At 39.9% G+C, this 144,179-nt stretch overlaps 2 protein-coding genes and 1 long non-coding RNA gene across 18 annotated transcripts; 2 read left to right on the top strand and 1 right to left on the bottom strand.

Annotated features, from left to right (window-relative positions):
- Window positions 1–42,753: 42,753 nt before the first annotated feature.
- Window positions 42,754–74,620, top strand: ECI2 (enoyl-CoA delta isomerase 2). Of its 5 annotated transcripts, none has more exons than XM_061995070.1 (12): window positions 42,754–42,843; window positions 55,857–55,912; window positions 56,459–56,648; window positions 60,354–60,516; window positions 61,703–61,801; window positions 63,448–63,639; window positions 64,628–64,697; window positions 66,583–66,685; window positions 68,662–68,782; window positions 70,748–70,837; window positions 72,880–73,023; window positions 73,830–74,620. In XM_061995070.1, the coding sequence occupies exons 4-12, from the start codon at window positions 60,394–60,396 to the stop codon at window positions 73,983–73,985; spliced, it is 1,098 nt and encodes a 365-aa protein (XP_061851054.1). In that variant the 5' UTR covers window positions 42,754–42,843; window positions 55,857–55,912; window positions 56,459–56,648; window positions 60,354–60,393; the 3' UTR covers window positions 73,986–74,620. The 5 variants fall into 5 exon arrangements, with proteins under 5 accessions (XP_061851054.1, XP_061851053.1, XP_061851057.1 ...); XM_061995072.1 differs by lacking the exon at window positions 42,754–42,843 and adding an exon at window positions 42,916–42,932; XM_061995071.1 differs by lacking the exon at window positions 42,754–42,843 and adding an exon at window positions 55,627–55,645.
- A 15,733-nt stretch (window positions 74,621–90,353) lies between these two features.
- Window positions 90,354–116,130, bottom strand: PRP4K (pre-mRNA processing factor kinase PRP4K). Of its 12 annotated transcripts, none has more exons than XM_061994912.1 (18): window positions 116,024–116,130; window positions 110,932–112,125; window positions 108,018–108,191; window positions 107,621–107,776; window positions 106,831–106,912; window positions 105,069–105,279; window positions 102,353–102,426; window positions 100,809–100,899; window positions 100,286–100,433; window positions 98,679–98,816; window positions 97,385–97,538; window positions 96,318–96,432; window positions 95,675–95,826; window positions 95,123–95,209; window positions 93,057–94,438; window positions 91,942–92,531; window positions 91,572–91,617; window positions 90,354–91,187 (listed from the first exon to the last, which is right to left on the bottom strand). In XM_061994912.1, the coding sequence occupies exons 1-15, from the start codon at window positions 116,059–116,061 to the stop codon at window positions 94,235–94,237; spliced, it is 3,018 nt and encodes a 1,005-aa protein (XP_061850896.1). In that variant the 5' UTR covers window positions 116,062–116,130; the 3' UTR covers window positions 90,354–91,187; window positions 91,572–91,617; window positions 91,942–92,531; window positions 93,057–94,234. The 12 variants fall into 12 exon arrangements, with proteins under 12 accessions (XP_061850896.1, XP_061850899.1, XP_061850892.1 ...); XM_061994915.1 differs by having other exon boundaries at window positions 90,354–90,533; XM_061994908.1 differs by having other exon boundaries at window positions 90,354–91,617; window positions 91,942–92,179; window positions 92,446–92,531.
- Window positions 116,131–116,279: 149 nt separating this feature from the next.
- LOC133625342 (uncharacterized) lies at window positions 116,280–128,016 on the top strand. The gene is made up of 4 exons (XR_009818663.1): window positions 116,280–116,504; window positions 116,997–118,100; window positions 125,809–125,944; window positions 127,781–128,016. It is a non-coding gene; the product is annotated as an uncharacterized LOC133625342 (long non-coding RNA).
- The last annotated feature ends 16,163 nt before the right edge of the window (window positions 128,017–144,179 follow it).

Here is a 144,179-nt window from a genome sequence, read left to right as displayed (position 1 = left end):
CTGAATCTTAAGGTTTGGAAGGGACCTCAAAAGATCATCTAGTCCAACCCCCCTGCCAGAGCAGGACCACCTGGAGTAGGTCACACAGGAACTCATCCAGGTGGGTTTTAAGTGTAACTTGTCATTCCTTTGCATGGAACCCCATAAATGTTGTCTCTCTTATTTTTTATTGAGTATTTTATCTCTGTACAGAGTAGAAGAGCAGCATGTCAGCTACGTTGCAATGTCAAAGTCAGTATAAAAGTCCTCCTGAGTTTTTTATTGGATTTATGCTAAATAATAAGCTTCCCTGAAAAGTTAATAGATCAAACAGACAGGTGCAGAGATGGGAAAAGGAAATCTTATGTTCTAAAAGCCATTTTTTTGAAAGTGCAGCTAATGCTCAGAGATTTAAGTGATTTCAGTAACTGAGAATGGAAATCTAATGAATATAATGAAAAGCTTATTTTTCTCTCAATCCTTAAAGTCTCTTAAAATCCTCACCCAGTCACCAGTGAAGACAGTGAGAATCTCTACATTCACTGGAAAATGCTCCAGATTCAGCCCCAACGTCTAGCATGTCTGCTCTCTGTAAGCTAAAATTAATCAGGAAATCCTGTATTTTATATAATACTTAGGCTTGTTTCCCCTTTTATTTCCAAATTGAACCACACTGTTTTCAAAAGTCCTCAGTCTCAGAGTACTCTTCACAGTTACCTTTGTTTCACATAGGGCACGGCAACTACTGCATGTTCATCTTTTTTAACATTGCCTATTCTACATAATAACTTCCAAGGGTTACATACTTACCAAAATAAACCAGATCTTTATTAAAAAAACTAAAAATAGGGCCATCACAGCTGTGTTTATTTTATGCACATTTCATCCATGTGCATAAAACCAACTTTACAGTGCCTCTCCCAAGGTTTTCTGTCATACAACCTGTGCCTGTTCCCCTTTGGAGTTCTGTGCCTGTTCTGATGTTTGTGCTGTTCCAGGAAGCAATGGCTTGTGAGTTGTTGTGGATCAGAAGCTGGAGCTTTTGAGTGGAGTATGTTTGGTTTTGATTTGTTTTGATTTGAAAACAGAACATGTTTAAAATATTGCAGCTTTTCAACTCAATTCACAATGGCATAGAGTTGATGGGTCTATGGGTTTTTCTCTGTTGTCTTGGTGCTTCTTCATGCTCTTTTTTAAAGTTAAATTTGGCTTCTCAGGTCATAAATTCTCCAAGACACATGTGCTTTTTTTCCCAGAAATATGCACTCCTCTATATACACACATCCTCTTATCCCACTATGTAACATCTGTGCTTTTATCATGCAGAAGCATTAACAACATCTAATCAGTGACAAATGCATATCCATACACCTTGTGTTTCTGACTACTTAGAAGACATACAAGCTAGTCCCATTCTTTGAGAGGTTTTTACAATAGATTTGTTCATCTCCATTTGCATACATTTTTAAGGAATCATGACATTCTTCACGTGAGTTTGTAAATCTCTGCAAACAAACCCAATCCAAGATGTTACCTATTCTTAGCTGCCCCTTCTCTTTCTATTCCGTTAATTGACTAATGCTGTGATAAACAAGTAAGAGATCACCCTAACACAAGGTAGTATTTTTCCAATAGATTGGAAAAAGTAACAGTAATGATATTTCACTGTTTTGCATCTGGTAGCATATATTATTAAAGCATCAACTCATACCTGTCAGATGAAGTCATATTTCTTTTTAATAAATTAAATAACTTCAAGTATAGTTACTGTGCCATGGCTTTCAGAAGAAGATTTGTCAAGGAAGAGGCATCTTTGACTGTTCACTTAGCAAAGGAGTTATACTGTTATATTCTTGACAGTTATAGGACAGGGGAATAAAACAAACTTCCCTCTTTTAAAGCCCACTTGCATCCTCAGTAAAGTCCAAACTTTCTTTGGGCAGCTCCAGGTCTGAAACAACATAGCTTTGAAAGAGCAGAGGAAGCGATCTGTGTATTGAAATGTAAATATTCGCTACAGTCTACTGTACATAGGAATTCTGAAGGAAAGCAGGATGCTGAGCATATTTATTCATCCATCATTACCCAGAATTCTCTCTCTGATGTTTCACAGAAATGCTTTTCAGTTTGTTTGAGCTCGGGAAGAAACAGAGCTTGGGCATTGCTTTGGAATAAGCCAAGTTCTTTTCTTGGCATTTACAGAGAGCAAAAAACTCATTTGAAGGCTTGATTCAGGAACAGATAAGCCAGTACCTTCATTAACAGATTTTAGACCTTCACACAAAAGTTGCAGGTTTGGGTTTACTGGGAAAAGTAACAGGGCTGTAGGCCCATCCCCTCTTCCTTTCCATCATCAGTCTCACATGCTATAGCTATAGCTGTGTAAAGGATTGAAATCAGTTCCATTTATATGCTCAGGCAATGCATTTGAAGATGAAAGATGGGTAAGTGTGTGTCAAGTATTGAATGCTGATGATAACTGGAAGAAAAAAATAAAATAAAATCACTGATCTGTACAAGACAGTCACTTTGTTTTTTGAAGGAATCCATTTTAGATGACATTGGCAACCCAAAGAATAGAACTTTGCCAAGAGATTATTGTCTCATGTTACTGGTACTTTTGGAAAGGAAAAACAAACACAAGATCTAGAGAAATTTAATTATGAGTTAGTCCAAAAGGACTTAAAACAGTGTTTCATTCAGTCAAAAACAAAGTTTCCCTTCAGGCAAATAAGATTTTGTTTCACAATTAATGATTTTGTTTTTAAAGAGAGATGTTCCAAGAAATGTACTAAAATTCCAAGAGAAAACATTACAATATTGTGTTTTAAGGATATTGAAATAAAATATTGCCTTACTTTCAATTGACAGTTTGGCAGATTTGTGAAACATGTTGGTGTTACTCCTACCATCTTCTCTAAAGGAGATCTTAGCTACAGTAATTCACTCAGATCTAGTGAAGAAGCTTTAAAGTAATGTAGTTTACAGTCTTGTTTTTCTGACACAGGGAGACCAATGTAAAAATAATAATATTCCAAGTACTATATGTACTTGTGACAAAAGCCATTCTTCTTTCTCTACAAAATGTTTAGAAAATATAAATGTCTGTGAAATATTTTTTTTTAAAGTATCTTAACACATCCTGAAAATCTTAACAGGACACTTGAACTGAGAAAAATACAGTCACACTATCTACTATTATAAAATCATGAAAAATCCAAACTAGACTATTTCAATATGACTGAAGTAGGTTATATTACTGTTTCTGAACTTGACTTGTTGATTCCTTTCTTTCAAAATGGTAGAGGTTTATCTTTCTTTGTAAACTCTACATAAATCTTTATTTTTTTTTCTCAACAGATTTGCCACTTCTGTGTATTCAGATTTCATTTAATAATTGTTATGACAAGAATACATTCCTGTGTGACCTGATTTAGATCGACCCACTTCTGTAAGGGGGTTGGACTGGATGATCTCTTAAAGCTCCCTTCCAACCCCTACCATTCTGTGACTGTATTATTCTATAAAAGTTTTTACTATGACTAACAGTTAGGCTTCCACATCTGATATTAGTAACAGAGCTCAGCTGAACAGAATTACTTTATTGAATAGTCAACATTTTTTACAAAATCCAAGAGATAGAATTGGCCAGTAGAAGTAAGAAGCAATCTCATTTGACCTTCACATGTCAATAAGGACAGCACTAAAAGCCTTCCATTTGCTTTTAAACTAAAGACAGTTTACCCCCTGGTGCTGTTCTTTGAGGTAGAATCTGTACCTCTGTGAGTCAAGAGCAAAAAGGACACATGAAAGTAAACAAACCTAGTGGAAAAATATCTACGCAGCAGCTATGCATCTCTACCCTTCTTGGTCCAGTGGCCAGAATTCAGTTGAGTGAACTGCAAGAGCAAAGAATAAGATTCCACAGAGCATGTAAGAAAATAAAATGTGTAAGAGTGGGGACAGAGTGGGTGTGGAAAAAAAGAAGTATGTGGGAAAATCTCTGAATAACTTTTAAAGAAAGAACTTTAAAAAAAAATGAAAACTGTAACCATGTTTATCACATAATTAATTAATCTGGAGTAAAATTTGGGATGATTGGTTTTATTGCAAGACTGAATTGTCAAGAATTTCAATTGGGAACACAGCAAAACTCAGGCAGTATAAGAAACTTTACAGGAGTCAGAATCTGAAAAAACTAATCCTTCTCTAATGGGATGATTGTATGCTGACTTTTGACATGGCATGAAAAGCTGGTACTCCATCTAAGAGCAAATCCAGAAATTTAACCTGATACCCAGAGACTTCAGAGTTGATGGTAGACTTGGAAAATTTTATGGTGAATGTACATGCATATAACTCCAGAAATAGTTAAGAGAGCAAAAGAATTACTGAACTTGTGAACAGAAAAAAAAAAGAGGTTATATACCTTGTTTCTGTGAAAAAAATGTACAGTGACTTATGAAGAGGAGGTTAACCCAGCTTTAATGTTCAGAAGAATTAAATCCTCTGCTTTGAGTAACATTTGCTGTAAATTAAACCAGCAGTTATGCAATGTCTGGAGTACATTGTAACCACCCCATGATTACCATGGCTGGCCAAACCCTGTCCCTGAGCAGGCAAAACTCCTTACTGGGATCAAGGTTTTTATCCACTGTTTAGTCTCCTTTGACCTGATTAATTTCATCACCCCTACTTCAGAAATAAGGGAAAATTCTTGTTGCTGTGAAAGCCAGCACAGATTTCTTGCTAAAATTGAGCCTGACGTAACTCAAATGATGTCACACCAGGAGTGGATTTGGCCCAGAGTGTCTGTGGATGTTAATGCTCCACCTGAACTGGAGATTATTGTTTATTCACCTCAACTCTTTAGCTTTGCTGCAGATTGGACTTGAGGGACCAAGGATCTAGCTGACGTGGTTGCAGTAAAGATTAGAGTGCTGTAGGGCCATCAGTCATTTTTGTACCTTTACAATTGTGATAAACTGTTCATTTCTTCACAAAGATACATTTCTGTACAAATGTGGTAAAACCTCTCCTACCAGTCACTCTCTTTTTAGGTCCCTTCTGCTCCAGGCACTGCTGATGAAACTCTTTTGTTGGCAGCATATCAGGAGCTGTGGCAGTTCACAAACTGCATCTCAACATTTCCTTAGGAATGTTTGCTGCCATGTCTCCTGCACTGATCACCTTTGTAGAAACAGGGCTACCATATGCTATTCTAAGGGTCGGATTCTGCTCTCTTATGCCAATTCATGTGATGGAAATGGTGCGGCACCCTTATAACTAAGAGTGGAATTTAGAGCTTGTGCTAAAAACACCGTCTGGCTGGGAGTGCTTGCCTCCTGCATTTCAAACATCTCTTGTCTGAGCATGCATCCCAGTTGAACAGCTCCACACACATACAGATGAGCAATGATGATTTCCCACTTAATGTTCTTTTTTCCCCAAGATAGTTATTAATAGTGAAAAGGATTGTAGATTTACTGCAAGTTTGATGCACAGATTATGGGAGAGCTACTGAGAGAGTCTGAGCATTCTGATGGCAACGCTGTCACACCTTGCAAGAAAATTCAGGCAGCAGCATTATGTGACTCATTTGTAAGGCAGACAGGGGAAGCTGCTGAGTGCAGGGAATGATCACCTCTACAGTCCTTGCTAAAGAAAATAAAAGGGCATTTACAAACCTGCAGAAGGAAACCTTTGGTCGTCCTCTAGCACTGCCCTCTCCTTCCCCAAAACAGAAATCAGTAGGGCAGAAATGGAAAATGAAGATGGCTCCACATTATCTTTCTGCTCCGGTCACCTGGGGCTGGCAGATGAGCTGCTTTATCCTGAGGCAAAGATCAAGCATGGCCAGCCCTACACTTGTCATCTCCAGGCCCAGTGGGGTGTTCTGGGCACATTGCAGCACGGTTTGTGGTGTAGTTCCAAGCATGATCCCCTTTTACTGGGAGATTTCTAAGAGGGCTAGAAGAAATGATGTGACCTATGCACTTCTGTTTCATGATCACCTTCTGATAGCAAGGTCAATCATCTGCACAGTCATGAATCACAATGAATGGGTCTCATGCTGCTATTAGTCTGCACAACAGCTGGAAGAAAGCCCCATGTTTAACTTACAGTTGGACAGGGACAACAGGTTAATTCACATATCCTATTAGTACTGATAAATTCGAATTACTAGAATCCTATCCAGTATTTAAATCATATTTTTATGTTTAATAAGTTTCCAGTCAGCTGTGAAGCATGCATGCTTTTTGTTTGCCTCTAGAGAATTTCCCAATTCTTGTTCAGTGTCAGATAAACCATCAATACACCTGCTCTTGCTTTTGCAAGATACAGCCCTGTAATTTATTCATTCCCTGCCCAATCTCACCATGTAAAATGCTGTGACCTAAGCCAGTTGCTTTTCCGTCCAAGTGAGATGAAGAATGCACAGCTCTTCTGCTCCTGTTTCTCTACTCCATACCCAGTCTACATTTTCTTCTTATTCCTGACCTTCAAGTGAAAGTCTTGGACTGCAATGCCATTAGTTCCATCTGATTTTCTCATGTGTGACTTTCTTCATCTGCAATAGCCCTCACTCCATGATGCCCCTCCAAATCTTGATATGGGGGAAAGGTTAGCTTGCTTCAGTCAGCAGTGAAAGGGATAAAGCCATGAAAATCACACTGACATTTTCTTCCCATGATAAAACAAATTTGGGTTGTCTTTAGGAGGTACAGATCATGGGAAGCCTTTTTCCTCCTTCCTCTGTGAATATTTCTCAGAAAATATCATTTGAATTCCTAACATTAGTGAGAAAGACAAACAGAAATTTGAGAATTACCAGGAAAGGAATAAAGAAAATATCAGAAAGCAGTTTTATGCCACTACATGAATCCATGATGTGTTCAAAACCTGCATAGTGGATACTAACCCATAAATATCATAACTAGAAAAGAAACAGTGTAGAAGGGAAAGGATGATCGAAACATTGAAAGGTTTTGCTTGGAGATGGAGACTCCTCAGCCTAGAGAAAACAGAACTCTTAGAGAATATCAGAACTAAAATATCTAGAGTGGCAAGCAGGACAACTATTCATCATTTCTCAGAAAAAGGAGGAGAAAAAAGAAGCAAGTGGCTCCCAGTAGAAATTATCAAGACTCAGGACTGAAAACTCACAAAGGGAAGTGTTTTTCCACAGACTGCAGAATGAAGCAGTGGGACTCATTGACCTGGGAAGTTGTGAAGGTCAAAAGGAAAAACTGATTATAAAGGACTAGGTCAGCTAATAGAAAGGTCTACTGAGTCCTGTTAAATGTGATGGTCTGGATGTAAGCCACAAATCTAAAAATCCCTCATTACCTATTGTTAGAAGATGGAAAGGTATATCACAGGAAGAGTCTATTATGTTGTTTATTATGTTTCCCTAAACATCCATTACCAGCGCCTGTAACAGGCTGAAAGCTGGCCTTTCAGTCTCATCTAGTAGAGTCATCTTTGTGAGGGTTTCTTTATTTCTGACAGCACAACTAGAACATGTGTCAGAAGCTTCCCATCTCCTTTCCTCCTAGAGGAAAGAATGCCAGTGGGACACTTCCCACCTGACCCCTTGCTAGCAAATGCTCTGGCTCATCACACACAAAAGATGAATCCCAGAATGTATAAGTCACTGCCTCAACTGCTGCATGCCTCACTCAGTGATTATCCTAAAGCTTAGTACGTTCTTTGCCAGAGATTTACAAAGGAAAAACCCCACCTATGATACCAAGAAAATACAGCTTTTCCTATCATGGATGTCAGTACCTTGTGAGAGACAAGCTCAGAAGAGTAATCCAGAGATTAGGGCGATAATCTAACCACAGATGTTTTTGTGACTTTAGATCCACCCATATCTGTGCCTTGGCTGTCAACCTAGAAGATAACAACCATTGTAGAGTAGCTTTTTTGTTTTCTTTTGTTCTTTATTCTTCCAATTTTTTTATGTGGCTAAATATGTCAGATGTTTCAATAATGAGATTGGAACGATAAAAATACCTGGATTTATACTACATGACTGAAAATGGAGCTGAACTTGAGTCCAGCTCTGACAGTTCCAAACAATCCTTGCGATTGGAATTTAAAGCATATAGTCTTTTTAAAACTAAAATGGAAAACTAGCATGGTTCACAAAGAGTACTTCTTTAGAAGCTAGAGGGTGGATTTGCCCCACTTTATATCAAACCGTTCATACCAGATGGTTGCAATGTCAATGTAAGGACAAAGCCAATGCAGATTTTAGAAAACAGCAATGTTGTGGAAAAAGTGCTCCCTCTGGTTATTTTGCTGGAGAATTAATTGCTTACAGCAGAGGAGAAGTAGGGCAGAGGGCAGTTGGGTTTACCTGCATTGCTTTCACCATTACAGCCAGGTCGAGGGTTGTTTGTCAAACGTGTGTTTTTGCATTGCCCCTCCGCAAAGCAAGGACACACATTCCTGACACTCCATTAGCTTTCTGAGGAAGCGACAGCCCTTTCTCAGAGGCCCTGCATTTTCTGGATGCAGTAGGGAGTAAAAGAATTTAGCTGTGTGCCCAGTATGGGGGTAATCCTTTTTATCTGCTACGTCAGCCATGTTGTTAGGAGCAGAGACCCAAAATGACAGACATGACTGAGGCAGCTGCTGGAGCTAGCACAGCTTCCTTCAAACCCCCCGATTTGACACAACAACAGTGCAGCATGCTGGCAGTCCTGGAGGATTACAACATCACTGCTGACATTCTGTTAACCATTTTGAGCTCACAACCTGCCAAACGATGTAATGAGCTTCTAGGGCAAGAATACTGACAGCACCTAGCACTCAGAGGCAAAGCGTCTCTCCAGAGGTAGGACCTTAAATAGCAACATACTTGTATAATATCAGTTGTTAGTGTGGCACAGTCAACTCTACTTGCCTTAAAACGGTAACAAAAAGGAAAACTGTCTTCCAAAATTTTGCAAATGTAAAGCAAAAAATCAAAACAGGTCATGCCAAGACATTGAATAGAGGTAACAGCAGGAACTTCAAGGGTTATTGCTTCAGGAGTAGGGTTAACATAAATAATTTGTGCATCCACACAGGGAAGTAATGAGACCAGGTTCTGGGCAATGTCATTTAAACTGAGTTAGCAGGTACAAAATATTCAACTGCAGCGTGTTTGATTGCTGAGAAGATGTCTTTCCTAACTATCAATTATCATGGTAAAAAAGCCAAAATAAACCAAAAGTAGTAGTGCTCAAGAGAAGTGCTGAAGTGAAAGCCCCTGAGATCAAGTATAGTCTCAAAATACATCTTTGGGACAAGTCAGTTGGCACTTCTGCTCTGCAAGGGCACACTAATGCTAAATTAAATCTACTTTACCTATCAACAGCAGAGAAGTTTTCTCCTCTCAGCCCATGCTGTCCAGGACCATGAACACTCATTTTGGGTGTCCAAATAAGTGTCACAATTCCAGGATGACCTACCAAGCTAGGTGGATACAAATGGGTACCGTTATGATATCTCCTAGTTAATGGCAATCACATCTCTGACTGCAATACTTTTTTCTGTTCCAGAGCAAACACATATTGGCAGTGCTCATGTCTGCATTTTTCAGGTGGTTACCACTCCTTCCTGTAACGACCACTACTTACAGAGTTATTCTACTGATAGCCTAAGAAAGGACCAAAAACATGGTCTTTTGCCCATAACAGTCCTGAGGTGCTTTTGACTTTGACAGTATGGATTTTTTTCTTTTAAAATGTGTTACCCATAGGTTCCCATATGTTTGGTAGTGCAATGGAAAAACTACAAACTTTCATTACAGGTGGCATCTTTAACAATCTGTAATTCATAATCAGGAAAAAATGGCTATTTTCTGTGACAATCTGTAAAAGGCTTACACAAAACAAAAATGAAAAGTCAAGACTATCCTTCTGTCAGTCCTAAAACCAGTTTGGTTTAAAAAAGTTACAATTTCTAGAATACGTGATTTAATCAATACCTGTATTATTGCTTATTTTGTTCTTCACCCTCTTTCTCTCTTGTTCAACACCTCATATATCTACATACTCTAGAATCATATAATCATTTTGGTTGGAAAAGACCTTTAAGATCATTGAGTCCAACCACTCACACTCACAAGCCCACTACTAAACCTCGTTCCTCAGCACCTCATCTGTACATCTTTTAAATATTTCCAGACATAGTAACTCCATCACCTCCCCAGGAAGCCCGTGCCAGTGTCTAACAACCCTCTCAGTGAAAAAGTTCTTCCTAATTTGCAATCTAATCCTCCCCTGGTACAACTTGAGACCATTTCCTCTTGTCCTATCTTTCATTAATTGGGAGAAGAGACCAATGCCCACCTCACTACAACCTCCTTTTAGATAGTTGTAGAGAGCAATAAAGTCTCCCCTCAGTGTCCTCTTCTCCAGACTGAACAAGCCCAGCTTCGTCAGTTGCTCTTCATCAGACTTTTTCTCCAGACTCTTCACCAGCTTCATTGCCCCATCTCTAGACACACTCCAGCACCTCAATGTCTTTCTTGTAGTGAGTGGCCCAACCATTTGAGGTGTGGCCTCACTAGTGCCAAGTACAGGGGGACAATCACTTCCCTGGTCCTGCTAGTCACACTATTTCTGATACAAGCCAGGATGCCATTGGTCTTCTTGGCCACCTGGGCACACTGATGGCTCACGTTCAGCTGGCTGTCAACAACAACCCCCTGCTCATTTTCCCCTGGACAGGTCTGTAGCTTTGCATGGTGTTGTTATGGCACAGGTGCAGGACCCAGCACTTGGCCTTGTTAGACCTCATTCAATGGCATTGGCCCATAGATCCAGCCTGTCCATGTCCCTCTGAAGAGTCTTCCTGCTCTCAAGCAGGTCTCTGATCACGCCTAGCTTTGTGTCATCTGTGCCATCTGTCATTTGCTGAGGGTTCAATAGATCCTCTCATCCAGATCCTGAATAAAGATGTTACACAGAACAGACCTCAGCACTGAGTCCTGGGGAACACCACTGGTGACCAGCGGTCGACTGGATTCAACTCCATTCATTATGACCCTCTGGGCCCAGCCATCCAGACACTTTTTCACCCAAAAGAAGATCCTTTTAAGTAGGTCATTCAGCATCTTGCCCCTCCTTTGAGAAACTGTGCCCCCTTTTTACAGGGACAAGAATACAGTCCATTCTGCATGTCAATCTTTTTTGTCTGTGGTTTTTTCCTCTCCACTGAAACTACAATTAAGAATGACATAAGTGACACTGGATAACACAGATTGGACCATGCTATGCCAGGAGACATCCAACTCTCTTTTATTCTTCTGTTTTTCTTACATTTTTACATTACTTTTACATTACAACAATAAGGAAATGAATATTTCATTACATTAATTCTACTATGTTATTGAAAACACAAGTTTGTTTTACATGTGGTGATATTAAGGTAGTCAGTTTCAGTCCCCAGGTCTCATCACCAGGGCTGAAGCTAGGAATAGATTTGGGTACAGGTCTCATTGTTCCATTGCATTGAAATTCTTACCATGTGTCTAGTTCATGTTGTTCATTACAAGCTAAAGCCAAAGCTACTCCTGTCTCTCTCAATTTGCAAAAAAAAAAGACTCTGTATCTCTTTGTTGTAGATAAACGATATTGCAGCACACACAGAGCACAGCTATGGATTCTATATTTTGTCCAACCCTTAGGAAGTACTCCAAAGTTGAAGCTGGCATTTCCCATTATTCAGGTTGAATGATTCCTATGGGATAAATGTCAAGCACAATTTCAAAGGCTCCTGGCACCCTGACCAAAAGGGAATTCCCCAATTTATGTTATAATACTGAGAGCAGCAATAACGTTTTAATCAGATAGCGAAGCCTGCTGGGAAGCTCCCTTATAAAGCCCCAAAAGGACTGTAGTTTGGTATGGCCGGAGAGGTCTACTGTGGGCTGCGTTTCCTTAGTGCAGCCATCATGGATGTCGATATGAAATTAAACAAAAGATGTTTCACCTCTCCCTTGGCACACACTACAGTAAATGACTGTAGTAAATTGCTCCCTCTGCATAATAGTATAAGTTACATTATGAGCTATCTGCTCTGAAGTTGGACCAGAGAACACCTTATACATTAATAGAGGAAGTCACAATTAGGAAGCAGAGACAGTCGTCTTAATCCGGAGACTAAATCACAAAACATGGTGAAAGATGGATCCTGACAGCTCTCTTTGGACACTTCAATACATATGAAGCATAAGTCCTCCATCTATGCTAGATTTCCAAGTTACTCTAGTGAATACATTTTTGCAATCAGGCCTTGAAATCAAAAGTAGAGTTTCTGAATTGTTTTTATGTAAAAACCATTCTATCTTTTAAAGACATCGAGGAATGGAAGAGTAACAATATTAGCCTTCATCTCATTATCTAGCTGAGGGAGTCTCAGTACAAAACCAAAAATACTTCAAGGAAAAGCAAAGATAAACAAGAATAATGAAGCATAAACTATGGATTCAGTAGAAAAAGTAGTGGTATACTTTAAAAAAAATGCACAGTTCAAATGGAATAAAAAATATATAACCTTGAAATTCATATTCTGTAAGTACAAGAGTTCCTAAGTTCATGTTTTAAATCCATGAAGCAGAATCTTTCTTGAAGTAATTACAGTATCCCCAATTAAGTTGTCTCCTGTATAGTAATATCAATTATCTCTTTAAAAACCACATTATTAATTTACCAAGGAAGCAACTTGATCACATGGTGAAGGCAATAAAATACATCAGTCTGTAACACCCATTGCTAGAGAGAACAGGCTTCATTCAAAAATACACAGCCAGTGAATCTCCACTAACTTCTGTAGAGTTGCATCAATTCACTCCTCCTAGAATGGGAGCTATCTTATTAACATTAAAATTTTCTTCTTTATGTGCTCTGTTGCATGTTTTCTTTATACACAACCATGAAGAAAATCATATTGTCATAGAGTATGATCTGTAATGAGGTTATGTTACAATGGGTTCTTCTTTGCTGTAAAAATAGCAAAGGAAAGAAGACCACAGCAAAAAAAAAGTTTGAAGGGATAATGAGAATTGAAATTTGAAAAACTCCACCAAACCAAAGCAACAACTTTTGCATTAAAATGTATTTCAGCTACTGATAATGAAGCTTCCAGATGAGCCAGAAAAGAAAGGATGATAGTGAAGTACCTCTGGAAGCTATTTCTAAGCAGCAGACAGATGGTTGGAATGGCTTGCATGTGCTTGATAGCAGCTACTCTGTGGAGTAATAAAGGAATAATAGACAACTAGTTGATCTGCTTGTGTGTTTAAATGGCAGAAAACTGTCTGCACACAAAGTGGTGATACTTTATGGGATGGAAAACATATAAATTCTCTGAAGAAGAGAAGTACAAACAAACAAGTGCAGAGGGAGACATAGGACAAGCTTCCCCCACTGTCACAGAAGTATGTATGCCTCAATTTCACTCACATGTGTGTCACAGGAAAAGTTATTTGCAGCTCCTTGTTTTCCAGGCTATTACACTGGTGACTGTATTGGTTTGAAGGTTTTTTTTTTTCAGTCAAATGTTTGGTAAGTATTTCAGTCCTGTTTGTTACATACCACCAGTTTCATTATTCCTTTCTGATTCTTTTTTTTTTAACTGTATTTCTAGCATCATTTCCTTTAAGCGTTCTTCTAGAGACAATTTCTTCAGCAAGATTCATAAATATCTTCCTGATTTTCAAAAGTGTCATCTGTATTTCCATGTGTATTTGTGGGTCAAAAACCAAGTTCTGAATCACTTCAGCATTTCACTGCAATGACTTGGTGACCTGGACATACTCTCACTTTGGGTCATGAGCAAAAAGCCTAATATACAGCTCCACCTGCTGCTGGAGTGACCTCCTGCTTGGATCATCACCACAGAGTTTCCTGAAAATGCATTTAGAGAGGTGTGGTTTTGCCCAGCCAGCAATGAAGCACTTCAATAGTCTGTTGCTCACTGACCCCTATCCACCCCTACCCTCACCCCATTACCAGAAATAGCTCCACAAAACCATGACAGGAACTTTTGACTACAGGCAAACATTAGGCCCAAAGCTGTCCTGCCAATGCTCTAGATATGCTTTGTTGAAGGCTTCTTGCAAATCACTTCCACTTGCAAACCAGAAGTATAGAGAAAATATCTTTTTTAAAAGACATTTCCTTGGAGGTCTTCAAGACCCAGCTGGACATGTTCCTATGCGACCTGATCTAGGTGGACCTGTTTCTGCAATGGGGTTGGACTAGATGATCTCTAAAGGCCCCTTCCAACCCCTACCATTCTACGATTCTATGATTCTAAAGCACATTTTCTAAACTAGAATGTATTTTCTTGCAGCTGCAAAGAAGTGAGTGTGAAAGTCAAATTCAAACTTTGGAAAACTGCTTCTAAGCATTTGTGAAAAAAGAAAATTGAGCTTATGATACAGTAAAGAAAATAATGAAATATTGGTTTTTGCCAGGTTTGTATTTAAACCTCATTTCCTGAAGAAAGAGGAAAAGTAGGAGAAGAAAAAAGAATAAGAAGGTAGAACAGAGATGTTTCCCCCAAATGAGAATATATCCTTTATTTACAGCTTGGCATGAGAATAAGGATCTCATTCTCAAATCAACTGGAAGAAACTTCATGCTACTCTATGGCTCATTACCATGGCTGGCAGCCTCCAAGCCTGGTTGGGTCTTCAGCCTGGCAATGGCCCAGCAGGAATACTCCCAGCTCAACCTCCTTCCAGTAAAGTCTCTGCATAGCTCCAGAGGCTGAGGCTTGGTGGGGCTTCAGAGTCAATGAGCTCTGAATATCTATCTGATAAATACTGTCTTGGGTACATAAAAAATACAGTTGATGAGGTCAGTCTCTGCTGAGGCACAAAATTGTCATTTTCTGGGAGGAAAATTGCACATTGGAAAATTTGATTAATTTGAACTAAAAATTTAAAGGGATTTGGTGACAAAAGTCACCTCTGTCCTCTGGAATGTGACACAGGAAAATGGTTCCCACTCTTCCAAATTTCTCTGAAAGAAGGAGGTAGGCAAGCAAGAACTAAACTGGTAATTAGATATTAGAGACTCACAAAATACTCCAGCAGAAGCATAAATAATACTCCAAGACAAAGTCAGACAGAAATTTAAAGCATGATTTTGTTTAATTGTTTCCAGGAAAAGCATTTTTCATTACAAGAAGTCAGCTACTTGGCAAGATTGTTGCCATTGTGTTACAGATCTCTAAAGTGAGATAAAGTAAAATAAAGTGATAGAAGTTGAGAGTACAGATTTGGAAGCTAGTTTTTTGTAGCCTCACTGGTCAAAGCAACATTATTGAGAGAATTAGGTAAATGTTTTCAAAGAGAAGTGGCTTTTGGTAAGACATTAAGAACTGTGCGTTCTAAATGTTAGTAATAATAAAGACATACACCATGCCTAGGTATAAAATTGTTCTCCTACTTTGAATTGGGAAATAATCACAATATGGCACAATGATTTCAATATGGCTGAAACAATCTGTTGTTCCCCATGACAGCATTCCAGATAATCAAGTAAACCTCAATTAGTTTCAGGTTTGGAAGAAAAGTACGTTTCTGGTGGGTTTGACCTGATACAGAATGCATAAAACTTTGCATCTTCTGGACATGGATTGAAAAATATACATTTAAGCTATCTTGGTTTGCATTTAAGTCCCAAAACATCATTTGTCACACAACAGGATCAGAAGGCACTAAGATTGTGAAAGGCTTCTCGTCTGGCAGAGATAATCACTACCATGGCACAGGGATCTGCAACAGAAACTTCTGCAATACACCAAAGAAAGGTGAGAAAAAGAGGAGAAAGACTTACTAAGTTGAAATGAACGGGATAAATACATAAATCAAATGCTAATTGTCAAACAAGTTTGACCAAATTCAGAAAAGATGGAAACAATTTTGCAAATGGCAAAGTTCCAAACCAGTGATGCCTTACATGAGGTTCAGAGAATGTTTTCTTTGAAGATAAAAGGTACCCAAATGTGAAATCTGTGATCAATATAGGGAGCAGAATGAAAAAGAAACCAAACAGAAACAAAAATTCCTGATGGTATTTTAATGCCACAAGCATCAGACAGAATCTAGGGAGAAGACCAGTGACTCCATATACTTTAAACAAATGGCACGTAAAATATACAAATTGTTCATCCTTGATAGTGTATACATTTCCCTTATCAGTTAAAGACTTCTTCATTTGTATTTTCTTTCTATTCTCTGAAGTCTTGAAAGAACAAGCTTTTAGAAAATTAAATCATTCTGTTCATATTTGCAAAGAAGTATTGCTGATCTTCTTATGAACATTCAGGAGCTTCATGTAGCTATAAATATTTGCTCTTGAAGCACTTAGCAACTTCAGGAAGTACCATCAGCAATTAGAAATTAAATTTAGAATACGATGGGATGAAATTTTGCACTGTTCTCACTGAAATTTCTCAGTGTGAAATAATGGCTATGTGATTTGAAGAAGGTCTGATTCTCACTAATACAAACAATCCAATTGAGGAAGGCCTAGTGGATTGTCTGGTTCAGTAAACAAGGGGATGAAAGTGGATATCATTTACTTTGACTTCAGGATGGCTTTTGCCAAGTCCTCCAAAGCATCATTTCAGCCTATCTGGAAAGACATGGCTTGTGTGAATAGAAAACTAGCTAGACTGCCAGCCTCAAAGAGCTCAATGTCCAAAGTGCAGTTAGTTACTGGCGATATAACTAAAGTGCTGATTTTGATACTGATACTGCTTACCATTTGCATTAACACAAGACACAACTAACCATCATCTGTTACCAACACACTACTAGGAACAGGACATAGTCTTGGTCATAGAGCCTCAAGGCAGCATAGCGACATGGTCCTAGTATAATTCTATTGACTGGTGACACTAGAAAGCATATGTAATTATTGCATAAACAAACAACATCATGCATCTAACATGTAAAAAGTGAACTTACTTGATATTGACCTCACTTGATGTGCTGTTAATCTGCCTAGACACTTCAGAGCAGGAAACAAATCTACTTTTCAGGTTTTTTGAGAGCCAGCACCAAGAGTTGATTGTGACTGGGATCTCAGGGAACTACCAGGCAGAGTACATTAGTACTTACAGCCACAGATTTGAAATCTTTTCTAATTTCCAGAAAATGGTCATCTTGGATGTAAGCCTAGAAATCCAGGATGGGAGTTTTGATGGGTAAGCACACTCTAAGGCCTCTCAAATTTTTCATATGCAGTTTAGGTGGCCAATTCACATTGATTTCATGCACTATTCTGATGTATTTCTGTTCCACAAGTAATTCCTGAATAAGATGGATGAAAAACTGCACTTTGTCTGTCTTTCATGTGAGAATATTCTCTGCTCCAGTCTTTTGGGTGACTACAGATGTTCTGAAACTTTTCCAACTATGAATTGGCACTGTGCTGCACCACTCAGGGCATCATGTTTGGTTCTTTTATTTTTCTATTCCCAGCTCAAGTGACTAAGCATATTTGTCTAAGAATGTATACTGTATGTACAAATATAAAGGATTTATTTACAGTGTTCCGTTTCTTTAAATATTTTAGTAGTATTCTGAGAGATCCTATCAAATGTTAATGTGTTACAAGGGAAAACTCATAGAATCATCAAATGGTTTTGGTTTAAAAGGATCTTAAAGATCAATTGATTCCTAAAAAATAATTTATTTGGAAATATTCTTTATTATTCTTAGGTAAATAGAAAGCATTTATAAAAAACCCCAGTCAACACGAAAGATACTTCATGCCTCCTGCTAGTGTCTGCCCGGGTTGAGTAGCAGTTGCATGAGAAATGCCTGCATGACATACGGAGTTAGGCACACCTCTTGGCACATACAGCTTCTGTCCATTGCAAGAGGCCTGGACGTACAAGAGCTTGTAGTCTATTCATTTGTGTAGGTCTTTTTAATGGTGCTGGATCACCGCAAGTTTTGTTTGTTCATTTTGTTTCTGTCCTAAGGCTTAATGAAGAAAAACACATCGTGTGCACTAGCAACTCCTTTATTCTATACGCATTGGAAAGTGTTGAGGTGTATGCAACTCATCCCAAAGACATCTTCAAGTCAAATACGGTCATCTGCAGTAACACAACAAATACCTTTTGGTGATTTGAGGCTGATGGAAGACTACTGTGAGAGGCATTGTGGATAAAAAGTATTGCACTCATTTCCAATTTTAGGTCTGCTTGCTGACTTTGTACCACAGGTATATACTAATGCTCTTATTGATGGGAAAAACCTTGGACACAAAACACTGCCTGACTAAAAGCATCGGTTTGATGCTAGATTCTACTGGAATTGAGTTCTTTTAAACTATAAAATAATATCCCTACTAATTTTCCTATCTTGTGTATAATTTGAACTCATTCATTTGTGAAGACATTGACTCTAATAATAACTGCAAATAATCCTGCAAGTTAATCACTAACAACAAAACCAAAGCAACAGTAAACAGTGCAGAAAAAGCAATGACACCAATCGTATAAGGCACTGAGTAATAAGCATCATGTAAACTACAGATTAGCAAGCTTATGCGATGAATTTTAAGATCTATTTGGAGGACTCGCAAAAGCAGTTGCTAATCACACTGACATCCATTGATTTCAACAAAAGTGTAATCAGGCCAAAAGTAGCACATCTAAGCAAGTGTATGTTGCCTATCAGGAGCATGACTAGGTCAAGGCTGGAAAAAATGCACTGAACTTTCATTGTAATCCAGAGAAAAAAAAAGTGTAATTTGTGTTTTGCTCTTTTATAAGGAAAAATTCAGTAGAAATACAAACAGTCAAACAACACATAGACACTACACACAGCGGTTTCCAAGAGTTCCCCTTAAAATGTAACCACACATTTTTATTCATGCAAGCAATATCTTATTATTAAAATTAGCATTTAAGTGAGGTTCCATCCAACAAAATGCCTCAAGTTCAGCTAGCAGAGTAAAATTTCCAGTAAAACCGAGTATTGAATTTTGGATCCTATATGAGGCTATGGAGTTGTCTTAAAAAAATTACTCAGAGGACTGACTGAAGTCACCTCCTTATTGTTGAACATCAGGTTTTGTAATTATAAGTTGATTCATTCCAGCCTGTGAAGTTTGTTTTCAGAACAATGTCCTCTTAAATTAGTCCTGTGGTTCACAAAACATTAGTAGACTTGACTTGCAGTAATTGAAGTACATTATGGTTTTTGTTAAAAGCATTCACTGCCAACTAATGGTTGGGGAGAAAAATACCATGCATTTGAAAAAGTAATCAAGTTTACCATACGTTAAAGATATCCAAAATTGACTGAAAGGGAGGTACAAATAGCTTAACATTTGCAATCTGTTTCTCACTTTCTCAGAAAGGATAGAAGGACACAAATCGGTCTACAATTTGCTCATAAAACTATTCATGTAAATTACGATTATTATGATTTCAGTAGCTCAGTACCAACCAAGCTGTGTTTAGCTGCATTTATGTAAACCTGGAGGCAGGGGCAAGTCAAAGAACTGGGGAAGTGAAAGAACTGGGCCTTAAATTAATCCAAAATATTAATATTCCTGGAAGGCTAAACAATAATCTGACTGAAGCTATAGGATCATTTATAATAAAGTCTGCTGGCTCTCAAGATCTTGGCCCTGACTGCACTTCTAACAGCACCAGTGATGTGCACCTCAACTCGAGGCAGTGTAAAATGAGTAGGTGAGACTACAAATCACACCTAGAGTCTAGTATCAACCTCTTCACAACTTTTCTTTAAAATAAAAGGGTTTTTTTCCCTTGATTCATATTTATGCTTTTCTTCCTAGAAATCCTGGCAGAAAAAAATCTCTCTTATTCTTTCTCCTTTACTCTTTTTCTTCAGAGATACGTAGGAACTAGAGAGCACTTTGGAAGCTGCCAAGGACAGTTCAGCTGTAAGTGTCGTAACAGGCATCACATTTCATGTGTTTCTTAACCAGCCTTTATGTAGCGCAGGAAAGATCAGATTATCTTTGGCATGTGCAAGTGGAGGACAGACGAATCTACCAGGTCAAAGCTAAAGCAGGAACAAGCTGGTGTGAATATAAGTAGGTTACTTCCCTGGAAATACTCCTGCCTTGACACCAGAGAAAGCCCCTAAGGAAGAGCTTCAAAGATGACAAAACTGGGCTTGTTACAGAATACTTGCATCTTTTGCACCTCCTAATTTTCTTTGGGGGCATTTGCTGGCAAACTTGCACTGTCTAACTACTGATTTCTTTTTGTGTACAGGCTGAAGAGTAAAACAAGGGGCTCCAGAATAAAGTAGGCCTGCAAAGATGACAAGCCTATTAATGGCCAGGCTCCTGGTAATCCAGGCAGAGACAGTAGGGAACCATGGTCAGTAACAAAAGTGAAACAGGGAAATGTCTGTGGCTTCTGTTACAACACAGAGCATCTTCAACCTCTGCAATGGTGTGCTACTGATAGACAAAGGTGAGCATCTGGAGGAATCTTTATTCAAATAAAATACAAATTAGCTGAGCCCAGTCTTATGCTTCATCATCCCTTTGAATGCTCACGAGGATCCCTTACTGCATCACTTCCTTTCTGCCTGGCAGACACAGCTCCTTCATCAGTCTGTACCTGCTGTAAAAGTGGCTGAATCCCACATTTAGGAACAGCATCAGTTTCCATTGGTGTGTTTAGGAGATTTCCTCATTGTTTCAGGAAGTGGTGAGTACTACTACCATGGGAAAAAACCCCAATTTTGCCGAAAACTTGGAAGGTGAGCAAATAAGAATGGACATTTTTACACTTGGGTCCATAAGAACCTGAGCCAAAGAACAGCAAAGACAGTAGAAAAACCTGGTGCAAAACTTCTGCTGGTGCAGCTATGACATTTCCACATCACAGCTATGATTTGTACTCTAGACTGACCTACAGCCTACAGGCAGAGTGGCTCAGGAGACTAGTCTGGAGATTATTCTGGATCTAGGCAAGATCTGGACACTGTTCTGAGATAAGTACAGACAGATTTTGAAACATTTGTACCATTGCAGTGCTAGTTGACAGCAGCAGGTTTTTTTCCTGGAAACTTTATGAGAATTCAGAAGAAAACAGGACTGTCTTTAATCGATGTATTTGCAAAAGTCTCACAGCTTTTTTAGCATCTCTTTCCATTGCAGATTTTAATTATTCATGTATCCAGGCTCATTTTACTGCATCTCAGACTCCTACAAAGGCTGATTGTGCTCTTCTTAGAGATCAGAATTCTAGTAACAGTTTTCAGGAAAAGTAAGCTTTTGGTCTGCATACAAGGATCTCCCTACATGGAATAAGATTTTTAAAGTCCTGAAAGTCCTGTAAATTTTATTTAAGTAAAATATTAATCCACTCATAATGAGTTCAAAGGTAGCCAATTTCTGTTATGACTTACACCTTTGCACAACCATTGACACAGGAATGTCTAGTTTTTACTGCCTCTGCTAGAGTAGAAGAGAAGCTCCAGGGCACAGACAAAGGGAAGGAGGGAAGGGAGGGAATGAGGAGGGAGGAAGCAGTGTTTTTCAAGACAGCAAGAAGACAATAACCTCTCACATCCTTTAGCAGAGAAATGCATGTCTAGGTGGAACGTAGTAAGTTAATGTATTCAAGTGTCTTGTCAAGGCATTCTGTTAACATCAAGATGGCCACTGATGGCCAATGATCATCAACTTATACCCATTACCTCTTGAGGCAAGATCAGTAAGAGACCTTTCCCTTATTTAAAACTCAGGGCTTGCTTGTTAATAATAAACACAGACAAAGTAAGAGATCTATTTCATTCTTATTTAAGCAACTATTTTATCTAATTAAATCCAGTTCTCATATTTCCCTTCCTCACTCATCAAAAATCTTAACATTTAAAAGAGAAAACATCTTGACTCTATTAAAAACATTGGGGTGGGGTTTTGTTTGTTTTGTTTTGTTTTTTTAAGTAGGTTTTTCTTCAAATTTCACTGAAAGTTAACAATAGGAAGGTACCAGAAAAGCCTTTTTCAGTGCAGTCATAACAGTACCACATTATTGTTGAGCTCCACAATTAAAATGATCCATGACAGTACCAGTAGTGTGATACATGTCTGCATTTGGGTTTTCGGGATGCAGCAAAAAATTACTACCATTTTTATTCTGTCTGCCAACCATTTTTTCAAATAGAGTACTCGTATACTTTGAGATGGTATTCTTCCATTTAGATGATGTGATAAAGTGTGATAAACACATTTTTTAAGTGTTAAAGTAACATTATCGTATAGCCACCAAATATGCTAAGACATTAAAAGCAAGACTAAGAAAAACTCTGAGATACAGAATACTTTTAGCAGGACCTAGAAGCCCACAGTTTGTTTGGAAATCTGCAGCCAGAATAGTTATGTTGCCTTTTGTGAATTAGGTAAGAGCTGCAGGTGTGAAATTACTTTTGATATTTAGATAATTAAATTCATTTAGGAGACAAATTCATGCTGACATTTGTGAATGTGAATGCTGCTACAGTTCATATTGAAAATGAAATGTGAAAACCTTTTAAAGATGAAGCCATTTACAGAATTACAAGAGTACTGTGTTTTCTTTACTGTGAAGGACCATCACAAGAGAACTGGTTTCTTCAAAGATCAATAATGTTCTATAATGTGTAAATTATTATGTGTCTACTGTACACTAAAATTTAAGTTAATCTTAATTTATAACCAGCCTTGTTATGATATCATGAACATTTTTTTCCTTTGTATTATGTGTATTAAGATCAATGAAAATTGCAAAGTGAAATGAATCTTCAGATGCATTTATTAAGTGGATAAAGGCAAAAAATTCACCATTGCACCAAATCTTGTTAAGCGATGAATTTCAATGAAAGAAATTCACCATTGCACCAAATCATAGTCATCCAATGAATCATGGCAGTGAACACGAATCTACATTTAAGCACTCATTGATATTTCCAGTACTGTGTTAAAAATCAATGACAACCCAAGTAGCCAGCTTTTTTTAGACCCATCCTTATGAAGCCTCCCTCCAGGCTGACTTGCCCACAGAATCATCTGCTTGTCATATCAACATTCTGTAGTCCAAGACCAGTGGTTGATACCTCTTTGCAGAGATTTTTAAAATCCCCAGGTATTTTTTCTTAATAGATGTTTCTGCTGAAACAAATGACACAAAATTGGATACAGCACAATCAAGGTGTCTAAGTCAGTAGCACTGCATCAGTTGAAAAACTGATGTGAGGAGGATTAACCTCAGAAGGTAAGAGCCTAATTCCTGTTTGAGCAATATAACTATTCTTTGTAAGTTTAAGGACTGGGAAATGTATATATTTATGCAGGATCAACAAATAAGGACTGCAATTATTAACTCTGTAACAAAAGTGATCTTGAAACTAGAAGGCAATTCATAGAAAAGCATGCTACCAATGTGAAAAAAGTGTTTCATGAGTATATAATAAAAGGCACTAGGGTAAAAAAACAACAACAACAAACCCACCCAAACTACAACTCTCCAAAATGGGTCTGGGAATGAGGGAAACAACTTGTTTGCCAGTAAGTGATTTAATGTTATTACATCTGAAAAGGAATATTTACAGGAAAAAAAAAATATTTCCTGATGTTGATCATTCTGACAGGAAAAACTGGAATATATGGCACAGCATAATGTCCATTTGTAAAAGTTTACTACTGCAAACACCCAAAAGTCAACTCAAGAATAAATTGAAACTATAAAAACTGTCAGTTTTTCTACCACTTAGACAGTAACTCCCCAACATGGGAAGAAGAATGATGTATGAAACCCCGTCATCCTGCTAAAACAAAGTAGACAAGACTTCCTCATCCATAGGTCTGGTCAGTTCATTATAACATGAATCAGATTAGTCAAGAATACCCTTGGCAAGCCCACACTGTCTGTTTTCAGTGACCTCCTTCTCTTTCATGTCTTAAGAATTTGCTTTCAAGAAGCTGAAGTCCCAGGACTCAAAACACATGAAGAAGGTTCATTGTGCAGCAGAAAATGTGTTCATTTTCTTTTCCTTCCTAAAAACCATAAGAAATGGCAAAGGCCGTACTATGTGTACTTATGGATGTTATTATCAAGGGAATTTATACCAGCTTTTACAGAATACAGTTATTAGTCCCAACATGTCACAGAAACACATTTATTCTTTATACAATAGGGCACTGGGAGATTTTGAAGCTGTGTTCTTATCTACATTCTTCTAAATGCCCAGCAATGACAACTGTACCAGTCTCCTATGAACTCAGAGGCAGCTGTTTATTTCTTTATGCTTCACTGTCTTTCTCCACCCTGATGTCTTTTAAATTGTGGCAAAATTGTGGCCTTTTGTTCATTGTTTTGTGGTAGGCTTTGTTGGACAGCACCCAGCACAACAAGGAATGAGGTTCATAAGCTTTACCACAATACTAAGCAACACACGCTCATCCATTTTTTTCCTATTTTTCTACCTCTATAGGAGACACCTTGGATTCTTTTTACCCAGCTCAGACAAATGCCAGAAACTGCTCTATACATATACTCCCAAAGGTAGTGATTTCAGTTGCAGTGAGCAGAAGATTGTTCCAAATACTCTTCTTCAAATATGTGTAACATAAATCCTGCCCAATGTGTCATCTACAGATGTAATCAGCTTTCTGAAGAGAGACAGAGGCACAAAAAGATGACCAAGTTATGGGCTGCTATTGCCAGAGAGAGCAAAACAATCTTTGTGAGTGGTTTTGTTCAACAATAACAGAAAGAAAAATTGGAAAGAACATGATATTGTTTTTCATGAGAGGAAGAGAGTTTTTATTAACTGACAGTGAAGAACTGGGATATTTTTATTTAAGTTTTTGCAGTATGCACTTACACCCAGAGAAAAGATACTTTTATTTTGAAAGCTTTGAAACACCAGAACTATTTCATTGTGCCTTCAGAGAAACACAAGCATGTAGAATAAACTTCTCCTTTAGGAAAAAAATTATACACTCCCCACAACTGTAGGTGCACGTCACAGATGGCAAAGAAAGCAAAAGCAGTTTTACTTCAGAGGCCTTTTTTCCCCTCTTTTCACAGGTACACATACTATTTTTCCTACCGTTTACAAAAGCGAGTTGAGGTCCTTCCAAGGTATCAAGTGCTACCTAAAGCACCACTACTGCTGTGGAGAGGCAACAAAATATATACCTGTCGCCTCTGAAGGTGACACTACATAGGTCAACAAAGAGCTGGTTCAACTACATGACACCTAACTCTCATTATTCAAACAGTTCAGTACTGACAGTCATTCTCATCCCAACAGCTGCAGAGTTTAAGACGACAGTCCACAGCTATGTAGTCTATTCAAGCACAATCAAAATAGCACAGGATTTCAGGAATACTAATGATTGACTCTATATTCCCATTTGTGTCTATATGTGAGCGCCATTTCATTGTGGGCATGCATCCGGTGGATTGCCTTTTTTGTACCAGCAACAATTATCTCTTCTGAGTAAGATTTGAATAAATTAGTCTCTCCTTTCACCTATGTAAATAAATTTCCTATCATTTTCAAGTAACTGGAAAACAACAACAACAAAAAAGAGACATTTCTTGAAGCCTGGCTTCCATGATATGTTGTACTTTCTATATATTATTCTTGAGATAATCTCCTATGCCCTAAAACCTGGGTTTATGCCATATGAATCTGTCAAAATTTCAACTATTTAAGCCTGTAAACTGTATTAAATATGTCTGTAATCAACTTCTGAAGCAAATTCACCACATTTACCTTACACCATGCAATTCTACCAAAGATCAAAGAACTAAGAAACAAGGATTATATGCAGCTGTGAGGTTCTTGCAGCCTGCACGTGCAAAACATTTAAGGTGTGTCTCTCAGAATTTAGGGGTTTTATCATTTAACATTTTGTTCTCAAATCTGCTAGCTTTTCTGAGATGCTCGTGATAACTACTTTATGATGTGTCTTCCTTTTACTGCCCATGAAAAACAAATAGCTAGATAATAATTTGAGATTTTTTTTAAGTGATCCTGCAGACAGCAAAGGATTCTTGTGCATCATCTTACAAGGCTGACTTTTCTTGTTTGTTTTACACTAAAAAGAGAGTCCCTCACATTTCTACTACTTTGCAGTACACCAAGTATTTCACCTGAGGACTCACAGGGGCAAAGAGACATATGAAGCAACAGCTTTCTACCTGACTACGTGGCAGGACATCATGCAAGACTGTGCTACCTTTTCTCAGACATTCTCAAGTCCCTTAGTGAGATCAAAATCCAATGGTGCCAGTGGTGCCAAATCTAGGAGTTAGCAGAGTTTTATGGTACACAGGGTGGTTCTACCATGTGAGCAGTTTTTCTAAGATGGTCACAGAAATCAGTAAATTCAGTGTTGTTCCTGCACCTCCTGTAAAGCTAGCAAGTAACTGAAGCTGTTTACAATAACACTGAATGTGTGTTCGAAGGATAAGTGCCAAAGGTATGGAAGTAGAAAGGAAGGAGGATCTAGTACTTGCCATTCTAAATGAGAACACATAACATAAAATTCACACAGCTTCAGAAGATCCAGGTGTCCACCTAGTGTTGCTCCAAAGCATTAATTCATGAGCTACTCTAAGAGCTCCCCAGAGTTTCAATCATATTGTAAATCCACATCTTGCCTGAATACCTGAACTGGAGTTAAATAAAACAGATTCAATAAAGTGCTGAACCTATGTTCTCCTTGAAAAAATTGCTCAGATATTATTGTGTCAAAAGAGCAAGGCAGCTATAATTCCATGTAGGAATACATTTATAGCAAGTAACAAACAATTTTCATGAGAAACAACAATTCAGAGGCAGAATGTTTCCTTTGTCAGCCAAGAAACAAAGGCCTCAAGACACAAAGACATCACAAAGGATTAATTACTTCACTGATATTGTCTACTTGAAGTGGGCACTTAACCAGTCAGCAGTACTTCTGATGACATCTATCAAAGAAAATGTAATACTTTCAGACATTCATCTTCACTAATCATACATTTACTGAAGCATTCTTTGCTTCCCCATGAGACTGTAGTAATAGAAACCTAATAGGATTTTTTGATGTTTCTCCTTGGTACAATGCCCATCATGTTCACGTTAATACAGGCATCTAATAAAGGAACTGGATGCTACAAGTGTAATTACTAAGGGAATTCAAGGCACAGAGGACCAGACAAGTTGCACTATCCATGATATCCCTTTGTCTACAATATACATACAATGCCTTTGTCAGCTAGCCAATCCAGTGCCCATCCACACATTGAAATAGAGGCTTTTTGCTCAGTTTATATTTCAAAGCCCTTTTGAAAGTATTCTCTTAATCCAGGTGGTAAACAATGCTTCTCAAACATCGGGGACTTTAAAAGGTTTAGTATTTTGAGATTAGGTATCACAGAATCACTAACCACCAGAGTAATTACATAAACACAATACAATTGATTAATTAATCTAAATGGTAAATGACAGAGGCCTAGGATTCATAGAGATCAAGAGGATGTTGTGATCTTGCTCAAAATACTCAAGAACACTGGATGGATCCAGCAAGCAGTGATCATTTGGCTGTCAGCCTGTGAAACTAGTCCTGCCATGTGTTTCTTCACAGCAAAGAGAAGACAGCCTCCAGATCTGCCTTGAAACAAAACAGAAATGTCATAGTAATTTATCTACTAGACCTTTACATGGATTTGGGTGTCATCTGAAAGAAAAGGGTGCAGAACTCTCAGAAAATAATGTTATAGTCAGACAATGAAGGTTTGTTTGGACCATGTTAAGTGTTTCTCTAATGTCCCGTTTCTGTTCTGAGAACTGCCCTCCTCTCCCCATAGTAAGCTCAATTTCTGTAGATCACGATTTTTAACAAAATGAAAAAAAAAAAAACCCAACCAAAAAAAAGCAGAATGAAGCAACGTCAGGAAAAGCAGCAGTAAAGAAGGCAAGTTGTGCTAAAACTAGCCCCAGGTCAGTTTGTATTATTGCTGGCATAAGTCTGAGACAGAGAACAAACACCACTGACAGTAATTTGCAGAGTTTGTGGAAAGTGCTTGGCCATTGGCAAAGCAAAACAGTGCAAACCCCTAGAACTGACATGGTAATCCATACGTGCTGTGGCAGAGTAATAAAATGTGCCGATAGGCACAACAGAGATTTACAAAAGTGTTTAAGAACACAGCTGCAGGTCACAGTAAGATAGATGAATACTTTTTTGCATAGCTCCATCAATAAACTGTGTTTTATGTTTGACCAAAAGGAAAGTTAAAAAGATACTACACACCTAAGCATGACAAAGGTATCTATAATACTTCTATAATACATAAAGCAGTTCCTCTGCTTTAAGCTAGCCAAAGATTACTGTGAGGAAGCCTAATTTCTCAAATTATCTGTGGATGGCAGATGCCCTCCTTTTATTTTGCTCTCAGTAGGTACACATAAATCAGTAATTTCTGAAGACATAAATGTCCCTGTACTCCATGGAGTATGGCAATGAAATCCCACACTACATACCAGAAAAGGAAGGAAGGAGGGGAAAACCAAACCAAAGTTTAACAGCAGAGTGCACTCCCTTGGAGATGGTACCTGCCAGCCAGTGACTGGCAGGATTCCCGTTCACAACTTGCATCAGCAGTGCAAGGGGGAAATTAAAACATTTTTGAAATCAAAGTTTTTGCAAATGAGTGAATTTATCAGAAGACCTCTTCTGGGCCTGAGTAAGTCTGGAGTTTGTCAAGCTCTGTCTCAAAATTTACAGAAATTCATATGGTATCTATATATCCTTAAAAGTCCAGCAATTGATATTAGTGAAAGTCATTCAGCAATTCTGTGGAAAAATGTGACCAAAAGACCAAGAGAGGTGATGCTTCTGCTCTAATCCCCTCTCACGAGACTCCACCTGGAGTACTATGTTCAGCTCTGGGTCTCCAACACTAGAAGGACGTGGACCTGTTGGAGCGAGCCCAGAGGAGGGCCAAAAGGATGATCAGAGGGCTGGAGCACCTCTTCTATGAAGACAGGCTGAGAGAGTTGGCTATGTTCAGCCTGGAAAAGAGAAGGCTCGGGGGAGATGTTATTGCAGCCTTCTAGTACTTAAAGGGAGCCTAGGAGAAACATGGAGAGAGCCTTTTTACAAGAGTATGTGGTGACAGGACAAGGGGCAATGGCTTTAAACCAAAAGAGGTGAGATTTACATTACATGTCAGGAAGAAGTTCTTCATTGCAATAGTGGTGGGACACTGAAACAGATTGCCCAGAGACGCTGTGGAAACCCCCTCCCTGGAAGTGCTCAAGGCCAGGTTGAATGGGGTTGTAAGCAACCTGATCCATTGTAAGGTGTCCCTGTCCCTGCTCATAGCAACAGGGTTGGAACTACATGACTTTTAATATTCCTTCCAACCCAAACCATTCTAGGATTATACAAATTCTTCTGCTCCAGAAAGTCACGTATTATAGATTCCATTATACAAGCTGCTTATCAATCCAATTTTACACAATCAATAGCTTTAAAACAAATGAAAGAAACCAGTAAGATTAGTTACATATCAGTTCAGAGTAACATATGCCTAATATCAAAGCATCTAGGTAGCAAGTATACTTCCTTAACCTCATAAGATAGAAGCATGTACATCATAGAGGCATTTCAATCCAATTCATACAGATGTGGAACAAAGATGCATATAGTCAGCTCTGGTTTAATTACCATTCAGCACAAAACTAGTGACTTATTCAAACTCTAACAATCTATTACAACTCAAATTTTGACCCTGAGTAGAAATAAATAATTTAGCATCTCTATTCAAAACAACTATTTTCTTCCTCATATCTATATCATTTATCTGGACTGAGTTAATCTGCTTTTCAGATTCAGTCACTCAATATCATGATGCCTTTCTGCACATCTACTCCTTGCAGCTTGCAACCTGAAGGCTATTCTACAGGACAGTAAGCATATACAACACTCTTATTTCTCCATACTCTGTTACTTTCAGTATTTGACTGATAATGAAACATTTGATTAGGTTCTTCTAATACTATATTTGATCATCTTCCTTGTCTTCCTTTTGCGACGTTTTACCACCAGGAGGAGCTGTAAGGTCCCTTGAAAGCCGTAGAAAACTCCCTGAAAATTTCTCTTTGACCACATCTAGCAAGCATTTGCCCAGACTTGGCCGCTACGAGAGCAAGTATTTCAGCCAACTGCTCACGACAACATGTATAATCAGGATACTTAGAACGGCAGAAAATCAAAGGCTCCTAATATTATCCAATCTCTATTATTTTAAAAACTGCCTTTAAGTTAGTAATAAAAAGAGTTGACTATTAGTCAGAGCTTATGCTTCTTCTCCCAAATGCAGGATGAGTGGAACCAACTGTTAGCATCAGGATTCATGCATGGTTGTATGTGTGTGTGCATGCAAAGATCCCTTCTGTATGGGAGAGTGGGCCTTTTTCAAGCAGGCAACATTCCCACAAGCTGTAGCCTGTACTAAACTGGATGAATTGTCTCCAGACAAGGGAAAATTGATTAACATATACTACTTTTAATATCTTCTAAAAATTTAGTGTACATGTTATTTTTAAATCCCAGAGGAGAAGTTAGTTAAGAATTTTGTTTCAAGCCTATGGATTTTAAGATATTCCCTACTCAATTTTAAAGTAGCTTTACTATTCATTTATAGATATGTAAAACACCAACAGCACACTGTGAAATTGTATTGAAAGCAATAGTCATAAAAAATATTTTACAAGCCAATTATACTTTGAAATGTTTTAACTTTTTTCCTTACTCAGATTAATGACACACTTCTTTATAAGGAAGAGAAAATTACCACACCTTTTTCACCAATTAACAGGAAGTAAGCACATAAACGAATACCACTACTTCCTTCCTCTTTTCATTCTATTTTCTGTGTTTCAGCATCTAGCCTTCTCTGTCCTGAATCAGATACTTCAGTCATTTGCTGAATATTTCTTCTGTCTCAACCTTTCCTTCTTATTGTCTTTCTCCTAACATATACGCACTAGAAGTCACTTCACTCTTAGGGTCTGTTCATCTTTTTGCTTCTCTACCATCTCCTGCTGTCTGCCAGCATGACAATTGTTACTAGTGACTTGTATGACCTGGACACTTGTGTGCTAGGAATTAGAAGCAAGCTTGATCTAATTCCATCATATACCTCTTCATGACTGCATTTTACATTGCAAAAGAAATCCCTGTTTCCAAACTTGACATGTTCTCTAAATACATCATCCCAGGACATTCAGTCAATAATGATGTTTCATTTCAATTACAGGAATTTTACAATCTTGCTTTTAGTGATATAATGAACAGGATAACTTGGAGAACTGAGATCTTATATGAATATATTCCATCACTTATGCTGAGGATCTTTAGGCCCTCATATGAATTGGAGCTATGCACAAAAAAAAAAGCTGCTGTCATGAATATAACTGCATACACCATGTTCTCTTTCATAAAATAACATTCCATTTTCTTTGTGTATTGCCAAAACAAATCCAAAATCCACAGCAGCTATATTTAAGGTCTCCAAAGATAAATCAGTTCAAATCTTCTGAGAGGCACACTACGGCTCTGTACCCTCCAAATAAATAATAGGCCAATGTTAAGATAAATAAGTTCAACAAGCACCTGGAACATGCAGCAAATCAGGCTGGAGGCTAAGTGGACAAAAAGCAGCTTTACAGAAGAGAACTTAGTGGGCCCTGTTGGACAACAATTTGTCCATGAGCCATGGATAAGCCCTGTGGGAAAGGTGGAGTGAGATCCTTCTTGGTGCAGTCCATTGAGAGGACAAGTGGCAATGCACACAAATTGAAATACAGTAAATTCCATTTAAACTTTTAAAAAATCTTTTTTTACTGTGACAGTAGTCAAACACTGGTACAGGTTGTTTAGATTGCTTATGGAGTCTCCATCCTTAGAGATATTAAAAACCCCGTTGGATAAGGTCCTGAGAAATCCACTTTAAATGTAATCTGCTTTGAGCAGGGCACTGGGACTTGATGATCTCCAGAGGCCCCTTCCAAACTGATCAGTTTACAACTCTAGAAAACACATGCCTAAAGAATATATCATATATATCTGTGTCATTACAAAATCTATTCCGGTTTAATGATTTCTATCAATCTCACATAACTATGAGGTCTTTTTTAATAGATACTGACTGAAATTGCATTCCAAGACTAAATGTGCCTTAAAGCGAAGAGATAATGCAAAAAAGAATTGCCAGGGAAAATTGTTATATATTAGGGTAGCTTCCAAGAACATCATCAATACCCAAAAAAATCACTAGCTCATATTTAAAGAGGAGTGGACAGCCTTTGACATCTGAACTTTGCAAACACTTCAAGCACAGCTCTTTACATGGACCTACATCATGCTCTTGGCATCAGGCTTGTAGTGGTCTGGAGTCTGCTAGGTCATCTAAGCTCTGGGCTGTCAGAGGACATGAATTAACAGGAACCAGTCTCTGAATTACACTAGGTCCTAGGTCAATGTCCCGCTGTACTGCTAAAATTCCTTCTTTGCCTAGCTTTCTGATACCTGTCCTCTAGCTCTTAGATATATGAAGATTCTGATACATGATGACAGTCATGAGAAGATCAATTATCCCTATACGAGAAGGAGATTCTTACATTTTTTGAGAAATATAAAAAATATTGATATTAATATAAACGATAATGAAAACATTATTACAAAACAGCACTTAAATAAACCTATAATAAGACTGCTATGCTGTCAGCACAAATGTATTTTATTTTGTTCAGCTGAATCACTGATCACCAAGGTGAGCGAAAATAGAAAGTTCCATACCTTACAGAACCGATGACTTAGGAAAAATAATCCATTGGAAATGATCAGCTATATAGCACATTAACAATGGAAAGGGAAGACTAGTGTCTTTCAATGCAAAGGTATAATCAAGATCTAGTAGCAAACATGAATATAGAAGTTCCTACCTGGAATGAAAACCAGTAACAGTTGTCTTCTGTTGAGTGTGCAACCCAGGCCAAATCCAAATCAGTTGTTACTGCCTGACAACTTGTTGCCATGGCCTCCAGCCAGGCCAGCTGTGGCTAATTGATTTTGTCCCAGGTGCAGCAGTAATGAGCCAGCAGAAGTCAAGGCAGTAGGCACAGGCATCCTGCAGAAACCAGCTGCTCACTGGGGGCAAGGAGCTTGAGGAAGTCAAGGCTGAGAGTACAGCTCAAAAGGCATTGGCAGGCAGCTCAAAATACAAAGTTTCCTGGTTCTCTTTTCCATCTGCCCTATGCTAATTTTATGACCATTAAAATCAATGTAAGAGAACAGCCTGTATATGTCAAGTGCTGTGCAAACTGAAGAATGCTGGTAAAGCAATACTTACATAAATTTAAGGCTCTTTTGTAAGAGATAGAGGCTTGAGGCCTCTCAAGGCCTGTCTGGGTGCTTTCACCAGTAGGTAACATGTAAAAGACGGACAAAGCCTACTTTTCCTGCTTTATCCCTTTCACTGCCATTTTCTTTATTGCTATGTTAAAATGAGAACAAGTTCTTTAAAATCACATCAAGCAATGAAGGTAGGTATGTACTCGTGGGGGAATCTACAGACACCATCCCTCCCTCCTTGGAGGGTCACGCTGTTTGCAACCCTACATCTGCTCTAGAGAGAAATAGGACTGAAAGCATTTCTCTAAACTTAGCAATTCATGATGGTGACCTTCAGGTAGATCCCTAAACAGCAAATAAATTTTAATGTCATACCTCTGAGACTTCTCTTGGTCAAGGAAATTAAAAGTTGTGCAACAGCAAGAGGCACTTCACTCATTTTGAGGTATAGATCTCTTAAATAAAATGACAGAAAGTTATACACCACTTTTGGATGATGAACCTCTCAAAAGCTACATGGACTTGTATGCCACTGTGACTGAGGTTATAGATGCTTTTCACCAAGAGTGTTTGAGCAGACCAGGACCTAGAATGTTTTTTGCTGAGTTTCTTTTAAAATTTAAAATTTGTGTCAGTTCAGGCGTATCTATGAATACTTCCTCAAAACTACTGTTTTACTAACTTTTCCTGGGGTCATAATCAATAGGCCTCAGAATGGCTACAGTTCTCAATGTAAAATAAATTGAGGCTAAAAAAGTTATAAGTATTTTAATACTCTGTTTTGTACCTGACAAATTTCAAGTACCTGACATGCTGAGACTATTGTCTGCTCCTTTAACCAGTGTTGTCATTGCTACATTTTGTCTTATTCATTCACATATGTTTTATAAGACACTGTAAACCTTAGTCTTTTTGACACCAGAAGTCTTCTTGCCTTGTGTCTGTACAAAACCTGTCACTATAGGGAGGAGGCCTATGACTTGTGCTGCTACAAGACAAGTGTTAAACAAGAAACAAACAAAACTTAGGCCTAACAACCCTCCAGAAGAGAGTTCCCTCCAGAAGAGACAAATGCGCCATATAGTCTCCTTGAGAAATTCAGAGCTGTTCTGTGCAAAACACAACCTAAACCATGCATATATATTGGCCATAAGGGACAACTTAGGCATGTGCCTGGATAAATCAAGGAGTAAATAATTCTAGGAAGTAAAAAATGAGGATTGTCATCTGAAAATGCCATCTGGAATCCCAATCCTCATGTAAAAAAAACCAAAACCAACAAAACTTATTAACCAGAAATCCATTACCATTCAATACCACTACAAAATAACAAATACTACATTGGCTCTATTCCATTCAACTGTATTGCAGTGGATGAGCTCAAAACATTCTGAGAAACACTCTTTCTGAAACATGTCCAAAATAACTCACGTTAATAATTATTATTTTTCACAGATGTTTTTTCTGATTACTGTGGCTACCTAATTTAACCAAAAATATTTCTACAAGAAAGCAGGAAAGATGTTACCAAGCAAGGTGAATATCCTGGTGGTATCCTGGTCCAGACAAAAGCAGAGAGAGATTAAGGGTTGTGGAGGTGAAATGTAGCATCAGAACACAGTATGAAAGCAGTTTACTGAAGTGATCCCTCTTTACAGTTTATTTTAAACTTTTATTATATTTTAATGAGGAAATGTAAGAAATTCACCTAGATCTGTTACAGTACTTTCTTGTAGTTACCGTATAAAAGATTTGGTGGAAGAAAGGGAGATAGTGGCATACACCGAAGATCGAAGCAACACAAATGCACTTTGCAGTACTGCAAAGTTACAGCTTGAAAGAACATCAACAGTTAAACTTTGTTAGGAGATAATGGATTATCTATGACCTCCTAAAAGCTAATACAGAGAGAAATGGAAAGAAGTCTGCTCTCCCTCAAATGAGAAGAACGTTATTATCTTAAAGAGATCCATAAGAGAAGTTTTGAGGTGAATTTTGTGTTTACTGGAACAGATTTACCCTAAATAAAGAAAATCTGTTTAGAAATCCTTCTTTAGCAAAAGGACGTATAAAGTATGTTGCAAAGTATTTTGGAAACATGCAGACAAACACCATGTTGAATTACTTAGTAATCTAATTGAGACCATCCTGAAAACAACTCTGCCCTTGATAAGTAAATCAGGCCTGCACAACAGTCAGCCTGCAAAGCAAATTGCACACTGAGCAACCAAATGGTAGTATGCTCACTGGGCCAAACTGGGATTGCTAAAGTGCTGGGGTTGTAGGAGCTACAGTCCAATACTGGTAAACCCAAGTCTCGTATGGTTTAACGACTCTAAGTTTATGCTGCCCTGAATTCAGCAGCTTAGTAGGAGTCATTAGATAGTTGATACCTTTTCCACTAATACACATGTTAACAAAGCCAGGCAGAGATCTACCCCAGTTAGACTGTGGTCACCATATGGAAAGCGAGACATACTAATCTAGTCAAGGAATCAGGTCTTACTAGACATAAGGTTGTGGCCCAAATATAAGTGTCTCAGCAATCCTGCTGTCTGCAACAGTGACTATGCTTGAGCTGTATCAGCTCTACTGTTTTCGCAGACAGTAAATCAAAATGGGAAACTGGTCCAGCTGATGAGTTTTCTTGGGTGGGTTCTCTTCTTACCTGGATCAGTTCTCTGATATATTTTGCTAAATGCCTACGCAAATATTGGTGTTGGCACAGCACAAGCAGCCAGTCAGGGTGAACACAAACATGTGGAAGTAGAGATTGCTGCCACTTATAATACATCAGGACCCAGAGAACTCCACACCTGAGAAAAATGTTTACTACAACAATTGTTTGACAGAAAGTGAAGCATGAAAAATGTTAAGGATTTAATAACTGCTGCAACTCCTCTCAATTTTTGTTTCAACGTGCTAACATATGCACATTACTATCACTTAATAACTCGCTTCCTAGAGGAGCAAGCTAGCAGCTTCATTTGTACCTAGCTACAGAGAAACATTTTGTGATATGAGAGTAAAATATTTTAGCAATATAAACAGCCTAAGACAGAAAGCATACCAAATCCCTTAGAGGCTATGATGTAATAAATCTCTGCTCCTGAAAGAAGCGGTCCTACTATCTGTCAGGCTACATCACACTTCCCTGCTTAGCACCAACATGAGCATGTATTCAGCTGTATGATGAAAAGGACCCAAGGTTTGAGTTGGGTCACAGATTAACCTTTAGTCATTTACTTACTTGGTTTTGCCTGGTTAATTGTAACTCAGATCAATTCCCTGAACTGCTTCAATGCTGGGCTATGAAAACAGTTCTCTCAGCAGAAAAGAAGGCATGGAAGTGAACTGGGACAGGACTGAGGAAAACGGAGACTGCTTCTTTCAGTAGCAGTGTTGGCTTATTCTGGCTTAAAGTTTATGCTGTCCCAAAATATTTTTTAAAGTGGAAGTACAAAAAGTAGGAGTGCCAGTTACTTTGCAAAAGGCAAGACCTGTATCATTCAATGATTCAGGAAACTAGAAAGGATTCCAGCTTAGGAAGATTTCAGTTTCTTTTATTAACAATTCTGTTGTTAGTTGATTCACGTGTAAAATAAGACTACTGTAACCACGCCTCCTGATTGAATTCCTACCAATAATGTTTCTTTCCTGGATGCTCTTACATGCAAAAAAACCAACACAACCCGACATACCGCTTCAGGTGCATTCAAACAGCACTGTCTCATTTTCTACATTTCACCGATTATTTTTAAGCGTGTATCTTGTCACTCCTGGCAAACAGGCTATGTGTGACACGTAATCTTTCACAAATAGTTACAGCACTTCAGAACAGCAGCATGAGAATGTACACATTCCATAGATTGTTAATAGGGGTTGCAAAGTGGCAACAGATTTTAAAACATACAAGTCCTCATAAGCTAAACATATACATTTGGTCATTACTAGGTAAACCTCTACAAAAATCTCTGAGATTGTATGTTCTTAGGTGAACCTGCTTCTGCAGGGGGGTTGGACGAGATGATCTCTGGAGGTCCCTTGCAACCCCTATGATTCTTTCCTAAAAAAAAAAAACCAAAGTTCTCACACTTTTGTTTCTATTCTGGTGAAATCTCTTAACAATAATATTTGTAAATGTTCAGTCAATACACTAAGCCACCTGCTGAGGAAAGTGTGGCAATTTCTGGACACCAACATGCTAGTTACAGAGAGAAGCCTCCAAACAAGATTACCAAATGGTTTATTTAAACACATGGCAGTGACTAGTTAAGTGCTGGTGATAGAAAGCACAAAAGTTATTATCACTACAGAGTATATAACCTTCTTTTGCTTATGAATACTGGAAGCCAATGGTGAATGACCAAAATAAACAGGAATCTACCCATGCCCTACCTAAGGGAAATGTACTAGACTTTGCATAACACAGACATCTCCTATAGCTGTACTGCAAAGGGATCAGAAAGACTGTACTGGGAAACATTGGGAGAAAATATTGAGAGATACTATGGCACACAAAGAGGAGGACTAAGCAATAAAAAGACAGTTAACTTTCTGACACACTTGAAGCAAATCCTTCAACAGGAGCAAAGTGCCTATATGATTACACTACTTTCTCAGCATGAGGCTTAGCTCTTCAGATCCTCATTTGTGAAAGTATTTCAGTGAGGTAGGCCTAAAATAGTATCCAGCACATATGATCTTAGTAGAAACAATATGTGTCGTCCAACTTTACTGAACGCCAAGAAGAGCTTGGGAGAGATTCATGACTCAAGATAGAAGAGATTATATTTTTATTAGGTGAGAATAATCTGCAGCTAGAAGGAGTAAATCAACTTTCATTCATGGTAAAAGAACTGCAATTATTTGGAGTAGCAAGGATGTTTTCAGATGAAATATTACTGCAGACTGTGAGAAGACAGAGACAGTTCAAGCCATGCACGAGGCAGGCAGTGGAGGTAATTACCAAGAAGTATGGACTAAGAACTCGGTAATTCAAACTCCAGACTAAGGACAATGGTGCAAAAAACCTATTCCTCCAGAATTACTGATTGCCTAAGAATGAACCAGCAATCCAGCCAAGAAAAGTAGAGCACCGTATAATTAGTTATCTCCTGATTAGAGCTAATATTTCTCTGTTGACAAAAATCTGTACTTTAGTACATGAGTCCAAGTCTAATTTCTTCTTGGCTGTCAGGAACTGAGCATACCTTTCATATTGAAGTAATAATGTGACCACAAACAGGGGTTTCCAAAAACAGCCTTACAAAGGCATCAGTGATTAATGCCCTTCGCCAACATAGTAGTTTCTCACAATGTAGCAGCAAAAATACAAAAACCCCTCTCCCACATATCTGAAATGGCTTGTCATCATCGGTGCAAGAAACATGATAATATCATCACACAAGTAAGTCCAGTAGGATTTATTGGACTGGTTTTCAAGGGGAAAGTGAATAAATCATCAAGAGAACCTTTGTTAAATATGTATTAAAGTTCCCTGTCGTGATAATGCAAAACCATTTGCCATGGAAATCAAATTCTGAATAATAAAGTACCCAACACATCTGCTTCCTGGATAAACAATTTGTATCAAAGACAGTACAGCTGCCTTGTCATGTAAATGATGACCAATATTCAACTCCTTAATACAAAGCTGAGTTCAGTGACATTACAGAAAACATATTTCAGAAAATCTATGGGCAAAACTGTTCACTCAACATAAAGATTGGAGAAATTATTGCAAAGATAAGAATTTATCGCTACAAGAAAAAAAAAGTTTGTACTGGTCAGATTGTAGAATATGTTGCAGTCTTGAAGAAACTAGAGGTGCATATGATATAGAGATCATGTTGACATATCAGAATCAGCTCCTGTGATGTTAGCACCATTCCTCCCTTCCACTGTGAAGTTACGCAAAACACTTTTTGCACAGGCTTGTATCAATATGTGTAAGAACCTGCAATTATGTTGAAACACACATAGGTACAGATTACAACCAAACCACTCATTCTGCAACCAAAACATCAGGATCCAGTGGTATGAAAACTTATTGTGTTATTTTGTGTTTCACAATAAGAGTACATTAGTTTCTCTAGCACATACATAGCTTATAGTTATTATGACAGGGCATACATGGTAACATGTACTTACGCACATATACAAAGGGTCAGAATGAAAGTATGTAACACTAAGCCACATTTAAACCACATCATATGCAATATTTGATTTTGCTACCCCCAAGGTTCCACTTCCAGAAGTAAGAATATATAGCAAAGAATAAATGGTTAAAAGCATGCTAAGAAAATAAGTAATATCATGTACATAAGGAAAAGGGAATGTTACCAATAGAATAGAAAGATATTTATGTGACCTGCTATTCACAAAAGGCATTTTTAATATTGTATCTCACCTGAGCAGTCAGATGAATGCTAAGCAGCTAAGTAGTTGAAAGGAAGATAAGTGAAGAAAAAAGAGAAGGAAAAAAAAGGGAAGAGGACATCTGGAGGTATAGGTTTTTAGACACATACAGAAAATTGCACTCTTGGATTGTGATATATATCTTAGAGAGGTGATGAGAAAAAAAAGTCACTGTAGTTACTATTTCTCTATGGAGCTCTCTGGTGAGTACTGAACGCTGCTGGTGTCTGTATTTAATTCCTATAGCACACAATCCATCTTTGACTGAATGCAGCAGAGATACTTTTTTGCTGTCTCTAGATAAAATTGGAAGTTCCAGTGTGAGTTTATTAAAAAGGCTGGCTTATTTAAACTGACATACATCCAAGAGAAAGAAATTAAGAAAATAAAGTCCAATATATTTAATCTCAGATATTTAACAGCAAAAGTTTTCTGCCAGTGGTATTGGGTAAGAAGCTCCCAGACAAAGCACAGCTGCTTTGCTTTGTATTAACCTACATAGAGGCAATCAAAAACATACAGCAAAAGACTGTTTAGCCTTGGAATTGAAATGGGTGAGCTGGGTCTAACGGGTCTCTTTCATTACTGCTAGTTATCTTCAACTAAGCAAATACAGAAAAGGCTCTTATTATTTAAGAGGGCAATAATTTAAAGGCAAAGAGAACTTAGAAGTGCACTTTTTTTCCTCTTCATGTACTTTCTAGACAGTAGCACAAAATGTGAAGCTGTTCTATTTTGAACTAAAGGAAAGAATATGATAATTTTACACAAGGATGAATGTGCAGCCAGGAAAAACTCTTCATCTTACCATTACCAATAAAATGCTAGAGAGGGCACTGTTATTAGGGACTTGCTTGTCAAACAATAGATCCAAAGCAACTTACAAAATGAGTTCTCTAAGGGGTTTGCTCTAGGTCCATTACAGTAGTGCTAACAATACTACTACAGTAAACTTTCAACTGTTGTTCATTATACTACATTTCTGCCATGATTTTTCTGGCCTTTTCAGCCTACAAGACTACAGCTGTTGTGCACATGAGGTTTCAGTAAAAAAAAACCTGTTAATATTTGGCAAAACAAATGCTAGCATTTTAGAGCCAAATTCTTCTCTTATTCACATTCCTATATCTCAGAGCAATATTTAGCCCGGTTTGATTTTACACATTCAATGTATTGTCTCTGTCTAACAAGGCACATACCTAAAAGCCATGAGTTTTGTTTGAATGGGGCCAAATAAGGATACAGAACAACAATAGCATTTACTACTACACCTTCAGGAAGGTACTTCCAAAGTTTTCTACAAACGTGAATTAATTTCACCTCATAGCCCTCTGTAGCAGAGAAGGAAGTTGCCATTGAGAGGCTAAAACCCAAATAGATACCTATTTTATGTAGGTAGGCCAGCTACAGGTGCAAACCAGTGAAGGCTGTCTGAAACTGAGAAATGCTTGGCTTTTGTATCTGTAATAATATGCAAAATTCAAGGTGTATCAAGCTTAAAGAACAACACTCATAGCTGAAATCCATGGCTATGTCAGAAAAAGTCAGCTACATGTTATTTGACCATGGTCAAACTCCATGACCTTCACAGTATTGGCAGGGGAGGAAGGGCCATCCTAACTGCTAGTCTCCAACAGTTAGTTACACTTTTGGAAAACTGTAATCAAAAGTTTAAGGACAACCTCACAGTTTATCAACAACTTTGAAACATTTGCTCTTGAGGGAGAAGTCCAAGTGTTAGATGCATGTAATTTTGGGGAGAAGGAAAAAAAGCCAAAACCCCAAACAACCCAAGATTAAAAGGCAATTTTGTTAGATGTGTTTTGAAAGGTGAGTGATAGAGTCGAGTACTCAAATCATGAAGATTTTCCCAGTGCCTAACCAAACACAAAAACATGCTTCACGAGGCAAATGTTAGAAAAGAGAAATGAAATACACCCTCAGGAGTTGAACCTTAAAGTGCAAAATCCTAGAAATAAAAGTGGTGTCTTTTAAGCAAGGTGAGGCAGCCACTTGAGTTTGTTACACTTTCACAGGCTGCCAGCCCTACTCAAGTACAGACACTAGTCTTTTCAGATGCCTAGTAGGTGATTTGTGTGGGAAAACTACACTGCAAACACTTATAAGAGCTATATAGCATGCAAAAATAGGTAATATAGGTAATAAAAAGGAAGTTAGGGCATCCTTTTTTATTATTGTATCTAGTGACAAGATAAGGGGTAATGGGAAGAAGCTGGCACACCAAAAGTTTCATTTACACAGAAGGGGAAAGTATTTTACTGTGAGGGTGAGGGAGCCCTGGTACAGACTGCCCAGGGAGGGTGTGGAGTCTCTCTTGAGGTCTTCAGAACCCACCTGGACACGTTCCTGTGCAACCTGATCTAGGTGGATCTGCTTTGGCAGGGGGGTTGGACTAGATGATCTCTAAAGGTCCCTTCCAACCCCTACCATTCTATGATTCTATGAATATCAGTAATAGTCCCGACTAATAATGTGATGTCCGTTACAAGGCACTCTCGGGGAGCTGAGACTAACCAGTCACTTTTGCCAATGTAAAACTTCTGGTTTCACGTCTATTCTTTCTTTGTAGCTTGCTCTGGCGGCTCTGCCTGCCCGTTAGGCTTGCCCGACAGCCTGTTCAATTTCTGACCTCCGAGCGTGGCTGCCCGTAGCCCCGGGAGAGGGGACTTCCTACGCGGCCGCTCCCGCCGGCCGAGGCTCACACTGGCACCTCAGGGCTTCCGCCAAGCCCGGCCCCGGCCCCGGCCCCGGCCCCGGCGCCCCTCAGCGCCCCCCAGCCAAGCCACCGCCCCCAGCCCGAGCTCCCCACGGTGTGCGAGGCTGAAACCTACTAGCAGTGGGCGGCAACCATCTACTCAGCCGAGCACGGGGCAGCCCAGCGGGGCGGGGTTTGCCGTCGTCGTCTCCTCCTCCTCCTGTCCTCACTCCGTCTTGTCATGGCGGCTTCAGCCCTGACCTTCGTCCAGAGGCTTCGGTGGTGGCCGCTTTGCGAAGTAAGGTAAGCCCCAAGCACGCGGAGGCTTTGGTACTGCCCTGCCACGGAAGGAACTGCTGCGTGAGCTGCTGTTCCCCCGGCGCGCTCCTCGGGTGAGCGGCGGGCAGTGGGCCGCCTGTCCCCCGCAAGCGCCCTGCTCCGGGGCTGCCTGGCGGGGCCCCTCACAGAGGGCGGGAGCGGGCAGGACGGGGGCGCCGGGAGCAGGCAGTGGGGGGCCAGAGGTGTAAGTGCCTTGAGGCGGCGGGAGGGCCTCAGAGCAGTCCCGTCTCCTTCATGCCGGGTCCTGGTGTGGAAGCCAGGTGCCTCCTGGCTTTGCCTTGATTAACTGGGTTAGCTTTCCCTGTGTGCCCCATACGTATCTGGTTAATGTGCAGGATGAGACATTGCTTTCATCCTAAAACGAAGGAGATCACTTTCTGTTTAAGCTGGAGACGCTTCCAGCCATACTGTCTAGCTAAAGTGCTTGAACACAGTATGAGAGTGGGGAACCTTGATGCCTGCCACAGAGCTGATACCCTCATATTTCTGTCTTCTGAGGCAAATGTTTAACCACGAAATAAACATTGATTGGGCTGCGGGTAAGGCATCCAAAACTGTGCGGAAATACTGAGAGGAATGTGTGGTTCTGCATTTTCTTGGTTGTTTCCCTACACCACCCCATCCCCCTGCCTCTTGTCAGTCCCACAGAAACAATCTTAGTGGTGTATCCGGTTAATGAAGGCTTTTTACCCAGATTACTCCAGCTTTCCAAATAGTGATGTAATATCTCCGGCAGTGTGTCTGTATTACATAGTGCATTTAAGCGCTTTCCAAATAAAGTGTCACAGGCAGTAGTGTGTGCCATGGCAGCTGTGCACCTTCAGCATTAGTAGGGCTGTGGAAAGCAGAATGGGTGGCCTGACCTGGAAGCAGCCTTAGGTCTGTGGGAATGACCTTGTAATAATGGTTTAATTGGAAATTCTGCTATAAAATTGCTTGTGCATGAATAAGAATCGCAAAGTACGTCAATGTGTAGAATTTTCTCATCCTATCAAAATCAGCTTAACAAATACTCCAAGAAGAGTAAGCATTTGATATGTTAAGTATACTTAGAAAGCAAGTTCCAAAGTACAATAGTGAAGCAGACATCATCATACCAATAGATTAGAGGCCTATGATTCTGACTGTTAGCAACATCCAAATTTCACCGTTATAATGCATATTTCCACAAGTGAAATGCCATTACTCAAGAATCCAAGTATCTTCATTAGGCATCAGTATATCTTGACCAGAAAACTGTAGTCATTTATGCATTAAATTGTAATCTTTTTCTCCTAAAGCTTTGCGAGAAATTATTTGAAGTGTATACCTGAACATTTCAAGAGACGGGGAGGAACAAAAAGAAAATGCAAGTTGTGTGATCAGCATGACTTCCACCTTCATTTAAAAAAAACCCAGCCAACCAAACCTCTTTAGGCAAGCTTTCTGCAGAAAAATAATAATTTCACATAGCTGAGATGTTCAATAAGAGGGAGGGTAAGCGATTCTAAATTGGAAAATGCGTAGAGGACGTGCTTGCTGGACATTGTTAGGCTAATGATATCAGGTGTGTTTGAAACAGCAAGATTCTGTTTGTGAAATAAGGTCATAAGTCAATAATGGGTTAATGTTTTTACTGTATAATCAGATCTAATATGGATAAATGGCAGCGCTTTTTCCAGTGGTGGAACACCAGACAGATGGGCTTTATTTTCTGTATCAGCAGTATACTAGCAGAATTGTATCAAAGACACTGTCTGCCTTTCTGCACCAACAAATTTAGCAAACTTTTATTTTTGCAGCCTAAACTCAAACAAAAAAACCAAAAAAGGCATATCCTTGGAGCACCAGGATAGAAAGAGTCATACAAATATGTGGGCAAAATGCAAGAATACCTCTTTGTTTTGGTTTCATCGTGTTCTTTTTCTAAGGAGATTATCACTAATCCTTTCATACATGGCATTGTGAGTTCCATGGGCTCTTCTCTCACATACTCACTTCTGCTCTGTGAGAATATGTAATTTTTTCACAAGTTTGAATTTGTCTGAGAAGAGGGAATGCTGACACAAATGCACATTCAGAGGAGTCTTACTGCAGCTATATCCATTTGACAGTCTTTGCATTCAGCTGTTTGAGATCAGAGGTGCAGAATGTTTGCTGCTGGGAAACCTGCATTCATATTACTCTTGTTTTGGGGTTTTCCTTCAGGTTTGTATAGTCCCAGCACTGAGTGCCTGTCAGCAGCTGGAGGACATCTCTTGATTTTAAGTAATGTGAGAGGGATCCAGCTTCTGTTTTCCCAGACAGTTCTGCATCACAAACCAGGGGAATGGAGTTGGGAACAGTGAGGTTTGCTCCAAGGGCAAACTGAGACAGTAACGTAGTCACACCGTAACTTCCTGCTCTGTTCCTTGGTACTTGAAAGGGGGTAAAATCTTATTTAAGACCAATGTTTCTATCAGCTACTCTTATTTCTCCACAGCTATTAAGTGCTGGCCTTTAAAGCAGATTGAGAAGTGGTTCATTTTCTCTTAAATCTGTTGGCTTGTCATTGCTTATGTGGTCTTGTGGGTCTTTGCCCATGCCTGGAATACTTTCTGCTTATGGTATGTCTGTCTACCACAATGTCTGCTCCTCAGCTTGGGAGCCAGCCATCTCTAAGAGTTCACTTTCATCCTGGCTCTTAAACAGTGTCCCAAGTCTCTTCCTGGTTTCCTTACATCATCTCATAACAACACATCTACATGTTTACAGCCCACTCACACAACAGGAGCTCAGGTGCTGTTAGCTACCAGCACAATATGCAACGGTCCTTATTCTGGCTGTGGGAATTAAATGAACCTGCTCCCTGAACTGCTTATCCTTTATTTGGTAGTGCAGTTGCATTCTTTAGTTATTAAAGACCCTTTGATACATTTACGGCAAACCAGGACATAACCTTTGTGTCTTCTCCTTTTCCTGTCTCTGACTGCAGACTTTATAGCTCTTTTCTACCTTCCTTCTCACTAAGACAGATGTAAGGCCCTAGGAAAAGGTCTATGGGGTTTGTCTTTGTCCTGGAACTGTGCATGTTATGAGGAAATTCCTCTGTTGAGGGTGGAAGAAGAGCTGATCTCTTGCAACTTGAGAGATTGTTTATGACTTCATCAAATGACTCTGCTGTGGAGTCTCTGTCAGTGAGAAGCAGTTCAGTGCTCCAGGTCGTTCCCAGAATATTCTTTATTGCCATTAATGGTCTATTGACTGCATAATCAGATTTTGTTTGCATGTTTTTAATATGTGAGGGGGATGGAAATAGTCTTCCACCACTACAGATAGACAATAGAATATCCTGCATTTGGGGATAATTGCATGTCAGCACATCTAGAGCATGTGTAAGGCTTGTCTTGTGCAGGTGACCAGTAAGTTTGGTGGTATGTCTTCTTCTGCCCTGTTTCTTTTTTCTGGTTCTGGCCACAAGGAGCTAATCAGCCTCAGAGAGAGCCTACCCTGTATCCTTGTAGTGGGAAATGGCTAATCCTTTCTGTCAATCCTATTCAGGTATCTGTGGTTGGATACAGTCATACAAATTTTTGTAGTTTTTCTGATATTCTCATACCAGCTGAGCAAAAAGAACACAATTGCCACATCTCATACACTTCCCTGCTGCCAGGCCCTATTTCTGTATTGCAGCAGCTGCTTTCCTTCTCTTTCTTACTGTCTGCTGTCACTCCCAATCAATCCCCTTTTACAAGGAGGAGGACGGGATTTTTCTAGTGTTGCTGTCAAGTAATGTATCGGATTATATTCTTAAAAAAACGTGTTCACTAACACTCTTGAGCCTTCTATGGGTCTTTACCAAAACCTCTGGTGCTGGCAGTAGAAGTTGCTTTTTTTGCCTGAAACTTTTGCCCAGATGTTATTTCTTGCCTGAGTTGGATATGGTTTCCCTCCTGATCTGAGTGTGGCATAGGCCACAAGTGCCCTCTTGGACATCCATCTACCAGCTTCCACACCCACTAGCAGTTGACTGGGAATCCATCCTGGCACATTGCCATAGGAAATGTGTCCACATGCTCAGTGGATAAAACAACCTTGTAAGATGTATGCCCTGATCCTACACTAGGAATGCCCTGTGGAGTATGATTTTTACTTACTAATATTGCTGGTTTAGATGGGCTCTTGTATTCTGGTGTATGAGTTTCTTAAAGTAATCCTTCTTGGTGCTGTGTTTCAGGCTGTACTACCTTGCCTTGCTCAGCTGTTCGCTATTCCCTGCCAGACAATATTTCTTTTCTGTGACAGATTTCTGTTTATCAGCTCCTGGTTTATGCTGGATTCTATAGGTCTTGGGTACTCTGCTCATCCTGCTTGAGATAACTGTGCTTATCTTTTCAAACTTTCAATCGATATGTCAGGCTTGTAGTTCTGGCTGATGTTTGTGAGACAAGCCTTTCAGTAACTGTGGACCTGTCATGGTTTAAGCCCAGCTGGCAATGAAGAATGACACAGCCACTTGCTCACTCCTCCCACGCACACATACTTTCTGTAGGATGGCAGAGGCCTCAGTGAGATGGGAAGAGAAAAGTTAACCAAGGGCATTGTGGATCAAAACAAAGGCAGGGAGGGCTCACTGCCAATTATTTTCTGGGCAAAACAGACTTGACAACTCAACTTAGGGAAGAGAACAAGAGCAGTTGAATCTACTACCAACTAGGAACAGATCAGACAGAGAGCAAAACCAAAGTAGGATGATGAGAAAAATGCAACCAGCACTTAAGATCTCCTTCCCCCACCCCTCCGTTCTTCCCCAACCCAGATACCTGATCCCAGTATCTGTAATTTGTCCCCCCCAGCAGGACAAATGGAGGTGTCGTGATTTAGGCCCATCCAGGAACAAAGGCCCACGATCAGCCATAAGTACTGAGGGCTTTTGGAACCCCTTTAAGGATGAGGAGGGCTCAGTTGCCACTTAAGGTCTCAGGCAAAACAGACAAGACAACTCAACTTGGAGAAGAAAACAGAAATTAATGTAATCCACCAAGAACCAAAAACATAAACCCCCAAAGCATAACAAACAGAAAACAACAGAGAGTGGTACAATGATGAAGAACACAACCAGCCCTTTCAGATAACCTTCCCCCCACCCCTCCCCTCTTCCTGGGCTCACAGTCCTGATCCTAGTGTCTTTATCTGCCCCTACTCCTTGAACGGCTCAGGAGGACGGGGAGTTTCAGTCAGTCTTTTCTCTATGGCTCCTACTGCTTGTCTCTCCTCAGGTCAGATGGGCTACTCGACAGTCCTCACTGCTCCAGCAGAGTGCCTCACACACCCGACAGCCCTGCATGGACTACTCTGACATGCATTCATCCCGAGGCTACAGCTCCTCTCCACCTCCTGTGTGTGTCTCTGGGGCCTGCAGGCTCTCCAGCACAGCCTGCGCCAGGGCTGCCTCCTCACACAGTCTCCTGCCCGTCTGGGCGTGTTCACCCAGAGCTGCTGGTGGCTCTCAGCCCTGCCATTGCCCTCCATGTGTTGCAGGCAACAGCCTGCCTTCTTGCCAGGGGTTGCAGAGGGGTCTCTGGGGTGATGCTCCTCCTTCCTTTCTCGTCCACTGTCAGTGGATGTGGTGACATGGTCACCTCCATCTTGTACCACTCCTCTACCTCCTCTTCTGTCTGAGGTTTCCCTTCTTAAATAGTGATGGCAGAGGTACCAGATTGGCCTGTCTAGGCTGGAGGTGAGTCCACCTCAGAGCCAGGGGATGTTTCAAGAACTGCTTACTGGGACCAGCACTGCAGCTCCCTCCCCTGTTACCAAGCAAAAAGCAGCTCCATGCAAACCTATGACAGGAGGTTGCAGTCAGTCCCTCAGAGTCTCTGCTGCTTTTTTCTTTTCAGAGAATGAGGACATTCTTCCCCTGGTCCAACACAGAGTCTCTCCCACAGGATACAGTACTTAACAAACCTCCCAGCATGAGCCCTTCTCAAGAGCTGCAGCTCCTCACAAACCCCTCCCCATGGGTCTCCCCCATGGCAACACAACTCCAGGCATGTTCGGCTCCAACGCCACCTCCCCATAGAGCCTTGGCCCCACCAGGCACAGTTGCCCCTGGCATGGGCTGCTGCATGAGCTGCTGGCAGATCTCAGCTGCAGCATCACCCTCCACAGGTTGCTGAGGGACAGCTGCCATCTCACCATGGGATGCAGGGGAGTATCTGCTCCATCATACTTCCTCCTCTCTTCCCTGACTGACCTTGGGGTCTGTGTGGTCACTTCTCATCCCACTCTTTCCATCATCTCCCAGAAAGAACAACCCTCCTCTCCAGCTTCTTAAAAAGAACTGTAGAGGTGCCCAATTGGCTCATCCCCACCCAGAGATGGGTCTGACTTGGAGCCGGGTAAAGTTTTGAGCAACTTCTTACTATTGCAGGACCAGAAACACCTCCACACAAACCCTAAACAGGACCACAGATACTTGCCTGACAACCAGAAAAGCAAACAGAGCACATAACTGTCTTCATTTTTTAATCTTTTTTTTTTTTTTCTCCCCCAAGCTTACCCTTTCTTGTCTTGTCACTTTTGGTGTTGAGTTCAGAAGAATATGGTAATGTGAATGAAAATAAAGTGGTGGTTAACTAGACTGTTTGTCACTAAATTTTTCTAGGCTTGATCAACCATTCACTACCAAGTATGCTCTCAGGTAGCTCCCACTGGACATGAACAACCAAAGTTTTTTTCTGCTCTTGCGGGGTTGTTTTTTTCTCTCCTCATCATTAGTTGTGAGTTTCTCAAAAAGAATAAATAGATTTTCAAGTGTTTGTGGCTCTTAAATTTAATACAGTGCTAGGAAAGAATTTTGAGCTTTTCCTAGAGTAGAGAATACTGTCTTTTAATAGTATTGTTCTAAGCTACTTATCTCTTCCTTTGTACTTCTGCCCCTGTGCAAATTATGTTCTGTCTGAAACTGTTGATCTATTGAAGGCAGAAAGCAAACCTTACTTCATTCTTCCATAGCAGTCCTCATTAGGATGGTCTATTTCTCAGCAAAATTTGGAACACGACATATAAGAAGAAATGAAAAAAACCCACTTGAATGTCAGGAATTCAAAATTCATAACGTAAAACATGACATTCTCCCTGGGCTTGATATGCAGACTTAATTTGCTGTAATAAACTTTGTTTACAAGTAACTTCCATTCCTAGTAACACTAAAGTAGACCCCAGAGATTTCACTGGTAGTTGTTTTAGTGAACACTCATAAAAGATTGAACCAGTTATATCAGTGTCTTCTTTTTTTTCTAATTGTTGTTGTATTTAACATAAGAATATTTTTTACTTTTTTCCTATTTCCTGACTGTTCTCGTTTAAAAGAATCATTGAAGTGTTGATCAATGTGAAATAATCTAAGCTATTACATATTGATATTCAGTTCAGATTGGATCTTTCCTCATTGTTTTGATGTAGTAGACGTTTGAGCCTTTCTGTTTTGATGAGCCCACTGATAACAGTGAGCATTTTTTTCAAGTTCCCTTGAAGTTCATTGCTGATTACAGTCTAAATTTGATTATAAACTCTAGCAAAAACTGTGAGCTAAGATTTTAAAAGTCTTATTAATCCATTTTTTAGTTCACAGAGAAATGTAAACCATTGCCAGTACTGGATGCTCCAGCAGAAAAGAGGAAGTAAATGCTCTCTTGGAGTGGGTTCTGAAAGGCTCTTATCTTCAATTAAAACTCTGACTTTAAGTCACTGAATAAGTGGTGCTATTTGTTTGGCTTTGGAGAGCTCTGGCAGGGATTACAACAACTTGATAATTTGCAAACAGTTTTTAAAAATTATGCTGAAAGTAGTCTTTTATCACGGAATGCAGGAAAAAAAATAAAGGAAAATAAAAGATCAGCCTTAACAAAAAACTTGTCAGAATAATGTTTTATCAGCTAGTACTTTTAATATGAACGGTGTTCAGGAATGCAGGTTCTGCAGCCACAGAAAGGAGACCATAAGCACTATCAGTGAGGGAGTAAAACTTCATTGTTTTGTTCATAAGTTACAGACTTTTCACATTCACCAAAATACCTACAGAAAGAGTTACAGCACAAGATAGCAGTAAATTCAGTAGGTAAACAGATGTAACTTATGTGAAATCCAGAGAGAACTTGTATCCTGTTAGTTGTTGTTTTGCCGTGTGTATGAAAGCCATTTTTTTTCTAATAACATGGAGTACTCCAAGTGGAAACTTCTGTGATTTGATCAGTGAATGAAGGCTATTATAATTGAAGATTAAATGGAAATTATCACTGTGATTTAGAAAGAAGTACAATTTAGCCCTCATTACCATCTGACATAGTTATATCTGGCACATAGTTCATATCAGCTTTTTGACTACAGTAGTGCAAAGTAAGATTTAAAACCAAATAAATACCCTACCAACCAGAACCTTCCTCCTATTCAAATATGGTAGAGTCCTTTTAACATGCTTACAAAAATGTCATCTTCTGCTGTCATCTAATTTTCCCAAAGGGAAAGGGTTTTTTACACCCTCCTTTGTTCCACTCATGCTTAAGGGGAAGTTCCAGCTCGTGCCCTCTATCACTTGTCCTGTCACTGGGCACTACAGAAAAAAGACTGGCCTTGTCTTCTTTACACCTGCCCTTTAGGTATTTACATGCATAAGGTCTCCCCTCAGATTTCTGCAAACTAAACAGTCCCAGTTCCCACAGCTTTTCCTCATAAGGAAGATGCTCCAGTCCCCTGATCATCATGGTGGCCCTGCGCTGGACTCTCTCCAGAAGTTCTCTGTCCTTGAACTGAGAAGCCCAGAACTGGACACAGGACGCCAGTACTGGTGCATGGGATTGGTTCTTCCGCCCCAGGTGCAGGACTCTGCACTCTTAAGCTGGACAGGATCTCACTGAATGACAGCACAGCCTTCTGGTGAATCAACCAGTCCTCCCAATTTGGTGTCATCAGGGAACTTGCTGAGGGAACACTGTCCCCTCATCCATGAAGATGTTGAATAAGACTGACCCCAGAACTCACCCCTGTGGAACTCCACTGGCCACAGGCCTCCAACTTAACTTGATGGCATTGATTGCTACCTTCTGGAGTCTCTCAGTCAGCCAGGTCTCAGTCTAGATTGGAAAAGACCTTTGAGATCATCACATCCAACCATTAACCCAGCACTAACATGTCCACCACTGATTCATATCTTTAAGTGCCACATCTACACAGCTTTTTAATACCTCCAGGGATGATGACATCACCACTTCCCTGGGCAATGCTTGACAACCCTTTTGGTGAAAAAAATTCAGCTAATATCCAATCTGAACCTCCCCTGGTGCAGCTTGAGCAAACATGTATAATTTTCATTTTGAAAAGTGGCAAACATTCTTGGTGCTTTATTTTGTACACAAGACTTAGTAGTATGTTACATCTACAAGCTTAACTGGTTCTCAATAAAACCAAGAGCAAGATATATTAGAGTATCTAAAGAGAAAGTTATCAATTGGAAATTGAGAAAACTTTTCAGTCACACAGAAATAGAGCAGCTGGAAATTCTGCTGTGACAGAAATGTACTTCTAAATCCTGCGTGTGTGTGACAACTTTAGCTCTAAAGCCAAGCCACCACCTGACTGAACCAGTGAAAGGAGACAATTTGTCTGAAGCTGACTTTATCTCCTTAATCCATGACACCTAAATATAGTGAAGAGATGGACACAAAGAATACTGACCAAGCTGTATTTCCACAACAAAGCAACATTTGTCAATGGCTTATCCTGTCCAAATCCAGAATTCCTTCTGATAACTTAGAATTAAACAAGTTAGGTCTAAACATGAAGTATCACACTGCTCTTGTGTTTTGCACTATTTCCAGCACTCACAACCTGACAAATCTGCAAATGTCCTAGTTAGACCTAGGCTAACTTGCTCAATAAAAATCTGAGGTGATGGTGATAAATCTCTGCAGGAGCCTGGTGAACAGTAGCATTGCCAACAGATGTGTGCATTGGATCTTGCTGCAGGAAGAAATAAAATAACTCTGGCTGCTAAACTGGTGTTTACCTGCTGCAACCTACTGACTTGGATTACTAATCTACTGCCATGGTTCATGTTAGCAGGTCACAGCAATGTAGGATTTAAGAGTGAGCCTGTGAACCTGTGTGAAAAAGAACAAGCTCCTTTATAGGTGGTAGAGGCTGCAAGTTGACTTGTTTATTGTAAGCTGTGAAAGTTATTCTCACAAAAGGTACGGGGTTTTGGTTTCTCCTCAAATGAGCAACTCTGTGCTTCCATCTTTTTTTAGTTGGTAGATACTAAAAAATGTAGCAGTTACAGAAATTGTAGCAGGCAAAGATTGTTAGTGGCAGTCTGCATAATCATCTTGTGAATGAAGACTGAGTTTTATCTGCCTATGTTCTGAATTGTTTTAGTTTTATTTAACAGCAAAGGTTATAGAAGAAGATTAATACAAATGAGGGAAAGTGGATATATTCATGTTGAGGAAGAAGATGCAAGCTTTTTCAGGATGACAGAAGTTGCAAAGGAAGGTGGTCATGTGTCAGATATGACCTGGGAATCCTAGTTGATAGTAAACTGAACATGAGCCAGCAATGTACCCTTGTGGCCAAGAAGGCCAGTGGCATCTTGGGGTGCATCAAGAAGACTGTGGCCAGCAGGTTGAGGGAGGTTCTGCTCCCCCTCTACTCTGCCCTAGTGAGGCCTCATCTGGAGTCTTGTGTGCTGTTCTGGGCTCCTTAGCTCAAGAGGGACAGGGAACTTCCAGAGAGTCTAGCACAGGGGGCCACCAAGATGGTCGGGGGACTGGAGCATCTTCCTTAGGAGGAAAGGCTGCGGGACCTGGGGCTGTTTAGTCTGGAGAAGAGGAGACTGAGGGGGGATCGTATTAATATTTACAAATATCTAAATGGTGGGTGTCAGGAGATTGGGGCATCATTTTTTTCTGTTGTATCTAGCAACAGGACAAGGGATAATGGGATGAAGCTGGAACACAAAAGGTTCCACGTAAACATAAGAGAAAACTATTTCACTGTTCAGACAAGGGAGCCTTGGCACAGGCTGCCCAGGAAGAGTGTGGAGTCTCCTTCCTTGGAGGTCTTCAAAACCCAGCTGGACACATTCCTACGTGACCTAGTGTGGACCTGCTTCGACAGGAGGGTTGGACTAGATGATCTCTAAAAGATCATCCAACCCTTCCAACCCCTACCATTCTATGATGTGGTTATTACATGTTTCCCAGTGTAAGAGAAGAAACTTGAAAGGACAGGACTAGAAACTGTCAGCTGAGGTAATTTGACTTTATTAATGTAAAAATTGCCCTCTCCACTTTTATCTCCAGGGGCAAAGCTCATATTGCTAAGTGCTCGGGCTATGTGCAAATTTATGAATGTTACGTCATTGTGTAGGTAAATATCCGGATTCAGTAGTATATAACCTATGGCACAATGAATGGTGACTCAGGCAACCTGCAGGTTAAAATTGCTAGTGATTTTTATGTTAACAACGTAGACAAGTACCTTCCCCCTGCTCAGCAAAATAGAGTGAAGTACTACTTTAAATTTATTGCGTACTGCCAGTGAATATGGAAAACAGTAACATTATTTTCCTCTTTACCAAGAGAGCTATGAAATAGCGTTACTGCTAATGCTTTTCTCAGTCATTACTTGGTTATCAACGTTGTCCCCTTTTTAAAATTTTCTTGTTAGAGATTCTGATAGGAAGTTTCAGGGTGAAAAATAAGAGAAGTTGATATGTCAGGTTGAATTTCTTTTTCCAGATGGTCTCCTTCTTTTCTCATGGTTACAGTTTAAATACTGTTTTCTATTCCCCTCACATGCTTCATTTCCTAACAGCTGCTGCAATTGCCAACAGTGGCAACCTTTCCTGCCAGCTCAGCTCCTGCATCATTTGATGTAGCTGAACTAATGATCAAAGGTTGCTATTCCTTCTCCAGATTCCTTTATTTCTTTTCTGGAGAGAAAAATCGGGATAATTTTGAGGGAGGACCAAAATGGGAGAAATGCTACTGAAAGAGAGAGACTGAAGCCTAAGACTCTGAAGCAGGAATACTCCATGGGCAGATGCCAGCACACACACACCTTGCCAGGGAATGAGTGCTTGTGGTTCCTCCCGCAGTGGATCTGTATGTCTCAACAGCAGGAGGACAGGCAGCAAGGAAATCTCATTTCGTTGCTCCCCTGCTTGGCTTTGCAGCAGCCTGTCAGAGCAGTGAGGTGTTTGGGATAAGTTTCAGGTTCTTGAACCTTGTAGAACAGTTGAAGCTCTGGCCAATGCTTCAGAAACAGTGATGAGCTGGGCTGAGCAACATGTGCTGTCTCCTCTTTGCAGGAACTCTGGAGAGACACGTAATCAGAAGCTTGGTTTAGATTATAACCGAGCACCCGGTGCCTTGAGATTTGTGGGAATTGATTTCTTTGTATCCTAACTAAAAATAAACCAAACCAACAACCCATACAACTCAAAATACTGGTAGCAGCAGAAAAAAACCAATATTTTGTTTCATTTTCTATTAAGATGTAAAGAACTTGAGCAGAAATGTTGCCACTTTTGGGTGCTGTAATACCAGGCGTGTGTGAAATGGCAAGGGATCGTTACTGTGCTGCTCACTTTTCTATGTGAGGAATATGTGAAAATAGCAGTGCAAAAGATCACAGCACCTTGAGATAGAGACCATGGCTAACAGGAGATCTTATATGTGTTATCTGAAGCATTGCACAGAATCTACAGAAATATCCACATCTGTGAAACATATATTCCAGGATTCATGTGAGTAACAGTTCAATGTGCTGCTTGCTTCTGTCTGACAATATTTGCCATTCTTTTTCTTCGTTATCTCTCTAAAGCTGGTTACAATAATGTGAAATGAGCTTTTTCTAGTTCTGTGGAGAGTTTTTAAGCCATGTGTTTCTAGCACCACCCACTGCTTTTAATCCTAATAGGTTTTTTAACTGCTTTTGTCTGTGCTTTATTTTTGCAGGATCTACTAATGTTTAAAAGAAAACCTTTATTAAGTAAATGGAAGGTGGATTTCAGGTATATCCATCCCTTTCTTTCACTGAGAATCTCTGACGTTTCCTGTGGAAAGAGATCTTTTTGGTTTGCTTTTGTCTTAATGAGGAAATTGCTAAGTTGCTTTAAAAGTTAGAAAGTGAGCAGCCAACATTGTACAAAAAGTTGATGTTTTTGACTGGATAACAGTCCTTACACAAGTTGACAGAAGTACACGGTAGTGAGAGGCCCTGTCTTTAAAGTAATTGCTAATCATATAAACAGTGGGAAACTACTTTAAATGTAATTGACTTTTTAAATTGATTAAGATTAATAAATTAAGATTGATTAATTGATAAATCAATTAAGATTAAGTGATCTTCATTAAGATTTTAAAAGAGCCTTATGTTTGAATGTTTATCAGGAAAAGAAACATTTAAGTGAACAGGTCGAATGAATGGGATGAATGGTAGGCTTGCAAGATACCCTGAGTGACTGAATGGCAACGAAGAGATACCTGAGACGAGGAAATAGGTATTAAGCACTTGTCAGCCTGGATGTTTCAGGTTCAGGCAATGTTTCTTTTTTCAGAATGTACAACTTGTGAAGTATGCAGTGAATGATCTTGCACGAGTACACAGGCATTTGTCATGGACTCCGGTCGCTCTGCCAACTTGAGACTCTTCTTGCTTACCTCTCTCTGATGGGAGTTGACTTTTTACCCAGCTGGCAGAAGTTGCTGGGCCTTCACCGCTCTTCTTTGGTTGCCAGTACAGCAAAGGTAACATGTAGCAGTGGTGCAGCAGCAGCTAATTGCCGACAGGATGCAGGGCAATGAAGAGAAAGCTTTGTGAAGGATATCTTTTAGCTTTTCTACAGTGAGTAGGTCAGGAGGGGGAACACAGACGGGGGTTTGATTGCCTTTGACAAGCTTCTTTTTCCACTTGGATTGAGACAAGTGCAGGTCCAACACCAGAAGTGCATAGGTCAGATTCCAGGCTCTTTGCCTGCCTTGTGTGGTTTCAGCAGAGTCCTGCATAGTTTGAGTGGGGCCACCAAAATGGGACATGAACTTGCTCAGTGAGGGAATAAGAATGGTTCAGTGTCACAGCAAGGAAGCAGCAGATGGAGGGAGCAAGTTGTCCCTGTAGTGTGCTATTTAGTTTAATAAATTAAACATGAGCCAGCAATGTGCCCTCATGTCCAAGAAGGCCAATGACATTCTGGAATGTGTCAAGAGAAGTTTGTCCAGCAGGTCCAAGGAGGTTCTCCTCCCCATCTACTCTGCCTTGGTGAGGCCACATCTGGAGTCCTGTGTCCAGTTCTGGGCTCCCCAGCTCAAGAGGGACCGGGAACAACTAGAGAGAGTCCAGTGTAGAGCCAGCAAGACGATCAGGGGACTGGAGCATCTTTCTTATGAGGAAAGGCTATGGGACCTGGGACTGTTCAGCCTGGAGAAGAGGAGACTGAGGAGAGACCTCATTAATACTTGAAAGTATTTAAAAGGTGTATGTCGGGAGTATGGGGCAACACTTTTTTTCTTTGGTGTCCAGTGACAGGTCTAGGGACAATGGACAGAAGCTGGAACACAAGAAGTGCCACTTAGGGAAAAACTGTGCTGTTCAGGTGAGGGAGAGCTGGAACAAGCTGCCCAGGGAGGGTGTGGAGTCTCCTTCTCTGGAGGTTTTCAAACGCAGCTGGATGTGTTCCTGTGTGACCTGATCTAGATGGATTTGCTTGAGCAGTGGGTTGGACTAGAAGATCTTTAGAAGTCCCTTCCAACCGCAACCATTCTGTGATACTACAGTAGCCTCTTCTGCTTCTGAGTCTTTGGGATTGAGACATGGTGTCACTGTTGAGTCTCAGAGACAGCATTACCCTTGCAGCTGCTAACAGGTGGCAAATTATCTCCTCACTCTGTGATCAACTCGGGGTCAAGGAGCTCTGTTCCTGCTGTTAAGAAGAGAAGCCATGACTCTTCCTGCACTCTTGTTTTCTTCTTCCCGTAAATGTGACTTTAAAAATGTTTGGAGATAGGATCTGAAAGTGAACGTCGTGTTTTGTGACTCCAGGACAGACTAATCAAAGAAATTCAATATTCAAAAATTTACATCTGTGTCTGTTTAGGTACACTTTTTCTTGTGAGAAGTCTTTTATTGATGCTGGAGTTGAAGTCCACTATTTGGCTAAATAGCGTCCCAGTTGGTGAAGGGATAAGCTTATTAAACTGAGACAGTCTTCTGAACACATCCATTCCCATGTTAGTTAAACTAGCAGATGGTTAACCAGGGTTTGTGTGTGTTCACTACTATGTTAATAAAGGCCTACAGATGATAAATTTAAGTAAAAAGCCTTTCTAACAGAAACAGCCTTTTTTGATAGCCTGTTGCATTTTGTATTGTTCAGGCAGATTTCCTTTTACTAGCATAAGATTTTGAAGCAAATTCTGGTACACATTCATTTTGAAGGAATTTCTTTCTGTGTCTGTCATTCAAACTCAGTAGTCTCAAAATACCAGCAACTTAGAGTTTTTATTAACACAGAAGGGCTGTAATAGGACATAAAACCAATAGATCTTGGAACATTTTTACAGGACAACTAAAACCTTCTGTTTACTTGAAATGAAAGAGTAATAAAATCAGTTGGACACAGTTGGCATTCTGCATGCTTCCTGCCTGCAACTTCTATGCTTGCAGCAAAATATAAATTTTATTTAAGAAATAAGAATAATGAGGATGTTTTGGAAGTAAGCAGTAGCATTTCTCTAAAATTCTCATTAGGTGTATATAAAAAAAGCAGATTTTTCATATGAAGTATATTAGGTATGATGGTGATTCTATAACTGAAAGAATAACAAATGAAATGAATGAGTAGCATTTAATCCATCTGTGTTTCAGATAACCAGTCGCATTTCAAAAATTGGTGGTGGGATCTTTGATATCTGATGTTCTAGCATGACAGCTGTATCTGTGAGTTAGAAGAGGGGAAGAGGTTTTTTTATTCTATTTTACTAAAACAGAGAAGGAACATTGATACATAAACTGCCAATATCTTAAAAATACTAAAAATATTTAACATATATTGCACTCCAACAGCAGCAACAACAACAAAGCTGCTTTTGCTCTATTGAAACAAGCCAAAATTAGTAGGCTTCTTGGCTTTTGATTCCAAACTGTGTTGAAGTAAGCCTACTGTTACAAAGTATTAAGAGTTGGATTAGGTTTGGTTCTTTGGAGTGGGATTTGAGTTTGTTGGTGGGTTTTTTTCTTTTTTAATGGAATTACCTTTTTTTCTGGTGGAAAATGCTTCTCCTGGAATATTTTGACCACTTCTTTTTTTCCAAGTGTCTACAGGTTGTTTTATAACCAGTCCAAAGTATATTTTGAAGTTAGCCTTCACTTATGCTGCCCTGATTGGAGAACTAGACTTCTAGACTGAAGTGTTTCTAGATGGAAGCACACAAACTTGAAAAGATCATAAAAAACAAAAAGGCTTTGCAATTCATAGACATATGAGGATGTTAATCATGGAATGAGATAATCATTTAGGTTGAAAAAGACCCTTAAGATCATTCAGTCTGCTGCAAAACCATGCCCCTAAGTGCCACATCTACTTGTCTTTTTAAATACATCCAGGGATGGTGACTCTGTCACCTCCCCCAGCACCCTGTTTCAATGCTTGGCAACCTTTTCAGTGGAAAAGTTGTTCCTAAAATCCAATCTAAATCTCTACTGGTGCAACTTAAGACCATTTAGTCTTGTCGCTTGTTACATGGGAAAAGAGACTTGACTCCCACCTAACTATAACCTCCTTTCAGGTAACTGGAGAGAGTCATAAGGTCTCCCCTCAGCTTCCTTTTTTCCAGACTAAACATCCCCCAGTTCCCTCAGGTGTTCCTCATCAGACTTGTTCTGTAGACCCTTCACCAATTCCGTTGCCCTTCTTTGGACACACTCTAACACCTCAGTATTCCTCTAGTAGTGAGGGGCCCAAAACTGAACACAGCACTCAAGGTGCAGCCTCACCAGTGCCAAGTACAGAGGAATGAGATTTAAACCAATAATAAAAATGTCCTGTATTTCTTATGTGTTTGTCATGGACAAAACCTGTAGGACCCTCCTTTATTCTAGAAACAGTAAAACGTTAGTTTACCACTACTGCCATTCAGTGGTCTATATATGATCATCTAGTGTATTACTGCATCATTTCCTTGTCATCTGGCAGCATTAAATCTAGCACTTTATGTGCTAGACAGAGATAATGTCACGTTCTCCAGAGGTTAATTATGTTCGAGCTAAACCAAACTTCTAAAGCAACTTTCTTGTAATTTTTAGTGTCTTGCTTTTTGTCATCATTTTGGTTGGTGCAAGTACAAATATTTAGTGTTTGCATTTATTTTAAATGTCTTTAAAAGCAGCATGTTTGTTTCTACTCTAGTCTTACACAAAAAACCCCAAGTAATGAGATTTTTTGGATTTACTAACAGGCGAACACAAGCTGTTTGCGTTCCAGCAGTTCACCTGCACATGACTGCAGCCACCATGCAAGTCAGCCAGAAAGACTTTGAAAAGGCTCAAGAACAACTGAAGCTTTTGAAAAATGATCCTGGGAATGAAACTAAACTGAAGCTCTATGCTCTGTTTAAACAGGTAGGCCTGACTTATTTTGTTTTATAGAAGCGTTTGTAATCTGAGGGTATGAACCTCAGGTAGGGGTTGCTCAAGTATATTGTTTCTTAACAAGCTCTTCATTTCAAGTGCTCAAAATTTTGTTCCTCAAATGCCAGCCCTTAAAACTATGGCTCAATTCTGAGGGAAGCCAAACCTGTTATCTTATAAATCATACTTTGAATAGAAACCTTTATTCAAAGAATTAGAGATAAATAACTTCTCTTGTGTGATGTCTTCCATATAATGTAGCATATGTTGATGGGGCTCTGGAAAATGGCTTATGCCTAGAGAAAAAAGTCTACCACATACTTTGTCTTAGCTGTGTTGTATCCACAGTCAGTCAGCTGGGCCTATAATGTAACGTGTTGCTATTTGAAAATTGATTTATGTTGTTTTTTTTTCTTTGTATGAACCTTGTAGTATTTTTAATAATTCTATTTTAAAATTCAAGGAGCTATTCCTCCAAACTTTGAGGAAAGGTTATTCTTTACTACAGCATGGAAGGACACCTTTGTAGAAATAGCTGTAAGTCCTTTGTGGGGTTTGCACTGGTGTCTGGGGACATGTTTGTGGATCAAGATTGGCTTCAGGGTCAGTACAGGCTGTGGCTTGTTACATTGAAGATGGCAATCAGTTGGCAGTTAAATAAAGCTAACTTAAAACTCCAGTTAGTTTTACCAATTCATAATAGTGAGCTCACTAATGTATTCTTTCTTTCCTGCCTCCTACTTGAAGTATTTCTGATAGTTTATTTTTCTTTGGGAGAACTGATGACAGAATGCTTCCGGATAGCTCAAACTCTTGCACTTCAGCTAGTCCAGTCACTGTGCTCATAGTAGGGCCAACTTTGAAGTAAGATCTAATGTAACTGATCTTAAGCAATGGTTTCTTTGTTCATGTACACATGCATGGGTCCTTTAGAAACCAGTGTCTCCTATTGGTTAAGTGCTTTTGAAAGCCTAGCACCATTTATGAGGAAATACCAGACACTGAAAACTTCATGGTGTGTGAACTGTCTGTATATTGCCCAACCGCTAGGGATTCCTTCTGTCTCAGAGTTGAATTCTGTATCCTGATCAGATAAATATTTCTAACAGTCAGCATCTTTTCTGCCAAGGCATATGGACTTAAAGGCTTAAATGACATTGTGTCTCTCTCTTTTCAGGCTACTGAAGGTCCTTGCAATTCTCCAAAACCAGGTATGCTGGACTTTGTCAAGAAAGCCAAGTGGGATGCATGGAATTCTCTTGGCAATTTGTCTCAGGTGACAATACCTATAATTTGACATAAATACTTTGTAGATTACTCTCCCTTGAGGTGCTTAGTCTGTGAGTGGATGGTGTCTAAATGTATTACATGCTGTTTGTCCACCCTGCAGCAAACACCAAAAAGTTTTGCACTGTATTCTACAGTCATTTCATTGCTTCAATGTTCGGAAAAGTTTTTTACTGTATAAGCGTAGTTCTACGCTGTTACCACGAGCTTGTATCAGTGTAAGAGAGCTTACATGTGTGATGACTTCTAATAAAAATAGCGGTTTTCACATTATATTCTGTTCTGCTGTTCTCTTTAAGAAAGATGGATTGAGCTGCTGAGTTCTTACAACAAAGACAAATCTGTGAATCCAGCATATCAATAACTTTGTCATTTTAAAAATTCAGTCCCTTACACCAGTGATTAAAAGACTAGAAAAGTGATGTATTGAATGTTCATTCTTTCTCTGTGTATCTTGACATTTTTAACCCCTTCCATAACCTTTAGGGAGGTCTTCAAGTGAAGCAATCAGGAAGAATAAAAATGCAAAGATACCTAAGCATTCTTTTTTCATGAGGACTGTATAAAGTCTAACATCACACATAGCTAATATAGTTTCTTTGGCTACTATTAAGTGAAGGAAACAGAAGCTTTACAGTCCAGCTGTGTCACTGCTACATTAGGCCTGCTGTTCAAGAGTAGCTTCTGAGGTCAAAGATACTGCTTATTAGAGAGGGGATTTGGGAAATTTTTCTTTTAAAGGAAAACATGCTTGCATAATCTCATGAACGTAACATATTCCTGTTCTGCTTTGGAGTTTTTGGAGCGTGTTTTGGTTTGGTTTTTGTTTGGGCTGGGTTTGCTTTTTGGTTAGGTGATTTTTTTTTTTTTTGAGATGGCCTCACATTTTTTAGGAGTAGCCAAGAAACACTTAAAGAAAAAAATCTGCTCTTGAAGTTATAGTGGAGAGGAAATAGTCAATTTCATGTGCTACAGATTATGAATTACAGAATTGTTCAAAGTATATTATCCTTGCAAGAAAATAGATTGTAACTTATAGTTCTTTTAAATCGCTGTCATTGTAGAAGGAGAGGTTCTTCAGACTTTTGCATGTCGTGATTGTGCTCAATGAAAACTAGAGTGTTCAGGCAATCTGAAAATGCCATAGACCCATTTCAGCACTCTTATTTTCAGCAACAAATGTTCTAAAATAAAAGCTTTTATTTTGTTGAAGAAATGTCCAGCTGGAAAGCTGAGACAAAAGATCCATAGAGATGTGTAAATGCTGGGAATACGACAAAGGTCTCTCTAGTAATTTTAGGCGTGAATGTGGACACTTCTCCAACAAAACAACTGCTATCATCCCAGCATCTGCACACTTTTATTTGGCAGATTAATTGCTGCTGCTTCCAGATGGCTTTAAGCGTGTTCTGCAGTGTTTAAATACATCACGTTCCCTTTCTCACCTCAGTTAGAATACTTTCTAATTGAGATTTTCTTTCTTCTGTCCTGAAGCACAGTTCCCTTCCTCCACTTTATTTCCCCCTCCTACAGGTATCTGTTTTATGAATAGCATAAAAAACTGTTTTCTATTTCTGTCTTTGATAATCTCATGCATGTTTATTTTTCTTTTTTTTTTCTGTTCATCTACTACAGGATAATGCCAGACAGAAATATACTGAACTTGTCTCGAGTCTGCTCTCAGCAGAATCTGCTGACCAAAAGAAAGATGCTTCTCCAGGAGAGGGCAGACATGATGGCTATGAAACAATAGTAGTTACCACCAAAAACAATATCACAAAGATAATGTTTAACCGACCTGATAAGAAAAATGCCATCAACCATAAGGTAAAGACATAAACTTGGGAAGATTCATGATTTCTTTCTCTCCTGGGTAAGCTACAGGTTTAGCAGGTGAGGGAGCACTGGGAGGGGCTGCTCAGATGGGCTGTGGAGTCTCCTTCTCTGGAGACATTCCAAACCCACCAGGGTGAGTTCCTGTGTGACCTACTCTAGGTGGTCCTGCTCTGGCAGGGGAGTTGGACTAGATGATCTTTCAAGGTCCCTTCCAACCCTTGAGATTCTGTGATTCTGTGACTGAAGCGTGGCAGTCTGGATTTTATTAGGGCTTACTATCTTGACTCTGATGACAACCTAAGGAGTAAATATCCTGTACAAAATTAAACCATTCAGATAAAATTTAATGGATTGGGTTTTTCTGTGTCTTTTGTGTTTTTTCAAACTTATTAGAGAATTATGGACTGCATTAAGCTAAAATGGCAAACTGCAAGAAGATGAGCCTGCTTTGTGGATACGGGATTTGACTGTAGCCTTAGATATAACGAAGTATGTGTGCAGCCTACTTTGGCTCAGCACTGTGGTGTGTGTGCCTAGATAGTCTTTTGGTTCCCACAGCTATCTTCCTGAGGAAGTCCGTCCTGTTGGAAACATCATGATCATCCTATTTCACAACTGCATGGTACCAGAACAGAGACTTCACCCAGCTGCTGCTAATTCTTTATTGTATTATTTTGCTTGTTTAAACTACTCCTCAGGTTTAAAAACTTGCTGTCTCCAATTACTGTCTGTTTTCCAAAGGATTTTATTTTGTCCTTTAGGTTTGCATTGGAAATCTTGAGTCTTGCAAGCATGTGTCCTTGTGGTCAGAAAAACTTCATATGTAATACTTAATTTCTGTGGATGCAATTTTTTTTCATACTGAAAAGGACTATAGTTGTTCTGCCTCTCAAGTTCCTCGTTGCCAGTGTGAATCTCCTTTTTATGGTCTTTTGCCAGCATCACATTTGTATTTTTTTTTTATTTTCCTCTTATGCAGATGTACAGAGAAATTATGAAAGCACTTGAAGAAGCTGGAAAAGATGATTCTACCATAGCAGTTATTACTGGTACCACACTTCATATGCCTCTCTTAGATTTGTTTTATCTTATGCCGAAGTACAGCACTGACATGAATATCTACCTGTATTTAGACTAAGACAGAATTCTGTAAGCGAGGAAATTCTTTCCTGTAGTAGAAACCAAAGATTTTCCAAAGTATTTTGGCAAAATTCTTTCAAGGAAGGGTTTCAAATTCTTTAGCAAGCTTGCTGTTGTATCAAAACATATTTCTGAGATGAGAAGTTGGGTGCAAAGTACTATTAAAGGCTTCATTACTTTTGAGTAGCTGGTATATCTACTCCACGGCATCTTCATTACTGCTTTTGAAGTTCATTGATAAAGGTTTAGTCAATTTACCTTTGTGATACACTGGAACATACTAAAAACACACTCAAGTCCAGCAGCAGCGTGGCCAGTAGACAGTTAACACTGCATATTTACCTATGACCATCAGAAGGAAAAGATATTTTGTGTTGATTCTCTTTTTTTCCCGTTACTGCCATAGGAAAGAATTGGCTAGGCAAGCTGCAACCTAGCCCGCCTGTAAAATACCCTAGTCACCAGATGTGTGCAGCTGGATGACTGCAGCAGTGTGAAAGGACAACACAGACTCATGCTGCTTGTGAAGTCTAGCTGCTCTGGGGACATGCCATTTGGATTCTCCAGAGGACTTTTTGGTCCCTCTGATGCTGACTGAATGACACAGTGGCAAGGGCAGGAGAGGCTGAGGGCAGGCACTATCTCTCTAGCCCATCCTCATTGCAGATAGGTGTGAGTTTAGGCAATTAGCCAAAGCTCGAGCTTTGGCTGGCAGCTAAGTAGTGTGGATGCAAGGTGAATTTGTGTTTATGCCAGTTTACTCATTACTTCAACGGTAATTGCATATGTATTTTTCTCCACTGTCTTCCTTACCAACACCTTGTATTCCCAGGATGCTCAATTTCCTTTCAGGAGTGGTGAGTAGGCACAACAACCCTTAAGATATGAGAAGGGTAGTTGACACACCTGGAGTGTCTAACATGTGGAGAACATGTTTATAGGAGTAAACAGCAAACACCTCTGCACAAACCTTTCTGTATATTTTATCTAGTAAGACAACTTCAGCATGAAGTAGTTGATGTGCTGACCATTGAAATGTCCATCCTGTGGGTGTCCTCATGGAAGACAGGATGATTTATAAAATTAAGTCATGCACTCTAACATTTAAATTCTCCTTGCTTTTTTGGTGCTGCCTCAGACTTCCTTATACATTCACAAACAGGTTATCTGCTTCTTATTGAAGAATCTGTCTTTCAATACAATGATTTCAATGCAGTGCTGTCAATCTTATCCTTAAAATGCTGTGCCTTTTCCTTAATTGAGTGCTATGCCCTTTCCTTAATTGACCATAAAACCTGTGAAACTTCTATCACAGATTAACAGATTATTCTGTTTATTTTTAATTCCTTCATCAGTTTGAAGGGAGAGGAGGGCAGATGCATGAAGTTACATTTCCATTTATTTAAAAAAAAAGTTTCTCACGTTTTACTGTGTGAATGATTGTGAATTGACAGGAAAAAGAACCTGAGCATGTATGCAGGAAAATGAATATTTTCCCATCTGATGCTGTTTTGGCAAAAAGGTGGTTTTTTTCCCCCTCATACCTTTTGAATTAATATTCTTCAGCTTTTTGCCTGTTGTTTTGTAGCAAATCATCAGTCAAAAGTTATTTTTAAACCATAAATGTCCTTTAAGGTAACATGTATACTTTGAGACAATCCCTCTGATTACTTAATAATGTTAGACACTTAGAATTAAATTGTTTTGTAAATAATAATTTCTTTTTAATACATGGAAGCTTCTCTTGCCTACTCAGAAACCATCAGTACATTTGGTCATGTGTGTTCTCTGCAGGAAATGGAGACTACTATAGTAGTGGAAATGATCTGAATAATTTTACTAATATCCAGCAAGGTGAAATGCAGAAGATGGCTGAAGATGGAGCAGCATTACTCAAGTAAACCATCTTTGTTTCATATATGCATAACTTAGTGTAATGGGTGAAATAAAACTTGCAGGCATTGTTAGAAGACACGACAGCAGGGACCGAGTGACGCTGCAATACATCCATTTAGGTGACTGTTCAAAGGCTCATTGTGTGCATAAATACAAAGATCATATGAGAGGGGTAGTATTTGATTGTATGAAATAAGTGAGGAAGTGAGATAAATATTAGAAATCATTTTAACTACAGGGACTGGAACATCTTTCATACAAGGAAAGGCTGCGGGAACTGGGGCTGTTTAGTCTAGAAGACTGAGGGGGTATCTTATTAATATTAACAAATATCTAAAGGGTGGGTGTCAGGAGATTGGGGCATCCCTTTTTTCTATAGTAGCTAGCAACAGGACAAGGGATAATGGGATGAAACTGGAACACAAAAAGTTCCATTTAAATATAAGAAAAAACTATTTCACTGTTCAGGTGACAGAGCAGTGGAACAGGCTGCCCAGAGGGGTTGTGGAGTCTCCTTCCTTGGAGGTCGTCAAGACCCGCCTGGACATATTCCTACGCAACCTGCTTCTGCAGGGGGTTTGGACTAGATGATCTCTAAAGGTCCCTTCCAACTTCTACCATTCTATGATTCTATGATAATGAGGACTTAGTTTTATTTTTTAGTCCCCAATGTATATGCAGATATAATGACAAAAATATGACATTGAGTGTGTAGTTTGTAAGCTGCAATGCAACATTTGGGGGTTTTTTGATATCCAGCAGTGTCTATACTAGCAGGACATGCCAAAATACCTTTACTGTCAGACTTTTTGAATAGAGACTAGATGTAATGAACTTGCTCAAAATTGCCTAGGAGTTCTGAGATCTTTATTCCATCTTCGAGTCTGAATCTGCCTGTTAAACTGATCTATTTTCTAAGACAGAGGAGATTGAGGCCATCATCTGACTCAGGGGCCAAACTTTTTTTCAGACAAACATGTTTCTACTTTGTTTAAGCAAATTCTGTCTCCTCTTTTTTATGTGGTAATTACATGAGAGCTGTTTGCAAGTTGGATTGCTTCCTCAAGCACTTACAATTGATGCAAAATATAAAATATTTATATTTTAAAGATGAGCTGCCAGTAAAGTTTTGCAGCTTTTACTTAGGCAAACTGTCTCTGAATCACAGTTGCCCCTACCAAGTAGTAATGATGCAGTCTGAATCTGTTGAGATGATGTTATCCAGTGACGTCTGGCAGGAGTTCCAGCCCACAGTGTTTTGTAGGGTGTTCAACACATTGCATGGTCTCACGTGTACTTTATAGTCTTTCATCTTGTTCTTGTGAGGAGAGTGTGTGTGCTGTGACTAATACAAAAGCACAGTGCATCATTACAACTGATGCACACAGGTGCCGGGGAAGTGGAGTTCTTACAACATTGTTCACTGTTGAAAAATACTACATTTTGAGAATGTATTTTACACTTCTTGGATGGAGAAGGCAGCTATCAAATGAATCAAAACGCTATTTCTCAAACCCATGCAGAACAGCACTAGAACATTCTGTGTTATGGTAGCATCACAGTTTTAGTGCCTGCTGTGGCTTCACTGCAGAACAGAATCTGTGAAGGGAATGGATATGCTGTGACTGGAGTTGGATGGATGGAGGTAGATGGATAGGCAGGACAAAAAACTGTTCTTGTTAATGAGCTGTGTTCAGTAACTGTGGCTGAAGAGGACAGCACTTTCATAAGTTGATTACAGGAACTAGGAAAGCCCTGCTGACGTGTGATTGATTCTTAGTTGGTAAGGAAACATAAGCAAGTCAAACAGTTCTTTATTTCTTTGTCAGAATTCCTTTGGGAAAGGAACAACAAACATATGCTACATAGAATCTGTTAATTGTTATGCAGTAACTAATCAGGTGTTCTGTAAGTTGCTTGTGTTTGTTGAAAAAGACTACGATATGTCTCTTACATTGTGTTTTCCCTTCTCTCTAGAGAGTTTGTGGGTCATTTTATTGATTTTCCAAAGCCACTGATTGCAGTGATAAATGGCCCAGCTGTTGGAATCTGTGTAACAGTCCTTGGATTGTGTGACATTGTCTATGCTTCTGACAGGGTAAGTACATTACATAGGTGATCTCACAGCAGCCTTTCAGCCTCTCTCTGTAGCAAATATTGTTTGGGCTAATCTGACAGGAAGGAACACACAAGTATAAAGGCTTTTAATCTGACATTGGAGAACACCTGTATTAACTACCAGCACAGCGATGCATCAGCTAGTGGTTAACATGCCTGGCGTTTCCCTGCTGTAGTTAATAGTTATTGAGCTACTGACTCCAGTTTAGAAACTCTTTATGATATCAGTAGGCCTGGGGAAGAATGCTGACATGAAATGATGGTTATGAGGCCCCTTTTAGGTGAGGTGGGAAGCAAAAGATTTTTATGTTAGTTGTCTGGTGTAGCTTTTGCTTTCTGTGTATTTCTGTTTAAAGTCAGTGACGGGCTCGTGATTTAGCTGAGACAATCTGTTAGTACCTCCTACCTGCACGGGGACAGCTTTTGCTCGTGCCCTTGGTAATGTTTTTTTGAGGACTTACATAGAATGTAACTGAGCCTTTCACTTAGGTTAGTCTTCATGAGAACTTCCCTAGTAACTTCAAGTTAATTGAAGCCTTCTCAAAGGTGATTGTTCTCAGTTCTTCCCTTTCCAGGATTATGAACTCCCATGCAGTATAGATCTTTCTTATCTAAATTACTACTTAATTCCACGTTCTCCAGTAGTTTGGTTAGAGTGTCTTAAGCATTAACTACCTACTCCAGAAGTGTACAGCTTTGCTAGGTCCAGGATCAGGTCATTATGAGCCACATTTATGGGACACTGCACAGCTCAGTCTGACAACAGATCAGTATTTTGGGCAGTCAGTTAACATTGCCTTCTGTGCTGGATTTTGCTCCAGTTCACGGGGCAACAGCTTTTAGCCCTACTACAGTTAATCTTTCCTTGATTAAGTGTGACCAATACCACCCTCTATCCTGGCAGATGTTGTCTAGCCTTTTCTTACACTTTCTTGCTAGGAAGTCTATTGATCTGTCATACTATATGGCCATCTCTAGTACAGTAAGGTGATTGTCTTCTGTTACAATGAAAGCTGCATTGGCAACCTGTGCACTCTTCATGTATCGGTTCATGTTTGATATGGAAATAGAGGCAAGCATTTTGTCTTTCTTGCTTAAAGCTGATGAGAGTTTTGAAAACATAAAGACCTGTGTTCAGTTCTAACTTGAAGTTAGAGTATTGTTTTGTATGATCCTGTGATGCATCTGTGCCACAGGTTCTTGTTAAGTTTGCGTAACACTTGAGGAAAGAAGACTCAATGACTTGATTTTTTTCCAGGAGTAGAATAAACTTAGCATGCCTTCAGAAAGCAAAATACTTTTTGCCTCTTAATTTCATTGGGCTATATATTTAATAATTTTTAGGGAAGGTGTGTATGAACATCCTTCTATAAAGATTTTATACATACAAATGAAGCTGGAACACAGAAAGTTCCATTTAAACATAAGAAAAACCTATTTCACTGTTCAGGTGATGGAGCAGTGGCACAGGCTGCCCAGAGGGATTGTGGAGGCTCCTTCCTTGGAGGTCTTCAAGACCCGCCTGGACATGTTCCTATGCCACCTGATCTAGGTGACCTTGCTTCTGCAGGGGGGTTGGACTAGATGATCTCTAAAGATCCCTTCCAACCCCTACCATTCTATGATTCTGTGATATAAATGAGTTTCTCCAAGTGCAGTATTCAAAAAAGGTAACTTTGTCAATGGAGTATCTGTGATAAGGGGATTGAATTATACAGACAAGGTCAAGTCTTGAGTGCACTGAAAGAATGAAGCAGTGTTACTGGATAGTATTTAACAACTGTTATGTTAACAGTTCAGATGTATTTCTGGTGAGCTCTGTCACAGTAAAAGCTTTAAAATGAAAATTAAACTCTGCCACTTTAGTCTTGTGCTCTGAGTCTCATAGTTAGTCTTAGTCTCATGTGTGGTTTGTTTAGTTTTGGGTTTGTTTTGTTTTTTCCAGGCTACGCTTCACACCCCATTTAGTCAACTTGGACAGAGCCCAGAAGGATGTTCCTCTTACCTGTTTCCAAAAATCATGGGCTTAGCCAAGGTAATAATGTCTGCATTCTACTTGGAATATTCTGACTTCTATGTGTTGATATCCTCCAACTGTAAGAGCAAGTGAAGTCACTGCAAGAGTCCTCCAAGAAAGCTCTTTTGAACCAAAGAAATGTGACAACAGTGTCAGCACAGGCACCATAACACAGTAGTGACCACTTCTAAAGCCATACAGTGCTACTGATGAAGGTTTTCTTTCTCATGGCTTCCTCCGCCTTCTTGAGACTGTGTATGTATGGTGACAGGTTGCATCTATTTTCCAGCAACGGGAGGGAATGGTGTAAAGAAGGGTTAAAAAAGGAAATAAGAGGACTCCTAAGAAATGTCTTGGTAGGCTGCATTTATCTGGCGAGGGAGTAAGTATTGCAGGGCTTCTGCCAACCCTGTGTGAAACTTGTATTCAACCATCCCTCCAGTTGTGAATGTGAAGTAATCTTTTTGTGTATTTACTTCCAGAGCTTTCACATTATTTTTTTTTCTAGAATGTGTTGGTCTTCTGTCCATACCCTTATTTTCTCTGTCTACTGTAGAGACAAGGAAACTAGATAATAGTAATTAAAAAAATAAAAGGAAAAAAAGACTAGACAACAGAATGTAAGTTTTCATTTCTCAGAATGGCCTAATGCTCCTTCTGCTTCCTCTGATATCCCACAGAAAAACATCTGGATACTTTCAAATACTTACCTGCTGTTGTTGCCTATGGTAATGTAATATATGTTTGTGGAGCAGGGTTTAAACCTGTAAGGAGTAGAACAAGTGCTTCATAAATGTCCAAGTATCAAGGGCAGTCTGTTCAGTGAGATGTAGCCTACCAGTACATGTTCCAGAAATGTTGGGATTGCTGCAGGAAGGGAACAAACACATTTGTGATGAGGTGATTTCAGATGACAGCTTCGGAGCACTTCTTAAAAAGACATGTAGATGCTTGGTGAACAACAGGAGCTGGATGCCAGTCACCAGTGGTGTAGTCCCCAGGTTGAAAGTAGGTCAAATTCTTGTTTAACCTCTTCATTATAACCTGAATGATGGGACTGAGCTCACCCTCCGCAGGTGATGCGAAATCAAGAGGGATAGTTGATGCATCAGATGCACTGCCATTCAAAGGGACCTGGACAGGCTGGAGAATTGGAGAATCCAATAGGCTTCACCAAAGGAAAAGTCCTGTACCGGGGGAGAAATAATGCCATACACCAGTGCATGCTTGTGGGGGCTTACTGGCTGGAAAGCAGCTTTGCAGTGGAGGACCTGTGTGTCTTGGTGGCCTGTGAACCAGCAATGTGCCCCTACAGCAAAGGCCAACAGTATCCTGTGTTGCATTAGATGGAGAGTTGCCAGCAGGCTGAGGGAATTGATTCTTCCCTTCTGCTCAGCACTGATGAGACCATAACTACAGTGTTGCCTTTGGGTCTGGACTCTGGCTATGAGAGACGTGGACAGGCTGGAGCAGGCCCAGCAAACACCCATAAAGATGATTAAGGCACTGGAGCATATTACACATGAGAAGGGACAAAGAGAGCTGGAACTATTTTTCCCGGGACAGAGAAAGCTTGGGGGAAGCTCACCAATGTTTATAAATACCTGGTGGGAGGGTGTAAAGAGGATGGAGACAGATTCTTGTCAGTAGTGCCCAGTGCAGTACGAGAAGAAAGGGACACAGATTGAAAGACAGCACATTCCACCTGAATGTACAAAAATAACTTTACAGTAAGTATGATAAAACACAAGAACAGATTGTACAGAGATGCTGCAAAGCCTTTATCCTTGGAGAAATGTCTTCATCCTTGGATGAAGTCAGAACCCAACAGGACACTGTGCTGGGTAGCCTGTTCCATCTTGAACAGCAGGTTTGAACTGGACAGTACCTGGAGGTCCCTTCCAACCTCATCTGTTCTGTGATTCCAGACTCTTTTCAGTGGGCAGACATTAGTGAGCAAGGGAGTGAAATAACCGTCACTTGACTGCTTAAACCTTTCCTGTCAGGTTACTCGGGTCTTGTGTCCTGTGGAATCACACATTCTACTTTTCTTTATATAGGCAAGTGAGATGTTGCTTTTCAATAGAAAGCTGACTGCAGCAGAAGCTTGTGCCCAGGGACTCGTGACTGAAGTCTTCCCGGACAGGACCTTTCAGAAGGAAGTTTGGGCAAGATTAGAAGCTTATGCAAGCCTCCCGAAAAATGTCAGTATCTTATTTTTTTTCTCCACCTTGTAAAACTGTAGCATTCCTAATCCTCCTGCCAAACCTATCCTGACACTTGATTTCACTTTATTCTCACTTGAAATAAAAAGGCTCACTTTATTTGCCTTCAAGCACAGATCTGTCCCTGTCCCTCTGCTGATGGGAAACAGATACCTCTCTTCTACCCTGGCTGAATCCAAGACAATGCACTGTACGTGGAGATTCAATGGCTGAAAAGCCTTGAAAACTAATTAATCTACCTGCAGTCTCTGTGTGTGTGCCTTGGATGCCTTCTCTTAGGTTTTCATTCTGGCATCAGCTTAGATTTAAGAGCCTTTGCTAGTGGTTCTGCAATGTTAATTGTACTCTGTGCACTGTGGGTGCTCAAGATGACTCTGGATGGCTTTGCTTTCTGCTGAATTTAGCCCTGCTGCTCACTAGGTTTTACAAAACCACTCAATTCACAGTGATACTGTGTCGCGTTGAACAAGAGGAGAAGCCTGTGCCAGCTGCTGATAACGTAGGTTGCATTTGGCACTGCAGGCAGTGGAACGGGTTTTGCTTTTTGTGCCCCTCGACTCTGCTTGTGAGAACTTGGTGGACTGCTGTGTTGCTTCCCATGAACCTCCTCCACCTTATTAGCAGTCAGTAATGAAATGCTATCATTACTTCCAGAGAAATGCTGAAAAGCATAATATTAATACAACTCGGTTTGAATCCCAATGTGTTCATTGTGCTATTTTCTGAAACGTGAAATTAAGGTACAGAAACCCTGACCTCCTAATGTTCCTCTCTTTCTCCTCCAGTCCTTGGCTGTGTCAAAACAACTGTTACGAAGTCTGGAAAAGGAGAAGCTCCACGCAGTCAACAGTAAAGAGTGTGAAGTCTTGAAGGAGAGGTGGTTATCTGATGAATGTATAAATGCTATTGTCAGCTTCTTTCAGAAGAAATCAAAACTCTGATCTTCACCAGTAGAGTAATTCACCTTCTGACAATCACTTAATCTGCCCATAATAAATATTAATAAACTTCCTCTTCAAATAATAGTTCTTATACCTTTGATATGACACATTTCTGTTCTGAGTACTGACTCAAAAGAGGGTTGTAGATTCCATACAATATTATGTGCCTTGGATCCGTTACAGCCATTAGGCTGGGGAAAAAGGGTTCATTATTCTGTAGGTAGCAGTGATGCTTCTCAGCCCTACTAAAGCAGATTGTCTTCCAAAAGAAGCAACAGATTCAATAGCACCGTATTTTGATATCTCTTCAATAAATGTCTTGTGAATGACTCCTTTTATTCATCTGTGGGGAAGGAAATACTGTATTAATGAAATAATAAGCAGAAGTATTTGATTACTATTGTGCCAACTCTTACTCCTGTTAAACATCCCCAGTGTGAGGGAAAGTAGTTCCTGGAGGGTGTATAACAGAATAGTCTTACAAAAAGCATTCGCTTGACTAACTTGAAGATTCTCAGAGATGTCTGTTGGGAGCTTTATGGCTCTAATCTTCAATATCTTCTTCCATGAGTTGTTTCTTATTGCCTTTTTTCTGTGACAAAATCCCATTAAAGATAGCATGACCTTTTACTGTAGCCATATTGGAGTTAAATTAACAAACCCAATTATTTTTCAACAGAAAATTTCCCCACTGTCTGTGGATGTCTTTGGGTAGAGAGTGCAGCAGGCGATGCAGAGAGCAGGGTTGGGCTGCTGGGGGTCGGCAGGCGTTTACCACCTGCCAGCAAAAGGAAACAGTGCACAGGCAGCACTTACTCCTTCAGAAAACCCTCTCAGTGACAAGAAGCTGATCATTGTGGCAAAAAAACAACCCAGCTTTCGTGTCAGTGCAGCAGACTCTGATGCTGGAGCAGTGAGAGAGCCTGGAGGCATCACTGCGGAGTCAGCCCAGCATGCAGCGGCAGGTACAGGCAGGGCACTGCGCAGGGGAAAGCGGATGCAGCAGGGCCCCAGCTGGCTGCCAGTTCCCTGTCTGGGTGCACTGGGCACCCAGTGCCTGGGCACAGGGATGGGAATTACTGGAGCAGAGCAACCAGGCACCAGGGATGGACAGTGCAGGTGCTGCCCGTGTGTGTGCACTCTGGCCCAGACCTGGGAGGTGCCCATGCCCAGGCAGCTCAGACACACAGGGGGAGCTGGTTGACAGTGTCTCCCCTGCCTCATGGGATCAGCAGCTCTTAAAATCCAGAATTTGCCTCCAACAAGGTACCTAGCCACTGGTATTTAACTACTGAGAAACACATGGGATTAGAGAAAAAGAAAACAAGCATGAGCATGCATCACATGGCTATGCTACAACAGTTGAGTTTGATGCTAAGAAGTATTAAATGGATTTGGGGTCCTCCTTAACTTTCTATGAAAGTGATGCTGCCACAGGATTAGCAGCAAAACAAGTCTGTGATCAGAGGATGGCAGAAGCAGGGCCAACAAACAGGGTAAAACTGCCAGGAAGGTTTAGGACTCAGACCTAGTTCACGGGACTCTCATGGAATTACAGAATGGTAGGGGTTTGAAGGGACTAAAAGGATCTGGAGATCCTCTAATCCAGCCCCCCTGCTCAAACAAGTCCAGCTAGATCAGGTGACACAGGAACACGACCAGGTGCGTTTGAAGACCTCCAGAGAAGGAGCCTCCACACCCTCCCTGGGCAGCCTGTGCCGGGGCTCCCATCACCCTCACAGGAAAGAAGTTTCTCCCTGTGTTTAAGTGGAACTTTTTGTGTTCCAGCTTATGTCCATTACCTCTTATCCTGTCATTGGACACTACAGAAGAAAAGTGTTGCCCTCACCCTTTAGATACCTGAGAATGTTGATGGAGTTCCCCCCTCAGTCTTTTCTTCCCCAGGTCTTGAAAGGAAAGAGGGGGAGACAAAAATAGCTTCCTCTTCTTCCCCAGGTCTTGAAAGGAAAGAGGGGGAGACAAAAATAGCTTCCTCTTGTCATGAAATAACACAGACAAGGGCTGTGGAAGGCATGTTTCCACCATGAAAGAGCAGCAGAGCTTTTCCACCTTCTCTGCCAGCCCGCAGAGAGGGGATGCAGCTGCGGGTCCCATTGCCTGGTGGCCAGCTGTAGCGTGGCAGTGGTGTGTGAGGGGAGAGGACAGCTCTGCAGCCTGGCACACTCAAGTGGTGCCCACTGAAATGTTACATTTTTTGTGTTCTGACTCCACAGAGAGTAAATCAACATTGCTTTGAGGGAATGGTGCTCCTGGGTGCTTTTAGTTAACTTCAGAAAGTCAAATCATTGCCTAGGATGGCTAAAAAGTTCACTTTGTGACTTCTTTTTTTGTTGACAAAGCATTTGTTTCTGCCTAGCAGCATCCTTAGTCATTTTTACACATTGTATAGATGTCTGGTATTAAGAATAACAAAACGGATCTATTTACTCCATCCAACAAATTGGCATTTTGAGATAGTTTCTTCTGAAATCCAGTCACTTTTAAATGATAATACAATTATAATACAATTGTGAGGACTACAAGGAATGTTCTCCATGTTTCTTTCAAGGTATTACCATTGGATGGTGTTCATCTTGCTAACACAGGTGCAATGTACAGTAGGGTTCAGGTCACACTTCACACAACTGCTCACGTGCTTAGTGATCTGCCTCCATGTTTGTGTAAGAGTCACAGGTGAATAATCTGATGTATTATACACAAATAATGGCAAGATATTGAAACCTAGTTTTGGGAGAGGTGTTCTAAGCTTACACTGGATAGAAGACCTGCAGCATTCATTGATTATATTCAGTGTAGTCACAGTTAATACAACATCTGTTTGACTTTTGCTTTGAGACCAGCAATTAAAACCCCAAAGTCTGTCAAAACCACAAAACTGTATGTAAGGCCATTGTGAAACATTCACAGAATCACAGAATCTTAAGGGTTGGAAGGGACCTAGAAAGATCATTTAGTCCAACCCCCTGCCAGAGCAGGACCACCTAGTTTCACACAGGAACTCATCCAGGTGGGGTTTGAATGTCCCCAGAGAAGGAGACCCAATAATCCATCTGGGCAGCCTGTTCCAGTGCTCCCTCACCCTCGCAGTAAAGAAATTCTTCCTTGTGTTCACCAGAAATGACTGAGCACTTAGAGATGCATCACAATGCCAGCTTTTGTGTTTCTGACATTGAATTTATCCTTCAGTCATGAATACACCATAATAACTGCTGTGTTTTGGTGCCTCTCCCTTCTTCCAGCCAAATGTGAACACGTCCTTGAGGGTAATGTAGCAGATTTCCTATCTCAACAAGGACTTTGAAGTTTTTTCAGACAAGTTAGGATTTATGATGAAGACTCTAAACCATGACCATTCTTAAAAGGTTTCCTCCATCTGTAACCTTTCCTACATTCTTACAGACAGACAACTATGCATGTTCCATAACCTCTTTGTAGTAACTAAACGTACTGTTTCCATTCACAACGTTTCCTTGGCAGATCAGTTGTCCTCTTTGATTTGCAGTCAAGAAGTTTAAAACACATCCCATGTTGCTTGTAACAGGTGAAATGTCTTACCAATACATTTTAGCCTAAGCAGGTGAAATAGGTCTAGAATGCAACATGTAAAACCTGGGAAAAGTAACCCCAACTCAAATCCTTTTGTGACTTATTAATCACTTCTCCATTTGGTATAATCACAACGTGTACAGGTGAAAGCAGTTTGCATAGAGTAGGGTGGAAGTGCTTCAGTTCATTGGTTGCAGTGGAACACACTTGTGATGGCAGTTCAGGAGCTTCTCGCTGAGATGGTCTCACAGTTCAAGGTAACAACTAAAGAACCAGCAGCAAAGCCTGCAGAGCTGTGCAAGGCAGCCAGCTCAGGCTTTGCAAGGGGCTCAGATTGCAATTGCCATCTTGTCCAAAAGTTTGGCATTAAGGTATAAATCTGTACAACTAAAAATGCAATAGTAGTGGGTCAGGCAGAAGGTACTTTTTGGATCAAAGGAGTATTTTGCCACCTCTGACAGAAAACACGTTTGAAGGAGTGAATGAACACATGCACCAGTACAGTCCGGGAGTGACCTGCTGGAGAACAGCTCTGCAGAGAGAGACCTAGGAATCTTGGTTGATAATAAACTAAACATGAGCCAGCAATGTTGCCAATGGCATCCTAGGATGTATCAAGAAGAGTGTGGCCAGCAGGTCAAGGGAGATTCTCTTCCCCCTCTAGTCTGCCCTCTGAGGCCTCATCTGGAGTCCTGTGTCCAGTTCTGGGCTCCCCAGCTCAAGAGGGACAGAGAACTTCTGGAGAGAGTCCAGCGCAGGGCCACCAAGATGATCAGGGGACTGGAACATCTTCCTTATGAGGAAAGGCTGCGGGAACTGGGGCTGTTTGGCCTGGAAAAGACTGAGGGGTGATCTCATTAACACATATAAGTACTTAAAAGGTGTATGTCTTTTCTGTTCTAACACTTGTTTCTGTTGTCTCAAGTGACAGGACATGGGGTAATGATCAAAAGCTGGAACACAAAAACTTCCACTTAAATGCAAGAAAAAATTCTTTGCTCTGAGTATGAGGGAGCCCTGGCACAGGCTGCCCAGGGAAGGTGTGCAGTCTGCTCTGGAGGTTTCCAAACCCATCTGGACACATTCCTGTGTGACCTCATCTGGGTGACCCTGCTTGGGCAGGGGATTGGACTGGATGATCTCTAGAGGACCCTTACAACCCCTACTGTTCTGTGATTCTGTGAGTGCTGAGCTGCATGTTGTCAGTGGGTCATAGCGCTGCTGCAGAGAGGCTTCAGCACAGCTTTGGTTCCCACATGAATCGCACCATAATCCTGGCTGTGACCTGAGCTCTTGTTCTTTCCTAGGACTTGCAAATCGCACAAACCAGTGCTTTCCTAAGTGCAGAGTTTCCACGTGCCTATTTTATGTTAGAGACATAGGGTGCTAAGAATATAAACAAGACAAGGTGTGTAGGAAGAGGTCCTTCGCTATAATGGATAGTGTAGCGTAAAAAGCTGATTTTTTTTCCGGCACACAGCTTTTTCTTGGTGTGTCCTCACAAGCACATTTCTTTTCTATGACTCTGTCATGGCTTAGCAAGGAGCAGCTTTTGCTAGGTAACAGGGGAAGCGGGTTGCAGTGAAGACCCAATAAAGAGTCTTTGGACTCTCCCCAGCTCCTGGGTTCAGACCCACCTCCAGCCCGGCTGGGCCAATCTGGCTCCTCTGCCATCACTATTTAGGGATGGGAATTTGAAGCGCTGGCAGGAGGTGTTAGAGTGATACAAGATGGAGGCGACCACGTGGACCCCACAGTCAGAGAAGGAGGAAGGAAGGAGGAGCACCAGACCAGAGACTCCTCTGCAACGCATGGCAAGAACACAGCTGTACCCCTGCAACTCATGGAGGGCAATGGCAGGACTGAGAGCCACCAGCAGCTTCCTGTGAGTGCACCTGGACGGACAAGAGACTGTGTGAGGAGGCGGCCATGGCGCAGGCCGTGCTGGAGCCTGCGGGCCGCAGAGCAGCCCCACACGAGAGGCAGAGAGGAGCTGCAGCCTTTGGGATTAATGCAGGTCTGTCAAAGTGGCCCGTGCAGGGCTGCCATGTGTGTAAGGGATCCCCATGGAGGAGCAGGGAGGAGCCCACCTTCCCTGAGAAGAGACAAACAGCAGAAGCCATCAGGGGTAGACTGACCCCATTCCCTGGCCCAATGCGCCGTTCATTGGGGGAGGAGATAAAGACACTGGGATCGGGGCTCTGGGCCCAGGAAGAGGGGAAGAGTGGGGAGAAGGTGGTCTTAAATGACTGGTTGTACTCTTCATCATTGTACCACTCTGTGTTGTTTTATTTTGGTTATGTTTTGGGGTTTTATGGTTATGTTTTAGTTGGTGTTGCATTAAATTATTTCTATTTTCTTCCCCAAGCCTGGTCTGGAGTAGCCTGCTCTGTTTTGTCCTGGACCTTAAGCGGCAATTAAGCTCTCCCTGCCCTTTGGCAATTCTCAGCCTCTTCAGTACTTGAGGCTAATCGTGGTCTTTTGGTCCCTGATGGGCCAAAACCACAACACTCTGGCAGCTAGTTTTACAGAAGTTTCTTCTCCCTACCTAAAACCTCCATCTTGTACAAATGCAGGCACATGAGGTATATTGGTAAAAAAACAGGTTCAGAACTCTTGAACATACATACTTGTAATAGGTTAAAACTTTCTAGTAAAAGATAAAAGAAAAAGCTAAGTTGTAGTTTCTGAGAAGTGTTTTCATGTGCACCATATCCCAGACTGGTTTGCTCTTTTAACAGCCTCGAGTTGCACCGGGGGAGGTTTAGATCAGAGATTAGAAAGAACTTTTTCACTTGAGAGGGTTATTAAGTGTTGGAACAGGCTGCACAGGGAGAGGGTGAAGTCACCATCCCTGGAGATATTTAAAAGATGTATAGATGAGATGTTGAAGGATGTGGTTTCGTGGTGGGCTTGGCAGTGTGAGGTGAGTGATTTGACTTGATCTTTTTCCAAGCAAAATGATTCTATGAATTTTGCAGGACTCTTGCAGACTTCCAGTGGACCTGTTGCTTGATTTGAGGTCATCTGAATTTAGTAGCACAACACAGGTAGGCATTGGCTGAATAAATTAGGTATCCTGTTTTATTCTGTATTCCATGTGCTCATTCTGAAACGTATTTCTGATATTTGAACAAAACTGTTTCCCTTACATTAACTAACTCAAAATATCAGTAAAGAAGGAATGCTACCTGCCTGGAAGAAGATGCATAATGGAGGCAAAATTGCCATGAGGGGGTAAAATAATGTTTTAATTGTTATATCAAATTAAATTGAGTAGTTAATGTCATAGCCAGTCAACCAGGCTCAACAGGTGAGAGCAATACATGCAGAGACCTGTTAGTGCTCTGTGGAATGAAATATCAACAGGTAATTATCAGCTTATATGTTTTCTAATTGGAGTGCTCCAAGGGCTTTTATTCATTGTTGTAAATTTGTTTTCATTAAAATTAAGGAAGGACACCTGGGAGGTAATAAACAGTATGTTGCAGTAAAAGCCTTCAGTCTTTCCTAGAGCTGAGGATGCTGGTAGATATCTAAGTATACAATTCATTAACACCATTGCTAGTGTAATTTCTTCAATAGATTCTCTGTATGTTCTGTCTGATGCTGGTTTTCATTATTAACAGAGTAGTATACAGCAGAGAGGGAGGTTTTGGTTTGGCTCTTCTTTTATTGGTAGTGGGCTTTCTCTTTCAATGTAGTTCAAGACCCAAGAACTGTATGAACCATGTCAGTACTTTCAATTACAAACAACATTTCTCGTGCACCACATGTTCTAACATACAGGAAATGTTTATGCAGACTGAAAACTTCAACCTAAACTTTGAATAATTCACTTACCTTGTTTTCCCTAAATGTATATGTAAATAAACTGATGGCATCTCCAGTTTGAATCCTGCAGGATGCTACATGTTCACCTTAATTCACCTTTTGTCATGTGCAGGGTTTCATATTTTTCAACCAGTAAAATATCTGTTGCAAATATAATTTTTACCAGTCATTTTAGGTAAAAAGTAGTATAACTAACCATACAGATGTGAAAGAAGGAATATTCTACCTATAGATACAAAAATTAGTTGTAAAATCTGGAAAAGATTTGCCAATATTTAAAAAAAATAATCAGAAATTAAAGTACTTACAGAAATTCTGTGCCATTTGTAACAACATCCCTGAAAGCAGATAATGAAATAATCTGTAAGTTGTTACAATTTCCATTGGTTGAAGGGGTGTTTTGGCTGTCCCAGAGCACTGATGAGTTTTGTTCTATTTCTTTGTCACATTTAACATTAACAGATTTGAGAGACGTTCTCAAACTTTTATTTTAAGAAGTGTCTAAGCACCATAAAGGCATCAGCAAACTTCTGATCAGATTGTTCCACTGGCCTCCATCTTCTAAATACATCTGGCTTTACCTTTCTCTTGTGATACAAGGGCAGAGCGCTGAGGTTTTTTATGAAGGTTGACTATTGTACAAGGAAAAGTAGCAGAAGGTACAATTAAGTAGATAAAGTCAGTGAAGGGGGTTTCTTGGCAATCTCCTCCCTAGTTTGCAGTAATAAAGCAGAAGAAAATGCAGCCTGTATTTTTGAAGGACAAACAGCATCAAACTGATCTGATTTCCTTCATTAGTGTGACTGGCTTTGTGTGCAAGGAAACAGCAGTGACTGCCATTTAAAGTTTAGAGGTTCTTTTTGTTCTGTTCTGCTATGCAGCTGTGGAAAACAATTCCAGGAAATCTTGATTAAATCACAATTTCAGAGCTGTAGAATTGGCCAAAGCACTCTACTAAGCAGTTGTCATCAGGTTATCAAAGTGAGAGGGCATAGACTGGAATCCGACAGTTTACTCTGGTGTTGCTTTTGCACAGCATGTTCATGAGTGAGTTAGAATCTAAAAGTACGTGGTTAACAGCAGGTTTTGAGTTCATCTTGGTGAGTTGGATTGTTTGTGATCAATTGGCTGAATTTCAATACAGAGAGGCACCTTTCCCTTCATACTGCTGCTGCAGGATTTTCTTCTGATGATTCTACTGATGATTAGATTCACTTCTAGTGATGATGAAATTAGATACCCCAAGAACTGACATAATTGCTCTAAAATGGTTGCCTCAGAAATATTTCAATAGTGATGATCTTATTTTTGCAAAGCCTTCAGTCAGTTGGTTTGAAATTTAATTCTCAGTAATCTCCTCATTAAGGATGAACAAACGCTGCTATACTGGGACTGGAACATCTTTCATATGAGGAAAGGCTGCAGGAACTGGGGCTGTTTAGTCTGGAGAAGAGGAGACTGAGGGGGGTCTCATTAATATTTATAAGTATATAAATGGTGGGTACCAGGAGGTTGGGACATCTCTTTTTTCGATGGTATCTAGCAACAGGACGAGGAGTAATGGGATGAAGCTGGAACACAAAAAGTTCCATTTAAGTATAAGAAAAAACTATTTCACTGTTGAGGTGAGGGAGCCCTGGCACAGGCTGCCCAGAGGGGCTGTGGAGTCTCCTTCCTTGGAGATCTTCAAGACTCATCTGGACACATTCCTATGTGACCTGATCTAGGTGACCCTGCTTCTGCAGGGGGGTTGGACTAGATGATCTCTAAAGGTCCTTTCCAACCCTACCATTCTGTGATTCTATGATAAGTGAGAACCCAAAATACATGCAAAACCACTTCTGTTGGGCACTTCCTTTTCCCAAGACCTTCACTTCCTTCAAGCTCTTCATCTCTGAGAATGTGCTCGTCTTTTGTGCTTGTTAGAAAACATAGAGAAAGATGAGGCTAATGGGGCAGAGAGGGAATTGTCCCTGCAGGGAATTTTGCTGCTCTGTGCTGTAGCTGGCAGCTGGTACGTTTTTGAAGGGTTTTTAACATGCCTCTGCAAGCTTTTTGGAAACTGTGTATTTCAAAAGATTTAGGAAGAATCCGTGAGATTACACATCCCATTAGAGGGCATTTCTGTAGCAGTTGTGCCATCTGTGCCATAGGAAATCAGAAAAGCAGTTAAAATCCACTACAGGGTGTCAGATGGAAACTGGAACCACAATGGTGGTTTCTGCCAGTCTCTCTTTCCCTACTTCATGAAACCTTGTGGAAGTGTGCAGGCTTAAGCAGTGCTCAGTAAAGGCAGATAATGTTTCACTTCTGTGATGGATGGTAAACCAGAAAAAGAATTTAAACTTTTAAAACTCCTTTCACTTGCATTTTATGCAAAGTCAGCTTGAAATAAACCACAGTTTCCCCATGTGCCTTTCCAGCTTTGTTTTCTTTTACCATTCCTATTGTGGCTGAACACTTTAATATCACTTTGATTTCTTCTTCTGGGCAGTAATCTTAACGCAGGTATTCAGCACAGCCCACTAGGCTTCTCCTGGTTACTGAGACAAAAGAGTTTCAGGTCAGAATAGTTTCTAAAAAGGAGGTTCAGGTCAGAATATTTTCTGAAACAAAACCAGAGTGCTCTGGTTGTTATTTTTGCCCAGTATCTGGCTGTGTTACAGCTGTTGGGATAGTTTTTAATTCATAGCAATGAAATGCATACTCTGAACCAGGCTCTGCTTTGCCACAGTAAGATTTCATTCATGGAGAGTCATCTGGCAAGAAGTAGGAAAACCTAGATGATCCATTGGCAGTAGTTGGCTCCCTGTGTTTTTGCTTTGTTCTGTAACTGCTCTATTAGAAAAGCAGAAACATGTACCGCTTTGTGAACCCAGTAGGAACAGTACAGAAAAGGCCCTCTGCCTGCCCTCAGCCCGAGGTTAAACTGGGTGTGCACCTTTTTCTGGGGGTCTAGAAGAAACTTGGAAGTCTGTTAGAGAGGATTGGTCCCAGTTCTTGGAGCTGGATGTGGCTCATATAAACTGCAGGAATGATTGTTCCCTTTGGGAACACCCCTTTACATGTGGAAGGTAAAGAACAGAGGATCACTCTTAAAAATGAAAATTTGCATTGTATTTCTTTGACAGTGGAGTGGATGAGTTGCAAGCTGAATATGTGACACCCTGAGAAGGAAAACAGAAAATGGGCAATAGCACGGCAGACGGCTTTTGATATTTTAATAAGCAGCAACCTTGCAGTTATACTGCAGTGAAGGAAGCAAGAGTTGGTTTGTAGTTGCTTGTAGGCATTGAAAACCAGTCTGAGCTGTTAGTCCACATTTACTTTATGCTTAATAAAGAATAATAAAATAGCAGCAACCTCCAAACACATCTAGTGGAACACTGCTTTCCTTCTTATGACACAGAGTATTCACAGCTGCCCCTTTAGTACATGGTGTATGACAAAGGTCAAGACCTTTACTAGATTCAGTGGGGACACTGCTTCACCTTTAAAATTTCCTAGAATGGTAGGGTTGGAAGGGACCTTTAGAGATCATCTAGTCCAACCCCCTGAAGAAGCAGGTCAACCTAGATCAGGTCGCATAGGAACATGTCCAGGAGGGTCTTCAAGACCTCCAAGGAAGGAGACTCCACAACCCCTCTGGGCAGCCTGTGCCAGGGCTCCCTCACCTCAACAGTGAAATAGTTTTTTCTTAAATGGAACTTTTTGTGTTCCAGCTTCATCCCATTATCCCTTGTCCTGTTGCTAGATACCATCGAAAAAAGGGACATCCCAACCTCCTGATACCCACCATTTATATACTTATAAATATTAATGAGACCCCCCCCCCCTCAGTCTCCTCTTCTACAGACTAAACAGCCCCAGTTCCCACAGCCTTTCCTCATAAGGAAGATGTTCCAGTCCCCTGATCATCTTGGTGGTCCTGTGCTGGACTCTCTCCAGCAGTTCCCTGTCCCTCTTGAGCTGAGGAGCCCAGAACTGGACACAGGACTCCAGATGAGGCCTCACTAGGGCAGAGTAGAGAGGGACCAGAACCTCCCTCAACCTGCTGGCCACACTCTTCTTGATGCATCCCATGATGCCACTGGCCTTTCTTCCTCTAAATGAAATCTCCATTTTATTTCTGACTTTTTTCCTTCCTCAGACACACCAGCAAGCCTCCAGTGGAAATTCCAGCTCAATAATTCATAAACCTCTTTGCTGCTAATTATGCAGTGGGAGACAATGTGAATGAATACTGAACAGCATCTTAATACCAATCTTTAGCAGATGCCAGTAGTAATCTACTGCACAAAAGGAGACTGGGATATGTTTTCAATGCCAGAACTGAAGCTGTTCTTTGTAACTTCGAGCCTGCTACTGAGTGTAGTAGTGACGATCCCCTCACTGTTTCCAAATGTGGTTTTGGGTAACAAAATGGTTAACACAGAGGAGAGGTTTTTAATGGAAGAAAAAGATGTTATGTGTGGATGAAAAGGTAAACAATTGTTTGTCTGAATATATGAAAAGCATGGCTTTGAAGTTAAAGCCATAAGCAGTAGTAAACAACTGAGGAACTAAGATCCAGACACAAATATTCCTCTCTCCCTCACCATTCCCTGCTCTTTACAACAGATAGTCCTTTCAAAATGGGATAATCACAAGGAAGGAATGCAGTGTCTGCCCACACTCCAGGAGAAGACGTTTTGAAAACCTCACAGCTTCTCCCGAGATGGTTGTCAGCAATTGATCCGTTTCTTTGAAGTCCACCCATCAGTCAGGCAGGGCGATCTCATTCACCCTGTCTGCAGATAGTTTTTAATAGAGAAGAAAATTCCAGCTGCTGTACACATGAGCTGAGCTGTTCAAAACGTGTTTGCCAGTGCTGTGGGTCAGGCAGGTGTAGAGTGGAACACCCACCACTGGTGGTTCAGCTGCCAAGGACATGAGATAGTCCCAAGATGCCCCAGAGAGCTCCAGGACACCCACAGAGTTTTAACTCAAAGCACACAGCTATGAGAAGACAGTCCTCTTGCTCTGCTGCTGAAGAACTGACCTCTCATTTGGCTGTTGTAGCAACATCAAAGTGAGTCACCAAACACAGCTACCACCTTAGCATTCTGTACGTTCTATATGAACAATATCGGACCAAAAACCCCTTCAGGAGGAGCTCAGTCATGAGTAATCTTTTCTTGTCAAAAAAGGTAGAATCTCTCACCATGGCAAAGCTGGAATACAGGGATACTGAAAATATACTGATTTCTTGGTATTCATAGAATTTCCTAGAATGGTAGGGGTTGGAAGGGACCTTTAGAGATCATCTAGTCCAACCCCCCTGCAGAAGCAGGTCCACCTAGATCAGGTCACACAGGAACATGTTCAGGTGAGTCTTGGAGGCCTCCAAGGAAGGAGCCTCCACACCCTCCCTGGGCAGCCTGTGCCAGGGCTCCATCACCTCAACAGTGAAATAGTTTTTCTTATGTTTAAGTGGAACTTTTTGTGTTGCAGTTTCATCCCATTACCCCTTGTCCTGTTGCTACATACCATCAAAAAACCAGATGTCTCAACCTCCTGACATACACCATTTATATACTTATAAATATTAATGAGACCCCCCTCAGTCTCCTCTTCTCCAGACTAAACAGCCCCAGTTCCTGCAGCCTTTCCTCATAGGAAGATGCTCCAATCCCCTGATCATCTTGGTGGCCCTGTGCTAGACTCTCTCCAGCAGTTCTCTGCCCCTTTTGTGCTAGGGAGCCCAGAACGGGACACAGGAGTCCAGACGAGGCCTGGTGATGCATCCCAGGATGCCATTGGCCTTCTTGGCCACGAGGGCACATTGCTGGCTCATGTTTAGTTTATTATCAACCAGGACTCCCAGGTCTCTCTCTGCAGAGCTGCTCTCCAGCAGGTCAATCCCCAGTCTATACCGGTACAGGGGATTGTTCCTCCCCAGGTGCAGGACTCTGCACTTGTCCTTGTTGAACCTCACGAGGTTCCTCTCTGCCCAACTCTCAAGCCCGCTTAGATCCTGTTGAATGGCAGCACAGCTTCTGGTGAATCCACCAGTCCTCCCAGTTTGGTGTCATTCCTACTCAATTCCTACTTGTTGTGAGTGAGTCTCACTCAGCACTGCTGGTTTTGGGCAGTTTATAAGTTCAGTCAGTAAATGTTCTCTTACTGTTTAGAAGCAATGAGGCAACACCTCATTGGAATGGAACACAACGGTGGTGTTGGAAAAAAAATCCAAAGGGCTTATTCCAGCTACAGTTACAGGGCTTTTTTTCAAATGCCCACAAAACAGTATTAAAATCTACCATGCAGACTGCATATTAATTACAACTGTATTACTTAAATACATTAAAGCACTGTCAAAGCTGTGATATGACTTAGGCACAATCTCTGAACCACCTTCCAACTGCCTACAACTGGTGTGGGCTGAAAGCAGTTCAGGCTCCAGTGGAATTACTCAGATTTACCTTGGTGTACAAAGAATAACTTGCAAAATATCTTACTGATAGCTTGACTGTTGCCCAAGACTAAAGGGTGGCCTTGTAAATCACATACATGTGTGATTTAAATAAATACCTTTACCCTTCTATCAGAATCTAGGATAAGAACATGTTCCTGTGGACTCTTGGACTTTGGAGGACGATGATGACTATTCCAAGAAAATCTCCTTAAACCAAAACCTCATTCATTGATCAAGTCTGTGCTGCTGGTAAAAGAACCTTTACAAATGACAGAGAATACAAAAGCCTCATACCACAGCAGTCATACCACAGCAGTCCTCTCCAATCTATATCCTGTAGGATGCCTGGACTTGCCCAACGCTCAAAGCAGGGCCAACCACAGGTCAGTTGGGTTGCTTGGCCTTACATCTTGTTCCATGCCAACCACCTCCAAGGATGGGCATCTCACAGCCCAAGTAACATGTTTGATATGTGCTGTTGGCCTCCCACTATGGCATCATCACTTCCAGCAGCTGACAGCATGGGCTGCTTTCCTCTCAAGGGTTTTCCTGCCAAACCAGCTGCACTAATCCATGTTTTAGACCGTCCTATTCTTGACAGGATTAAAGCGATGAGGTGGCTCTGTTTCCAGCTTGTGCTAACTGAAAAAAACCTTTTAACCAGGGAGTTTTGCAAGCTACAGAGTTAACAACAGCTACGGAACAATTAGAGAAGTGGATATTAAAAGATGTCAAAACCAGGCTATTTCTCTTTACTCTGCTTAGACAGCTCGTAGCTTACAAGTGATGGGCAGTCTTCCCACTAATGCAGAAATCCCCCTGCCTGGCAACATATCAAAGTAGGACAGGTTTGCCCTGATGAATGCAGGTTTGGTATGAGTGTAGGTTTGGTATGAGTGTGGCCACAGGCTCCAGGTCCTGCCACTCTGCCCTCCCTCCTCATGTCAGAAGCACCATGTCCGTGCAGCTGCTGCCAGTGCAGGAGACTCATGTTGCCTTCATTCCAGCATGACTGCAGATGCCACCTTCTGTCCACTATCCTCCTTTACCAACTCCCTCCATCTTTTCAAAGCCATGTGGATTTTGACTATTTTTCTTGGTAGCAGCCATCCATCGTATTCTTTTCATAGGGCATACTGTAACTGTCCTCAGTAACCCCCTCTTGGGTTCTTTTCACAACAAAGCCACATTTGTTGCACTTTCAGTACGTAGCTTCTGCGTTACCATTTACTGGTACTTGCTCAGAAGTACCTTTACGGTCACATCTCATGACCTTAAACTGAATCTTTGTAAATATCCTTCACATTTTCACCATTTGATGAATAATTAGCTCATACCTACTTTCAACAAAGATCTGGGCCACAACCATCAGCCAATGTTTATGAGGAAATAATGTTTATGAGGAAACAAACAATGTTTATGAGGAAATAATCCAACAAAGAAATCAGATGGTGTATCACAGAAGGAAAGGCCAAGTTTTTCATTTACAAAAAAAGTAATCATTTGTTGCAAGCTTAATTGTCAGTTGAGTATTTAGATAAACAAAACTAGGACATAAGAGTCTAGGAGATGTGTTGGCAGTTTTGCTTCTCTACCCACGTGAGTATGAGTAAACTTAATGATTTGATACATAATTTACAAGTTAAGAACTGAAAGTAGCCTCCATTCCACTTCACTATGCTGCTTCTCCCCTTTGACTAGCCTCACTGCCCTTCTTACAGATTAAGCTATAAATACCTCTGGCTTCCCTTCACTGTCATACAATGTAACTCTTTCATCCCTTCTCTGGTACAGGCTAGTAACTCCCTATAGAAGGCAAAAAAAGAAGCATGGGAAAAATTATAGGATGACAGAATGGCTGGGGTTGGAAGGGACCTCTAGAGATCACCCAGTCCAACCCCCTGCTAAAGCAGGTTCACCCAGATCAAGTCACAGAGGAACATGTCCAGATGGCTTTGAAAACCTCCAGAGGATACTCCCCACCCTCCTTGGGCAGCCTGTGCCAGGGCTCCTTCACCTGAACAGTGAAGTTTTTCCTTGTGTTTAAATAGAACTTTTTGCGTTCCTGCTTGTGTCCATTACCCCCTGTCCTGTTGCTGGATACTACAGAAAAAAGTGGCACCCCACCCTGCTGGCATCCACCTTTTAGGTACTTAGGAGTGTTGGTGAGATCTCCCCTCAGCCCTCTCCGGGCTAAACAGCCCCAAGTCTCACAGCCTTTCTTCCTAAGACGTTCCAGTCCCATGATCATCTTGTGATGATCAATCACACTTGAAGTGAAATCCATGTGAATTCTTTGGCTCTGCCAGAGCTTCCAAAACAAGGAAAGAGGCAACTTAACAAACAGCAACAGCTGCCTTTTACCCATATTTGGGAGGATATTTCCACAGATTCTTTAATACCTCCGGTACCCTGTTCAAAGCACTGTAACTTTCTTTTATTTAAAAACTTGCTCATCTCTTTAGCAGCTTTGCAGTATGACATTTGTAAACACAACAGAAGGCAGGGCGTTAAGTTTTAAGCATGTTTTATTGATTTCAAGCACTTGCCACTTCCCGTCGTCCTGCGCCCGCGTTACGGTTTCACACGTACGGTAGCAGAGGGCTCCGTCTCCAGCAGCAGCCCAGACTTCTGCGGATGGTCAACACACACACACACAGAGGTTCCTCTGAGGTTTAATGCCACTTACCCTACGTGTGGAGACAAAGTATTATTAAAAAGGTTTTAAAGGAGCCATGACATTCTATCAAAAGCTCTTAAAAGTTACGGTAGTACACACCAAGGTAATACACCCACATCTAACTGCATGGGGCTGGTATCTTAATTTTGGCAAACTAAGCACGTTAAATGTAAAGCTCCTTGTCACCACAAAGGAGGAGGAAACAGAAATCAGCACAGTAGATCTAGCTAGACTTCGTACAGGCAGGACCTCAGGGGAAGACACAAAGTACATCTTCTCCTAGAGGAGGAAAAGGGAAATCACCCTCCCTCTTAGATTAGCTGAGAAATAGTTCAGCATGTCACCTCTGCTGCAGGGCTGTTGTGTTTGCAACCAAGCTGCGACCACAGGAGTCCAGCTGCCTGCCTCTGCACCGCTCCCCTCAGAGCCCACAGGCCACTGGGACAAGTATTGCCTAAAAGTGGAGAGGTTCCTTAACAGCCTCCAAAAGTCCTCAATCCAGAGGCTTCTGAAGCCAGAGAAAAAAGACTTTCTATCGTTGCCGACAAGAAGTAATAGCAGGGGCTGGTACTGGACGGAGGACTGAAAGCCACTTGCTTTGGATAACCCCTGCCAGCTGGTCTCTGCTCATCAGCAACAGTTTGCCAGAATTAAAATAACAAACCTGCCAAAGTTAAAGAAAGAAGTGCATCAGCTGCCTCAATATTTACTAGTTAAAACACAGGTATTTTGACCAAATCTCAAGGCAGATTTTTTCCCCCTAAACTTTCCTAGGCTTTGTACCGCTCACGCTATCATCTTAAGGAAACTCTATTTAAACCAGTAATGTTTATTTACCTGCATTTAATCACAATTAACAAAACCAAAACCCTCTCCAACCAGAAATGAAACAAACACATCTGTGTACCAGGTTCTAACACAGTAAGTAGGTCTCAGGGATTATCAGAACCGCGGCAGCGTTACGAGTCTAAACTGGAGCGCTGGAAACCAAAGGATTAAGACACAACTACACGAAGAGTATTTTTCGTATCTTTTATAGGACAGAAACCTTTGTCCATGTCTTCTGGTAGCCATCATCTTCTTTTGAGCTGCACCTACAACACAAAGAACAAGTAAACGAGCAACTTTATGCTTCTCCAGAATAGCTCAAAACAGTTCTGTAGGCATTAAGGGGCATCTTTTCTACTGCTTTGTCTCTGATTCAGCAGCTCATTTCAGTGGTTCATATTCCTAACTTTTAAGGCTAAAGCACAAAGCAACAGAAAGAACAAGCTATCGCTACAGCTGTGTAAAGCTGCCCTCGGAAGTGCTGCCCAGGTCGTAAAAGCGCAAGTTACTTTCTCTATTGAACTAGCAAGCACCAAATATTTCACTACAGGTGAAAGCCAATTTGTTAACTCCCTGTACGAACAAGATACCTTAATATGCAGGAATCGGGGAGACATTATTTTTCGTTACGAATTTTACAATCTAAACTGAGAAGAGACAGGCTGAAGGTTCCAAAATGGCACACAAAAGCACCCATCTCCTGCTCGTTTTCGTGGTGAGCTCATTGCGCCTCCTCGGTGGGGTACTCCCCACCAGCAGAATGACTGCTTTGTGGCATTTGTCCATTCTCGGGTGCACTAAGGGTGCCTGATTGTTGCCATTATGTACCTAGACGGATACAAAAACCCTTCTTAGTTGGAGGAAGTACGATAGAAGTACGTGAAACCAGTGGGGTTTTCACAGCTTGTCGGGACTATATTAACAAAATGGACAAGGTGGACTTCTGGACATTGTCAGAACATTAAAGCAAGCAAGCAGGGACCTGACAGGTTCGATGCCGTTTTCCTCATCACCCTGTACAACCAACTCAAAATGTTTTCACGCTCTTTTAACTGGTTGCTAAATGTTTATCTACACATGCTGTCAGAAATAACCTTGTTAGGAAGGTGAAGTTGGTGTCTCAGCAAATCAGACCCATGGAGTAGGCGTTGAGTGGCCTGTGACTCGCTTTCCTTTTTCTCTTTCAGCACCATCAAAAGGAAAAGTGAGAAAAACAGCACAAACATTAGTTACAGCCTGAATTTAATCCCACGTCCTAACAGGAATAATTTCATTACAACGAAAGCAGACAGACAGTATCTGTAGGGGTTTTGGGTTTTTTGGCTTTGTTTTTCGTTTAAGCAGTGCTAATTATAGATCTAATTAACATAGCCTATCGGCCTCCCAAAGATCGTAAGGTTTGATAGTCCCTTGATTAACGGGATATGCAGGGGCGGTTCTTACGAATTACCTGATTTACCATCACTGAAGACAGATTCTTTTAAAAATGGCTACAAATGCCTTGTTCACAAAAGACTTTATTATCTAATGATGCATACTGAAAACATACAGAAGTCTGCATGGTCCACTTTACATGCAGCAGAACAATCTTCACTTTACAATAAGGAAGTGTCAACTGTTTTATGCAAGAGACAACACTTTAAAGTCACATTTCTTAAAGAAAAGCTTCATTTACAAAAGAAATAAAAGGTAAAGAAGCAATTACCGCTTTTAAAAAGCAGCTGCTTTGTTCAAGAGTGGAAGGTTTATGCCTGTATTGAAAGACAACATGATCACAAATAATGAAAAACGATGAACAAACGAAACACTTTTAGCATAAAGCAGTACACTTTCAAAATGACATACAAATAGTTAAAAATTTCATTATGTCCTCTAGCTAGCCTTTAGATATAAGGTCTTTCGGATGAGATCCCAACGTACGCGGTTACTAAATGAAAACTCTTCCGTTAAGTATCGGTTCTATGTCATAGTGAACTGTCTTTAACAAAATGTATACAAAGTCTATATAGCAAGTCGGTTAAAAAAAACTAAGGTAATAAGAAACAGTACACTGAAGGCGCTCCATCCGTCGGGTGCGCGCGCTCCGGGCTCTCTCGCGAGGCCGGCCGCAGCAGTGACGGCACTCGGGTAACTACGCCGCGCTTGCAAGGCCAGAAAAGAAAACAAGGTCATTTCTCAAACATGCGGGGGGGAATTCTGCCACAATGCTATCGTCTCTCGCTCCTCAGTCCTTCCAGTAAAATAACAGCGTAAACACCGGTGATGTGGATGGGTTATAGCTTACCTTCAGTGTACTGAAAGTTGTACACAACCTGCTTTAAAAGAGGAGACCATCCCTGCGGGCAGGCTCAAGAAGGAACAGGCCCCCTTCGGCACTGACTACACCAAGGGCATGCTGCTGTGGCCTGCACACACACACCTAGGAAAACGTGAATATAAACAGCATTTATGCTGGCCATTTTTTCAAGACAAAACTGAAGCCAAGTCTGCTAAAAACAAATCAACCACCCAGTATTACTGCTCTTTTGTGGTTTTTTTTCTTTTCTTTCTTTTGTTTTTGGGCTTTTTTTTTATAACAGATGCTTTTTTTTTTTTCCTTTTTATAATATATACGAACTGCAACCATATACATTAGCATTGTACTTCTGTGCAGTCTTGGCAATTAAAACAGTTCTACAGTGAAAATTTTCACATAAGACACAAAACAGAATTACTCTAACATTTCTAAAAGAAATATCGGCCTTGATGTTAATTCAAATGTATCATTTCATCCTCAACCTTGCAGGGGGAAATATTTATGTTTATATACATTAACAACTGCTGTGAAATTTCTTCAGTCTTTGTACGTTAATTACTCAAACCCTTTGAACTTCTTCATCTGGTTTATATTTTTTCCTGGATGAAGGCGTGCTGCAGAGCCTGGTTGATGCTAATCCGTTTAGCTGGGTCTAACATTAGAATCTGGTCCAACAAGTCCTTTAGCTGGTGCACTTTTTTACGCTGGTCTTCAGGGAGTCGTTGGCACCCAATCAAGTCCGCTAACAGGTCCTTGGTTGGATTAATGGTGCTCATAACTGTAACTTTCTCCTACAAATACAAAAATGGCAACCTTGTAGAACTCCAGTCATGCACAATCCTCCTTCTCCCTTTCACAGCCTTTCAGAGTTTGCTGCAGGGTTCTCTCCTAGCCGATCAACAACGCCCTTCCTCATCCTACAGCCTCATCAATCCTCTTGCGGGCCAAGGGAAAGAGAGGAGATGTGGCTGTCGGGGGTTGGCCAGGCTGCTGCTTCCACCAACAGTGGGTGCAAACATGAATCTAACATCCCAGTTAAGTGAGAACCAACGGTCCACAGGGAAAGTTCCCATATTCCCATATCTGACCACTGATTCTGTGATTATTGATAAATATACTATGTTAAAATGATAACAATGGTGACCTCCTACATTATCATACCTTCGGCACATCATACCGAAGCTGGACATCCTTCTCTAAAATGAAGGCAGAATTTCTTTTGTTAGTAATTTAAGGATAGATTATGTGGAGACACCCTGCATACCAACCAAGATTAAACTTGGATTTCTCTTAAACGTGTTCCTGAACGGTAGGAAAGATTTCTGTTGTCAGTTTATAACTATGTAATCTGCCCTCACTGCTGCAAAATGACCTTGCTTTAAATTACCATGTCAAGGTATGTCTGAAAGACTGTAATAGTAGGAAAGCTTGGGAAAAAAAAAACTCATAGGTTAGCAGACACATTAAGGACTTACCCTTTCTGTCACTTTATCTACTTCTATATACATAAAGTTGAGATTTTGATCAAAGTGCTGATCTTTGAACACACCTTTTCGAATCATCTGAAAAACGAGGAAGAGGCAAGCATTTCAGGCCAGTTCCCAGTCTTACAAATTCCACAGTGAGCATCGATGTCTACTAACTTACTTAAACATGAACAATCCAGTGCTAATAAAAAAAATCTCAAAAGGACAGTAAGAAACATCTAGATTGAAAAAAAAAATACAATTCACAGCAGCTGCAAAAGGACACAGTATCAGCCATTGACTTACGGAATTTTTTTTCAGGTCAGTGCTTAGAAGGTTTCTGCTTTCACTTTATACTTAAGTCTATGAAAAAGAAGCTGTATACTTTCACTTTGTAAGATTTTAAAGCAATATAAATTATACAGTCAGAGAGATGTCTGATATTTATTTGTTGTTAAGAGGTATACAATAAGAATTCAGGGAGAAAATACAAAATGTGTTCTACTGTTCATTACAGCAGTTTCAGCTATTAATTAAAAAACACAGACTTCTTTTTCTTACCTTGTTTGGCATCTTTCCTTTGAGATCCATGGCTAATTTCAACATGTGGTTATTGGTTTTGCCAGGAAACAGTATTTTTCCTGTATAAAGTTCATATAATGTGCAGCCTACAGACCACATATCTATACCATAGTCATAGATTTTTCCTATAACTGAAACAGAGCAATTCCAGTTAATTCCATGAAGGCAGCCTTACACAACACAACATCACAAAAAATGCTGACTTGCAAACTATATTGCTGCTTCTCCTCTTAGGAATAAGTCACTGTAAAAGAAGGATGCAAACCTTTTAACTTTCACCACAGTCCTGTTTTAGAAAGGAAAGTTTTTGCCTAACACCCAAACTGATCATCAGGAATTAAGTTAGTAAAAACCAAGAAGTCAGAACAATAGCTCTAAATTAAACCATAAACTATAACCAATCAGAATGTCTTCTCCCTGTCCTCACTGAGCCAACCACCAACATGCATGAAGAGTCATCCCACCACGCTTTCAATGTCTGAATTTTTTACTCTCATCATATTTCCAGAGTGATGTTTTGCTAAGCCTACACAGGGTGTAAATTCAAGTCCAGTTCTTGTTTGCTAGCACTGGTACAGCCCTCTCCTGCTTTCAATACAGGCAACCAGTCCATGGTACTTACTGATTTCTGGAGCTCGATAAAATCTACTAACTAGGTAAGGGGTGATGTCATTGTCTGCCACATGCGAAGCTGACCCAAAATCACAAAGCTTTAGTATCGTTTTGGACTCATTCACCTGCAAGTGAGACATAAATATCCATAAGCACTAGTGGCAGACAGAATTGCCCATAGCACCGTGAAAATCAGAGGTAAGAAAAACATTTGGCCTTTCAACTGGAAGTTCTTCCCACATTTCAAGCCTTCCTCTCTGCATTCTAAGGAAATTAGGAAACTTTCTTAAATTAGCAGGGACAGTTGATGTCTGCAGATCCTAGAAAATATTAAAAAGGTCAGTTTAACCTACTTTTCCCTTACCAAAATATCTCTGGTGGACCCGGATTTCACTCCATATACTGAAATTCTATCAGTTTAGACTTCCAACTCTAGTATCCGCAGTACCACTCATAAACCAGCATTTTATTCACACATCTCATGCTTACATTGTAAATTTTATTGCTGGGATGGCAAGAAGACAACATTTTAAATAAAAGCCAAAATCTGAGTTTGGCACAGGGATGACCACCAAGAAAACCAAAGGAAATGTGTTTGACTCCTCTGATGTAGCTCTTGGGCCCTGCGAACCAGAATGTTTAATGGGAACAGAAGAGAAAAAAAGGCATTAAAGGACTTTTCCCCATTATCTCATTCACATAAACAAATTATCCATCCAGACTCAACCAACCTGCTCCCATTTTGCAGAAAGCAAGAACATTTTTCAACTACTGAAAGTCCTAAGATTTCTCCTAACAAAGGACAGGGTCTTACTTTGGAAGATCTGCTTTCTATAAAGGTACAAGTGGATGCAGGTTTGTCTGAGAAAAATGGTACTAAATAAAAAGAGTTTATTTAGATGCTGTACTACGGTTGTTTCTTACAGTTTATACCATGGTAGCATTTTACACCAAAATGTGAACCCTCGACGCTTAAAGTAAATTTTCACTTCACCTAAATTAACAGCACACTAATTTCAAATGTTTAATTTTATAATATAGACTGTGCAAAATAAGGTTCAATGATTTATTACTCACCAAAATATTATCTGGTTTAATATCTGCATGTAGGATATTGCACCTTTTAAGAAGTTTTAGAGCCAGGAACAACTGCTGGCTGTAGGATCGCACAGCTTTAATATGGAGCCCAACATCTTTCCCGTACTTCTTCAACACCTCTCGTAAATTCATACTATTGAAAGAGAGAGAGAAAGAAAAGAACTTAAAGGCAGCTTTCCTAAAACTGTCAGATAAACCTGAACAAACCAGTCAGCTGTGGATCTTTTTTTGGAGAAGAGCAGTATTCTGCTTAACATGCACACTGCTCTGTTAGTGACAGCAATGAAACAAAACCCCTGGCCCATCAGGTCTCTCCTACACTACACAATTATTCACTAGACTGGACTTAGTTCAGACCACATTTTTAATCAAGATAATTTGAGAGGATTATCCACACATGAGCATCATTTCCTTAACAACTGCAAAGCCTTTGTACTTGTTTTATCCAGAAATAAATAAGGAGAAACAACAAGCAAAAGATATCGAAGAAGATAAAAGATATCAAAGCGATTCCAGGACAAAAACATCGTTGTCTATATCAATAATGTATGAGTGTGTGGTAAAGAGATCATGCAGCACAGGAAAATAATTTGTTGTATGGCTCATTAGTGAAAATATAACAGTAATTTCATAAAATTTGCATTGCTTCAGCATATAACTTTTCTTCACCTCAAATATGGCAAAAAGAAAAATAGGACATACACAGAAAACTTTGGATATGAGTAACTGGTATCTCCAGACAGGAATGGCAACTACAGCAATTAATATATCCAGCTCTATCATAAATCAGTGTCTACAACTGACCTGTTGAAAGAGGTGATTTATTTAAGTCAAATGTGAGTGTGCAAAGACATCACAGCAACAATTTTCTTCCTCTGACTGTTATGTAGGTGCTCAGAACACAGAGCATTTGCTGAACCTCTCTGGGAACACATTCTTAATCCAAACCCTTAAAAACTTACAAAAACTAATAAAAAAATGGTCACACCCACACAAAAATCATGAAGAGCAGCACTGATGAACTACCTTCAATAATACATTATTCCGTTTCAAGTACTGTCCAGGCAGAAAGCTCTCAGTGATGCTTTAAGTAAACCGAAACTGCTCACTAGTCTGGGATTTGTACCTCCAGGTAATTTTTTTCTGACGTTCCTTGCATTCTTGAACCTTGGCAATAGCAAAAGTATCCAACCAACAGCCAAAACCAGAAAGCTATATATCACTCTATAGTACTTTACTTTTTACAGAGAACCCAAAACACTTGTTACCTTACCTGAGTGGCTCAAATACCAGACAGAGATGTTGTTTGTGGTAGAAATGTCTGAACAACCGTAGACAATGAAACTTGTCATCAGGATCTGCATCATTGAGCTTCTTCAAAAATTCCAGTTCTTTTAGGCCAGTTTTTTGCCTGAAAGCAAAGAAATATCATTCTAAAACAAAAATCAGTGAGACACTAATACTTTTTAAAATCTAGACATTCACTTGCATGGTTATAATTATCCAGAAGAGAGAGGTTCCTTGTTACTGCTTAATGTACCACAGCTGAAAAATGAAATCACAGAGGTGGTCTGCTGTCTGTGTCTACACATTGGTTAAGTTTATTTAACTTTGACCTTCACTGTGTCTTTTGTCACCTACTCGCCCTTGCCTGTCCCTCCCCTCCTGGTTGCATGTAAAGCTAAAATGAAATTTCCTCCTCATGTTGATGCTTCACTTTTAAATAGCACTCACCTGAGAAGTATACTTTCTTAAAAAGAAATATTTAACCATGTACATTACTATAAAAAGTTTTGAGCTAAACTGACCACAGAGTCAAGCACACACCCAAACTAACTGTCTGTACAACAAACCAAATAGAAATAGCCTTTCTTTTTTTCTTTTTCAGCTTTTCTAGATACCCATTCATGTAACTCAACCCAGTTGTACACACAGGAAGACGACTTTTAAAAGTTCCAAGTTAAAAGATATGGAAAAGACTTCCTTTTAAGTTGACTTTAACAGAAGAGGATGTAAGAGAGGACTGTAGAAATACTGCAGTGGATACTGAAAATGCATATTCCAGGCAAGTTCTCACATCAGGTAGTTTAATATATCCTACTTGTTAACCTTCACTCGTTTTTTCCCTATTTCAATAGGGAGAGCCTCATTCCTCTTTATGTATCTCCTATACATGTAAATGTATAGAGACTATATAATAATAGTTAACAACCTGAGGCCTTTTTGTAATTGCAGATCATCTAATAGGATCGAACCCATCACCTGTCAAATAAATTTCATAGAATCACAGAATGGTAGGGGTTGGAAGGGACCTTTAAGAGATCATCCAGTCCAACATCCCTGCAGAATGAGGTCCACCTAGATTAAGTCACACAGGACCGTGTTCAGGCAGGTTTTGAAGACCTCCAGCAGAGACTCCACACCCTCCCTGGGCAGCCTGTGCCAGGGCTCCCTCACCTGAATGGTGAAATAGTTTTTCCTTATGTTTAAATGGAACTTTTTGCATTCCAGCTTCTTGTCAGTACCCCTTGTCCTGTCCCTAGACTTGGTCCATTAAAGCCAAAAATGATAGGCGACGACTTACACTCTCAAAAATTTTAGAGCTGGGAAGGCCTCACAATTAACTGTAACCTTGTTTCCTGTTGCCACTGTTGCCTGCAGATTTGCAAATGAGAAAGTGCCTGATGAAAATGCAAGTACCCTTCTCCTGCAACGGATGTAAAGAAGTGTGGACACATAGTCCTGCCTTCCTATAAAGGCAGGAGTCACAGCTATAATCTGTTACTTTGCTTGAAACAAAGGGAGATTCAAATCACATCGGGGAAAAAACTACCAACTGTTACACAGGCTTTATTACAATGAAACAAAACCATTACTTACATAAGTTCATTGTTCCTGATGATTTTAACAGCTACTTCTTGGTTTGCTCTTGCCATGTCCCTGGCTCGCACGACATTACTGAAGACTCCCTGACCAGTGTAGCCATAGACATTGTAACGCTTATCTAGGACTTCACCTATATTAACACCTGAGAGATAAATCCAAGCATTTCCGTGTTACCAGGGACATACACAACAGAACTTTTGATGAAAAATAACCCACTCTGTGTCATTCATAAAAAACAAGAAAAATGGTGCACTTGTTTAAGTGCACAGTGTAGAATGTTTTTGTATCACTTAACTTTGTGGAAATTATGGAGAACAAGAGGGGATTTGGTAAACGTGGAGGCTTCCCTAACTGCGGTAAACACCCGCATGCTCCTCTCAGCCACTACACTGCACACTGCTCAGTGTGGGAGCTGCAGTACAATTACAGCTGAATAATCCTGCAGTACTTTCACGTGAGGAGCTTCTCCTTTCAGCATCCACATGCTGTCTATCCTTGCAAATCAGAGGCAACTTACGGTAATAGCCTTCTGCATCAGTCCAGTTATCCCTGAGATTGGGGTTTTCCTTGAAGTCTTTTCCAAACCCAGCAGCCCTTAGTCGGGCACTCTGAAATAAAAGGAAAAGTAACAGCTTTGCTTCTGTGCTCCATGTTTTCCCTTGATATTTCATTACCAAAAGCCCCTTTTTTCCTACCAAAACACTGTTCCTTTCCACAGCACAAACACACTTATCTTGTAGGAGAGAGAAACTACTGAAAACAAAATGCGATTTACATACCAGTATCTGAAGACTGATGCAATGGAAGAGGATGAGGTCAGACAATAGAACTATTATTAAATATCAATGGGCAAAGTTTCAATCAATATCCACAAGGAATTTTTAAGAGTCACATCAGAATGCCCACTTTGGACCATCTGAATAAAACTTTTGACTTAAGAGTATGTTTGTAGTAAAAAAGTTTAGCAATTTGCAAGGAAAATGTGAACTGTTGAGGCCTTGAATTTCTGTTAATTCAAAGCCACTTCACAGATTTCATACCATTATGCTTACAATCATAAAATTACTACAATTACTGTTGACATCTCTTAGCAGATTTGGCAACACATTATCACAAATTCAAATCTATGAGTAGTAAAAATTATCCTAAATTGAACAAAAAGTTCTGGGAAGGGCTCGCTTACAAGCCATATAAATCCTTACTTGCAACTTTCAAATTCTTAAAAATGCACCCTCCACCTCACTATCCTTCAAGCATTTATCTTTTTCCAGGTCAAAAGGTTTTTGATTTTTAACATGTTATTATTATTACCAGTACTATTAGAGTGACACCATAGCAGGTCTTTGTCTTCCATGCTTCTGTCACAACTAATCATCTGCCATAAACCAAAATCAACTTGAGAATTTCTAAGTTAAAAAAGTCACTAACTTATTTCTCAGTGTTTTGCATCAGCAACAATGAGGTAGACTTAAAGAGAACGGCAAGTCAAGTCTCAAAACTAGTCACTGGACTGCCAGGACTTGCTGGTCACTTCAGCACATTTAGAGAAAAGCTGCTAGAATCACATAAAAGTAAGAAAAGGAAATGTACCCCTTCATCCAAAACCAACAAACAAGCCTTCCAAACAAATGACTCCAACACAACATCATTAGCAAATTACAGTATCTTACACAGACACTTTGTAATTAACCATACAGGGACCTGTGAAAAAAGTCCATATTTAGAAGAGTGCAGCACGGTAACGTTAACATAAAGCTTATCTTATACAAAGGTCTGTTACCACGTGCTGTTATAGCTCCTATTCAAACAGCAGGTGAATTCCCTCAATCACTTACTCTGCTAAAACTCCCACTAATTTCAGTGAGTTTTCTTTCACTGAAATAATCATTAAGAACTACTTTGCCTTCTTTGCCTGATTAAAATATTCAGAATATACTATCCACTCAGTTACACAAGCTTTTGCAAATCAAAGTCCCCCAAACCCTCAAGGGATAATAGCTCTCTAATAAAAAACAAACAAAAGAAAATAAATCATACATTTCAACTCCAAGAATTACCTACATCAAAGTATGCAGCAAACATATCATCTGATTCTGTGAACATATCAGGGGCGAGCAGTTTCTTCTGAGAGGAACCTTAAAATGAAAATTAGATTACTCAGTATGAAAGACAAGAAGCTGACAACTCTGTTACCAGTATAACTGATGACTTGGTACTTTCACAATATAACCTAAGTTCGGTATGTTGGCAAACAGGTAACTTTACTAATGTTTCTGGCAAATATCATTTTACATTCTAGAAACAGAAAACTCAGATTGACTAAGTTCTTAAAAAAAATGTACCTCCTTGAAAAGTTAAATATAATAGCTTTCAAATAATTCACATAGCAGAAACAAAAAAGTACATCCTTACATGATCCCTACAGATAATGACTATATATATGAAAAGAAAGAACAAATGACTGTGTGTACATATAAAAAAACCCACAGATATTTTCAAAACACAATTCATAGAATCATAGAATGGTAGGGGTTAGAAGGGACCTTTAGAGATCATCCAGTCCAACATCCCTGCAGAAGCAGGTCCACCTAGATCAGGTTACACAGGAACGTATGTGGAGAAGGAGACTCCACAGCCTCCCTGGGCAGCCTGTGCCAGGACTCCCTCACCTGAACAGTAAAATAATTTCTTCTTATCTTTAAATGGAACTTTTTGTGTTCCAGCTTTTTCCCATTACCCCGTGTCCTGTCACTAGATACAATAGAAAAAAGTGATGCCCCAACCATGGTGGGTTAACTACCCACCATTTAGACATTGGTAAATATTAATGAGATCCCCATGCAGTCTCCTCTTATCCAGACTAAACAGCCCCAGTTCCTGGGGGTAATTCCAGTTTTTTCTGCTCATCACAAGATATTTCACTAAACATAACCAAAACTGTAAAGCCCAGAACATTTCTGTGGAAAATGTTTTTTTCAACCCTGTCAAAAAGGACCTTGTGTGTAGGTTTTAGACAAAGTTAACTATTGTGTTTAAGAGAAATGTTTTTAATTTGGCAAGATTATCCCTTTCTCACCTTTTAATCATCTTTGAAGTCCCAAAGATGTTTTACTTGCTTGATAAAAGCAAAGAAATATAAATTGAGTACACTTTAGTGAAAGCAAGTGAACTTCACGCTATTTCCCAACACACATCGTGATAGCATCCTTTCATGATCGTAGTAAGTCACAGACACTCCCTTCAGTATTATTAAGCAAGGCAGAAAAACAATCTGTTAACCTCATGTGCTTCAGGTCTCATGATGGGTACAGACAACTGCTTTCATACCACGTAACTAGACTGCAACCTTCTGACAGCAGCAAAAGCTATCATCCATCATGCTGACACTGTTGTTTCCAGGTACAGATCCTTCCAGCAACTTCCTGCAATTTTCAGCTCACACACTTGCACTGGGCTACAATGAATTATGAACTAGTTCCTTAGCAGCTTCCTATTCTGGCCCACTATGAGTCAGGTTATCCATAAAATCTGGCTGTTACAAAGCAGATGATACACCGCTCCCATCTGTTGTTACAGCCACCTCCAAGCGAGAATCCTACTGCTATATGAAAAATACCCAGATTTGAGTGTAACCACTCTGGTTTTAAAAACAACCCTTTTCTATATCTTAAAAATGTCTCTGCAGTTCACAGTGGGCAAAAACAGAAAGCATCACATGCCTTGACAAAAAAGAACAAGCTGTTGTCTGTTCCCCACCAGAAGCCACCAGAGTCCAAACTTGTGGTATGCAAATACAGGAAAAACACCTAAGCTACTTCTTTCCACCTACACTGCAGAAGAGCAATTGGAAAACACACTGCTCAAGGGAACACCAGGACAAACTACAGAGCAGTACAGCAGTCCCAAAGAGATGCAGCTTTGTAACTTCAAAGAGAAGCATTCCCTACAATAGAAGGCAGCATGTTCAACCCCTGAGGTCACATCTAGTGCCTGCCAGGCAACAAAAGCTAACCCTCCCACTGTATCCTGAGGGGCTGGGCGGGTTTCACCACTCTTACAATTACACCATGAAGAGAAACTGAAGTAGTTAAAGCTAGCTCAGAATGAGCATGCAGCAACCAGATACACCTTTGACTACTTGGAAGATGTGCAGTAATCCACTTGCAAAAGAAAAAAATTAAAAAGCAGGTTTTCAGTATTATAGGGTGTACTAGGAGATGCTCTCTGCTCCTTTGGCTGCAGCAGACACAAGGCAGGTTTTCTATCAAGATATATTTCATTTCAATAAGGCTTTAAGATAGATGATGTACAGGGAGGAAAAGGAGGAAACAGCCATTTCTTCAGCAAAAAGTTGCACTACCAAAATGGATTTACTAGCAATGGCTCTCAAAAGCATTCATCATTCTAAATGCCTATAGAAGCCTCTATATTCTGACATAGTGGATTTGACCAAAAAGGGGGAAAAAAGGGGCATGGTTTCCAACCCACCCTAAAAAGACTGGTACTACCTTGTAAGAAAACAAATGCGTAAGCAAAAAGAAAAACCTGGAAGTTTAAAAGGGCGATTCTCAACTAGAGAGAGACATCATTATTTGCTCTTCCAGATGTATGGCATAAATTGTATTAAGTTATTAGAAATGTAGAGAATATTCCACTCATACCATCCTCCGTAACAAGGAAGCTTGTCACCTCCAAATCTGGAAGTATATAAGGGAAATAACCAAGACATCTGAGCCTTCATAAATTGTGTTAAGACAGGGAGAGTTCAGGTTCTTACCGTTGTTCTGTTCAACCGTCATGAGGTTGTGCTTGGCTTTTACTGATGCCTCAAACGTGTCCACATTTTCCCGTTCGTACTCCTTGACATCAGCAGCTACTCTCTCTAGGATGTCCTCTGGTGAATTGGAGCGACTACGTGTACTGCTCTGAGGACTGCTCGGTTCAGACGGTACAGATATGTTACTGTCTTCTGTCTGGCCTTTGTATTTCTAAAAATACATTTTCATATCAATCACATAATCACATCACAATTTAAATGTCTTTCTGCTCACCCTTTCAACGGTTTGCACTAAACTTGTCTCTTGGCTTTCATTATCACTTACACCTCTGAACGCAACAGATTCTTTGCAGAATGCAACACAGCTTTTGAAAACAGTTTGCCACAATGCACCACAGCCCAGACCATGACTGGCAAAAATAAATAGTTAAACTTTAATAAATCACATCTCCTTCAGCCTTCTACATTTCTGTAAAAAGCAATTTTAACTGAAGATTAACTATTTTGTTGTGTACAGCAAAATGTCAGCAGTAACAGATTTATTGCTAAACCATCCTGGCACATAAAGATTAAAAAAAAATCTTTAAGGAAAAATAATTATTTAAAATCTTACACCTTAGAATCTTTCCCATTTTTGTTAGTTGTCATACAGAAAAGTAGATTTTCTGTTTAAGGCTTTTATTGGAATTGGAGATCCCCTTTACTCATTCATTCTTGTTGATAGATTTCAAATGCGTTGAAAAAGTTTATGACAACGCTGTTACAAGTTGAGGGCTTTTTAACTTAAGCAGTAGGAAATTATATAAGTGTCACTTCCTCTCTCTCTCAAAAAAAATCAAAGTTAGTAAATGCTGATACTACTCAGTTCTCAAGGTTGAACTATTCAATAATACAAGTAGAGGTTTCACATGTAGGGAATGAAGCTCTGGAATTTGCTTCTTGCATGGATCAGGTGTAACCAAGCCTTTAAAAATTATGTACTTTATACAGTTTGCTCAGTCGTAGTTCTGAAGGATTTACAATGGGCTTTGAATAAAAGCATTGAACAGTATTATTACTGCTGCTTAAATGAGCTAAATTTAAGTAAACATACCACGGCACTTGGCTGCTCATATTATGTGTGCAGAATCTCAACTTCAATAAAAAGATCCCTGACTTGTACTGTAGAATTGCAGCTCCTTTGGCCATGGCTCCCTTTCAGGTGTCTCAGTCACATATTTCCTGTCACTACTGTGACCTTCCTACCACAAATAAGAAGCTCATGGGAGCTCACACGTGTAACCAGATACATTATGTACATTTTCAAAGGGAGAACTCATGCCCAATGGCTTTATGAAGCTTGGTAAATGGCACAAGGGCCACCTCTACTTGAAACAAACTGACTGGTTAGATTAATGGCTATGTAACTTCATGTGCTACATTGACATTCTGGTATCAGTTGTACAGCTAGCTACAAAGATAAATCCACAGATTAAGATTACCAAAGAACATTTTCAACATCTCACAGAACTGTCAGAGAACATTTAACTGTACCACAAAAATGACTCACAGAAGAGTCGCTTCAGTCGTAAAAGCAATGCATTGCAATAGGAGTGTAAAGTTTAACTGAGACTAACATTTGCAATAAATTAACTGGAAAGAATACAGTAAGGATAATTACTATCACAGTGTAGTAATAGGCTAAGAGACTTCCTTTACCTCAACATTTTACACTAAACCCATAAAATTAGTTTCTGGAACCCACAAGCATATAACCATGTACCTGAACAATTGCTTGTCGCTGTAATCTTCTTTGTCTTATCTCCGCTTCTTCATCTTCCTCTTCCAAATCAAAGTCTTCAAGACTAAGAAAATACATTTTTTTTTTACATATAACATTATACACATAAGATTATCTACTGAATTCTAACAAATGCAGTTCTTTGGCATAGAAAGCACACAATTAACAGCATGCAACTGAAGTGCACAGTTGAACAATAGCTGTTCAAGTGACTCAGAAAGCAAAGGTGTATTAAATCTCGGAGTGTATATTTGTATCTCCTTACAGAGAATATTTAAACTTTTGGTATCTCATTGGGACTTTGTGTATTTCATTTTTAACTGCAAACAATTACCAGGGACTCTTTCTAATGAGGAAAAAAACCCAACAAAAGCCTTGTTCATTTTCATTCTAGCACCATTCTTCCTTAATAATGTAAGAATGCATTGTGCAAGTGGATTAAGTAGATATTTAGCAAATATAAAGACAATCTGCAGATAGCAATAAGCCTGAGGAAACAGACAAAATATTTTCACAAGATACCGATTAAGTTGAATTTAGAAGCCTAACAAAGTATCATCCCCTCAGGTCTGCTCACCAGCCAAGAGACATATTTCTTGCATGCTCTGAAGTTTTTCACATCATCTCTATAGTAATTTGACAAGATCACAAACATTCAAACACGTTTAAAGTTTTAGGTGACAACCCAAAAATGACAAAATGTCAGCTCATTCTCAGTATCAGTTGATCTGTACTTTTAGATAACCAGTACAAGATGGAAATGAATCCTTACTTTTCATCTGATGATGACTCCTGTTCAGCTTTCATGCCCTCAGAAAGACTACCTTTAAATTTGTCTTCTTTAACTTTGCTTCTGCTCCTACGTCTGTGGCCACCACGTGACCTGGACCTCCTCCGAAGGCGAGATCTACTTCTTCTGCCTCTATCCCTGGCAACAATAAGAGGAGTTTGGTCTGGTTTTTTGAAGAAAAGATGGAAAATCTATTCATAAGACAAAGGTACATAATGACTCCAAGTAATAAATGAATTAATGGAGGATAAAATTAATTCAATTCCACTAGCATTTATAAATGTGGATAAAAAAATGCATCATTTTTTTACATGTAACAATCTTTACTCTTTTAGTAATATTTTATAAAAAGAGACTAAAAAATACAGCATGTCTTTACCTCCTCCTGGGAGATCTGCTCCGCCTTCTCGGAGATCGGCTACGTCGAAGGGGCGAACGAGACCTCCTTCTAATGGGGGACCGAGACCTTCTCCTGGATGGGGACCATCTACTGGGTGGGCTCACATCTTTTGATCTTTCACGTCTCGACAAAATGTCATCTCTCGTCCGCGTTCTTAAAATAGAGGAAGAGAAGGGGAGTAAAATCAGAAGCAAGCTGAAAACAAAAGAAATTCCAATTTCATCTAAAGGCTCACTTCAAAAATCTTCCTGAAGTTGAGGGACGACGAGATGGGCTTTTGAGGGAGGGATGGGTAAGTAGGCTGCAGAGCTGGCTGCCCTTCTGGTGTGTGTCTTCCCATCCAGAGAAATATGTGCCCATACATAAGTCTAGCTCAGGACAACTCTGGAAACGGAGCTCGTTAATTACTACCACAAAGCTAAGTGAAGTTTTAGAACAATCCCTGTGTTTAGGTCTTACATAAATAGTGGCTTTTCATGTTTCTAATAAAGAGTACTTATAAAATACATTAAACCCAAAAATTAATTCTTGAAGATTCTCCTAACAACTTTATAACACAGTACTGCAATTTAGGAACATGCTACCCCAAAACAATGACCGTATCGTCTATTGCAATTAGGGCACTAGAACTGGATGGCTTCAACATTTCACAGATTCTAATACAACAGATGAAAACTAAAATTCTTGATTGATATGTAAAGTAACCATTCTCAAACATAATTCAACACTATATGCTATTTAAAATTCATTCCTGTCTATACAGATTGACAATTAGAGAAACAAAAAAATCCTTGACATGAACATATCAAAAGCTTAAGTGTATTCCACAACAATTAAATAACTTCTGACTTCAATCAAAAATTGAAAAGAACAGAAGTTAAAAATATTTAATAGCTATTCTAATGAGGCTGAGAGAAATTCTTGGAAGACATTTCCTTTTTGTTTGTTTTGAGATTGCACTATCAGCTTCAGTTACCTGAGCTACCTGTAATGACCAGGCATACAAATTTGATGCAAAATAGTAAACCACGGGACAGCCTGAAAGATTGATGTACATGCAGAAGCACTGGAAGTTACTACAAGAAATTACTACAAAATGCTGGAGCAGGCTGATCCCTTTCACCTAATTCATTCACATTATGTTCTTGTGAGCAATATTACAAAAAAAAGTCTCAGGATGAACCAATGGTTCCAGGTTTCCTGGCTAATGAAGCTGCCAAAACCCAGCCAAAATACCTGTAAAAAAACCTAATTAGTTCAGGGATGACAAGTATGAGATAAAAAGTAAAAGCTGAGTAAGACTTCATAGTAACATCATATAATGAATAGCTTCAGTCAAACACCTGAGAAGTATCTTACATGGTTGGAACACTGGGACCAAGCACAGGAAATAGAATTAACTGGGAATTTCTGGTTAAAACTATTCATTAGAGTTAGTTCAAGATGTCCCACAGAGAAAGATTATTGCTGATGATTTGCAAACACTTCCACCAGAAACTATTTCTTAGTAGTCTCCCACTCCCATGCTGCTCACCACAGTGCTAAAGAAGTATGAATTTGACAGCAAAACTCTAGACACAGGCATCGTCTGAAACAGTGTCTGAACAACTAATGCAAACTGACTGCAAGGCAAGCTGTCATGAGGAATGAAAACTGAAAGATGCAAAATGCTAGAGAAGTAAAGTCAAATACTATGTCCAAGAAACTTTAGTGATCATGCCATCCCTGATTCACCAGAAAGCTGTCAGACAAACCGCTCATGTTTACAGCAGTCTGGTTGACACCTCTGGGTCCATCCTCCAAAGCACCTGCAGTATTGTGAAGCAGTAGCACAGACAAAAATAAGCAGATAATGTGCCTGTAGAAGACATCTCATACCTGAAACCAGAATAACCTTCAGCGATGCAGGCACCAAGACTTTCATCTTTATCAGGCACTTATTTACTGAGCCAGATCTTTGTGGTCCCAATAAATTCATACTTCTTTGTTCTTAATTCTCAAAGTGGGTGAAGCTAAATCCCATGATAAAAAGTTCTTGGTTATTTGCTATCCAAAAGGAATGCTAAATTCTCCCGTCTGTTGAAGTTCTTAGATTTCATGGATTAACTTCCAAAAATGCAGACATATATTGTTCTCTGCTTGGGAACTTGACACCCAGGCCGTATCAGCTTCAGAGGAGATACTAGTTATTAATGTCTCATGGTTTACACTAAATTTCAAGGTAATTGTTTTCATAGGTGAAATTGTCCTCTTAAAAAAATGACAAGGCTAAAAATACTTTCAAAAGATTTCAGTCTTTCTCCTTTAAGTGCATGCAAAATAGGGTAACGATAAACAACAGACCAATAATGAAGCAACACTACCACATCTCCAGCAAATGAAAATTATTTTTAAGAAAATAAATGACTGAGAAGGACACCTTGATAGAAGAGATTTGCTTCCATTCACCCGTGCTGACTCTGTCATGGTGTTTATTTGAGGGTGAAATGGGCTTAATGACCAACTTTTAGCCAACAGAGATATGTGAGAGTAGAGAGGACTCCACAGGAATTCCTGAAAGCAATGGAACTATGAACCAAGAAACAAAACAGAGCTGAATTCTGAATCCAACCAAGTTACAAGAAGGAGGACCTCAACTATAAAACTCATTCCCAGTAAGGGTTCAAGCAGCAAACAACTCAGCACTTTAAGAAGCAATTTTAAGAATTTGTATGTCTGACAGCTGAGGTGAGTATTTTCACAAAAACTGAATACAAACAAAGCACACTCATAACGCACAAGCTGGTGACTTTCAACAGGTGTTTTCAGAATTAAACAGAGATAAACACCAAACTAAAAGACAGTTCATCCTACAATACATTTTTGCAATGGCTCATGACACCTTTTGAATTACCTGGGAGAAGACAGACGCCTCCTTTCCGATTCTCTTCTTTTCCTTTCTGCAGATCTACTCCTCAGCCGTCTAACTGGTGACCGGGTTCTAGAGGGGGATTTACTCTGTTTAGATCTACGATCATTAAAGAGAGGGGATCTGCTTCGTCTTGACTTTTCACGCTGTCTGGGAGATAAGCTTCTTCCTTTTGGGCTACGGCCAGGTCGTCTGGGGGACCTGTTTTCTTTCCCTGAAGAAGCATCTTTAGAAGGAGATTTAATTGGCTTTTTTTCTTTGTCAGTCTCTGATCTCCTAGGTTTTCTATCTTTGGACCGTGATCTTCTATCTTTGGATTTACTTCTTAGTTCTGTTGGAGATTTAGACTTTCTGCCACGATCTCTGCTTTTGTTTTCATTTGCAACCGGAGACTTTCTGCGATCTCTCGATTTACTTTTATCGTCAGCCTTATTTCTGTCCTCTGGGGGGGATTTAGACTTTCTGTTTTTCTCCTGAGATCGTCTTTTAAGCATCGGAGATCTTGATTTCCTTATTTGATCTTGAGACTTACTTCTCTTATAAGGGCTTTTGGATTTCCTCCTCTCTTTTGACTTGCTTCTCGCTGTCTTCTCTTTGATTCCATCAACTCCTACTTTGCCTTTCTTTTTGTCAGATCTGTGCCTAGTCCTTTCTTTTGATTCACTCTTACTTCCTTTCTTGGAACTAGTTTTATTGTCCACGGGTTCTAACTTCCCCTTAGTGTTTGACTTAGCCGTAGGTCTCGTTCCATTTCGTGCTTTTTCATTAATCTCTCCCTCTTCTTCAGATCCTGACTCATAACCTTGTAATATTAATCCCATCCCAGACTGGACTTTTCCTTCCATTAATTCATTTTCAAGTTCAGCTTTCAATAATGCCCTTTGTTTCTCCAAGTCTTCCAGAGGAGCTAAAAAATCAATTTTAGTTCTTTTAGCTGGTCCATCTTCTTTGTCAGAAGCATCAGCTACCTCTTTCCGTTTATGTTTCTTATGTTTGTGTCTGTGTTTATGTTTTTTGTCCTTATCTTCTTCTGAAGAATGTTTATGTTTCTTGTGTTTACTTCGGTGTTTGTGTTTCTTTTTTTTGTGTCGGCTGTGCTTGTTCTGAGGTTGATCTGCCTCTGATACTTCCCCATTTTCTTCATTTACGCTTTTCTCTGATGCATCAGCATCCTCCACCCTGCAAAAAAAAAGACAAACTACAGATCAGTACTATCAACTCATCACAGTCCTTAATCTTGTGTTAAGCTGACAGTCTTTTTCTTTATGATAGAAACTAACTGGCACTTAATTACCTACCTTTGAGAGAATTAGAAACGTATGACTAACTTAACTAAGCTAAAACAGCGGATACACTGCCTCACGAACAGACAGGTATGGCTGCAAAAACACTATGGCAAGGAGAAACAGCAAATGCACTAACATCACAAAACACGTGGGCACAATCAATGCTTATGCTTGTAGGTTCAATGCTGACGATATCTGGTAACCACACACAACAGTGCTGCATATTCGTGCATCCTGTCAGTCCATCACTCGGCTCGCTGCTCTACTCCAACGCCTAACCCAAGCTACATCTTCTTAAAGTACTTTCAAGTGTCAGAACACAGTTATGCTCCAAGGATCAAAACTTATTTCAAGGGATGATGCTGACCACCTAATGAAACCATCTTGCAAAATCTCACACAGAGCCAATCAATTCTCTTCACTGCAATTTCCTTCTCTAAGTGTACACACCTGATAGGAGAATGGTTTTTATCAAGCATTTATATTATTTATGCAACACAGAGAACACTGCTGAGGAACAGGATAAATTAAGAAAGTCTAATGTCAGAAAAGCTTTCCGATACAGCTTTCAGCTTCCCAAGAAAAGAGACTTGTAAAATGGTATTGGTCAAAAAGGCAGAAAATAAGTCCACAGTAGGTTATTAAAATAATAACATGCAGTGCTTCTCCTAAAACCCTCAAACGTTTTAACTGACTAGCCACAGCAACAAGCAATTTCAATAGCATACTTAACTTCAAAAGTTGCAAAATTCAGTCCTGATGCTATGCATTCACTTACATTACTCTTACCTACTACACTGAAATTGGCTTAAGACCAAGGGAGCTCTTTAAGCAAATACCTCCTGATCTCCTTCAGAACATCAAGTCTGTAGTAAGACAGACATTGCCTTCTGAAATCCATTGCCAAATATTTAAGTGCCAGAGCTCACCTTTCTACAAACTCACCCCATTTAAACTGCATTTTCAGAACTTACTAGCTAATACTTTTAATAACTTAAGTATAGCTCTGTCTGTATCCCAAGCCTCGTTCACTGAAAAGAAATTCCCCAAACATGATGGTTAGGGGTGGTAAGGTAATGTACACAGAAAGGTAGAACTATCTTCCCAACTCTACAAGTTTCACATGACAGCTGTTTCCAAAGAATATGCTTAATGATCCAACAGAGTAAACATATCAGAGGTATTCTAAGTCAGGCCTGAAGGATGGCACTTCACTACAGATTCTATAAGTGCTTTCCTAATTAAGCATAAGCACTTCCAACAGTGCACAGTTACTGATTCTCTCCTGCTTCAGTTAATGCAAACTCTAGTCCCAGTAAATAATGCAGACTTGTCTGCAATACACACTAAAATTATTTGCTAAAGCTTTAGTGCTCTGAAATGAGAAACCTCCTAAGGGAACAGACCAAGTTAAAAACACACAATATTCAGAGACTTAAGTCAGAACCTTGTATACTTTTTCTTCTACATCCCTACCACGACTTCTGCTTACTCAAAGCATATAGTGTTATCTGAATTGCTTCCTCCTGAGACTCCACACCATGGTGACAACAGAATATCAGAAAGACACACAACAAACTGCCTTGAGTTTGCTCAATGTTGCTTCTGGCACAAGAGACAGGAAAAAAGAAGGAAAAAAAGTATTAGATGTAAAACTTTTTCAACTTGGATTTGCAAGCCAAAGTAAGCATGTCAGTGACTTTGACTGGCTAAAGGGCAGAGAAATGTCACAGGGAGAATTCTGTGGAAACTACACATCCTTCAAGATCTCTTTTAGCTGGATGTGGAATGTTATATGTATAAGTCCTCGATTAAGAGATTAATGGTACTTTGATACATTACAAAATTATTACAGAACAACAAAAATTACATCTGTTCAATGTGTGTCAAAAATCACATCCTATAGCAACCCCTCTTCCTCACAGCAGTTGCCTCTCGCCATCCCCCTCTTCCTCCCTCACCACCTCCATCCATGCCGCTTCTCTTCATTCCCTCCTCCCCTTGCCAGTGCTTCTCCCTCCAGATATTCTTCCTTCTCTTAATAGCAGAAAGTGACATTGAAATCTATAAGGGAGTTATTTTGTTATCCTCTGCTTTTTAACATTACATAATAACCTCATCTTACATTCTGTAAAAGCAAGCAGGTAGCAGAGGCACTGGGTGAGCTATGTCACCATGGACTGCTAATACAACCACCAGCTTCCTTTGCATTTGTACCTCAAAACTACTAACTTCAAGAATATGCATAAAATATTTCAGAGTTTCTTCAGGTACAGAAATCTGTTTATTTCAAGTTAATTCAATCAAAATAGGGATAAATGCTCTAGAGGTGTAAAGACATGGATGAGAAACCTTTTAAGATTTCAGATGGCAATAAAGTAGATAGGTATCTAGATGTTTAAGTGCTAAAGGCTTTAGAAACAAATTGTGACATGATCTTCTCTTATAAGATCACTTTTTCTTCCTTTTGAATTGAAGGAGAACGTCAGTAAATTCGTGGAGATTTGTTAGTAGATTTCACTCATCTTTTCCTACATTCAGGTTTCCTAGCATGAGTTTTTACTTTATTACTCTTAGTTATGTTTCTCTCTACAGTGCTAAGACTCTTTATGTGCTTGTGTGTTTTACAAGGTTCACATGTATATGCACTGCTTTTCCCTCCATTTTCTACTCCTACGATTAACAAACAAAAAAAAAAGTGTCTGAAATCACAACTTTTGAAGGCAGAAAAAAATTACAAAGAGCAGTTTATATGGCCAAAATATTTATAAAGTGAAGAGGAGCAACAAAGTAAGCACTAGCTTGTCAGCTCTGGGCAAAAGTTCCAGAGAAGAAAGCGTTCATGAGTGTAGACAAACCTAAGCGTCACGACACCAACGGAGGTGCCAGAAAAACACAGCCCCGGAGCCCCGGTCCGGCGGGGAGGCAGCGGCTCTATCTTCGCTTCCCCACGGGAGCCGGGAGTTGCCAGTCACGTCGAGGGCTGGAAGGAGGGGCTGCCGGCAACAAATCGCTTTTTGCTTCCACCACTACAGGCACTTTTTATACCGCGAGAGCGCCCAGGACTCGGCCGGAGGTGGGCTGGCCGCAAGGCAGGCAGCGGCTCGCTAGCCCCCGAGGCACCCGCTGGCTCGGCCCCGCTTCGTCAGGGGGAGGGCCTCGCCTGGACAGAGAGCCGCCGGCTGGGGGGGAGCTCCCGGGGAGCGCCGGCCCCGTTTCACCTCAGGGATGCCCGAGCTCTGCGCGCCGCCCGGGAGGGCACCCGGGAGGGCAGCGGCCTCGCAGCCACGCGGAGGAAGAACATCTCTTCCTCCTTCCCCCATGCCTTCCCACGGCAAACCGGCTTCCCCGGGAAGGGCGAGGAGCAGGAGGTGTCGGAGCGGGAGGAGGGGGCAGGACTGGAGCGGCCCCCCCACCCCCCCCGCCCCGAGGCGGGAAGGCGCACGCGGAACTGAGGACACGCGCCCGCAGGTCCCGGTGCCGCTCTCCCCTCCCCCCGCCCCCGCCGGGCCGGCTCGCGCGCGCCCGCACCGAGGCCTCCCCGCTCCCCTTCCCCGTCCCTGGCCGGCGGGAAGCTGCTCGCCCGCCCCGGCCCCGCTGGGCCGCCAAGCGGCTCCTATAGCAACCCCTCTTCCCCGGAGCGGCCGCCTTCCCCCGTCTCCCTCCTCCTCCCCCGCCACCTCCACCCGGGCCGCTTCTCGTCATCCCCTCCTCCCCTCGCCAGCGCTTCTCCCTCCACCTCCCTCCTCCCCGAGGCGCCATCGCGAGAAGCCTCCCAACAGCTCTCTTACTCGGGCGCTCGCAGCTCAGGCTCTGCCGCGGCGGCCATTTTGAACTTCCAAACTCCTTCGCTGCCGCTGGGGAGACTCGGGGCCGCGGCGCAGGCGCAGGAGGCGCCGCGGCGGGGCGGGGAGGGCGCGTTGAGGCGGGGGCAACCGGCGCCGGAAGTGAATCCCGCGTCCTGGGCAGGGCGCGGGCCGAAGGCTCCGCCCAGCACGCGCTTGAGGGGAGGCGCGCGGCGGCGGCGGGACGGGGCGGTTTTGGTGCCGCCTCCTGGTGAACGGCGAGGGAGGAGAAGGTGGAGCGAAGGTTGAGAGGGACCTTGGTGGATGCTCGGCCGAGACACCCACATTGGCAGTGGCACCACCTCCCGGGATGATCGCCCCGCGGCCCGGAGCGTCTGCTCAGGGAATCTCGGCGGGACGAGGAGCCGCGTCCAGCCGCTCGAGTTCGGAGAGGCCGCAGCCCGGGAGGGAGCTGCCAGGCGTGTCGGTACGGGCTCTCCAGAGGCAGCTGGAGCGTCTTGTGGAGCGTTGCTCCGCTTGAGGGGCTTCTTCAGCCACTCGTCTGGCTGCGCTGAGCTGGGGAGGAAGGGCCGGCGGGCTGTTAGCGACGGGACGCTAGGCTGCGTTTGGGGTATGCTGATAAATTGTTGGACTGGAGGCCTCCATGTGCGAGTGGTGCAGATTTCTTACCAACGTTCTTTGCTTAAAGTCTATCTCTTAATAAAGTTTATAATTCTGTTATAAACTTAACATACAGACGCTGTGATATTATTAGTTCGTGGATCATTTCTAATTTCAACAAACGATTTTATGGCATTTTTTTTTCTCATGGCAACCCCTCACTTGATTCAGTCTTAAAACCTGCAGACACTCCTAGGACTGGAATCTGCATCTAGATTTTATCGTGGCCTGATTTTTTTTTTATATGATTTGAAATTATTAGGTGGATTTTAACTGTTTTGTTTCTTGTCTTTTGTAGATTTACCTGCCAGCAACTACAGAAAAATAATGACAAATACCAGTGTGTTCTGTCAACAAACCAGCATCAATCTGAGGAGATTGCGATGTCCTAGTTCTATGTTGCTATGCTTGAGAGTTTTGACTCCTAGAATGCCAGCCTAGTGGAAAAGTTTCTGGTGAAGGTATTTGGGTGCAAGCTCTGCCAGTTCACAAGTGGCATCAAAAGTAAAATCAGGACACAACTGGCTTACATGCATGAAACAGATGCAGAGTGTCGAATTTCAGGCTATCTTAAAATGGATCAAGATGAAAATGAATTGTATAGCTTGGAACATTAAGCTAACCAAGAAAACAGAGAAGAAAATCTTGAAAAAAATCTCTGCCTTACTACCTATGTGTCACATGCTTCCAAATGAGCCCTCACTGATGCGACATGAGCCCAGTCAGAGCAGTAATCCTCATGCAGCTTACTCCTGTGAACATCTTGTTTGGAGAAGCAGCAGCAGCAGCTCCTTTGTGGTTTGAGGAGCCTTGTTCTGTAGTGCCAGCTTCTTTTTTGTATTCCAAGAGCAAAGGCCAAGAAGAAGCTCAACCTGTGCATCTTGGCTTTGGTTGTGTTTCCAATGTTAGACCTCAGACCTTAGCTGCAAAGATAAATACCCCCTAAAAATGAATCAAGGAGTAAAAATTACAAAAATCATAAGAAAGCTAGATGTGGTTCCAAAGGGTTAGCTGTGAAAGATGCTTGCACTTGAAAACAGTATTTTTGCAATGTGTGCAATATAGCACCTTCTGAAGTCGAAAGGTGCTCATAAACTATGTGAAAAGGATCATGATGTGGATCATGGCTTTAAATGTATTTATTATCACGACTGAGTTGGGACTTAATGGACAAATCATTTAGAATCACACAAGCAGGTAAAAGAAACCTAATGCCTCATCTGTGAAAGTGGTTTTATATCATAAAGTGCCAGGGAAGAGCACAGAAACAACCACCAGAGGAAACCTCATCTCTTTCAGTGCACAATATGTTCATCATCTTCTCAAACTGAGCAGATAATACATCTTCCTGTAAATTGCTGCTATCAAGATGTGCTTACATGTCCATACTGTGATTTTACCAGTAAGTCAGATCTTCTTTTTTATTCTCATAGAAATTGCCTCAGCTATAAACTTCTCTGTGCATGTAACTTTATTTGGTCAATGCAAAAGTTAGGAGAGAATTTCAGCATGAGCTGTAAATGCTATTGTGAGAAACCACAGTAAAACAACTTCAAGTGTAAAACTTTAACAAGTGGTGTAAATGTTCACTTTTTGATTATGTTCTTCCATTCTGTAAAATCCTGGCTCCTTTTATGTTGCAGATTCTGAATATTTCTAGGAACAATTGACCATCATATTTCAATAATTTCAATATTGTTGGGTTTTTAATGGCTCAGTAATGACCAATGGAGTTCCACAGGGGTAGGTTCTGGGGCCAGTCTAATTCAACATCTTCATCAACAACGTGGATGAAGGGACAGAGTGTACCCTCAGCAAGTTCGTTGGTGACACCAAACTGGAAGGACTGGCGGATTCACTGGAAGGCTGTGCTGCCATTCAGTGGGATCTCAGTTGGCTTGAGAGTTGGGCAGAGAGGAACCTCATGAGGTTCAACAAGGACAAGTGCAGAGTTCTGCACCTGGGAAGGAATGACTCCATACAGGCTGGGGGTTGACTTGCTGGAGAGCAGCTCTGCAAAGAGAGACTTGGGAGTCCTGGTTGATAATAAACTAACCATGAGCCAGCAATGTGCCCTCGTGGCAAAGAAGACCAGTGGCATCTTGGGATGAATCAAGAAGAGTGTGGCTTAACTTAATTTGGTGCTTACCTTCAAGTCTGTAAGTAAAATCTTGAAAGATTTGTGTATGAAGGTAGTCTGGGCGTTTTTCTGTTTAACACCAGCTGATTGCAAGGATTAATTAATATTAACAATGTTTGCATGGCTGTTACTGCTAATACATACCAAATTCTTCTTTTCTGAGTTGAACTGGTTTGTCTCTGATTGCTCAGTCAAGCCAGTACAAAACCAGGTAATTCATGTAAAATAAGGTAACGGGTCACAGGTGTGCTCTGGAGTTTGTGTCAGTAGTCAGTAAGAAAAGAGGCAATGTTAGGAGGATCGGGGAATGGGGAGTAACAGGGCTTCCTCTGACTGTAGCCAGGTTGGGCATTGCATCTATGTTGTGAGGTAGGCTTTGAAGGGTTTATGTTAGATTATGAGTTCTGCAGTCTAGTTTTGAAGTTGTCTTTGTGGGAGGTGGGGTTGTTCTAGGTTTTTATTGTTGTATTGGGTTTACGTGGCAAGGTTTTGGTAGCAGGTGGAACTACAGGAGTGGCTTCTGTGAGGAACTGCCAGAAACTTCCCCCGAGTCCAACAGAGACAATGCCACCCGGCTCCAAGGCCTGAGCCCACCAGCAATGGTAGTAGCGCCTCTGGGATAACGTGATTAAGAAGGCAGAAAGGTTGCTGCACAAGTGAATGGCAACCAGAGAAGAGAGGAATGAGAGCAACAGCTGTGCAGACACCAAGGTCAATGGAGAAGGAGGAGGAGGTGCTCTAGGTGCCAGAGCAGAGATTGCCCTGCAGGCCATGGTGTGGACCTGCTCCTGCAACCATGGAGGCCACGGCAGGGCAGGGATCCACCTGCAGCCCAGAGAGTGCCCCATGTCAGACCAGGTGGATGCCCAAAGGAGGCTGTGACCCTATGGTAAGCCTGAGCTGAAGCAGGCTGCTGACAGAACCTGTGGACCCATGGAGAGAGGAGCCCACACTGGAGCAGGTTTGCTGGCAGGACTTGTGCCCCTGTGGGGGACCCACGCTGGTGCAGCTGGTTCCTGAAAGACTGTGCTCATGGAAGGGAACCACACTAGAGCAGTTCATGGATGATTATCTCCTGTTACAGGGACCCCACACTGAAGCAGGGGAAGAGTGTGAGGAATCCTCTTCCTGAGAAGGTAGAAGTGGCAGAGGCAATCTTTGATGAATCCAGCCCTCATTCCCCGACCTCCTGTGCTGCAGAGGAGGTGGTAGAGAGCTGGGAAGAAGGGAGGGGTGGGTGGAAGGTGGTGTAGGTTTTATTTCTCTTTACCCTTTTCGGTTCTGATTGATACTAAGTTAAACTAATTTTCCCACACTGAGTCTGTTTTTCCCATGACAGTAGTTGTTGAGCAATCCTTTGCTGTCCTTATCTTGACCCATGAGCCTTTCATTTTATTTTATTTCCCCTTTCCAGCTGAGAAGGGGGAGTGATGGAGTGGTTTTGATGGGCATCTGGCATCTAGCTAGGATCAGCCCACCACAACTGCTTGGAAGGGGACAGAATTTTCATAGGTTATTGAAGAAAGAAAAAAAAAGATGATTTTTAGAACTAAAAGCAAAATGAGTACCTTGTTTGCTTCACAATGACATACAGCATCTCCACTTAATTGTTATGTGATTGCAAACCAGCAGCAACAAGACTGCAGTCCTGTCTAAGTCTTTATCTCAGATTGGGAAGGAGAAAATGTAGAAAGGCAGCTGAAATTCACAGTACTGCAAAACAGAAATGACTACAGTAGTCAAAAGATTTATCAGAGCTTATACAAATAACATCTTCTTAAACGGAAAGAGAAGCTGGTTCATATTAACAAATTGTAAGCTGTCTCTTGAATGAGTAATTTCCTTCCGTTTAGGGGAGAGAGGATCAAAAGTCTGTCTCAGTTACAACTGTAGTGAGACTACAACCTGGGACTGAGTTTTCTTAAATACTTTTTTGACAAGTTCCATCATGTCTGAATTTCAAAATGAAAATTCAAAAGGAATTTTGAAGATTAGAACTTACCATTCACCGTTACGTTAACATCTGCAGGAAGTTCACTTAATTTTAGCTTCCTGTTGAAAAATATAGGTTAAATGCTTAATAGCTTTTTAAACTATTGATAGTATTAGAATTGTAAATATTTTTTATTGTCTTGAATATTGTTTGTATTTTTGTGGTAAATGTAAGCAAAGGAAGCCTTTCTTAATGTCTCCTTTTACACTGTGCTAATTTCTATAATTGTATGAGGTGGGAAAGAAACATTAAGGAAATTGTGAGAAGCTTTCAGCTTGCTAGTAGTTTTCAGATGTTTCAGTCCTTTAAAGGGAATTTTACTGTAATTACAAAGAACTGTTGTCCACCAATTTGTTATGCTCATGGAGCTGATTACAATGGATACATGAGCCTTCCTGCTTGCTGCGGGGTTTGTTTTTGTAGTGAGTTTTAACATTGTCTTCTTAGCACTAAGCTTGCATTTAACTTAGTGTCAAGTTTTAGCCTTAACTGCTAAAGTTGTTTGCTACAGTATGCTTGTTACAACTTTTAACCTGCATAAGAGCTTAAGTGGAAAAGAAATAGTGGAAAAAATGTACAGATTACTAAATGCTTCAGTGGAGTATTGTAGAATCATAGAATGGTAGGGGTTGGAAGGGACCTTTAGAGATCATCTAGTCCAACCTCCCTGCAGAAGTAGGTTCGCCTAGATCAGGTCGCACAGGAACATATCCAGGTGGGTCTTGAAGACTTCCAAGGAAAGAGACTCCACAGCCTCCCTGGGCAGCCTGTGCCAGGGCTCCCTCACTTGAACAGTGAAATAGTTTTTTCTTATGTTTAGATGGAACTTTTTGTGTTCGAGCTTCATCCCATTACCCCTTGTCCTGTCACTAGATACAATAGACCTAGGACAAAGCTGAGAGAGTCTTATATGTGATTATGCAATGTTATTTGTTGTTCATTTGTCTAAATTAAAACACTTGTTGATATTAGTATGGGCTGTGTAATGACAGTTTACCATCTGCATCAAGGAAAAAGAAACAAAAATCCCAAAAGACTAATCACACTACCTGTTATTATTTTTGGTCTTTGAATCTTAAACCTTAAAAAAAAAAAAGTTACTGCAAAGTTAAGTGATTTTTATATTAAAACCTTTACAGGAAAGGGTTAGTGTTCTTGATTACTTTTCCCAATAAACAGAAATCCTCAATGCAAAACCCACAGCCTCCAAACAGTGCTTTCTCCGGACCAAATTTGGACTGTCAGCAGATGTGCTCAGAAGAAAGAGGGCAAGTGTATTGCATCTTATCATGAAAAATAATCCCTGAAAGCTTGAGTGTTTTGATGTTTCCCAAATATCTGTAGCTGAAATGTTTTTCATATGCTCCCTAATTCACATCAAACTAACTCCACTGCAAATATATATTTTGCTAACTCATTTTGATTTATGATTTGAAGTCTTTGAGAAGTACATGTTATCCTGGAGTATTTTTGTTGTTGTTCTGTTTGGGTGTTGTGGGAGAGGAGTGCATTGAGCATCCTTAGAGCTGAGCTAGGCTCGGTTTTGCTGCTAGAGTGCTCATGGTGAAATCATATCTTCATAATTAATAATTGCTTTTTCTTCAGAAATATTCTTTCACAACCAAATTCACCCTCATACTGCTTAAATAAGCACAAACCTCTTTAAAACAAGATAGAAGTTCAAATTGAACTTTTATGTTAATAATTGCTTAACATGGAGAAACATCTGTTGTCCATTTTAAATTAATGTATTTAATCCAGTTTTTAACCTATTATAATGAACTGTGGCTTGAGGCACTGCTAAAGTGGCAGCAAGTCCTGGATGCTCCTGCAGATATACCTGGTGGCCGGTAGAAGCAGAAACCCTGGGGGCTGGGACAGAACAAAATGAGCATCAAAGTGCCCAGAGCAGATGTTCCTGGTACCTTCCTGTAGCCTCATTGGTAATTGCTTGGATTAAGAGTACATTGTGAGGACAAGAGTGTTGTTAGACACTGGCACAGGCTGCCCACGGAGGTTGTGGTGGTGGAGTTCTCATCCCTTGAGATTTTAATGCAGCTGAGGAATGGAACAAGATCTACAGGCAACTGTACATCCATGGTTCCAATTTTAAACTGCACCCATGTACTGAATGTGAGAAATGAGAGATGTGTTTTCCAAATGCAGATGGATTTTTTGTTTGGACTTTTTATTTCTCCCTCCTTCTCTTCAATAGGTCTCTTTCTTTTCCTTTTTTTAACTACCTTGTTTACAAAATACAACAAATGCTTTGTAAGTACTATGAAAATGTGCTGGATGTCCGATGAAATGCTTTACTTGTGTCTTTATTACAGAGTGGAGGTTAATTTCCCAGTAGTAAATATTTGCTAAATGCAAGTGTATGTGTAAGTAAATTTGTTTTAATTAATGGAAGAAAGTGTTAAAATTCATTAAGATTGAACTGGTGGTTTGAAAAGGGAGGATTAGAGACTTCTCACATGTTACTTGAAGGCACCAAACAAGGATCTCTGCTGTTGGTGGTAATGGGATTTAGAAGCTTTTAAGTAGAGGAGAGGTAAACTACAAGCACATTCAGTGCAGGCAATCTTGATGCAGGACATGACAAGATGCTTGGGGTTTGGATGGGGTTTTTTTATATTTAGATTTTTAAGGGCTTATTTTGGTAATTGATTGGATAACTGGTTGTCTGTTAGTTTCAAAAGAAATTATTTAAGTTAGAAGCAAGTTTATCTTCCTCCATCGGTCTTGCTCCATCTTATTCAGTGAGAGCTTTATTTCTGTCTGCCCTAGGTGGAGATTCAAGGGATACTGTGCTGCTTAAACCATCAGAAATAGAGAATGCTTTGTGTCTGAATCTTTTCTGACTTTGGCTTTGTGTTAATGTGACTGGAATAACACTAGAATTGTAATACTCTGAATTCAGTCTTCAGTTTAGATATTTTTTGACTAAGAGTTTGGTTTCTTTCTGGTTCTTTTTTTTTACATTTATTGATATCAAAAGTACAAGTTGCAGATGACACTGTTATTAGTTCCAGTTCCTCAGATCTGCATAGAGCAGAGCTTTATGGAGAGACTTGTTCCCATCTCTCTGATTTCTGACTACTGTTCTTGGTTAGTCTTGTTAACTGAATCAGGGTGGTTCTGATGGAGAAATATGTAACAGCCTATGAATCCATATATATTTACTTTGACTCTATCAAATGAGCAATACTTAAAGCTGAGTTCAACACTTCTTAAATCCTAAAGCAACTTTCAAAGGACTATCCCTCTTTATCTCTTGCAGTGTAATCAAGACATCTTGATCAATGTATGTTCCTCTTTATGCTGACATTCATTCTCCAAGATTATGTTAAAGAAGTCCCCTTCCTATGAAAACAGAAATTAAATGAATTCATGACATGTACCTGCATCTCTCACACTTTGATATTTTAACTGCTAACTCCATATTTAGTATTATTAAACCACACTGCATTTTTTTACTACTTTAGATGCTCTGTTTTATTACCAATGTTATTGTTTGTTTAAAAGATAGTGTGTTAACTTGCTCTCCTATCGTGCTTTTTTGTTTGTTTCTTTAAACTGTGTCGAGTGAAATGTCTCATGCTGTTCTTTGCCATCAACTGATACTTTTCCTTTCAAAACAGATCAATCAAAATGGTGCAACTAATTTTCTAGAATGCATAGGGGAGGAAACTTTCTGTTCATAAGTTTTTAAGTGGTTCTAGTAAGACTGTGGATAACTTTTATTTTAAAAGCCCAAATATTCCATGGATTGCAAGAACGATCTAAGCATTTTTCAGATGGTGCCATTAGAATAGATGAAAGGTACATTCCTGATGTAAGTCTGTTGAGATTGGGCCTTTTCGGAGCCTCTGAAAAATGCAGTGATCAGTGAATATACTGTACAGCAGGAGGCTAACTGACAGTCTGTTTCAGGGAGACAGGGATAGGAACAAAAAAAACTTGCCATTTTTCTTGATACTTGTCTGCAGAGGTTTTTGATTTCTTCATAGATAGTATATATTAAAAAAAAATGGATACCAAAGACCAGTGTGGCTGGAATACCCATGAGAAGTTGCTGGAGGACATGAGAAGATGAACTTGAGCAGAATTTGACAAATTAGGAAAACTGTTGCTGGGATAGGGTATAGTAGGCAGAGAATAAAATAATGGGGAGTCTCAGAGGATGAAAATAACTTGTGCAATAGGGTGGCTTGAAGTGGACAGAAGGAATTTTGAGTCATAGACATGTGAACTGGCAGTAAAACAACAGGGCACATAATCACTTCTATTTACTATTGTTGTCATTGCTCAAACAGCATTTAGTTCAAGTATAAGAGGTTTCTGGTTTATCTAAAGATTTCAGCAGTGTCATTTGCCCCAAATATAATTCCCCATTGTTAAATCTGGAATTTATGTTTTAACTTCTCAGGTGTTTCATTTCCAAAAATAAAGCCAAAAAACACATTAAATATGTTAAAAAAAAAAACTAACAAAAACAACACAAAGAATTCAAGAAAACTCACAATCGAGGTTACAAGGTCAAACATTTATCATCTGTGTGGGTAGATACACTTGCAAAATCTTCAGTTGCCTGACTTGACTATATAAAATGATTTTTTTCACTCTCACGATCCTTACAAAATTTCTCTGTGTAGAATGTGTAGTTCTTCGTTAGCCTTCATTTATTGTTTAGTGAGTATACAGTATATACACAAAAAGCAATGAAATTAAGGTTGTCACAGCAACTTTTAATTGTGGCAATTACTAATTCAGATTTCTTGACTTAGCAACCTAAATGAGCTGGAATTTTGTTTGGTTTTTAATATATGGTTTATTTTGTGTCATGGGAAGTATGTTGGGAATCTGCTTTAACATACTAAAATCTTTAGTGATATGTGCTCCGTGCTATTAGTAATTAAGTTGTGAGACCATGCACTACATTTCTATGTAAAAGTTCACCTATTTCTTCCTTAGGTGCTGTGACATTTAGACCATTTATAGTCACTGTCTTGAGCCCCATCATGACATCCTATCATCTTCTGTGTTGATGGTGATGTATTCACCACCAGAACATGCTGCAGAAGCTGGTGTGCACTGAATGGAAGGGCAGGTAAGTATTTGGTTATTTGTAATGCTGTTTTGAATATACCATCTCAAAAAACCTGTAAGACACTTAATTTTTTAAAATCTGTAAATGGTCATAGATTGACAAATTATCCTCCCTTCCCCCTCATCTGATGCTTACTGTGCCATCACATTAAAAGGAATTGCCAACTTAATAAATAAGGCTTGACGATACTGGGTGAGGAAAAAAATCTTAATTTTTCTCCTTGTAAACAGCAGTGTCCTGAAATGTCTTATATTACCAAATTCTTGCAGGGAGTAGTTGATATATACTGCTTAAGTTAATGGATTTTACAAGTCACTTTCAGAGTTGGTACAACTGTTTTGATTTATTTATGTAATAGTTAACATCAGCTTTTGTGTCTTGTTTGTAGGCTGTGGGGAGAGGTATGTGAAAAGAGAATTTTTGGTACTTTGTTGCTAAAAAAAATAACTTATACAGAAGCAGTAGTATGCAAACTATGTCTGGACAAAAAGATTGAGTCAAGCTATTCTGTGCCAAATGATATTTTCTTTAGCTGAAGATATTCCACTTACTCTGAAACAAATACTATCTGTCTTCTCAATCATAGAATCATGGAATGGGTTGGAAGGGAACTTAAAGATTGTTTATTTTCAACCACCATGCCATGGGCACAGACACCTTCCTGCTCAAAGCCTCATCCAACCTGGCCTTGAACACTTTTAGGGATGAGGCATCCCCCACTTCTCTGGGTAACCTGTCCCATCTAACAGGCTTATTTACATTTCTTTTGCTCCTCTTACAAAATATACTCTATATTTAAAAGTGAGTCCAACACTGTGATTTTTAAACTTGTATTAAAAGTTGAAAATGGCTGTCATTTCATTGATCTTGATAATAGTCTTAACAATGTAATTAGAATTTTATGCTATTTTAGCAGCAGTATAAGAAAGGAAACTTAATATTTGGATATTCCTAGAATAATAAAAACAAATCAATTCCTTGCAACATACTGCCTATGTTATGTAAATATATCGTTTGGATTTTATCTGCTTGCATAATGATCTTTGGAAGTTTAGCTGAGGAAACACAACTATTTAAAATACACATTGTTAGATAAAGCTTTTGTGTGATAAATACATTGCAAATCAGGTGAACCTAATGGATTCAGGCTAAATGAGATGCCTCAAAATCACGTTTCTGCTGCCTGCTTTGTCACTGTTAAAAAAACGGGTATTTATTTGATGGCAAGTTCGTAAAACACAGTAGTGACTTTCCAAATGCTATCACTTTAGTAATAATTTATGCTTATCTAATTTTGTTTTTCTCTTTCTGTGTGCTGAAGAGCACTCAGGCAGTTTTATAATGAAGGTGCGTCCAAGAGTTACAATCTGTACTTCTAGGATGTGTGTATGGCAATTAAACATTGCTGAAAGTCACCTGCCCATTAATTGTATTTACAGTATGTGCAAAAGTAAAACACAGCAGTTCTTTCCTCAGCATTGCCTGTATTAACTTGGATCTAATTCTCCCCTACAGTTAAAAAAAACCCCAAACAACACAGACCAACAAAAGCAATGAAAAAACCCAACCCAAACAAATGGCTTTTCTAGCTTTTTTGAGAAACCTTTTTTCCCCCCTTTGTGTGTGTTTCAAAACTATAATCCAGAATAATCAGCAAGAGGGATTTGTTTTTCCTCTAATGGACTGAATTATGACTGTTAAACTATTTTGAAAGTCCCTCTACAACTCTGCCTTTCACTTGAAAGTATGTTCTCTCAAATTTTTAAGGCTTTTCAGTCAGCAATGGTAATGTAAAATATTGCTTGATACTGTATTTTGCATTTCTTTTTGAATTAGTTTACTTATTTCTTAATGGGCAATCCAAAGAAGAATGGAAAGAACATACGGAAAATCACAAAACTTCTACAGCCTTTCTGTCTTCCTTTTGAGGATCAAGTATTCAAAATCAGACATCAGATAAATGAACACCACAAACAAGTCCATCAGAAAAATAAAACGAACGAGAGACAAGAAAGTAATCCTGTGTGTTCTATCAGAAAAGCAACTGGAAAGAAAGATCTGATTTCCGTGCACTAGCTATAGTGAGTATGACCTGCATTGTAGCAAAACTTGCCATTTTGTCTGTTACATTCCAATTGATAATGGGGCATGGTTTTTTATTTACTTGTTTACTTTTACAACAAAATTGCCCACAGATAGCCTGAATGAAAATAAGATACCCTTTTCAAATAGCTGCCTTCTGCTAGGTTTGTGATAATCTTTTGAATAAAGCAAGTGCTGATCAAAAGGTGCTTCTAAATTTTTTTTCGTAACGTTTTGTTACAAGCAGTAACAAAGAAGAGCCCCTGAGATGTCATCTTTGAAGAGCCAAGAGATGTGCTGTGAGGCTTCTTGGAAATCTGCACATAAACTAGAAGAAAAACTATGATAATGTACAGCTCTCTTTGCAGTCATGGCTGCATTTGTAAAAGCCTTATTTATTGAAGCACCAATTTTGTCAGTTAATGCAAAATTCCACTTATCTGCAGTTGTAAATGTTAACACTAAGAGTTTCTTTGACCTCCAGTGCATCTTCTCTTCCAAAGAGAATTTGAGAAGGCATTTGATGCTTTCTTGTTATTTACAAAAGATGTTTCTTTCTTTCCTAAAGAAGCTAGCATTCTCTGGTAGCTGCTCACCCCTGAACTGACATCTCACAATATTCTAATGATAACTTTTCTAGTATTTAGGTAGAGAAGTTATTGTGTACATCCTATTTTTCAAGGTGTCTTCTAAGTATTGGGGATGTTCTTTTGTTGTTGTTTGTGTTACATCGTTGGAAAATATTTGCACAATAAACATCTAGTAACTAGAGAAATCACTTTATTTCTTAAATTCAAGTTGTCAAAGTCTTTTTCCTCAAATTGCTTCTTTATTCCACTGTTTTCTAGGACATTGATACCGAATCTGGATTTCCTGTTTTGAAGTTGTTACTGCTCACGTGAGAAGAAATAAACACTATTAACTTACTCATATTAGTGTCATAAAAAGAAAGAAAAAGAATTTGGATAGTCAAAGGCCTGGTGTGAACTAGCAGCTTTGCTAGTACGTAAGGAGTAGACTGACATGCTGATGATGTACCTTTCACATAGACATCTGCTTTAGTTTTTCTTATTAAGTAATTGGTTAACAAGCCTTGTCACAGTCAAAGCGCAGTTCAGTCATTACAAGTTTACGAAGCATGTAGACAAGTTGCTGCCATGTTCACAGTGTACTAATTGAAGTAATTTGTCTCAGTTTTAAAGAAGTTGCATAAGCATAAGGTTAAACAATTTGCATCATTATATCATTACAAAGTTCTTTTTGAACTACTGGAGTATGGCAATCCAGATTTCGTCTGAGGTTACATATAAAATATGTCACTATCTGATGAACACGTTACTTCTTTCTTTTGGAAATATAAAGAGCCATTTATGGATGGGGCTCCTGGAGCTCTCCCTGGAACAATACTTCTAATTTCTACAAAGCTTTAATAACTTACTTGAACTTTTCATACTTAGTTCTGACTTGAGTTTTGCTGTGCCCTCTGTACAGCAAAGAGATCTTCATGTTAACACTGTTTCTTGAAGAACAATCTAATGAAACTAGCAATTAGCCATGGTACTGTAGCTGGCTCAGATTTCTTGATACTAAAGGACCTGACCCCATGGCCGAGCAGAATCTTGGGAATCGCATCCCAGTCTGTGATGTATCCTGCAGCTTAGGTTGAAGAGCTGATGGCAGATAATGCTACAGTGCTGACTCTAACTCCAAGTGAGCAGACTGTGCTGCTATGCACATCTCAAGTGTCGAAGCAAGTAGCCTCATTTTCTGTTCTTGCCAGAATCATCTCTTGTGCCCAGATTAACAGATTCATTGGGGAAATACATTTTAGACCCTATTCATACTTTAAAAAATATGAAAGGTCTGCTGTTAAGAGAGTTGAGTTACTGGAGAAGCACAGGTAATGGTAGTTAGAGAACAGCTCTTTTCCTGGCTGCCCTGTGGTGCTTTTCGTGTTGGTTCTGCTTTTACCCAGAAGGAGGCAGCAAATGAACAACATCACACTGGCTACTACTTCTCAGTTGCTTTTTCACTGTTCCTCTTTGCCTATAATCCTCAGTGCAAGCTACCTATTGATGTTAGAGCTTAAAAAGATTATTTCTACCTCATTTATTTGCTACAAAGATAGCTGAAATGTATGAAGTCTTTGTTATTTTCAGTGTTAAGGAGTAGAATTTATATAGCAAAAGTCTATTTCAAGTTTATTAAAAAAAACCCCAGTTCTAGATGAAGGTTTAAGATTTTTGTGACTATGGCATTAGGTGTATGTACATTTTAAAGGATAAAGTAGCCAAACAACCATGCCCCATGACATTATTAATGTCACTTAAGTCTTGCTTAACACATTTTAAATGTTTATTTTCTATATTTCAAGTTAAATCAGTGTAATATTACAATTCAAAATAATCTGCTCATAGCCATTTTTCTCCCATCAGAAAATAAAACCGTGAATTCACCGAATATAGTGATTTTTAAAATTCACGTATTCATGCATTCATGTGCAAGGATGGCTTGTGCATTCTGCTGACAGTGCATGCAAGTTAAAAGCCTCAATTCACAGGGAATACTAATGATACTGAACAATATAACCAACATTTATTGTCTTATTTCAGTGACAAGGTACAGTTTTATCATCTAAAACTTTATGGAGATGTACCATATTGCTGGTTTGGAGTGTAGAGGTTTTTATACGGGAAAACGCTCATCAGTACTTACCATTGTGAATTTCTTGAAAGTGTGTGGCCATATTTCTGTTTAAGTTGGAGATCAAATAGTTAGCAAGAAGCTACAGGGAGAGGGCAACCTAACCTTTTCAGTTGCTGAGTTTTGTCCAATAGTTCTTATGAAGAAAGGAAAATCCTAGTGATGACTGTGAGGATCGTCTGCCTATAATCAGTGTTTGAAAACTAACTGGGGAAAAAACCCTGATTCCTACCAAGTCTGATTTATTGATAGTCTTACCTGACTGATTCACTAGAATCATAAGTATTTTAATGCATGTAGAACCATTATGGAGCATAAAGCTTGATCAAGAATATTCAAGACCCATTGGTCTTAAGAGGTCAGAACTTGTCACTGTCTCAAATACACCTTATTTATGTCTGAAGGAGGAAAGATTAAGTCATCCATATTATACTTCTGGGTTACTTTGGACTTTCACTCCTTAACCTTAGAAGATTGACTCAGCCCTCCTAGTCACAATGTCTTCTTTCACAATGTTTTCTCCTTAAAAAAAAAAAAAAGAACACATCAGTATTTGAGCAGGGGCAGGAGGTTGCACCACGAGTGCAGTTAGGCACTGCCTGCAACATTGTCAGAGCTCTGAAATCTGCATTTGAAGCTGTTACGTGTGCTGGAAATAGGTGAGCTGTGCTTACAAATTTTTAAGGAATAATTTGAATACCTAGAAAATATGATTCTATGAAAATCCAAATAGCACTACTTTTCTGCACAGCATTTAATCCCCTAACAAAGGAGGATTGTTCTATCATTGTTAAAAACATGTCCTTTAAATGTATAAACAAAAACATTAATTCTGATTTCAGTGACTAGAAATGGTAACAAAGAACATCTTCCTATTTTGTGCATCAACATGTCATACCTTTGAACCACTGTATTTGTGTTAGATTCACAGTAATATTACAGAAATTACCCTCTGCATTTTTTGTCTCTGCTTCATAGCTCTAAAAAAAGTTATGTCTATCCTGTAGGATTTTAGATGAAAGATCACAAATATTTAGGGAAGAAGGGAAAAATTATTACAAAGAGTTATTCAGAATGTCACAACTTGCCTTTTAGAGTTGACTTTCAATTTGATGCCTGATGTCTAGATCCCTGATTTTTCTATATAACCCCATGGTTCTTCTGAGATCACTGTTTTAGCTTTCACACACTTCAACAATTTACTTGAATACTTAAGTTATATTGTGCAAGTTAAGGGCTTTTATTCTTTGGGCAATGTAAACTTTATTCGTCTGGTGCAAGAAAGTGTTAATCCACACAAATAACAGCATTAAATCCCCTTTTGTGTCTTTCTTGGTTTAAATACTGTTGGATAAAGTATCAGCTATATGATTCATTCTTAATCCAGAATACTCTTACCAGCAGAAGTCTTGAATATAATACAAATTGCTTTCATTGGTTTCTAAATTACTTTGTTTTCAAAGTAGCAGAACTTTCATTACCTTCACAAGTGTGTCATTAAAATAGCTGTTTTCATTTTGGAGTGTTTAAAGAATGAGTAATCCTGTTTATTACATGTGAATGTTGTGCTTTTATTTGGAAATAGTATTTGCTTAGTAATTAATTATTGACAGGTATGACTTGAAAGGAAAGGACATTGTTTCCTTTTGCTGCTTGCTGATCAATAATCTGGACAGAGATGTAAGCACCTTTTAAACCTGCTACAGTTGACTTCGACAGGACAAGGATTTTAAAGTTGTTCTTTGCTCATATTCCTCCCTTGGAAGATATTGTGTATTACAGATGTGACTTTATCAAAGTAGTTTTTATGCTTGTTTGTGAATCCCTAGCACTTCCTATTGTTACCAAGTCTTGAAGAACTTTAAGTGCTTAAGACATATAGTTAAATGGTTTGGAGGTATTCTGAGTATGCTATGGGGAAGAATCTGAAAACTTAAGGAATTGTTAATAGCAGATCTGTGATAAGTATAGGCCTTTTCAAAAGTTTCCAGTTTTGTACCCCAGGAGTCCTCCCTTTGTGTATAAGCACACGTATAATTTTCATATGTGTTATTTCACCTTCTAAATAAATTCCACTAGCTGACCTGAACGGAGAGCATGCCATACAATTCAGAAAGTACAATCTTTTTCATCAGACAAAAAAATTCTGGAAGACTTAGGCTGGACCATTCAAATATTGTAATACAGCAACCTGACATAGTCATGCAGTATTGCCTGTTGGTAAGTGACTCAATGGGGCAAAGTGTGTAATTCTGGGAATATAAGTAGTTGAAATATAATAAAACAATAACTAAACTATTTGATTGTAGACAAGTCTGATAAGATTCCCTGTGCTTTCATCCTCCCATAATGATATCAATCTTTCCAAACTAATATCTTTAAGCACATCTGATAAAAGGTATTAAATCCCAAAATTAACATAGTAACTGAGAAATGTCTTCCCTTCAGACCACTTACACAGGAAGAAGGGTGATGGTTTTCCAACTGCAACAAGGTTCATTTCCTTTCTGACAGGAAGCGTCCTTATAGTTAGCTGTGCAGAAACATGTGGGAACCCATGTTGGCATCAAAGGCTTTCACTGCCACCCTGCCAGTATGAAACAAAGCTCAAGGCTTCTCTGACACAGCACACGTTGATGCATACGTGTGGATTATGTTTATGTCGTCTTTGTGTTACCACTTAGATAAACTGCTTGGGGAGGGAAAAAAATGTTTTACAGTTGAATATTGAATTCTTTTGTGCTATGAGGAGGATTTCCTGAGAAAATGAGTATTTTTTTCCAAATTGGTAGTCCTTCCTCTTGCACTGAATATTCAAAACCCAAACACCCTGATCCTGATTTAATAAAACAGGCAAATTTTCAACTTAAATGATTTCACTGGCATTGAGAGATATTGATTTTTAAGGCTATGTTTGATTTGCCTTCCTGAATATGGGTTTATTTACAGAAATCCTGGTTTAGGATCTGCATTCAGAAGACAACTATGTAAAGGTATATTTACTGCAAAGACAAGGACAGTTTATGGCCATGGCTTGCTGCCTGAGAAGGATGCCTTTGCTAGCTCGTATGGATGCAGGCTTCAACCAGTTCTTAATTTTCTGTTCTGTACTGGTACTCTGTGGCCAGGAAAGAATGACAATGTCTGTTCAAAACTTTAAATCCACTTGTACTTGTTGGCATATTTCAAGATTTTTAATGCAGTAAATTCTTGCTTGTCCATCTTGGCTACATTCCCTTTAATTTTCTGGAAAGCTTCCTGCTTCAGTTTTCTGTTTTAAAGTTTCATGTTGAACCTCTGTCAAAAGCCCAGCCTCTCTGTGACTGACGCTCTGGGATTCTTTCTGTCTTGGTCAAGTGATTTGTTTATGTAGACTTTGAGTTGCCATGGTTATATTAAGTCCATCAGTCTGCCAAAAAGGGCACTTGCATTAGAAATTCTGAATTTACACAGAAGAACATACTTTGTGTCACTGTCTGCCTGGCTCTGTTGGATCTGTTCCATCTTGTTGGTATTTAAAAAGCGAAGCCTTTATCCTTTTTTCTGAACTGAGCATTTTACAGGATTAGAAATTGGACTGAATGAACAGGATGAGAGCATGCTGTGTTGTGTTAATGGCCCTCTGAAACCTGGTACGTGGTCTGCGCTGTGAGTTGGGTGGACAGGACAGCAGGGACCCAATTAGCTGCTTGTGATAATATTTAAATCAACTTGTGGAAAACCCATGACCTGATAGTGTAGTGAATAGGGAATATTTACCTTTGCCCACACTTGGCAAAGTCAACTTTTCAGGGAGCTGAAGAACCAAAGTACTCTTGCTCTGGACTGTTGAGCGAGGTGGATGGTGCTCACCTTGCAGTGCTGGAGCTGCCACGTCACGCACAGCAGCAGAGGAGAGTGGGCAGATGTCTGGCAGGAAACATAGGTGTGAAGGGGGCTGATAGACATCCCATGCTACTGGGACAGATGGCTTGCAATCTCTTTGGTGACAAGTATGCCATGTCTTCAAAAGACAGACATTTGGTTTATAAAATATTCTTAGCTTATGTAGAAGGCAACTGTCAGGGCTTCAAAAGGTACGGGAAAAGGAGAGCGATACCAAAGAAGAGGTGAGTGACTTCTCCTAGGAGGCTGGCTAGACACTGTTAATAATGCTCAGAAGCCTAAGTAGACTAGTCACCAAACCCACAGAAAATAAATTAAACTTTTGCAAAAAATGAAGACAAAAAGTCACAGTCTAGAAGGAGGATTGCAAATCCAGAACTGTTTCCTACTCGTTGTTCTGCAGGTGACATGCTGTGTAACTGTCAGCAAAGACATGTACTGAGTTTTAGGAAGCTGCCTATTACCTATGAAAATGTAAATTATTGTTTAGATATCAAACCATTGACAACTGCTCCTGGAAATGTCATCAGCCTACTGGTGTTTGCTTCCCTATTGACAACTGGGAGTAAACATAAAAACTACTTTGATTTCTACATCATGCTGACTCTGTAATGATCACACAATATGATATCCTTTGTGTTCATTGTTAAAAGATGATGCTAATAAAGCTGGAACTGGAGAGTTACTTGTAATAATGTTTGTGTGAAGTGCTGTCTCAAGGAGAATTATCACTATACAAGGGTTGGTGTTATGACTTAGATTAGTAAAATATGTTCACTTTTCATTATTCTTTTAACTGTAATGTATGTATTTTGTGGTTTTGGTGGGTTTTTTTGTTTGTTTTTTACTGCAAAAATATAAATAGTTTTGCATATTTGGAAATTAGACCAAATGACCTCCAGAGGTCCTATTCAGCCTCAACTAATCTGTGATTCTGTTTCATTGGTTTTTTTAGTCAGGGGATTCTTTCTGGTTAGATTTGTTTCAGATTCTCTGCTGTAAGGCTGATATTTCAGAACTTTTATCCATCATAAAATTAGGAAGATAAATATTGTAAATTAGAAACTGTCAGTGGTAATGTAGATGAAAGAGGAGGCTAGTCCTTTAAGAGTGTACCTTTCATTCGTTTTGTTATTGAAAGTCATTGTTTTCCTCTGTATTTGTGACCTAAATGTTGTCCTTGCTGTCTTTACAGAAAAAATTCATTGTGTGTTTTCTTCATTAAGTTACTTTAATGTAATTTCCTTTTGCTTCTTGGAAATTTCCTGTTCTGATGCATTTCCCTTTTCTGAGGGATTTGGTTTATTTGTTTTCAATTATAGAGTACACTGAAAGTTGGCCCTCTAAACTTTGATTCAGAAAAAAGAGTTGGAAACTAAATTTGGATATGATTCTGGTGAGTTTTTCTTCATTAGATTTATGAGGGAAGCCAAATCTGTATGCAGTAGGTTTCTTGCTGGTAAAACAAACTGTAACTTTTAACTACTTAGACCGTTATCTAAGATCATGCTCCATTAGCAACAAGATCATGTGAAAGATTGGCTGTGACTTTGAGGATATGCTGCAAATGCTACTCTACTGATTTCCTTTTGAATTTCTCACACACACTTTGTGTTCCCATAGAAGACATTGCATCCTTCATATTTGCTTTCCATTTGCCAGTAGGTGAGAAGCCTTTCAGATGAGAGATCTACTCTTGCCTCTCCATTAGTACGAGCTCTGTGCAGCAGCACTGCTGAACAGGCACTAGTGAGAGGCCCTGCAGATGTTGCCTCTGTTCATATAGTTGTAAAAATGTGTAAATGACAAAATAAATAATAGATGTAAATAATCCCTCTGTTGCATAAATTCTGGAAATTTGTTGGTTTTTAAAGCAACAACAACAAGCCTGCACACTGTCTGATATGTGCTCCTGCTGAAGTCAAACATTTAAATATATTCCTGTTGAGAGCTCTGCTCAATGAAGGCTTTTTTGTTTAAAGGAATTGCTTTCTGTCCCATCTTTGCGTCTCTTTCTGTATGTAACTACTGCATAGACTGTGCTGGAAGATGTATTGAACACTAAGGTGATAAATACAAAAATACACAGTAGAAGGTGATGGTATCTGTGTCTGCGTGAAGGGGCGCCGAAAAGAAACGGTAGTCACTTGTATAAAAACAAGAATGTATTCATTCACTAACTGCACATCTTAATTTGCTGTGTTTGATGCACCATGCTGCTTTTTCAAACTGATTTTGAATGCAGCTTTGCATGAAGTGTTTTGACTCCACCCTCCTGGCCTGCCAATTGAGGAAATGATGGCATTTCTAACAGTGCTAACGCATTTCATTTTGCAGTGTTGGCAGTGTGTCATGTGATGAGTGCATTAGCTAGTCTTACTAAAGCCAAAGTACATGCTGAAAGTATCTATTTAGCAGCCTTAGACACTGTTTAAATGTTAAATTCTTGTGTGTTTAAACTCTGTACCCAAAATGATGTACTGTTTGCTTTGGGATGTTTTTTTTTTTAAATCAAAAGGTTTAAGGTAAGATAATGTCCACGAGTCAGTTGTGGAGATACACACTGGCTGGTGGAAAGACAGCTTGATGAGTTTTCTTTCTCTGTCACAGTAAAGCTAGTTTTTATTACAAAACTAGTGCTTCTTTTGGAGAGTCTTTTGATGCCAGAACTAAAATCTGGACATGTATCTATCAAAAGTGATAAGATATCTAAAATCTAAAGTAAGTTCCTTCTTCACAGAGAGCTTTTCAGTATCTGGTAATGGAATATCAGGGAAAAAGGCTTTTTCCTAATTTTTGTGGCAGCAGAATCATAAACATCCAAATGTAAAAAAACATGAAGGAAAATTGTATAATGGAACGATCACTTAGGCCTTATTACAAAGATGGGTATTCATTTGCAGATGTTTACTTTATAGGAGGTATTGTTTGCATCCTAATACATGATCAGGAGAAAACATTGGTTAGAAGGTTTGAGGGGAATGGTAGTGGTGAACTCCACAGACTACAGTGTGGAACAGTCTGTAACCTGTAACTTGTTGTAGGCACCTGAACAGTGAAATAGTTTTTTCTTATGTTTAAACAGAATTTCTTGTGTTCCAACTTCATCCCATTACCCCTTGTCCTTTTGCTAGATACCATCGAAAAAAGGGATGCCTCAAGCTCCTGACATCCACCATTTCGATATTTGTAAATATTAATGAGGTTCCCCCCTCAGTCTCCTCTTCTCCAGACTAAACAGCCCCAGTTCCTGCAGCCTTTCCTCATAAGGAAGATACTTCAGTCCCCTGATCATTTTGGTGACCCTGCACCACTTATATAATGAGAGTCCATGAGACCAGGAAATGAATGTTTTAACCAATGTCTAAGAGTAAACAATAACATCGTCTGAAAGTAGCATTTTCTTGTATATAAAATCTATACTTGCAAAATACTTAGTTCCTGTCTGCATAGAGGTAACTGCGAATGCCTACGTAGTGTTTCAGACCTGAATAGTTCAGATGGTTGAAATTACAACTTGTGAAACAATTTGCCTGAATTGGGTAAAGACTGTTAGCATTTTGGGTTTTCTTAAGTAATATATTTCAGGTCTGTAAGAGTTTTAAGACTTTTAAGCATGTATAACACCCCCTATTTCTCTGAAATTGTATCAACAATTACAACAAAACATAGGCATAATAAAGAAGAAAAAAAGAAAGGAAAATAACCCCCAAACCCTAAACAAATCAAACCATTTTGGAGTCTCAGATACCAATCCTCTTGTCCAATACAGTGGGCTGAGTTCAAAAGTGAGATGTAACGAGTAGAAATCAAATGCAGATATGAGTGTACACAAGACTAAGGGTGGCATAACTGCATTGATAAAATAGACAGAAAAGTGTCATCTCTAAATTTTTCTAGTGTTCTGATTTAGTTCATGAATAAATATGGTTTGTTGATATTCAATTGGAAAAGAGTGTCATTATTCAAACTCTCACCTGTCAAGATTGTTTGTGCTTTCGTTTTACCAGATACATTGAATGAAGAACAATATAGTGAAATCTGCAGTGGCAACTGCTTGTCAAAATTCATTGCAATGAAACTTAATTTTGAAGTGCACCTCTATGTGTATTGTTATATATATGTATTTATGTGTGTATATGTATAATGAACTCAAGATTTAAAATCCATACATAACTGGGCTGTTTACAACAATTAGTCTTTTTACTTTTAAGGCTTTTTGTCTTACAAAGAGCTTAGAGCTTTGTAGATGAGGTGTAAATTTACTTGAGATATTTGCCTTGCATAGTAACTTGGAGATGCCAGCTTTTGATAACAGAGAATCTCACAGGTTCAAATTGTTCGTAGGTTGCTGTCAAAGACTACAACAGGGTTTCCTGAAAGTTGTATATTCCTGATTATAGAGATAATGTGATAGAGTGATCTGTGCTGCTTTAATACGAACGGATAGGAAACTATTTCATCTTTTGTGTAAATCTGAGCTTGAAAACACAATTTTTCTATGCCTGTAAAATATTTTCTTACACGCCAGATCAAACAGTTACATTTTTATTAGGTGTAAGGAGAAAGGAGGGTTCAGGTATGCTTTAGGAAAGTTTGGAGTCTTTTGCTTGTTGCATTGGTATGAATAAAACCACCACTCAAATATGGGAAACCTTTAAATATTTGCAGCACCAACCATGAAGTTTTTAAACTGGTATGGTGTATATATTGCAAAGTTTAAGAATTCATTTTAGCTACCTTCTTTGTTTAACTTCACCTCTCTGTGGATCCCCTTCCTTAATGGAGAATGGTGGGCATTCCCATGACACATCTTAATTGTATATGAGACATTACTTAAGTGTATGGGCTAATTCACCCCAGCTAGTGTTACTTAATGCCTACCTACGGTTAACTTTACAGAGGAAGTCTGGTAGGTCATATACCTGTTGGCTAACATGTGGAATGAATCCTTTTGTAGGTGATTGTTCTAATTTTCTAGCTCATAGGGCCACAAGTAGTTGTTGCCAAAATGAACATATTCTTGATATCTGTTTAAAGGAAACCTTACATTTTGAGACACTCATGTTGAAAATTGGTAAATTTTAAATCTGATTGCTTGATGTTAGGTAAGAAGTGCTGAGGCTCACCTACAAGTCTCAGTCCGTGTTCTCTCTCAGCCTGGATACAATTGTGTTCTAGGCTGGCCTTGTATGGGGAAAGTGCCAAAACCCAAAGGTTTAGATTCCAGATTGGGTACTACCTGAATCTGAAAGAACTGAGGTTTTGATTAGGACCAGATGATAATATCACTGCTTCAGGGCAGGATTTAGACCCATAGTCAGTATGTAGCATACTTCACATAATAATATAGAGAGAATCCTTGACAATATTTGTGTTATTATGACAATATTATGTGTTCTTTGTTTTTTAAAAGAAAGTTTGAAAAGCTTGGGAGTGCATACCTCTCATAATGCAAAATAGGTAGAATTAAATCTCAAATGCAGTTTTCAGTATATTCAGGCTGATTTGCAGCTTTCACCAAGTTAATCTGGACTTACGTGCATATACATGTGGACATGCAAATGTGTGCGTCTCTGGTATTTGTTGCTGCATGCTGGTGCAATTCTATCCTAAGGATGTAAATGAATATAGGTCCTATTAAGACTAAAGAAGTTAATTGGGACTCTTGTGCTTATAGGAGTTTAAATTCTTATTGCCTGTACAGACGTTTTATTTTCAAAGAACAGGTATATCCACAGGTACATGACTGATACTAAAACAGAAATACTGATGAAAACGTGATGTAAACTCTGCTAACTTACTGCAGTGGTGAAAAGTGGTGAAAGCCATCATCTTGCTTGTAAAAAATGAGAGATATTTCAGGTCTAGAAACCCTCACTTGGGAATGTGGCTAGCTCTGATTGTAGTCATGGGGCTAGGAGTCAGGAGAGCTGTGTTCTGGTCTAGCTATGCCACCAGACAGAGAGAGCCATAAGACCTTCTGGGGATGATTCATCACATGACCTACTGATTGCCTGATTTGGATTTGTGACCACTCCAGCTAGAGACTGACTGCCTGTGTTTGTGCAGTGCTCACTGCTACTGATGGTATGACTGATATGTTTTTAATTTATTACAGCGTTCAGAAGAAGAGCTTGGATCTTCACGTGTGCCATCGCACTGATGGGGCATTTGGCTGTATTTTTTACTGCTGTTCTTCTCCTGACTTACAGCTTCTCTGAAAACACCTTTAGAAATATCACCTGGGTTCTCACTAAGCAGTTCCCAGCTCACCTTTACCCTCAAATCACTTCCTGAGAAACATGAGTTTCTCCACGCTTAAACTTCCGCCAGAGCATCCCAGCAAATAAAGAAGCTGTTGGCATTATCAGGCTTTTGTGCTGAAAACCAGGGGTTATCTGGAAGAAGAGAAGAAACCTTCCTTATGTGGTAATTAGAAGGACTTAGAATGGTCTCCCCAAAAAGATGTGTGTGCATCATGGTACAGATTGTAACACTGATTTGCTGAGAGATGGATGGAGATGGATATTATGCAAAGAGTGGACATGTTGACTTTTGTTTGGTTACCTCTCGCTGTTATATTCCATTTACTTACAAATGAAGAGTTGGATATTTCAAGACAAAATCTGATGAAAGCTGACCAAAGCTGACAGTGTACTCTGCAGGTGATTTCCATACTGCATCTCTCATTTTTAATATAGGCCTTCCTGTAGAACGGTAAATGATTCAAAAAAATCTACTAATGCCATAGCACTTGTAATGTGGTAAAAAAAATGATAGTTTTATTCATGGTTATTTTTTTAATAATGAAACATGGATATTTTTAAAACCTAATCTAATGTTGAAGTAGATATATAAACTACGGAAATACAACACCAAATAAACTTGACTTGAAAATTCAGTGGTAAAATACATCTATACCCTATTTAGCCAAACAGAAATTGCTCACTTTTAAAAAGATTGAATTAGAAGAATGGAACATTTTCTAATTTTAAGCTATTAGAGAACTCGTTTTACTCTAAGACTCCACATTTATCCTTTGACTGTGGTGGTTTTGTGGAGCCTGTTGCTAGCTATGGGTATCATTCAGGAAATGTAACTCTTGCTAAAAATGAAATCCCTAACATTGCAACTTCCTACCAGACAGAAGCAAATAGTGCCTGCCTGCACTGTTCTCCTAAATGTAAAGAATGTACTACTTCAACAGGATAGAAGTTTCCCTTCAGGTAAGTTTTAGATTTGTTGATTTACAGGAAAATGCTAGTCAAAGAGTTATGTGGCGAGTAGCTACTGGCAGATGGTAGGCAGAGTCCTTATTAAAGAATTAAAGAGAACTTTTTTCAGATTAAAAAATTCTTATACCATTAAAAACTGGTGAGCATCACAGACCTAATCATCCTCTTGTGCAGTTGGAAAAGAAAAGATTGGGAGTGTATACCAAACACAAACATTTCGTTTTTCTTCATCAGGAAGTATAATAGTTGGAAATTTGCATCTGAGCACATACATAATTACTAAGGGGAAAGATTTTCTTTCCTTAATACAATTTGTATTGCAGCATTTAACATGTTTGTATAATGGTCTGATGGTTCTTTAACTTGAAATTGCCTGAATGGTAAGTACTCATTTATGACAAAAGCAATATTTTACTCTGAAGAATTCCAGCAGCTTTTCACTAACTTTGCATTGGGGAAATATTTTAATCCTTGTTGATGTTAGGCCCAGAGGACATTGACTTAGCATGTTGGTTGTTTAATAGCATCTAGCACTAGCAAAAGATGTGAACTGTAGAAGGCATGTAGATGTGTGGAATTTAATTGATGAAACTGGAATTCATCCAAAACTCAGATCAACAGTCCCAATCTTGCAAAAAGTGCAAGGGGACTCCTGATAGTTGGTAAGTGAACTGAATTTTCATTTTGATGTCACCTTGACAATTGTGGTGTAAGCAATCTAGTACCTACTTTGCTAGGGAATTTTTTCAGTAATGTTGTGAAGGATAGTCTGTATCACTTACTGAATTACTAGTAATTGCAAGAGATTACTTCTGGCAGCATTCTATCCTGTTTTCCTGTCTTTCATGTAAGTACCAAGCTCAGCATTAGCATTTGAGAACAGACAAGAGTACAGGTTGGAGTAGCAGAGCTGCAGGCATAGCATGGTGCAGTTGCATGCCCACTAGAATTTTTAATGTGCTGATTTTTTTTTTCTCCATTTTTTTTCTCGTTGTTGGTGCAGTCTGTATAATAGACTTGAAAAGTTAATTAGAAATAGGATCTTGAATATAAAATAAGTGCTTTATTTCTTTTTTTAAATGTATTTATTAGCCTATTGTAAGTGGACAGAAATATTCATCATTACAGAAAAGACTGACTGCTGATAGCAATTTTTGTACATATAAGGTATGATTTATAGGCTGAAATTCTAATTGCTCTTTATACTAGCCTCAGGCAGTACAGTTATTCTGCAGTGATGGATTTTGACATGTCCTTGTGAGTGATCTTTCAGTATGAATATGGCACAGTGTATCAGAAATACTTCCTTATTCTCTAAAAAAAGAAATAAAATTTAGATACAGAAAGTAATAACCTGGACATGTGTGTTGTGTGAGACATTTTGGAATACTAGCCTTTTATCAAAAGCCCACATACACTGATCATTCTGTAGTAGCTATTAAAGTAAACAATCAGTTTCTAGTTCAATTGACACATGTATTACAAATCTTCCAAGTCTGCTTCTGGCTCCAAGCACAATTTTTCTAGGACTATCTGAGTCAGTGTGCTTTGTTTTCTTTCCTTGTAAACCAGCAAGCAGTGATGTGTGTGTGGGTTTTTTTGAGCATCAGCTTATGTGAGTCTGAGGGAAAACTGAGGTAGGTTTTTTGTGTGACTGTTATAAAGCTGGTAATTCACTGTGCTTCCTTTTGAACAAACTCTCTCTTGCATTCCCTTTCCTTACTTCCCTTTGCTGTCAGGAAAGACCTTTCATAGAGCAGTAGTTCCATGAAGTGCAGCCTCAGCAAAGGTTAGGGGCTTTAACAGAGGTGACAAAGGACTCTGTCATGCTACATTCAGGCAAAGATTCTACTGCTATAAATAATGCATGTTTTAATTGGAAACTGCAAATGGAAATATCAGTCTGTAAAGGTTTGTGGAATTCAGTATAATCTGTTAGGGGCACACATCTTACGTTCCCCAACACTTGTTTTTACTAGTACTACCTGCATTAGTGAGTTTCTTTCTGTAAATTAACATAAATCTCCTATCTAGCTAATCATGTGGGAATTTCTATCACTGTCTATTATGAAAGTTGCCTAAAACACTATTACAAGACTGAGTACCCACTGATGTTAAGAGTTCTAGATTCTGTTTCCCTTGGTCAATATTAATAGGATCTGCACTCTGTGTACTGAAAGTACATTTAACTATCAGTAGGGGATGAGTTTAAAAGCAGATAATAAACACACTCATTTCTTACCAGATTTCCTTAGGATCAGTCATGCTGTGCCTGATGTTAGCCACAGGTTTAGGCTTGCGTGTGCAATTACTGACTATGCTGATAC

This window comes from Colius striatus, chromosome 4 (assembly GCF_028858725.1).
Source record: "Colius striatus isolate bColStr4 chromosome 4, bColStr4.1.hap1, whole genome shotgun sequence".
NCBI lineage: Eukaryota > Metazoa > Chordata > Aves > Coliiformes > Coliidae > Colius > Colius striatus.
Note: the sequence above shows the minus strand (reverse complement) of the source record. Positions and strands in the feature narration are given on the sequence as shown.

Coding starts and splice junctions, on each gene's coding strand:
- ECI2 (XM_061995069.1), top strand. CDS start 42,782: ATGGCGGCTTCAGCCCTGACCTTCGTCCAGAGGCTTCGGTGGTGGCCG. Junction 60,517..61,702: donor TCTATGCTCTGTTTAAACAG/GTAGGCCTGACT, acceptor CTCTCTTTTCAG/GCTACTGAAGGTCCTTGCAA. Junction 73,024..73,829: donor ATGCAAGCCTCCCGAAAAAT/GTCAGTATCTTA, acceptor TTTCTCCTCCAG/TCCTTGGCTGTGTCAAAACA.
- PRP4K (XM_061994905.1), bottom strand. CDS start 116,061: ATGGCCGCCGCGGCAGAGCCTGAGCTGCGAGCGCCCGA. Junction 106,913..107,620: donor GAGTCATCATCAGATGAAAA/GTAAGGATTCAT, acceptor GTATTTTCTTAG/TCTTGAAGACTTTGATTTGG. Junction 102,427..105,068: donor GACGGTTGAACAGAACAACG/GTAAGAACCTGA, acceptor TTTCATTTTAAG/GTTCCTCTCAGAAGAAACTG.